General features: G+C 31.5%; 10 protein-coding genes and 1 pseudogene across 20 annotated transcripts; 6 read left to right on the top strand and 5 right to left on the bottom strand.

Moving 5' to 3' along the window:
- Nucleotides 1-2,599: 2,599 nt before the first annotated feature.
- On the bottom strand, nucleotides 2,600-50,735 carry LOC149885316 (uncharacterized). 3 transcript variants are annotated; one of them, XR_016455207.1, is made up of 5 exons: nucleotides 50,030-50,735; nucleotides 25,711-26,170; nucleotides 17,468-17,547; nucleotides 17,007-17,336; nucleotides 15,870-16,640 (listed from the first exon to the last, which is right to left on the bottom strand). XR_016455207.1 is itself a non-coding variant. In XM_090096651.1 (3 exons), the coding sequence occupies exon 3, from the start codon at nucleotides 4,204-4,206 to the stop codon at nucleotides 3,067-3,069; it is 1,140 nt and encodes a 379-aa protein (XP_089952777.1). In that variant the 5' UTR covers nucleotides 4,207-5,309; nucleotides 25,711-26,170; nucleotides 50,030-50,735; the 3' UTR covers nucleotides 2,600-3,066. The 3 variants fall into 3 exon arrangements, 1 of the variants encoding a protein (XP_089952777.1); XR_016455205.1 differs by having other exon boundaries at nucleotides 17,007-17,547; XM_090096651.1 differs by lacking the exons at nucleotides 15,870-16,640; nucleotides 17,007-17,336; nucleotides 17,468-17,547 and adding an exon at nucleotides 2,600-5,309.
- LOC145194732 (uncharacterized) lies at nucleotides 28,459-41,968 on the top strand. Of its 6 annotated transcripts, none has more exons than XM_090095880.1 (4): nucleotides 28,459-28,546; nucleotides 34,330-34,419; nucleotides 34,505-38,422; nucleotides 39,692-41,968. In XM_090095880.1, exons 3-4 carry the CDS (start codon nucleotides 35,369-35,371, stop codon nucleotides 41,888-41,890), a joined length of 5,253 nt encoding a protein of 1,750 aa, XP_089952006.1. In that variant the 5' UTR covers nucleotides 28,459-28,546; nucleotides 34,330-34,419; nucleotides 34,505-35,368; the 3' UTR covers nucleotides 41,891-41,968. The 6 variants fall into 6 exon arrangements, with proteins under 6 accessions (XP_089952006.1, XP_089952005.1, XP_089952003.1 ...); XM_090095879.1 differs by lacking the exon at nucleotides 28,459-28,546 and adding an exon at nucleotides 30,979-31,093; XM_090095877.1 differs by lacking the exon at nucleotides 28,459-28,546 and adding an exon at nucleotides 31,529-31,644.
- Nucleotides 50,736-53,971: 3,236 nt separating the features above from the next.
- On the top strand, nucleotides 53,972-61,717 carry LOC145195188 (uncharacterized). Its single transcript, XM_090096365.1, has 3 exons — nucleotides 53,972-54,128; nucleotides 60,707-60,826; nucleotides 60,985-61,717. The coding sequence occupies exons 1-3, from the start codon at nucleotides 54,014-54,016 to the stop codon at nucleotides 61,380-61,382; spliced, it is 633 nt and encodes a 210-aa protein (XP_089952491.1). The 5' UTR covers nucleotides 53,972-54,013; the 3' UTR covers nucleotides 61,383-61,717.
- A 304-nt stretch (nucleotides 61,718-62,021) lies between these two features.
- On the top strand, nucleotides 62,022-64,106 carry LOC145195189 (YY1-associated factor 2-like). Its single transcript, XM_080072998.2, has 4 exons — nucleotides 62,022-62,142; nucleotides 62,230-62,356; nucleotides 62,641-62,763; nucleotides 62,860-64,106. Exons 2-4 carry the CDS (start codon nucleotides 62,256-62,258, stop codon nucleotides 63,074-63,076), a joined length of 441 nt encoding a protein of 146 aa, XP_079929124.2. The 5' UTR covers nucleotides 62,022-62,142; nucleotides 62,230-62,255; the 3' UTR covers nucleotides 63,077-64,106.
- Nucleotides 64,107-66,349: 2,243 nt separating this feature from the next.
- On the bottom strand, nucleotides 66,350-68,444 carry LOC149885317 (uncharacterized). Its single transcript, XM_090096364.1, has one exon. The coding sequence runs from the start codon at nucleotides 68,347-68,349 to the stop codon at nucleotides 66,568-66,570; it is 1,782 nt and encodes a 593-aa protein (XP_089952490.1). The 5' UTR covers nucleotides 68,350-68,444; the 3' UTR covers nucleotides 66,350-66,567.
- Nucleotides 68,445-77,734: 9,290 nt separating this feature from the next.
- Nucleotides 77,735-80,370, bottom strand: LOC149885318 (uncharacterized). The gene has a single exon (XM_090096140.1). The coding sequence runs from the start codon at nucleotides 80,194-80,196 to the stop codon at nucleotides 77,875-77,877; it is 2,322 nt and encodes a 773-aa protein (XP_089952266.1). The 5' UTR covers nucleotides 80,197-80,370; the 3' UTR covers nucleotides 77,735-77,874.
- Nucleotides 80,371-80,492: 122 nt separating this feature from the next.
- On the top strand, nucleotides 80,493-82,200 carry LOC149885319 (uncharacterized). The gene has a single exon (XM_090096141.1). It carries the CDS (start codon nucleotides 81,479-81,481, stop codon nucleotides 82,172-82,174), a length of 696 nt encoding a protein of 231 aa, XP_089952267.1. The 5' UTR covers nucleotides 80,493-81,478; the 3' UTR covers nucleotides 82,175-82,200.
- A 13,207-nt stretch (nucleotides 82,201-95,407) lies between these two features.
- Nucleotides 95,408-99,402, bottom strand: LOC149885320 (uncharacterized). Its single transcript, XM_090096224.1, has 5 exons — nucleotides 99,154-99,402; nucleotides 97,082-97,555; nucleotides 96,671-96,915; nucleotides 96,337-96,496; nucleotides 95,408-95,643 (listed from the first exon to the last, which is right to left on the bottom strand). The coding sequence occupies exons 1-5, from the start codon at nucleotides 99,377-99,379 to the stop codon at nucleotides 95,459-95,461; spliced, it is 1,290 nt and encodes a 429-aa protein (XP_089952350.1). The 5' UTR covers nucleotides 99,380-99,402; the 3' UTR covers nucleotides 95,408-95,458.
- Nucleotides 99,403-99,535: 133 nt separating this feature from the next.
- LOC149885321 (uncharacterized) lies at nucleotides 99,536-101,936 on the bottom strand. The gene is made up of 2 exons (XM_090096223.1): nucleotides 100,702-101,936; nucleotides 99,536-100,536 (listed from the first exon to the last, which is right to left on the bottom strand). The coding sequence occupies exons 1-2, from the start codon at nucleotides 101,870-101,872 to the stop codon at nucleotides 99,758-99,760; spliced, it is 1,950 nt and encodes a 649-aa protein (XP_089952349.1). The 5' UTR covers nucleotides 101,873-101,936; the 3' UTR covers nucleotides 99,536-99,757.
- Nucleotides 101,937-110,906: 8,970 nt separating this feature from the next.
- On the top strand, nucleotides 110,907-112,137 carry LOC149885322 (V(D)J recombination-activating protein 1-like; annotated as a pseudogene).
- On the top strand, nucleotides 111,034-115,819 carry LOC145189569 (uncharacterized). Of its 4 annotated transcripts, XM_090096106.1 has the most exons (10): nucleotides 111,034-111,996; nucleotides 112,092-112,384; nucleotides 112,738-112,947; nucleotides 113,155-113,397; nucleotides 113,539-113,615; nucleotides 113,811-114,013; nucleotides 114,122-114,448; nucleotides 114,545-114,703; nucleotides 114,875-115,067; nucleotides 115,378-115,819. In XM_090096106.1, exons 2-10 carry the CDS (start codon nucleotides 112,326-112,328, stop codon nucleotides 115,683-115,685), a joined length of 1,779 nt encoding a protein of 592 aa, XP_089952232.1. In that variant the 5' UTR covers nucleotides 111,034-111,996; nucleotides 112,092-112,325; the 3' UTR covers nucleotides 115,686-115,819. The 4 variants fall into 4 exon arrangements, with proteins under 4 accessions (XP_089952232.1, XP_089952234.1, XP_089952233.1 ...); XM_090096108.1 differs by lacking the exon at nucleotides 112,738-112,947 and having other exon boundaries at nucleotides 115,428-115,677; XM_090096107.1 differs by lacking the exon at nucleotides 112,738-112,947 and having other exon boundaries at nucleotides 111,417-111,996; nucleotides 115,378-115,816.
- The last annotated feature ends 8,042 nt before the right edge of the window (nucleotides 115,820-123,861 follow it).

Consider the following 123,861-nt stretch of genomic DNA (forward strand, 5'->3'; position numbering starts at 1 on the left):
CGTAAGATTCTAATTTTGCGAGTGCCAACGGAATTCATTTTAATGCGCCAAGAAAATTTTTTTTCACAAAATTAAATTTAAAAAGGTTTAGAATTAGGCGTAATAATACGCTTGTCCGAGAAGAAGGTAAAAGCTTCCGGATTGACCAACTTGCGCATCACCGGAGTTGAGTGTGACAACGAGCCTTCTTCCAGCTGCGACGCTGGGCATGGAGTCTGCCTCTGCAAAATTTCTGTAAAACGAAATGGTGGTGGTGGACCCGTTGGATGCGGTGGATTGGTACAGCAGTCCTGTTGATTTGCTGTTGAACGAGGTTAAGTTTGCTCCGTTCCACGAAGACAAGTAAAAGTCTTCAAGTCCAGACGAGGAAAAGATGCATTTGCTGTTACCATCATACCCAGGGAAATTGTTGTAATTGTTTTCATTGTAAGGAGTCCATGGACTAAGGACAGTTCCGTTGCCTGGAGGCAAATTTCCGTCATACATTCTGACTCTGGACTCCCACCAGCTTCCAGAAGCGCCGATGACATGCATCCTGATGTATTTCAGAAAAACGCCATTTCCTTTTCCATTGGTGTTTAGCAAAACATATTCGTTTCCGTAAGTGGTGTTGAGATATCTGAACGTCCCTGAGTACAATTTAATAGAGGAGAGAAGAGGAGGGATGGAGGTGAATGTGGAAATGAAGGGTTGAATCCAGTAAGTGATGGCTGCAATATTATTATTGATCAGTTTGATGGTTAAGTTTGTTGTAAACGGCAAGTCGAGCGTAAAATATCCTCCCAATGAATTGATGTTGTAGACGTTGCAACCTTGCAAAGAGTTGGCGTAAACCGGTCCAAATATTTGAATAAAGGTGCGTCCAGGAACTATTGTTCCGGTTCCATTTATGGCCAGCCGTAGCCTTCTCAGAACTCCAGGACCGTCTACGTAGCTGAAGACTGTTGCAATGGTTGATCCTGTCACAGTTTGCGACTTTAAACCCAAACTGGTGAATCCTGATCCTGGAACAAGTCCTAAAAAGTTGGATTTTTGTAACAAAACGTCTGCATAACTTTTTGTTGCAGCGTCTTGCGAGTTTGATGGATTAAGCACATTAATTTATGGGAATTTAAATCAAAGTCCGCAGCTCCAATCACCGTGCCAGTTCCTCCCGACGAATGCATGTCCACATAATTTTTTGTGGCAGCATCGTGTGAGTTGGTTGGTTCTGCCAAATTAATGATTTTTTGAGAATTAAAATCAATGTCTGAAGTGATGGTGCTGGAACCGTTTGTTTTAATAAAAACTTTGCTTGCTGAGTCTGTTGAATTATTGTCGAAATAAACGCTGAATTCGCTTCTGTTGAATTTGTCAATCATTTTTAAATGGGCGAAATTTTTTTAAAATTCGATTTGCAATCACCAAAGGGTGTGACAACGTTTTGAAAGCTGTTTCCCTCTTCACATTTTTTCAAGACGAAAAGGCACAAGTGACCACAATAAGACGTGTTTCCAAATTGAACCCTTTCGCTGTTGTAAAAGACGGGGCTTTTTAAATATTCGACGAGTTCGACGAGCTCGACGAGAGGTGGTTGGGCGTAAGAGTCAAAGCTGAACTTTTCATCCCCGTCTTTGTACCAATACACCCAATGAAATCCTTCTGTGCTCGAATCCCCCGTGTTGACAATTCCGCATTCTTTTTTCATTGCCTTTTTTGGCAATTCGTCTCTAACAAAAACTCCCCGAAAGTTTTTTATTTTCAGTTTTTTTGCTGCCTTTATTAATTGAAAAGTGGACAAAGCCTCGTTCGGCAATAAAATTCCCTCCACATTTTTTTTTTGTTGCTCATTTTTTTTACTTTGTTAAATTTTTTAAAATCCTTTGGACTCCGCGATTATCTTACCCTGGATTGGACTCTTTTTTGTGTGATCTAAAACTTAAATAGTAGAATTAATGTTTTTCTTACAAATAAATACCCTCAATATTCAAACCAATAAAGGCCTGAGTTTTTTTTACAAATTTAAACAAATCTATTCTAATCTCTAAAAGTGTTTGATATTAAATATCTACTTTTAATATTATTTGTCTTTTTATGAAATAATTTGTTTAGTTAATTTTAAAGAGGATTTAAGGGATGTTTAGGACATGAAATGCCATAGTTATCATAGGTTTCCTTTCTTGTAGATGTTCATTGAGTTCCTCTTCTGTTTCTCGGTTCTGTACTCGCAATATGAAGCATTTGCCTCATGCAATAGTAGCATATGATGGCTGTATGGAGATTCATGTTAGAAACGTTAGAGGTAGTGCTTCAAGTTCGTTCTCTGCAAGCGATCAATCTTTTTGACTTCTTTGAAATTTCTTTGTTCTCTGTGATTATCTTTCTGCACTCTGCGATCAACCTTTTTGCCTCTGACTCTTCCTCTTGCTCGGGTTCTTTCGCTTGCTCTGGATCTGCCTCTAGCTTTGGTTTTTTTAATTTGAAATGCCCATAAGCCAACGTGTGAATTCCATCTTCCAAAATGATTCTTTTGTCGTCGGCGGCGCTGAGAGAGACTTTGTTGATTTCTTCCGTGTAAATGTCGTGCAAATGGGATCAAATGACGTTCATTTTGTTTACCTTTTATTTTTTGGTTTCGAGACATTTTTTGTAATCGTCGTGGGTGATGTATTTTTGCACGACATTTCTTTTGACTCCTTTGCACCCTTTGTGTTCTTTTTCATGGATTTTGTAAGAGTACAATTTCGACCGCAAACCGACAAACTCTTCAATCTGTTTTCCTACGGTTTCGTCTTTGAACATCCCAATGACCTTTTTGTTTGCACCAACCTTAAACCCAACGCTTTGAATGGCAGGATGGTTTTTGTCAAATTCACTCGTGTCGAATTTGCTTTCCACATCCTCGTCAACGTCTTTGTGAAAATCGTCCGTTTTGATTTCATAAATCACCGAGTCCGTGTCCGTCATCAACAACTTTGCTTTGTCGGAATATTTTTTTCTGATGTAGTCGTAGTGGAATTCAAACATCAAAGTCTTGCTCAAATCCAAGATGGACATTCCCAAATAAATAGGTTTGTTGAAACCTATTTATTTGGGATATAGATTTGTTCTTTTCATGTGAACGGCGATCAAGTTTTCATTGAAAATCGTGTGCCTGGTGAAATTTGGTTTGGCCGACAACTTCATTGCTTCTTCCTTTTTTGTCACCAGTCTCACGTCCACTCGCTTTTCAATGTTTTCCATGATTTTTCCAAACACCGAATTGTTCATTAGCTTGAAAAAATCCTTCTCAAAGTCGTTGGTGGCTTTTGTTCTTAAATTGGTGTTGAGGTCAATGTATGGTTTCATCCAATCCCGTTCCTCAAGTTTGATGCCTCTGTGCACCTTTGAAATTTTCATTTCCAATCGTTCATACAATTTCAGGTTTTCGCTGTGAAGGACGTAATTCTTTTTGTCGTTCAAATTTGGAACGAGTTTGTCCACTTTTTCAATTTTCATTCTTTCAGGAGCCAGAGGGTAATCAACTTCCAAAATGCACGGAATCGATTTCCAATTGGAAAGTTCGTCTTCAGCCATCCATTCGAAACTTGAGTGGGAAGAGGTTTGCTCATGGGCCATCCGTACAAGTTGTTGGCGTCCAAGTATTGAATGAAGGACGGCTCTTTGCTCGAATCGAATGAATCTCCCATGTATTTGTTGTTCGATATTTCCAAGTCGGTTTGAAATCATGCTGATTCCTCCACGGGTTCCTTTTTGGACGATGCGAAGCATGTCAGGATCGCTCAACAATTCCAATTTTATTTTTGTCATTTTCAAACAAGCGTCCCAAGCCAACTCGGGAGATGTGTAATACCAGGCGGGGTCGAGCTTGTAATGTTTCATGCAAACGTCCCAGAAATTTTCAAAGACATCCGCCAGAATCAAAACGTCAGACACGTTGTACAAATCGTGAGAATCCCTGAATGTTTTGCATTGAAACTCGTTCCAGACTGTTTGCGCATGCGCATAATTTTCGTCGCTAATTTCCTCGTGGTAGAGTTTGGAGAAAAACGCTTCTTTTGGAGGCAATTGCTTTTCATGAAATTTATTGAATGAGTCAATCCAATCGTAAGGGTACACGCCTTTTTTGCGCAACAAATCAAATTTTTTTCTTTCAAAATATTTTGCGAGGTTTTTGAACTGTTCTGGCTTTAAAGTTTTAGACAAACTGTCCAAACTGGAGGCCATGAATTTAAAACTGTCGATGAATCTCAATTCAATTTTTTTTTCTTTTGGTTTTCCATCTTTTCCAATATAATCCCCCACTTTGATTTTTTTCTCGTTGTTTGGAATGCAGGTTAATTTTCCACCAGACAATTTCTTGATGAACAGATGGCTGTCGTAACCTGACAAATTGTGAAAAACGACAGGAACGAATTTTGGAATTTTGTATTTCAAATTGCAATCGTTGTGGGCAGCTCCTCGATATTTTCCAGTAAATTGGCAGTGATCGCGCACTTTATCATTATCGAGAATTTTTTCTTCTCAAATATGGCAAACTGTCGCGGATTTGAAATGATTTTCATCCTCTTCTGTTATGATCATATTTTTTTTCCCGGTCTTTCCATAAAGTTCTTTTATTTCTCTTTCCAAACTTTCAACAAAAAATTGGGCAACGTCGTCGTTCTCGCTTGACGATGTGGAAATTGACGGATCACTATCGTAAACGGTTTCGTCAAAACATTTGATGTAATAGGAAAAGGAACTTGGAACGTGCTTTTGAAACTTTTTGGTGTACGACTGGCTTGGGTCTTGTTCGCACGAATCCATCGGTTTGATGAAACTTTCAAAGTCGGCATAAACCACAAATGGAACTCTCATCGACATTTCTTTGTGTTCAAACTTCATGAACGAATTTTTTTTTTGGAAGATCGACTCTAACTGAGCTGTGCTCTCTGCAATAGGCTGAATGTCTTGAAAGATCTTCATCGCTTTTCATCCCTTGCAAACAATTTCTGCAAAAATATTTTTTGCCGTTGTGTTTGGATGATTGGGAGGAAATGAGTCGACTCAGATTTTTGATCAGACAATAATGATTCGTTTTTTCGTCTGAAATGAGCAGCAAATCAATTTCATGTTTTCTGTTTAAACATTTCGATATTAGTAAAGGTTGAATGGATTTATTTTCGAACATGAAAACATTCACGCTGATTTCTGGATTATTTTTTTCAAATTTTTTGATTCGATCGAGTTTGACTGGAAATTCAATCCCTTCCCAATTCAACTCTTTCGATTTTTCAATCAAGTCTTTGTCAATTCTTTCAACGTGTTTCTCTTTCATGTTCAAAAACCTTGAGACGGTAATTAAAATAAAAATTTATTTTGTTTTTTGCTCTCTTTTACTTTATTTTCTCTCTCTCTCTCTCTCTCTCTCTCTCTCTCTCTCTCTCTCTCTCTCTCTCTCTCTCTCTCTCTCTCTCTCTCTCTCTCTCTCTCTCTCTCTCTAGTAAAGCATAAATGCTAGTAGCTAATTTTAACTTTGGAATATAAGAAATTTGATAATAACTTTGAATTAACTAGTACTCCCCATACCCACCCACCTCCCTTTAACATGCAATAAATTGGAAAAAAGATCTGTGAAAACCGATAGTGTGTGTTAGACAAATAAAATAGTTAAAAAACAAATTAATGAAATAGTAATTGTTTTATCAGCTGCAACGAGGAATATTTACTAATAACTGTTGGAAAAACAATTTAGATAAAGTAATAACAGTGTATTTTTTAGAGAACTGAATGGAAAATTTTTACTGAATGGAAAATGTGACAAATTTATAAAGCTTTGCATGGCTTTTTTTCATTTGAAACATTCGTTGTCTTCGTTTTCCATGTTGATAATTGCTTTTTTTCTTGCCAGAAAATCATCGAGAGGAATGTAGGACCTCAAGCCGAATGGATTGTAATCAAGCAAGTTGATATCCATTTTCAAGATGGTGGACACTATGCGATTCGAACCCATTTTGTTGTACTTGGTCATGTTTTCCAAAATTTCCTCTTTTGCTGTGTCGTAAAATTCTACCAAATCTGTCGACTCCAAAATAATTCCAGCTTTTGATGAAAAAGGGACAATTCGATACACTTCCTCTCCAGTCGTAATGCTCACACTCATCATCTCGCAAGTCAAAACAATGAACACTTTTTTATTTTTATTTTCTTGAAGAATTTTCATCGCACCGTCTTTTGCCAAATCTAAAAGCAGAAGCGTTACGATGATCTCCTTCGACTTGATGTGAAAATTGTTTGGCAACATGCTTCAGCGCGTGATCGGTCAATTGAAAATCAATTTGTGGTTTTCTGAACACAAGCGATTTCAGAGACAAGATTCTTTTTTTCAATTCTCTTTTTGTATTTTTTAATTTTTTTTTCACCACCTCTAGAACGTACGGATCAACATACTCAAGCACTTGGTTGAAACTGTTGGAGACGGTCGTTGCAATTCTTGAAAACAAACCAGGACGAGGAGTAGGAACCGGCCTGGGTGTGATGACGCTCGTTGAATCGGCAACAGGTGTGTTAAGGATAGATGGTTCAGCTCTTGTCACCTGATTTTGCAAGCGAGCTGGTCCGAATGAAATCAAGTCGTTGAAAACAGGACGAAGAGCAGGAACCGGCCTAACGGGACGCGGAGCAGGAACAGGTCTCACAACGACAGGACGCGGAGCAGGAACCGGTCTTGCAGCATTCGTTGTTCTTCGACGTGTTACAGGTTTAACACCAATAACAGGCCTCGTGTTTTTTATTGCTTCAACGAGCTTATCCCTGGTCATTTTTGAAAAACCTTTTATCGCCCGGTCTCTGGCTTCACTTCGCAATTTCGTCAGAGATTTCTCTTTGACTTTTTTTTCTTTGAAAGTTTTGTTTTCCATTTTTATTTTGCCAAGAAAATTTTTAACTCAAAATCAATTTTTTGGTCTTTGGCGATTTTTCGCATTTCGTTTTCCATTTTATTATGCCAAGAAATTTTTTTTTCTCAAAATCAATTTTTATTCATTTTTCATTTTTTCAATTCTTTTTTTTTCCGAGAATTGAAAAATTTTTTTCATTTTTTTTGGACTTTGAACTTTTTTGAGGTTTTCGAGTTTTTCAGAATTTAAAATTTCAATCTTGATTCCATCTTCCACTTTTCCATTTCGACGCTCCAAATATATCCATCCATGCCCCGTCTTTTTCATCGCTTTGTAAAGTAATCCATATTCAACCACCTCCCCGGTTTCGATGTTGGTTGTTTTCACAGACACAGGTTTTTTTCGAATTGAACCAAGTCTTTCGTATTTTGGATCGATCGGTTTTTTAACCTTTTCCGTTTGCACCTTTTCCGTTTTCGTTTCTTTTTTTGGTCGGCCTACAGGCCTGTCTTCTTTTGCACCTTCCAAAAGCAAATCTTTGCTGATCAGATTGTTCTCAACCGCAATCATCATCAAAGTCAACAAATTGTTTGAAGTTTTTGTTACTCCATTTTCCCTCAGCAAATTTTTCAGAATTCGGCCGTTTCGGAAACAACTATTTCTTTTTGCTTGCTGATGTCGACAAAGAACAACGGAAACAAATTTTTTTATTCAATCAGAGTCAAACCGGATTGACAAACAAGTTCGCTTGTTCCGTAATATTTTTCGTCAAAAGAGAATGCGTCAGAATGAGCCATAACAATTTTCTTTTCTCCAAAATTCAAGTCGTAATTGTAATTTGGATACTTTATCCCATTGACGGTCACGAAAAAATTATTGACATCGCAATGATCGAATACGACTGGGTTTGGGGTTTGACTGGAAGGTCTGTTTGTCTGAAGTCCAAATATGATATATCTCGGAACGCTTTTGTCCGTGATTCTTCCGAGAGTCCAGGTGAATTCTGTGAGGTTAGCGGGAATGGCTTGCCTTTCGACTTTGTTTGCCTTATATGCCACTGGAACGGAAATTTTCTTAGCCATTAAATTCATGAATTCGGATTTTTTCAAAATATCCAAGTCAATTCTAGGTATTTCCAACAATCATTCTTTCAGGAGGTTTTTCAACACTCTTGAAACTTTCAAAAGACGACTTGCTTTCTGGATAAGTCAAAGCTAATGGCTCAACATTAACCACCCTATCAGCGATGCTCTTCAGCTCGTTTTTCACCTTTTCACTGCTCTCGATGAGCGGTCTGTAAAACTTGCTCAAATCAGCCTGAAAATTTGTATCTGAAATGTTGGCGTTGAGGCTCTCATTGTAAAGTTTTTCTCTGTTGGCCATATAATTTTTCACAATCTCCTCTCTCTTTTTCGGGTCATGTATTTTAAAGAAGGACATTTTTAAAATACGGAGAAAAAAAACTTAAACAAAAAACGAAAACTCGTTTGTGTTTGCATTTATTCACCTTTTTTGAACAGGTTGTTGAATGCTTTTATTGCGTCTTCTCTTCCTTTTTGAATCAGCGACTCTTTAGTCAATTCGTCAATGCTGCTTTTTGCATTGGTTCGTATTTCTTGAGTCATGGCTTTGAACTTTTGAAGCTCGCTGAGAATTAATTCGTACTCGGAATTGCTCACAAATCCATCCATGAGCGATTTTGAAATGTGATCGCTAATGGTGTTCAATTTTGACTCGGAAAGAACTTTCAATTTTTCGTGCTTTTCGGCCTTCAGTATCAGTTTTTTGTTCTGTTGATTTCCGAAAATGGACAAAGCTCCCATTCCAACAGCAATACCCTCGCACGCAATCGATACTGGAGTGGCAACGACGGTTGACAAAAGTGCAATTCCTGTGATTCCCAAACCAATGCACAACGTTTGCAATCCATCATCTGCGAAACGAATAATCTTCGCAGCTCGATGGTATTTTTTGCTTAGAGCCATTCTCTTCACTTTTTCATCCTCCATTTCTTTTTGGATCTCACTGATCTTTTGAAGACGATAAATGTGACCTCCATCCGATGGTGCTGTCGGAAGAGTCGGATAAATGTTGTCTTTGTTTTTCAAGATTTCCATCTTTTTAAAAGTCATGATTTTTTTAAATTCCAATCGATGTGATTTATTTTACAAAGCTTTTCACCTTTTTTGACGATGACGTCCTGGTGGCTGTTGTTACTCACATCCAAAATGACGTCATCCACATACTCTGAAAAAATAACATCGTTTTTGTGGTACTTCAATTGATCGCTGATTTTGTTCATCAAAGTGACGACAGCAATTCCTTTCTCCAAATTCAGTCCAACGGACAACGATATTTGCGTGTAAGAAAGAGCAAAAAATTTAATGTCTTTCTGAGCAAAAATCTCGCGCTGTCCGTTGGCCTTGAAATAGGTGGGATGATCCATCTTTTTTTTGACAACAAAAATGTTTTTCGGATTTTTTTGTTCCAACTCTTTGATTCTCTCCTCCAAATGTCCCAAATGAAAATTCAAACTGTGGAGTTCTGCTAAGGCGCTGTTTTTAAACAACTTGTGAGGGGCATGCATTTTTTAACATGAAAAGAAAATGTTTTAAATCATTTTATTTTCATTTTTTTTTACGCGATTTCGCAATTCATCATCAGATTCCACTTCTCCCAAATCCAAATCATCACCCATGATGCTTTGAATAGATGGTGCATTTTTTGCAATGACCACTTCGGGAATTTTAACCTGAATGGACTCGATCTGTGCTCCGACAAAAACACCTTCAATTTTCAAAGAAGCGATGGCGTAGCACTTTTGTCGAATGTATTCCAAAGGATTCGCTTTCACGAGCATTTTTTTTTCATTGATGTCTTTCGTTTTCTTTTTGAAAAACAGAGAAGACACTTCAATTTTTTTTTCGTTTTTCTTTGTGAACAACTTTCCGAAAAAAATGGGTGCTGCGTTTGGATTCTCAGATTTGTTTTTAAAAATGGACAAATCTTCCGTCATGCTTTTTTTCATTCTTCCTCCTTTTTTCAAAGTTGGCACCATTTCCTTGACTTGATTGCGAAGAAATTTTAATACTTTTTCAGTCACCTCAATGAACTTTCTTTCTTCTTCGCTCATTCCATTTTTTTCGTTAAAACCGAGAAAGGACATGGAATAACCATTCAGTTCTTTCTTTTCAAAACTGCAACTTTCAAACACACCCAGCGAAAACAAAACGGGAGTCCTCAAAATGACAGGACCTTTTCCAGAGGGGTAATCATAAAAAGAGGAATCTTTTGGTACTGAATTGGTTTGGTTGCTGAATAAATTTCTCCAATCGATAATTTGCTCTCATCAAAATTTTCAATCGTCAGAAAATTCATCTTTTTATAAAGAAAAAATTTTTTTTAAATCATTTTTTTCAACCGGATCAATTCTTTATGATCCACCTACGAGTTGAACGAGTCTTGATATCCCAACCATTTGACTAATGATTTGCTCTTTGTTCGGCGAATTATTTTTTCAATTCTGAATATGTCTTGATGGGTCTTTTGCATTTCTTGCTCGTAAAAAGTTCCTTGAATTTCTTCACCGTTGGCGTCGGTGACTTATAACGTGGGTGGATCCGTGTGCTGAGTTTTTGACACTGTGAAAACCTCCTCAATCCATCTCGGCGTGTACCCTTTTTCAAAATTGGACTTCTTTTTTGTGATCCTCAGTTTGTCACCCATTGAAAATTTCGGTTCTGGTCTTTCTTTTTGCACCTTTCCATTTAGGTTCATCCAGACCTTACTTTTCATCGCTGGCTTCAACTGGAGTCATTTTGATGGAAGAGTGCTTTGTGTTGTTGTAATTTTTCACCATTTCGTCCAAAACGTCAATGTATTTTTTGGTGTTGTTTGCTGAAAAGAATTTGAACATTTTTTCTTTCATCGTTCTGTTCCATCGTTCAACGACGCAACTTTTTTCTTCGTTTTCAGTGGAGTATAATTGCACTCCCAGCGCTTTCACGTGCTTGTTATAAAATTCTTTTCCTTTGTCCACTCACATTTTGGTGCACTTTCTTTTTTCAAAGATTTCTTTCAACGCTTCAGCCACATCAAGACCCATTTTGCTTTTTAAAGGAACGATCCATCCATACTTTGAAAAAACGTCAATAATCATGAGCATATATTTTACTCCGTTGTTGAATTTTGAAAAAGAGCGCATGTCAACCAAATCTGCAGCCCATATTTCATCGACGTCATTCGCAAACACTTTTCTTTTTTCGAAATGATGAATCACCGGTTTGTGAAGCTCCTCTGCAAGCTGATCCGTCCATTTCAGATGACTCTCGGGAATTTTTTTTTTTTTGCGACACCCAGTCCGAATTTGGCTTTGGCTTTGATGATGGGAGTGATGAGTTTTCTTTCGTTGATTTCTTTTTGAGTGGGATTTGGAATGGAGTTCATTTCTTCAAGCATCATTTGATCTGCCAAATTTCTGTCCACTCTGTCCACCGGTTTGCTCCACTCCTGATGCATGTCGGTTGAAGTGAGCCTTTTGTCCAAGTTTGTGCCAGGTCCTACAAAATTCATTCCTGGAATGTGCATTTCTCCTGGGAATTTTGCCCACGGAAGTTTTATTTTTTTTGAAAATTTGTTGATTGATTCCACCAAGTCTCCCCCTTTTTGAAATGATTAATGCAAAGGAACAAACTTGCATTTTGTCGTTCCGCAAACGTCACAAGTTCCTTTGATCATATTTCTGTTGTTTTTTGAGATTTCGCTTCTCAAATGGATCGTTTCTGTTTTCCTTTTGCATTTGACGCAGTACATTTTTATTTAAAAAAAATATTTTTAAATTAAAAAAATGGAAGTTGCTGATTTGACATGGAATATTGGAAAAAGCAAAAGGAACAACAACAAGCTTCTACCGAGAAGCATTCGAGGAATCATCGTCGGAAAATCAGGTTGTGGGAAAACAACTTTGCTTCTAAATTTGCTGTTAAGACCTGGATGGTTGGATTACAACCATTTGCAAGTTTTTGGGAAATCTCTTTTCCAACCCGAGTACAAAATACTCAAAAGTTCGTTCAAAAAAAATTTGCCAAAAGAGGCTATTCTCGATTTGTTCAAGGTACAAAGCTATATCGAAAAATTGAATTTAAATCCTGAATGTGTCATCAACGACTCTTCAAAAGATTATTCCGAAAACGAGGACATGGAGTGTCGGTTTTTCGAAACGTCTGACAACGTGCCTGAACCTGAAGATCTCGATTCAACCAAAAACAATTTGATGATCTTTGACGATTTGCAATTGACCAAACAAAACAAGTGCGAAAAATATTACATCCGAGGAAGGCACTCCAACGTCGACTGCTTTTACCTCGCTCAAAATTATTTCATGCTCCCCAGACAAACCATCAGAGAAAACACCAATTTTGTTTGTCTGTTTCCTCATGATTCAAAAAATTTGGACCACATTTATCGAGACCACGTTTCGAACAACATAGGAAAAGAAGAGTTTAAAAAGTTTTGCAGACATTGCTGGTCTGAACCTCACGGATTTGCGGTGATTGATTTGCCATCAAATACATTGGAAAATATCGAAGAAAAATACAATGGAAAATATCGAAGCGGATTTGACAATTTTTATTGTCCAAAAAGAGGCCATTGAAAAAAATGATTTTAAAAAAAAGTGACGCCTATTAAAAATGTCAGGCATAATCATTGACGTGGATGGAAATTCCAACGTAATAATAACAGAATTTTTGGACAAAATTGTCTTTGAAAAAGGGAAAACTTATGAGATGGCTTTTCTCGGTCTGGAGACGTACAACAGCTTTCCAAACATCACCAGCAAAAACAATTCTTTCAGGTACAGCATGAACAATGGAGGCAATTGGGAAAACATCACCATTCCAGACGGGAGCTACGACATCATCGGCATCAACAATTACTTGCAAAAGTCCATCTCAAACACAATCAAAAGTTACGCGTCACAAAGTGCAAGCTACGTCACAGCAAATAAAATCATCTACTCCCCTGAAAACATCAAAATCGGTCCAACTCAAACACTTTAAAATCAACCATCAAACTTGGTTTAAATTATTTGATGGACGTGAACGTTGAAAACAGCATCGCCTCACTTTTGGGATTCAAAAAAAGACAATTGGACTCCAATTCCGAATACGAGTCCGACGACATTGTCAGAATTTCGAGCGTCAACACGATCAGAATCGTCAACAACGTCATCGGGTCGGCATACATCAACGGCTCACAATTAAATTGCATTTACTCCTTTTATCCCGACGTGGGTCCAGGTTTCAAAATCATCGAAAGACCCACCCATTTGGTTTACCTCCCTGTCAAAGTCCCCGATATTTCCACGATGATCACTCGCATCGTCGATCAAAATGGAAATTTAATCGACTTTCGAGGGGAAGACGTCACAATACGATATCACATTCGAGAAGTGAAACAAATATTTTTTCCGACATTTAAAAAATGAGCAAATATATCAGTGTGAAACTAAATGTGTCTCAGGGGCAGATCGAAAAAATAAAAAAATCCATGATGGAAGGCAAGCCTGTAAGCATCAGGATTTCAAGAGATGATTTTAACGGAAACGACATTTTGCTTGTGACGGAGAGTCAACATCGAAAAATTGTGGACGCTCTCCATCGAGGAGTTAGAGTAACCATTAAAATGAGCAAAACTCAAGTAGAACCCAACTCAAAAGTGAAAGGAGAATTTATTGGAGCTCTTTTGCCTTTATTGGGAATGCTTGCAGCTCGAGCCACTCCAGTGGTTGCCGCTGGTTTATTGGGTGGAGCTGCCTCTTCGCTTGGGTCCACTGTGATCGATAAAATTTCAGGAAGAGGTATCATTTACGTCAAAAAAAATGGAAACGTTTTTAAAATGGGGACTCATAGAGGCAACGGACTGTTTTTAACACCATGGGTCAAAGGAAGCTCAGTCAGAGATGGATTTTGTTTGAAAAGCGTAAAAGGATACGAATCTATCGGCGCCGGATTGCTTCTCGGACCAAACTCCCTATTCTCAAGCGTCCCCTTTTTAAATTTAATTTTGTGAAAAAAAATTTTCTTGACGAATTAAAATGAATTCCGTTGGCACTCGCAAAATTAGAATCTTACGAAATGAGGAAAATACAGGATCCCATTAAAATTAAAAAAAATAATGGAGCCCAATGGCGCGAAATTGAAATTTTCAAATCACTCATCCAAACAAAAAAAGAACAAGACCAAACAAAAAAAGAAAAAGAAAATTTTCGCACTGGAAAATTTAAAGACCTTTTCAAAAATTGAAATTTTTTTTAGCAAAGAAAAAATTTCAATTTTTTTTTGAAATTTTTTTTTGAAATTTTTTTGTTGAAAAATTTTTTTTTGAAATTTTTTTTTTCCCCCAGAAAATTTTTACCCCGCAATTATCAAAATTTTCACAACGAAGATGAAAAAATGATTTTGTCCCAGAACTCTCATTTACTAGTAGTAGTACCGTATACAACTGAGTATTATTGTGTTCAATTTGTGAGCGGAAAATGAGTTTTCCTTTGTTTTAAGCAATTTTTAAAGTGTGCTCGTGCGCTGACCAATAACATAATGTTTTTGTGGTTAATTGCCTGTTTTAAGCGATCTTTTTTATATATAAAATGAAAAAACATACAATGGGACAATTATTCAAAGGAATTAATTGCCCAATGCTTGGAAAAGATCTACAAAACAAAAAAAAATTATAATCTAAAAAAAATTTTACAAATAGAATAACATAGTATTTAGTAAAAAGAGGAAAATGGTCTTTTATGCGTCAGGTAAAACTTTTTATATAACACTTTAAAAGTGAACTTTTAAAGTGTTATAAAAAAAGATGGCGAATATTAGCGATTTTGGTATATTTTTTTGACACTTCAACATCAAATTAGAGAACTTTCCTTTGGTTTTCAGGTCTATGTTTTTATACGATTCTTAATCAGGATAAAATTCTCTATCATAATCAAAAATAAAAATAGGGGGGTAGAAAAGTAAATTAGCGCCAACAAATCAGCATATTCAAGAATGTTAATTTACTTAGAAAAGCGCAACTTTAAACTTTTTGATATAATCTTTATCTTATTTGAATCATTTTCTTATGCAACTGAGATATGCTTATTATGATTTCAGTTTTAGAAAGAGTTTAAAATGATGATTTATATGAAAACATATATAAATAATCAGTGAACTAAATAAAAAATTCGTTGCCACGAACCGTAGCCATTATTAAAATTTGAATTTTTTAAGTTACTACTGCGCTCGCGTATAATAACTTAACGCTTCTGAACGACCGTGAAAGACAATCGCCGCATCTGTCTTTTTTAATGGTTTCCTTTTTTTGATTGTTTTCTTTTGAAAAAGCGCTTTGGAGCGTGTTTCGCCCTCTTCCACTATAGCTTGTTTTGTTGTTACAACGACTCCCAACTAGGGAATGCCATTGGGTCCCGAACCCGTTCGGGTATAAACCCGTAAAATACCCGATATCCCGATAACCCGAAACAATGATCGAACGGGTTATCGAGCACTGACAGCTAAAGAACCAAAACCGATAAACTATCGGGTACCCGTTCGGGTATTGAACTTATTTTGCCCGAAAACCGTTAGGTTTTTGGCTTTAAAATCCGTAAGGTTTTTGGCTTTATCACCGTTTGGGTCCCGAAACTTAGTAAAAGATTATTAAAAATTGCGAAAATCGCTAAAAGTCACTGAATTTTTGTTACGAGTTATTGCTTACGGTAATTTTAGCATCTTTGGAATAGTCAGTGAAACGTATAATGTAAAATTTATAAAATGTACTAAATTTAACTCACTTAAGCTGGGAGTTAACTAATGAAATATTTGATTAACATCTACAGTTAATTAAACAACATGAATAAATAAAAGAGGTTAAATGATATGAAAGTATATGCAGTTTTGGTACCAAAAGTTAACTCTCTAAACATACTAGTTGGTTTAGTCATCATAGAAATAAAACACTGGCAAGTGTAGCAATTTCACCATAGAACTTTAATCTAACACTGATTACAAATAAACATTTAAAGTTTGGAGATGTACTGATTCGGAGACTGTTTTCATGAGTTTCTTAGCAAGAAATAAATTGGAAGAATTCTGAACCAAGTTTTAAAAAATCATTTTAGACAAATTCATTGTCTTCTTCAATTTCATACATGTCCATAATGTAAATTGCGTCAACAAGGGCTTCCTCGATGTCATCGTTCGGGTCCTCATTTGGAATTGATGAAGAGCTTTTGGACATTTTTTTCTCAAACTGTGAGTAGTTGTTCTTGATGAAGAGTAGTTTTTCAGCCTTCAGAGGTTCCATACGGTTCATTCCCTTCGTGACTGTCAGGCTGGCAGCGCTGAACAAGCGTACTGAGGATGGTGAACATGCAGGAATGCTCAGGATAGCAAAGACGGCCTTTGAAAGAATTGGATAGATGTTCCGTTTTCTCACCCAGAACTGTATTGGCTTTTCCATCCATGCAGAAACTGCCTAAACATCATTTTCATAGGCAAAAAGTTCTCCTTTCAATCCAGTCGCGCTCTTCTTATGCTTCTTTGGCTGGATAAAGCTCAAAAAGAAGCTTCCAAATTGTGAGTGCCGAAGGCTGTCGTTGACGAGGAATGGTTCAACCTCGGAGTCTTTGACAGCTACTTCAGAACTCTTTGACAGCTACTTCAGGATCCTTGGCCAAGTTCTAAAGACTGAATTTTGTTTCTTTGAGCTTGGCTTTCAAGAACTTGATGTATTGGTCTAAAAAATATAAAAGAGAATTTAAAAAGTTAGAATTTCATGGGCAAAAAGACTAACTTTAAGGGCAGATAGTCAGACTTTTTCATACTTTAACCAATTTTTACTGAGTTTGTGTCCAAATATTTACATCCATTTGCATTTTTGGAATTATTTTCAACTATTCCCTCTCATTTCTTTTAACTATTTGCAACTTTAGATTGCATTACTTCAGATCATTAGTAGCAATTATTATTATTAGCAACTTTAGATGTTACTTTTGACAATTGGCACCTCTAATGGTGAATTGGGAACTTGCACAAAAGTAGACTACAACCAGTTGCATTGCCACTTTTGACTAAAAAAATTTTAAAATAATTTTTCACTCACATTTGTAACATGGGTTTAAGTAGTTGGCAACCAGGTAGACAACTTGTCTGGATTTTTTTCAAATTGAAGCGATGCTTGAAGGTAATTAGCACCCTGTAAAAAAATTTACAAGCACTAAGCAAAGAAGTTAAACTAATTATATTAAACAATGAATTACCTGTTTTTTTGGCTTCGTTTTCATAGGGAGGCAGGTCATCTGGATCTGAAGATAGTGATGGATTTTCTTTTTCACATTCACTTCCTTCTTCGTTTTCAGTATCAACTTGCCTAGACTTTGTAATGACAGAGCACTTGACTGGGAAGCAAACATGTTCGAAATGTTTTTCTCTTCTACGCACGTCAAATTTTAAATTCAAAATTTTAAAATTACAACCTTTCTAATATCATCTCAAGAAACGGAAAAGAAAACAATTCTGACACACAATGATGCTTTACGATCGCTTTAACTGGTTTTGGCTTACCTTGGAATTTTTGTAACAACCAATCAGAGTCGAGCATTTTAAAAAAAGGTGAGATAAAGTAATTTTGTCAAACGGATGCACTATGGGATAAAATAATAAAAATTGATCACAAAAATCAAAAATCACAATTTTTTTATTTTCAATTTAAATATGATTTTTTATTAACTAGGGATTATAGAAATTTGCAGCTAAACGAACTTTGAAAATATCTCTCACGCTATTCATATTGTAGGTTATCGAAATTGATATTTATTAATTAAAAAAAAAAAAAAAGAAAATTTCTGATATTTTTTGCAAAAAATTTGCACAAACAAGTAGAAGCTTTTCCCACAACACATATTTAATAGTTACAAATGTGATTCTTAGCAATTGATTGCAACTGATCAGATCTATATTTCTCCACATATAAAACATTTTAAGAAATATTTAGAGATACGGAATTTGGGTTTATTACAATATGTTTGGCTTTACAAGACCCGCATTCTTTATAGTATCAAAAAGTATCAATTATTTTGGTACCAAATGAAAGGTGAATACTCTGGGTTTCAAAAAGGTTAAGGCTACATACCCCTCAAAATCCCCGTTTGAGAGTTATAGAATTTCAAACAGAATGATGGAATTTCACAAAAACCTCAATTTGAGGGGGGTGTAAACTTTATAAAGTCATTAAAGCCGATCAAAAAGATATTATTGAATCAAATTTGAAGTTTGTTGATGAATATAAATAAAGTTTAAAATTAAAAAAAAAATAACAAAATTGACTTATTGCTCTCATTTTTGGGACTGGGCGGCTAACATTTTGGGGTTTTTGTTGTTCCCAGTCTCCAATCACCACAATTTTTTGTGTAGCATCATCATTCCTTATATATATGAACATACTTAAATATGGAGTTTTCTTCATGTTTCAAAGTTGCTTAGCTCAAACATCAAAAAAAGTTGTCTACGGCCTTGCTAATACATGCATGTGATCATCTTTATAATTTGATTTTAAATCAAATATTATTTCTGAAAGCCTACATGCACAAAATATTTATTTAAGTATAACTCGTTTTTAAGTAAAAATTCTTGCTGCCCTTAATTGTCACGAACATTTGGACTTTGAAAAATTTGGTTCCTTCTGCCATGAAACATATTCCTTATCAGTAAGTATAAATGGTTCAAAATGCCTGCCTCTCTTCATAAAATTGTTTGTCATTCAAAAAACATTATGACACTACCATTATCACCTGGATTTTTTGGTGAAGAGGGAGCTGAATCTTGTAATAAGTACTATAGGCAGAATCGTAGATATCATTCTCGAAAGTGTTCTTGTAAAAGTAATTTGCTCGATGTTTTTTATCGAGCATTAGATTCATCGGACCCTATAGTGTCTTCAGCAAAACTGGATGTGAGAATGAAAAGGATTAAACATCAGGTATCAGATGCTGTCATAAATTTCCTATTATTTAAAAATTATGAACAAGAAGCTGATTGGGACTCTACAACTGAGGAATCAAATTTCATGGATTTAAATTAAGGTTCTCTTATTGACTATTTTGAAGACGTGGACTTAGATATTTAGCAGTAAATTTTTCATATTTATTAATTATTAAATAACTGCAATATCTACCTACTTATAATATCTTATAATATAATTCTTAATGCCATAATAAAAAACCCAAACTATTTTTCATTTACTTTTTATTGAAAACATTTCAAAAAATTGAAAATTGGATGGTGTTATTCAGAAAGGAACCAACCCACAAAATCCTTTCTCAGGACTAAGTCCAATCTTCAAATCTCTAATTTTGCAAATATTCTGATGAAAACCAATATGGGGTTTTTGTAATGACATTTACAGGCATAAACAAAAAAAATAATTATCACAAATATTTTTGTGAAAATTTTGTATACTTTTGTCCCATAGTGGGATGGCGTGAAGAGCACAAGGAAATATATTAAACTTTTTTTAACTGCCAAAAGGCCATGTGAAAATGTAATTATTGCGATTATTATGGTTATATTCCACTTAGGTAACTTTTTTAGAAATATCAATTATTTTTGAACAAAATGGACCTTTTTCACAGAATACCCGGCAGAACCGTTCGGGTAATCGAGTTCGGGGACCGATTGGATCAATAACTTTCGGGTACCTATTACTTAAATTTCCCGAAAGATTGAATCGGTTCGGGTATGAAAAACTTCGACTACCCGATTTTATCGGCGTTATCGGGTAATACCTGTTCGGGTAACCGGAGTCCGATAAAATTATTTTTAGCTTTTATCGGTGTCCGATACCCGTTCAGGTCGGGACTCTTCGGTTCCTATTGGGACCCGGATATTCCCTACTCCCAACCTGTTTGAAAGCTCTACAAGTTTTTTTTTCAAGGTTTTTGATTTTTTCCTTATTTTTGTTTTCGCTCGCTTTTTATTTAGCAATTTGTTCTAATATATTTTTGCTTTTAACTTTATTTTGCCAACTTAATTCTTTGGCGCATTCCAACGCTGTTTCTTTAATTTGATATTTAAAAAGATTCCCACCATTAGTTATTATTTTGGTAGGATGTTTTGTTTTTTTTAAAGCGCTCAAAATCAGCTTCTATTGCGAGTTTAAAGGTTTCATCCTTAAGAATATCGGTGTTTAAGTGCCAATATCCTGGGGCTCTTCTATTAGTTTTTTTATATCTAATTTCGCAGATTAAAGCTTTATGGTCGCTCAGAGGCGCGTCAAAAAGTTCGCACGCGCTCTCCTCTTTCGCTGATTTTCTTTCTGTTGAGGTACTTTTGGGCCATGTGTTTATTATTCTGATTTTCGTTTTTTTTAAAACAAAAATTGGCTGGAAGAATTCTGCCGCATTTATCTTTGGTTATTTCGCTTATTTTTAAATCTTTGTTTGTCAAGATCGCGGCTCCCCGCTCCTTGTGGTTGCCGTTATTCTACAAGAAATTTCCTCTAGTTAAATTTTGCCATTTTTTTGACCATTTATCTACGATAAAATGGCAGCAGTGCTTTTCTTGTAATAGATAAAAATCGCAGTTTTTACTTATGCAATAGTTCATTAGATTGCGTCTTTTGGCCGCATTAATAAGACCATTGACGTTAAGCGTGAGAATTTTTACATCCCAATTTTTGTTTCCAAATGAAAGAAAAGAATTCAGTGTGAATCAAATTTTTAAGCTTTTTAACACCTGTGGGTGACTTCATTGGTTAGAATAGGCGCATTTTTTATGTGCAGCTCTAAAAACGTGTTCACGTGATAAACTAAACCTATTACTTGTTCAACAAGACAACTAATCCTATTACTACTGAGATTATTTATGACTAAAACTGTTTCGAGGAAAAATCGGTTGCTATTTACCTAATAAAAAGAGATTCTTCATTACTTGCGATTCAAAAAAAAAATACGAATTGCTGTAGATTTAAATTACATACTATAAAAACCTATATGTCATCAAAATTCATCGAACTGCCCAATTTACATATCAAACCAAAGCGTGGAATGGCAAGAAGGAAGTTATCTTAAAGTTCGATTGTTTGCTTATATTTTTATTGCATTAAAAACAATCTGTAATTTGTGACACAAGAAAAACGGATTGAGTAAAAAATTAAAATTTTCCTCTGTAAAAATCACCTTTTCAACACTGATATTATTATCGATTTGGGAATTGAAGTATTAGGAAATCTAAGTTTTTTTTTTCTAAAATCTTTTTAAAAAGTAATAAAGAACTTCTTATGGTTATTTTCAAAAGGATAAAGTTACTCGGGCAGTGAGTACTTTACAAAGCACTGAAAAAAAGAGGCATTTTCAAAAGCATATCTGATCGCAATCATCAAAATAAGCTGTTAACCCCTTGCTTAAGTTCAAGGGTATGCTTAAAAGCTTTCAAATGATTCATAAATTGAAGCCCTACTATCTGTAAGCATTATCGACAAGGTTTTTACTATAATAAAAGATAGGATGACTTCGTTCTTGTCATCCAAGAATTTAATAGACGTATACATTGGGCAATCCAACGCATTTTGATGACTTTTCTTAGTTTTTAATATGCAATATAAATCTCACCATATCAGATTTTCAAAGTTTTATTTAATAACCACAAGTAATGAAGAACTTAGTTTAACATGAATACCATCAAATATATATTGGATTACGTATAAGGCGCCCTTGAGAAAGCGGACTAGTATGTCACGCTGAGGGTGCTCTACGCCAAGGAGGATTAGCAAGTAATGCCCGCATTATTCAGGGAGTAGCGCCCCTGCTCCATAAGCCAGCGATCTTCATATCAATTATACAAATCCTTGACTATAATTCGTCTGACTTCTACTCCCATGAACTGTGGGAAATCAGATGAAAAAATTTGGTTTCTTAAAAAAATGAATATAAAATGGCGAAATATAATTACGTTTCGCAGGTTCAAGGACGGGGGTAATATGCAATTGCTGAGAGCTAGTACCCCGTGTTAAGACAATTTAAAATAATTTACGGCGCTAAACTCAACGTTTTACAAAAAGGAATTCACTAATCTTTTTAGTTCGATTTGCTGCCAATCAAAAGTTTAGAAAACAAAGAAAACTTGTTCGCGCAACAAAGATCTTAAAGCTGCTAAAAATTCGACAAATTTTTAGTGAGCTCGTATCTGCTGTTTAATACTGTTGATAGCAACTTTTTACTACGTTTGCGAACAAATACGTTTCACTTATAACTCGAACTGAAATCAATTTTGTTGAAGCGAGAAGACTTTTAATGGTTTTAAAGACTTTGCTGATATATTGTTTTTATCTTCCAAAACATCTGATGAGGTGGTCTGCTCAAAAGATAAGCATATGATGATTTTTCTGCTCAAAAGATAAACATCTGATGATTGGTCTGCTCAAAAGATAAACCCTAATCAGAAAGATTGTTACAAACTTTTTGAAAGGGCCAACAAAACTAAATTTTAAATGATTAACAAAACGGTCATCTAATAAATTAGATATTTCTGGTCGTATTGTAAAATGTTTTAGACGTAATTGATCAGTGAAGTCAAAGTGAGATTCTAAAGGGTTGGAATTGAAAACAAAAATTACAAATTTGCTCATCTGCTCCATTCGTATTACATATATCCATTCTTATCCATACTTTATCGAAGAGTGAATAGTATTATTGTAATCTCTAAGTGCATCATCTCTAACGTTTACATATACATGAGTTGAGTCGCCACTAAAGCATTTCCCTTTTTTTTTTCTTTGTACAATTCCAACTTTCTTAAACACTTGACTTTTTTATATTTTCTGTAGAGAATAGTCCAACTAGACTTTGTACATCTTTATTAAAAAATTCTTTACCTTTATCAACCCAAGTTTTACTTGGCTATCTTTCATTAAATACAAGGTGACCAGAAAAAGCGGAGACAAAATTTAATATGTCCTGATAATAAAGTTTTTTACGGTATCCAATTAATTTTATTGGTTTTCGGATTCTCCATGTTTTTATGTTTAGTATATATATGTTCTTAGTTTGATATCTCTAAAATATATTATATTTTTAGAGTGTCAACTAAACGTAGTGCAATTTTGGAGTTGTTTCAAAAAGGAATGCGTCAATGTGATATTGTTCGCTTGCTTAATGTGCTAAAGCAAACTGTGTCCAAGGCCGTCAATCGTTTCAAGGAGCTCGGCTACGATGGTCGCTGTCCAGGAAGTGGTAGAAGACGCACCGTCAACACGTCCGCCAACCGCCAGATCATCAGGAAGCGAGTCAAGCGAAATTCGAGGGTCTCCATGCGAAAAATCGCCCGTGAAACCGGAATGAAACGTGAATCGGTGCGACAATTGGCAAAAAGGGAGCTTAACCTCATGCTTTACAAGCTCCAAAAAATTCAATTGCTCACCGATAAAAACAAAAGAGATGTCGCCAACTCAAGCGTCGGGCCTCTGCTCAGCGATGGGAGCGCATCCTGTTCACGGACAAGAAGCTGTTCACCGTCGAGCAGGCGCACAACCACCAAAACAACAGGAGCTGGTCCGCTGAGGCTCCCGGCACGTCGGCCATTGTCGAACACCGCTAAAATCCGCAGTCCGTCATGGTCTGGGGCGGAATATGCGCTAGCAATAAGACCCCCCTCGTTTTCGTGGATGAAGGAGTCAATATTAACTAAGAAGTCTACCGACGCGACATTAACGAGACTGTGGTTCTTCCGTGGGCCTAACAGCACTTCGGTGATGTGAAATGGACGTTCCAACAGGACTCTGCCCCTGCTCACAAATCGAAAACAACTCAATACTGGTGTCGGACTCATTTTCCGGACTTCATCGCGTCTTCGGAATGGCCGCCCTACTCGCCGGATCTCAACACGATGCATTACAGCGTATGGTCAATTTTGGAGGCCAGGAGCTGTGCTTCACGCCACATAAGTTTGGAGTCGCTGAAGCAATTGCTGCGCCGGGAATGGGATTGATTTTCGCCAAAAGACCTGCGGCCCATCGCTGAAAATTTCAAGACGCGTTTGGGCTTATGTATCGCCGCGGGAGGAGGCCACTTCGAAATCGGCTGATTATATTATTACGGAAGGTCCATGTTGTTGTTATTCATCGTTGTTTTACTTAGTTTTTGTTGGTTTAATAAAAAATGATTAAAAATGTTTATCTCCGTTTTTTCTGGTCACCCTGTAAAGTCTTAAATGCTTTTTGCCATAGTCTTGGCAGTTTTATCTTATAGAGGAATCAGCTGTAATTGAAAAAAGTATCAATGACCTTAAAATGACTTAAAGGCCCCTTTAGGGACCCTTAGTGGTTCAGGGTATTCTAATGGGGAATTTTATTAAACAATTTTTTTATCAGACCTTAAAAATAGTAGCTTACATTTCTTTTCAGTACAAAATTAGTAGATTTTTAATGATTTTTTAACATTAGGGTGTATTTAGGGCAGATCCTAATAAGAGGTGGGTTAAGGCTAAATTCGGGCAAGCCCGAAATCGGCTCTAATTTTCTGGAATTTTAAAACTCGGAAAAAACGATTTAACAGAAAAAACTTGCCCCTTCAGAAAGCATGTTTTATGAAAATGGTTTGTAATTGAATTTCGCGGAAGAAGCTCCGTAAAGTGTATATTGACGTTTGTAGAGAAGAATTTTTTTGTTACAAAAGAAAATGTAAAATTGAAACGTGTTCGCTGCGAGAAAGCTACATGGTTAGATAATAGATTTGCTTCAAAGATTTTTGCCCATTCATATAGCTTCTAAGTATTGATAGACATTAATTTTTTATTTGAACTATTTTTTATGATTTACAAAATGTAATAAAGTTATAATCCTATAATAATAACAAAATATTTGTTGTATAAATTAAAAATGGCTTCATGAACTGAGAGAAGAAATGTCGTAATTTTTGCTTTAAGATTAAAAAGTAATTCAACAATATATATAGGTAGCTAATAATCTTGATAATTTGAAAATACCAAGGTAATGTTATAAAGTAATTATACTATATTGTTGCTTTTATCTCATCCAATTTACAGACCGTCAAACAAGTATCTGACTGCTTTTTTTTTATCTAAACTTTTGTAACTTTTTTAAAAAAATTTTTGGTCAAATATATTTATTTTAGGAGAATCTTCCAATTATATGACGCAGGTTGAGCCTGTTATAGAAGAGGAGAATGTTTACATTTGTTGAAGATAACTTTAACAGAAGTGTGCTTATGTAACTTAATAGAGCACGCAAGCAATGAATGTAAATTAGGATTTCCTTTGTTTAATCTAAGTTATTAATTTTTTACTCTAATACTCACCAAACACACACTACAAAAAAGATTACTGTCAGTTTTTTTACTAAATATAGTTAGTCAAACTAATTGAACAAACTCACACATTGTTGTACATTTTAGTGCTAAAAGGCTTATTAAAAAAATTTTTTTTTTTCAGGTGAAATTCCATTAAGAGAAAGTCATGAAAGTAAAGAAGAATCGAGGCTACTCCACTTTCGCACCCCCCTCCCTTTTTTTTTTATGATTGATTATGATAGAGAATTTTATGCTGATTCAGAAAAATATAAAAACATAGACTTGAAAATCAACGAAAAATACTCTAATTCGAAGTCAAAGTTTTAAAAAATCCCACTAAAAATCAAACAAAAGTGATGGATGGTTTTCATCGTATAAGTATTTTAAAATATTGTGTAATTTTCTTTAATTTCTAATGAAAAAAAAGCGTATGCTAGAAGAACGCAACGAAACTTTTTTTAATTTATTTATATGTATATAAATTAAATATTTTTAGAATATACTCACTTTGCATTTTTGCATTCAAATTCACACAAGATAACTTGCTACAATTTGGGTCCAAAAGTGAATGAAGCGATGTTCATTACACCGTTGTACCCACATAAACTCTGATCAGTAATCCAGAATCATTTCACGATTAGTTGGCCCCATCATTGCTTTTAATTTTGATTTTGCTCGATACCACGATGCTTCCACATGGCTCGCAGTAACTTCTGTGTGAGGATCAACCAAATGAAGTCTATGGTTGACGGTGTCATGTTGATATGCTAAGACTAGTAAGCTATTGTAAGCAGCCCACATGTCACTCCACGCAGTTGAACCAGGAAGAATCCATTGTTGTATTATAGGAAGTAATGTAGCGGTATCACAATCCGCAACAGGAACTAAAAATCCTTTCTTTGTTTCTGTATCATACCCTCCAAATATCAATTGTTATGGAACTAATCGACCAACTTTGTATTTCCTCCTAGAAAATAAAGATTCGTAAACTTTCACAACACATCCTAGTCCACCAATTTGTTCTGGATTGTTTATAAAATATGAAACACAAATGTCTCGACAAAACTGATTCCAGTCAACAACCAAATGATAGCTGCCTATTCTCAGTTTGTGTTTGACATCCTCTAAAAATATGCCTCTGCTTGAGCCAGGGCTTCTACACCATACACACTTTATTAATATAACCTGCCACTACTATTAATTATTGTAAAGGAAAAAATTATATGAAATGGTAAACATTCTTTCGGCGTGGGAATTATGAATAAAGAAAAAACAACAACAAAAGGAACTTGCTGCATTGCTGCATTGCTGCATTGCTGCATTGCTGCATTGCTGCATTGCTGCATTGCTGCATTGCTGCATTGCTGCATTGCTGCATTGCTGCATTGCTGCATTGCTGCATTGCTGCATTGCTGCATTGCTGCATTGCTGCATTGCTGCATTGCTGCATTGCTGCATTGCTGCATTGCTGCATTGCTGCATTGCTGCATTGCTGCATTGCTGCATTGCTGCATTGCTGCATTGCTGCATTGCTGCATTGCTGCATTGCTGCATTGCTGCATGCTTTTATTACGGATCTCTAAATTATTTGGAACACAAATTTTGTCTTATATTTGTACGAATAAATAGATAATTTAAACTCATTAAACTAAATTAAACTACTTGATTGATAAAATATATTTAAAAATATATATATTTAACAGTTCCTAGCTTTTTTCCTTGCTAAATTTACTTAAAATATTCATTTATTGGGATAAGTCCTTTCTTGATTACTGGTGTGATCAAGAAAGCTTATCATTTGTACTTTGGTCAACCAATTTGACTTTGTCACAGATATAACAGAACGAATCAGGATTGTTAGCACACTTTCTTGGCATGTTTGATGAAAATTAATGAAATAATATCACTATATTTTATAACAAAATCTGAAACAAACAGATAAAACAGTTAAATTGCATGAAAAATATATGAAACAAAGATCACGATTAAAAAAGAAGTCAACACATTCATTAAAAAACTGTGAAATCAATCGACAAGACCTCTAGCGATAACTTTAAAACTAGAGTCAAACAAAATTTTTCAATATCTAATTTGTGGTCAGCACTCTTGAGTTAGGATATTTCAACTATTTTTGTTTTCGTTACAATTTCTCTGTTGACCAGTGTAATTGAAGTTAAATTGAAAGGATAAAGCGTTTAACTAATTCTCTTATAACAGATGACCTAACACAAAGACAAGAGATAAAATTAATATTTAGAAGTGAGGAACTTATAATGAAGCAATTTTAATAGATTTTGTAATTTTAGCTCCTACTGTTGTTATACTTGGAGTTAGCCCGAAGCGTCCAATCTAAATTTACCATATGTGATCTACAAGAGAAAGAGTTTGTAGATTGAGTTGGTAAAACGAGGTCCTGCTGGAGTTGCCTATGCTATATGTGATATAAGGTAAATGGAATTCCCATAATTTTCGAAACATTTTAAAATCATTTTCCTGGAAAACAGAAATCATCTCGCATACATAAGAATTTTATTACGTCATATATTTAATGACCATACTTCTTTTATTCGCTCCTCTCGTCGTAACAAGTTCGCCTAAAAGATAAAATCTATACTCTTACGCCTGGGCCTTGCCATTTCATTTTTCACATCTTCTTAAACCTCTTGTAAACATAGTTTTCAAGAATGTTAAAAGTAAATGGCAAAATCTGAATTTGAAGTATACAAAAGCGCACCATAGACCAGTATCAAAAAAGCGTTTCCGTAGCATGCTTTGCACTCTCTTTAAGAATTCCTTCACTTTCATGCAAGTGAGTAGTGGTTTCCGCATCTTCCCTTTAAAAAATAAAGAAACTGCATTGTCTAATTCTCTTATGACAGCATCATGCTTAGCACCAGTACTTCGAAATATGTTTCAAATAGAATTTCGACAAACATTTGTCCTTGATTAAATCTTATCAAATTAATTTGATTGCATTTTTGCATCTTTTCCATTTACTATACAAATTTGAATATTTAAAGTTTCTTACAGAAAGAGGTTGGAAAGAAGTTGATGCAGATAGATTTTGCTATTATTTTCATAGTTATGTTTACATCTGATTTTTCTATTGCATAAAAAAGTCTTCGTAAATATTTACCTTTTAAAAAAAGCTGAGCAACCTTAAAACGAGTATTTTCACATGTAGGACTTGTTCTAAGTATACTTTTACTTTTCATTGGTCAGTAAAAAGTAATAATATAGATTTGATTGCTACACCCGGGTGAAGTTCATTGGTCACATAGCTCTTTGGTGCTCAGTTTACTGTTACTTTCTTTGAGATGATTACCGATGCCCTGATTACCCGGTATGTCTAATAAAACTTACAATTACTCTAAGTTATTATAGGTTATACTGGGTACATCAAAAAAGAGAAGTTTTAAAGGGTAATGGTAAAATATTAGTTTAAATAAAGTTTTCACACGTCTAAATATTGTTTATCAACTTCAACTTAACTTGTTAGAGCTCAAGAAGAGCATTATACTACGAATAATAATTAATATTTAATGTAAAAGACACTATGCCGTATTACAATAAACTCATTAGTTGAAGTAGTAGATGTAAAATGCCGATTTGAAACTACCCTGCTGAGGTAGGGCTAGCCCTATCTAAGCTTAAGCCCTTGGTTAGGCTTTTTTTAAGTTAGCTGAGGTGGGGCCAGCGGTTAGGGGCCGAGACCTGTGGCCAGGTAATTCTTCGGCTTTATTCATAGGTCAATGTTCTTGGTCTGACAGCGTCTGGCGCGGCTAGCGACAGGATATATGATGGGTCGGCTGTGGAAGGGTTGAATTAGCCGCTGAGATATTTTCTCTCAATAAACAGCATCTATGAAGCGACCACAATCAAAATTTGCTAGAGCTTCAAACACGATGAATCCATTAATATACGCAGATCCAGATGATGTACGAGTTATATTTACCCAGCAAGCACACAGCGTTGAAACAACGTTGAAATAACGTTGATCAATGTCGATCAACGTTATTTCAACGTTGTGTGCTTGCTGGGTTTAGTTATACCATAACCAATTTTTCTTATTTTTAAGCCCGAGCAATGCAAATGTTGATTGCTAGTGAAGTCTATAGCGAGGAATTGGCATGTACCTGCATACTAATCATTATAGGTTATGGTTTGGACGGATAACTCATTAATGACCACGTTTGTCTCAAGAGAATTATTGCAATTAGTACCAATATCCTTTGAAGAAACAAAAACAGTAAAATAGTCATCTAAAAACTGTTTGCTATAACACAAATACTCATATTGATCTCCATCAACCAATTTTTGAAGAAAAACAACACTACCCTCAGTTAAAAAACAAGAATCTTTATTGGTGGTGATCATTATGCTTGTAACTTTTTTAGGTTGGTTGCAATCACTCAATTCACCCAATCTTTTACATACTTGAGCCAATGAATTATGTTTGCTTCTTACCAATCTTTTCAACTTCTGAAGATAGTTTTCAAACTTAAAGGCAGATAACTTATCAAGCGAGACACCATAAAACTCTACATCATCACAAATATGTAAAAGTCCATGTACATTGTGTGTGTGTATATATATATATATATATATATATATATATATATATATATATATATATATATATATATATAACATGACGAGAGTTCCTATATATACCGAGATTTAAAGTAACTACAATACCGGTTAAAGTTTTAATAACGATTTAACGTCGTCATCATTCCAATGACACTTTTTTTTCCCCGATTTCATATCAGTATGATAACGATATGGAAATGAAACGATGCGCAGACCTTTAATAAAAACCATCGCAAGGTAAAACTGAATCAAATAAAAACTTACCGTATGTTATTGAACTAAGGAATTTTCATTTTCTTCACAGAATTTAGTCGGTTTTTAATAAAACTCACGGTAGTAAAAATGATTTTAAAGCATGAGGTCACAGAGGTCGCCTGAATATTTTTGTATGGCAATAAACTTAATTTGCAGCAGCTATATTTTATTCAAAAGGAATGAGGCGACCTCTGTGACCACATGCTCAAGTCAATCAATGTTTAAGAAGTCAAAAAATCTGCAAAAAATATTATGGAAAAACCTTTTTTTTTCTATTTCTACTTTTACGTTCAATTAAATATATGATTATTTTAATTTCTTATAAGAATAATATAGAAATTAAACACTTATTACATACTTTGAAAGGATCTTAACAAAAAAGCGAGTTTTTTAAAACCTTGAAAAAACCCTTAAAATATCAAGTTTAAAAAAACTAAAAATAATTTACTTTTTATAGAGAATTAAAAACTGAATGTAAAAGAAAAAAAACTTAAAAAGTTTAAATATGAAAAATCAATAAAAAATATGTACAAAATCCTATTTCCGCTAAGCGATGCATAGTGCCCACGGTTCAAGATTTTAAAATCGAACTTTTAGTTAGAACTAAAAATTCGATTTTAAAATCTAAATTATGTTACATTTTAAATAGGTTTAAAAAAAGTGTCAAATAGTACGTGATATTTGCGAAGTGTTTTAAGACGTTCAAAAAACGTTCAAAAAAACTTTGGACGGAAACACGAATAAAATATGTGAATAAAACGGTTATATTTCGTGGCGTACTCACTGGGTGATATCTTGAAATTGTTTCTTTCATTCTTTTTTTAAATAAAGCTGTACATACATTTTGTAAAGTCAAAATGTGTGTACAGCTTTTTTTGCATGTTTTACACAGACTTTGCACAATTTTAGTTTTACATCTCGTTTAGTTTTACACCCATTACTTTATACCATTACGCCATTGTATTTGAAGATCACAGATTAATCTATTAAGACACCACCATATTTTGTTATCAACACTATAGGTTTTTAAACACGTAAAATGGTATGACGTTTTTTTTTTAGAGCTTTCTTTGGTTTAGCATTTTAAGATCATTGAAAAGTAAAACTTGAACTTTTTTTTAAACATTTATTCTACTTTTCTACTATATCTAGTAATTTTTTGCCTATTTTTGTGGACCATATGTTAGTTAACAGTAAAATTAACTAACCAAATTAATATACGAAAACGTTTCAATATGAAGTTTACAAATCGATTTCTAGGCAATCTACCTTAATGGCAAATAGTCTAATTCGCTCAGAATTTTACAATATAGTTTGATCTTATTATTTGATTGAGCACTATTCTTTGATTAAGACTTTAACTCATTGACGAACGATGTTTTAAAAGTAAAAAAAATCTGATACCTATTTAAAAACAAATAACAACTGAGTTTAATCTCAATGCAAGAAAGTTTGTTTTTTTAAAACTTTTGAAAATGAAAGTTCAACAGCTAAAACACAATCACATCGGTCTTAGTTTGGTTCATGGACGATCTTGTTTGGTAATTTTTCATTCTACGAAGAAAAGTCAATTTATTGATTTGATACAGTTTGGTAATTTTTCATTCTACGAAGAAAAGTCAATTTATTGATTTGATACGGTTTTTTGTTTTGTTTCTTGTTTTTTATGGTTTCTATTTAACGCTGAAGTTAAAACTTCAACTTTAAAATCTTTAGCGTGCTGGCTTATATCAGTTCACGAAAAATTGTAGAAACAAACTTTTCCCTCTCATTCCTAACATCTATCTCTTTTTCCGATAAGTTAGGATGTCTATTTAGATGACTTTAGATGATCTACAAAAGGCAGTACCTCTTGAGACATATAGCTAATCTATTCCTCTCCTCGTGTAATTTGTCTTAGAAAATCTACCTGTTCGGTGAAGCATGATGAGTGATTTCATGAGGTTTTATTAAAGTGTTTTAACTAGAATGTAAAAAAAAAAAAAAAGATTCGTTGATTTGGAAACAAATTTAGCTCTAGAAAGCAAACAAGGAATGTTACGTTAAAAGTTGAATGTATTTTAAATTCAAATTATTCTATTTATTTGAATTCAATTATTCAAGTTATTTCTAAAAAATATTATTAATTCAATTTTCAAAACATGATTGGAATTATAGGTAGTATTTGAAAATTTCTACGCTTTTTAGAAATTATTCTCTTTTTTGCAGCGTTTGGCGTTTAGTGGAAACTGTCGAACTAGAACTAATTTTTTGCTCATCTTTTTTTCTTAACATCTGGTAATGAATTTAACTGTTTCTTAATTTTTCTAAATAAAACTGCTCTCTTCATGAAAAGAGTAGTTCAATTTAGTTAAATTGTTAAAAGTAGTTAAATTGAACTACTCTTTTCATCAAGAGAGTAGTTCAATTTAGTTTCAACTTTCTTAATTTCTCTAAATTGAACTACTCTTTTCATGAGGAGAGTAGTTTAATTTAGAGAAATTAAGAAACAGTAAAATTCATTACCAGATGTTAAGAAAAAAAGATGAGCAAAAAATTAGTTCTAGTTCCACAGTTTCCACTAAACACCAAACGCTCCAAAAAAGAAAATAATTTCGAAAAAGCGTAGAAATTTTCAAATACTACCTATAATTCCAATCGTGTTTTAAAAATTGAATCAATAATATTTTTTAGAAATAACCTTTTTATGCACAAATCGATTCATTAGGGGTAGTCTCAACGTAACGATACACAGCGTAAATCAAAATCGGAATTGCCTAAAGTTATTCTTTAGAAAACTCTTTTAGTAAAAATACTTCTTCAGCCGGTAACTTATGAAGTTTCTGCCGAAAAAACTTTTTTTTCTATAGTGAACTTTTACGATTTTACATTGGTGCTGCTTTAAACAAAACCTGAGGAGAAAAGGAGTTCGGATGAAGTGAGTTCTAACATTAATTTATGAGAACAAAATAGAAACAGGAATAGAGGCTTGAGGCATTTAGAAAAGTGTAAAAAAAACTCCACTGAAATTGCTCGTGTTAAAGGAACGGAACACGCAAATCAGAAGAATAGTATTGTTCCAGGAACTCCCTTTGTTTTGAATAAAGATTGAAAGTGAGTACCACACTTGCCTATGGTCATATGTGAAAAACAATGCTTGGAAATATATAATTACTTCTAGTAATTCTAGTAAATAAACATTGATGGGGAAAAACCAATTGATCCACTCTTTCTACTTTTATTCAGTTTCAATTCTTTCAACTTCAAGTAATTTTCACACTTTTCTATGATCATATTGAGTGATTCTTATTTTGTACGTGTTTAATTACTTCAAGTGATTCTAGTAAATAGACCCCCAGTTGCCCACTTCTAACTTTTGAAAAAATTGGAATTTTGCATTTGAAGATTTCAGTAATCTTTCATGTTAAACTTTCATCAATTGATGATCATTTAATCAAGCTTGATAATGGCGGTTTTCCATAAGTTGTGTTTTAATTTCTACTTATATTTACTAAAAATTAGTTTGTCAAGTAGGAAGGAAAAGAAAAGGTAAATCTATTGTGTTTCTGAGGCTTTTTGCTTCCAGGCAGTTTTTACTTAGACTATTGAATCAATTTAGACCATTCAAAGTTTGTTTTACTCTCCATATTTTGAATAAAAGTTATACTTTTTTAATATTTTTCTCATTCGGCCAAGTAATGTCATCGAGAAGTTATATTTTTGAGCTTTTAAAAAAGTAGTCAGTGGTACAATATGAAGTTATAAACTTGACCAAAGTGCTTCGCTAAGATGAATATTATTATTAGAAAATCGTACACTGTTAGCACTTAATTAACATTAAAGCTTTGTTATATGTTAATCAAGAAACTTCTGACCAACCTCATGTCAATGAAAGCTCATTTATTTTGTAAGCAATTTTTATCTAAAATAAATCCATAAAATTAATACTTACACAATCTAGAGGAGATTTGTGTACCAAGTGTCATTTAATACGTTAGGCCACTGTACTGCGGCAATTAACGTTTTTTGATGGTCTGAAGTAAAATTTTTTCTCATGTTTTTATTTTATTACTATCCTAAATAATATAATTTTTTTTTCATTCAAGTAATAAATTTATCTTTTTAACATTAGCCAATAACTGCTGTATCATATAAGTCTCCTCTTAGTTTAGGATTTTAATAGTTCTTCTTTTGTGTGAGGTGGTCTAGTATTGGACCGTTGATTGAATTTGTGCAAGGACCGTGTGGCCGTGTGTTTTACATCTATGGTCATAATCTTTATGATTTTAATTTATTTAGATATAATCATAAAAGGAGAATGACTTCAATTATCAGTACTATTTCGATTTATTCACATGTTTTTCAGTTGGATGCCATTTACATGGGATGGTAAGGGTAAAATTTAGAAATTTAAAATGTAATTTAGTTGAACAAAATATTTTTCTAATTGAAATACTTTATTGACAAAAAAAAGGAAAAGAAAACAAAAGAAAGACTATCAACAACTTTCGTTCGGATCTAATTGTGAGGATATCGCATTTCCAAGACACTGTCGACTCGAAGCTTAGCAAGGTCTTTGCAATCTACTCTTCAAAAACAATCAACCAGTTAACACATTTTGCTCTAAAAGTTGCAATCGTTGTCCACCGTGCTATAAATTTTTGTCATTTCAAACACTTAGCCCAAACTCAAGCCAACAAGATCAATGCGTTGATGTCTCATAATAAAACCTACCAATGCATTGAACACAACTGCCCTCTAAGGAGGATAAGAACTGTCATATCACTGAACTTATTGGCTAGTATGACTTTATTTTTTAAACAAGTTAATCAAATGAAATTATTAGAAAAAAAAAAGCAGTAAAATGATAAATGAGCGGGGAAAACATTTTCCCATTCCTTATAAAATTTTATAACGCCCCAAGCTAATAAAGTTAGTGTAAGTTTTTGTTTGAAATATTTCTGTTTCCCAGTGAATTCGATCCATAGGAAAGGAATTCTACTTTAAATATTTTAAACTTGTTTTCAAATATTAAAGATGTAGAAAGTTAAGAATAAAAGTATAGAAGTAAGGTATAAAAAAGCATTGTCTAAATAAATTTTTTCTTTTTGAATTAGTCCACGTAAAACGAATTTTTTTTCATCTAACGCTTAGTATTTAACTTTAACAACATTTTAATAAAACGGTAGACGGCAAATCAATTAGCTCTATTTTTATATTTCTTTTATTTTTTAAAAAGGTTTTTTTTTTAAAACTTATTTCATTTTTTAAATTTATGGATTTAAATTGAAAATTAAAAACTTTTTGTTGCAGACTGATTATTATTTAATGAAATAAAATGAGCTTTAATCCATTTGACGTGCTAAATGTATCGCAAAATGCGTCCATAAAAGAAATAGAAAAGGCAAGACGTCGACTAGCACGCATACATCATCCAGACAAGAGTAGGAGCCATCTTGACGACCAAATGAAGCGAATAAATCTAGCATATGAGATTCTAACAAACGAAGGGCAGCGAAGAGAGTTTCTTGACAAGAACGACACGGTTAGCTCAGATTTCAGCCATTCGACGCCAAACTATTCGATTGAGAGATTACCTGGCTACGAATTTCTATCCAAAGAGTACTTGAGCTCATTTGAAATGTGGCGAAACGAGCCGGTTCCTAAAACTTGCAAATACAAGTTTCCCGAAGCCTTTAAGCAACTATTCGAGCCTGAAATAAATTTAGCCTATGAAGAATACATGAACAAGAACGAAAACCGTTATCTAAATAACAAGCTTAGCCTTCAGGAGGTCTACTTAGAGGTCGAACGCTTCTTTTTTTTCAAAGACAATCTAGACGATGCCTTGGGCGAGTGGAATGTTTTTGACGAGACCATAGGTCGAGTCTTGTTCTCAAACCGTAAGAAGATCAACAACGACACGATTAAACCAAGTGATAATAATTATGCAATAATTAACTTAAAATCGTTCAGTCTAGTTGAACTAAAAGAGCTTTTATTCGCACTTGAGCCTAAAGCATCAATTTCAAATAACGATAAAGCTAAAATTATCGAGATTTTGATACCGATGTTACCAAATTTAACATTGCAGCAAACGGAATATGTTTCGATGGCTAAGATTTGTTTCAAATGCGGCAATCAAAAGAGCTTCTTTAGCTCGTTTTATAACTGTATCATGTGTCGTGAGAGGTTTTGTGAGGAGTGTATACTCAAGGATAACAATCGTAAACTTGCACGACTTGGCTTCGCGAGCGGTCGAGCCTGTTCTAAATGTTTAGATGAGAACGAAAGATGGGAAGTAAAACGTTGGCTAAATAAGGCTCATGAGCATTTGAAGAGTGGCAGCTTAAATAAAGCTCTATTTTGCTTTTATGCTGCTCTTCAATTGGATAAGAGCTCGCTAAAAAACAATCAACTCGGCACTAAGTGGATGGAATCGATAGAAAACCATACCCTAAAAGCTGTTTTCTTGTTTGACATTATTCAAAAGGATTTTGACTCTGCCTCAAATGCTTTGTATCTGAACGAGTTAGCTAGCTGCTTGCAAGTAATGGCCAACAGTCAAAGCAACCATGATGACAAGTACATTTTAAACGTGAGCGCTCTCAAGGTCTTCTATTTGAATAAAAATGCCAAGCCGAATGCACTTAGTAAGCTCCTTCAAGAAAACATCGAAGTTTTATTTCATGAAGAAGCCATACAAAATTACGAAGCTTTGAACGTGGTTGTTCTCCAAATCATAAATCTAATTAATTACTTTAAATTAGAAGATTTGGTTGAATTGCTTTTGGAAAAAAGAAACTCAATGAGTACGTACGCAGGTTTAAAGGTCTATTTTGGACAAACTAAGCTTGAAAGCTTAGAAAACGACCAGAGGAAAGCGTCGTTTTTGTTCGCTAAGGGCGTCTTTGGAATTTTCTTGGGATTTGACGACGAGGAGATTCTCATTGGCTTTACTAATCTAGAACGAGCCTATTGGATGAGTTTAAATTTCTCAATTTGTACGCCCGAACTTTACGTTAACGTGCTAATGAATGCTATCTCATTGGGGATTGCATTTCCTTTCGAGCAGTTATTTCGAATTGACGATAAAGAACTGCGCATTAAATACTTCTTAAGACTTTTGCCCAAACGAGACAATATTAAGCCGAGAGATCACAAACTCTGGGGAAATATTAAGCTGCGTAGTAAAAACCTAAGACCATTTAAATGCTACGAAAAGGCGATCTACAATAATTACACACTGAAGCTAATGAATTGGGACAAACTAAAGTCGATTTTGTGCTACATCGATCTGATTAATGGATGTGAGAATATTTTTGAGGTCGTGTTTTGTTTCATTCACGCTGCTGCATGGTCACTTGATGCCATGGATGACGAGCTGACCAGTGCAAACGACAGGTACGCATACAGCCGTCTACTTTTCAAATGTGTTGAGAATGCCACTTTTTATTCCTACATGTATTTGGACACGATCACAAAGGCATGCGTTTTTCAGTTCCTTTTCGGACTTGCATTCTATGGAAATCGATTTAAAATCGAAAGCGATGATAAGCTTGTTGAAAAGCTTTTTAAGTTCTTCTTATTTGGTTCAACACTGCTTCCTGTATCCAACCTTCAGCTCATTTTGGTTAGCGAATCGACAATATTGGCATGCAATGCTCGTGAGCTCGTCGATTGCTTTGCAGAGAAAGTACTCGAGACGAGCCAAGTGTTTCATCCCATGGAGAAGTTCATGTATAAATACTTGATATTTGAAAGGAGTCAACATTCGACGAGGACATCCGAAACTTTACTGAGCCAAGAGGAGATTCGAGTTGACGCAATGAATTGTTTTTTGGAAAGGCATAACATCGACTGGACGAACGTAACTGACTACATCGACTATCCGCTCGTGGAGCGCACTAGGGAAGGATGGATGCTTATCAAGAACAAACTAAGCATTGTTTCAAGTCAAGGAAACTTCTCCAAATTTAACGGCTTCACGATCGGGAAGAGCACAAATGAGATTACTTTGCTTTTGGAAACGGCCACCAATCCGTTTTTAGCCTTGTTTGTTAATGAAGAAATAGCCAAATTTGACTGGAGCGACATCGCCACGGTTCTATGCAATGTAGAAGAAGCGTCGCATTCATATTTTAGCCTGGATCCTATCGATGAGAAACTCGAACTTCATCCCTTTCAAAAGTTCGAGTACTCTCCCAGTTATCTCAAGGGAACAAATATCCTACACACTCTTTTTCACACTGATTATCTTCTAAAACAATTCTCGATGGGAATTGAGGTCAGCTGTTTGCCGCCTTTTAATCAACGAGCGTTCACAGATATACCATCAAACTTGAAAGAAAAACTCAAGCCAGTCGATCAAAGAGGTCAAAGACGCACAAAAGTGAGAACTTACTTATTTTTAAAAGCTTTTTTACATCATTTTTATCAAAATTTATTAAAGTGTTTTGAAATTTTCATTAAAGAAAGAAAAAAAAAAAAAATTACCAAAAAAAAAAAAGAAAGTGTGGAGAATAAAATGCTTTGTCTATCAAAAAATGATCTTAACCTTAAAATAAGCAAAATAAAGAAATTTAAAGAAGATGAGAATTATTTGAATTAAGTTTTCTTACTTTAAAATTTGAATTAGCCTTAAAATTTCTAAATCCATAATAAATGAATAAAAAACATTTCAACCACAAATTACGCAGTAAAGTTGCGTTTTTGTAATCCTTTCAAATTTTCTTTTATTCACTATCAAAACAAGTAAAACTTAAAAATCATTAACTTTTCGATGCTTGCAAAAAAATATTATACATATTGCCTGTAAAATTGAACTAAATTCTTCTTTTTATTATTTTATCCGAAAAATTAAAATCTATTTTGTCAAAATAACGAAAAGAAAAATTCTTTAATTCAAATTCAATTACTATCTTACTTTCTCGCATTTGAATAAACTAAATACCACATTTATCCCAATATAAGCACAGGCGGTGCATCGTACATATGCTTCTAATAGAATAAAAATATATATCATTTTCTGATATATTTTTTATTGAAAATTCTTATTCCTTAATATTAATACATGTGCCTTCATTTGTATAAATACGTTTATTTTTAATTTTTTATTATTTAAATAAAAGGGTTTATTAAATTTTTTTTTATCGAGGACAATTTATACTTGATTAATGACTTTTTTTTTATGAACAGTGTTACAAAACTTTTTTTTTTTAATTTATTTTATTTATAATTGAATTTTATGCTGCTGTTCAAGAGACGAAATGCTTAAATCGCTTAATCTATTAGTTCTAACGCTCTAACAAAAATTTTAACTTCAATAAATTTGAATTATTTTTTAATTTACAGATTTTAGTAGCGTTTTGAGTAACATATTCTTCCTCAGTTTTTTAAAAAACCTAACTATGTTTTTAAATTAAATTTCAAAACATTTATCTGTTAAAAATGCTTAAGCGTTTTAACTAATTTTTTACAAATTTTAACAAATTCTAATATTAATTTTAACCTTTTAAATTTAATTATATTTCCGTTTTTTTTTTAATTAGTAATAAAACGTCTGCTAAATAACCATATAACTGCTTTTTTTTTTTTTAAATTAAAAAAAACAAACTGTAACATGTAATATAATTTAAATTAGATTACTTTCTAATCTTAGGTATCTCGAATGTGGATTCAAGCAGAAAATCTCGATTACGAGATAGTTGAGAGAGAGAATGAGTTAAAGTTCTTGTTAGGCGACGTTAAAATGAGCATTAAAACACATCCGATGGTACCTAATAACGAGGGCAAGCTTGTCGACACTGACACAAATCCGGATAAGACGAGTCCCGAGTATTTGTTCGCCAAAGATCTAACTGACCACTACGATGAAATCGCCAAATACTATCCTGAGTTTGCACGTCTCAAAGAGCTCTGCAAACTTCAATATTTAGGCCTTTTTGTGAAGAACTACCTCTACAGTTTAGAGAAAAATACGCAACTGAATATAGACCCAAATCTGTTGAATCAAATTCAAACTGAGATGCAAGAAAATTGCATCAAAAACACAAACGACAGTTTGAGCATTGTAATTGCGAAAATTCGAGAAGATTATTCATCTTTACCTCCCGCACACAAGGAAGATTATTTAGAAAAAGTCTCAGAAACGATTCTTTCGGCAATCGAGTGCGGAAACTCTGTATCTCAAAACTCAATAAAGAAGTGGCTAAAAGCCGAGCTAAATGGATATTCATTTAATAATCGTGAAAAAGAAAGAGCCAACCTAGTGAGGGCAATTTGTTCGTCCAAAGAAAAATCAGTCGATCAAATAAAAGCCGAAATTGTGAAAATATTTAGAGAGAGAAAGTCAGCTTTTCAGCAGGCCTTACAAGCTCAATGTGATGCTTTGAGGCCACTTTATTCACAAAAAAAAAATCAATGGCCCAAAGAGAAAACCGAATGGGTACCAGCACTTTTCAAGCATATCAATGACGAAAATCTATTCATTTACGGGGGCGTTCTATTGTGTCCGACGCTAAACGAAAGAGTCAACATGGAGTCGACACGTGCGATTAAAAATAGCAACAAGATCGTGCTCACAAATCAAACTCTAAAGAAGGTCACTGAATCTTTTTCAAATTCCTCAAACTCCTACAATAACAACAACAATAAGAGATTTTCAAATAGAATAGCTGAACAAGATTGTCAACCGGCTTCGTCGTCTCTTAGAATACCAATGGTTCCTGTTGTGATCTCTTCAAGTAGCCCTAAAGAGTTCAATCGAACCAATATTGGCAACCTCATGAACTATGCTAAACGTCAAACGGATCTCTTTCCAAGGGGAGATACAAATTTTAAAATGCAACTGAAATGTCTAGTTGATTATATGGCAAGCGAACAGCAGAAGTCAAGCACGCCGTTTAGGTTCGCACCAACAAGTGAAAGAAATAAACGAGCACGAGACAAATGCGACATTGAGAAGTTAAAAAAAGCTTGGTCTACAACATTCAAGAAGCCGTGGCCTAAAGAGACCATAAACGGAAAAAAGCGAGACTTGCAGTGTCGACATATATTTCCAATTGAGTACGGTGGACCGAATCGGGTTTGGAATATCGTGCCGGTGAGTAATGCGGATATGCGCACTAATTCAATAAACAGAGTCGATCAGAAACAGCCAAAAACTACACTATCTCTAGTAAATCAGAATACATTCTTCTTCGAGAAACACTTGGAAAACGAAGGCTATAACTTGAAAGTAGTGAAGAGATTTTTGGGTTATGAAATTGGACCTCTTTTTAAAGGTAATCAAGAAGACATTAAAAAATTTTCGGAGAAAATGAACTCACGAAGCACAAGTGAAGCAGCGAAGAAAGAATTCTTCAAGCTATTTGGTGATCAAAATTCATTTACTGCAGGAAATTACGCTCTAATAGCCCCAAGTGACCAAGGTATTGTGCTTCATAGGCTTTACGGAGGAAAAGCTCAAGCCATTGGTTCTTATTTCACTCTACGGCCGAGAGATGGAGGCACTAGCGCAGCAATTGATCTTGCTTTGAATCCGAACTGGGGAAATACAATGAGCGAGTCGTTAACAATTCAAGTTCCCAAAGACTTTCTCATATTTGTCGGTCGTGCAGCTCCACAGGAGGCTGACCGAGGTTATACACTGTTCGGTGGTGAGCTACAAGTTTTTATTCCAAACGAATACTTGAAATATATTTATGAGCATGCGAATGCAAGCAATGAGCAGGCAAGAAAAAATGCCATTAAGAATGGATTGAAAGAACAAGAAAAGTATTTCAATAGTTATAATCAGAAATTTCCAGAAAACCCAGTCAATCCTGATTCATTTAAATACAACTCTTCGAATGATTAGATGATTTAGATTGAAAAATTTCCTTTTTTTTTGTATTCTATGCTAAACTTTTTATTGATTTTACATTTATTCAACTTTTTTTCTTGTTTGTTTTTTGTTTTTTTTTACTATATATGTTTTTAAAATATCTTTTTCAAATTTTATATATACACTTTACCGCAAAATCAACGCACCACTTATAAATTCTGACTTCTTTTGAAAAAGATTATGCATTTCCCGGATTTATCTACTACAAAGATGATAATAATGTTTATTGTTACGCTTTTCGTAGGTTTTGTTCCCTTTCCCTTATTTAATTTTGAAATTATAGCAGCTTTTCATAAGTAACATGTTTTGCTGTAATTAAACCTCACTCCTAAAAGAGATGTGTGTATTGATTTTGAATTGTTTTAATGTAGAAAAGATAACAGCCATTTGAGAAACACGTCCTTTCGCAATGCAGCGTTCTAGATGAAATTTAAAATGTGCTGAATGTGTTGTAATTGTTACTTTGTCCAATGAAAGATTAACAAATCGCGAACTTGGTTGAAGATTTGGAGACTTATAAAACAATCGGCTGGATTTTAAAAAGGTTTTTAGAGACCAACGATCACGCTAGGCGACTTGGTTATGGCAGACTGAAAACTACAAAAAACCATGCAGGACCAATTTTTAATGCTTTGAACACTAAGAGAATGGTTCACTACTTCACCAAGTCTTCAAATACAACTTGCTGATGTTTATGGAACTGCTTTTTGTAAAGATACTATAAGAAGAAGATTTCGTGTTTTAAATTTACGACCTCGGGCAGCAGTTACTGGTTCTAGATTGCCTGTAGACTGCTGAAGAAGCAGGCTGGTTCAAGGAGGCATATGAATTGGGAGTTACATGATTAGGGACAGGTCTTATTTATAGATGAGTCAAGGTTTTGCCTTGTATGTTCTGATCGCCTCCCAAGAGTGTACTGAAGACCAAATAAAAGATATTTTGCTCGAGAAACCACTTTTCATGGAGACGACTCATTGATGGCATGGGGCGCAATATCTTTAACAGCTCGCAGAGAGCTTTTTATTGTTGGTTGTGGGCGTCTGACTTCTCCACGATACATAGCAGACATTTGAGAACCTTTTGTGGTACCTTTTGCACCTTATATCTCATTGGAGATGGATTCCTTCTTGAGCAGGATAATGCTAGACCACATACGGCACATATTGTTTCTGAATACTTAAATAATGTTAATATTGAAGCATTGGAGTGGCCAGCTTGCAGTCCAGATATGAACCCAATAGAGCAACTTTAGGAAATTATCGGACGCTATGTTGGAAGCCAACATCCACCACCTAACATCCTAGACGAGCTGCAACAAAGTCTTATCTGCGTTTGGGAAGATATCCCTCAAGAGATGATAAGATCTCTTATTGAAAGTATGCCACGGCGCTGTCAGGCTGTAATAACATCAAGAGGTGGTAACACTCCTTATTGATAAGTCAAAAATGTTTCAACTTAAGCTGTATTAGTGTGCATCACAATAATAATCATTTTACTTTATTATGTTAAACAAACCTTGTTTTTGGTTTTAGTTTTTTTTTCACCATCCTCAAAGTCAATTTTAACATTATCATCGAAATAATTGTGTTCATGTGTTCTATTCTTATATATTTGTCAAAATGTATGATAATTTTGACAACAGTTAAAATAAATGAAAATGTATTAGTGGTTCGTTAGTTTTGTGTGTGTATGTATATATATATATATATATATATATATATATATATATATATATATATATATATATATATATATATATATATATATATATATATATATATATATATATATAAATTTTTATATATATATGTAAAAATTTTTTTAGAGGAAAAACTTTGTGATTTTCTTTGAAAAAAAAACTTTGATTTGAAGTAAATAAAAAAGAAAAGAAGCTATTCAAAAAAACCTGATTTACCTGTTTCTACATTCGTGTTTCTATATTTGTAAAGTTGTAAACTGCTGAACAATTTTAAAAAGCTTCTTTTGACTAAGATCTCACAAAACATAGACATGCGCTAAAACATCTTTTTTATATTCACTAACTTAAGTTGAACAAAATAAATATCTTTGAAAAAAAATTTGATCATTTTTCTTTAAGGAAATTTTCTTTAGGAAATAAAATTTTTTTAGATTCGCTCTTTAATGTAGTAAAGAGTTTCATCAAAAATTGTAGTTATATTATCTCCTCCGGCTGGTTCAAAAAAGAAGTCAGTATTGAGGGAGAATATACAGTTCATCCAGTTCCAGCTCATTTTTTAACTAAAGAAAAGCTTAAAAGTAAAATTAAAGCCGGGGGAAGGAGTTAAAATATATGTTATAAGATTATTAATATATGTTATATATTATTAAGAAAGCCATATCTGGTGCTCCTATTGGAACAAATCAATTTCCTTCGCCTCCTATAAGAACAGCCATAGCCAGAAAAAAATATAATTTCAAAAGCGTAAGCTCTTACTGTATTATTATAAAGATGATTATCTCCAATAACTGTTCCTGGTCCTGAAAGCTCTATTTTTATTAACATACGTAAAGTAGTTCCTACAATTCAAAGTCAAAAATCATATGTAAATAAAATTATAAAAATCATATGTAAATAAAATTATAAAAATCATATGTAAATAAAATTATAAAAATCATATGTAAATAAAATTATAAAAATCATATGTAAATAAAATTATAAAAATCATATGTAAATAAAATTATAAAAATCATATGTAAATAAAATTATAAAAATCATATGTAAATAAAATTATAAAAATCATATGTAAATAAAGTTATAAAAATCATATGTAAATAAAATTATAAAAATCATATGTAAATAAAATTATAAAAATCATATGTAAATAAAATTATAAAAATCATATGTAAATAAAGTTATATAAACATTTATATGTAACTCTTCTTCTTCTGTTTACTGAGAGAATTTTTGGTAAAAATTTGCGACAATTTCAAAACTTTGGCCGAATTTTTAATTTTTGTTGGGAAAATAGTTCCCTTCATGTAAACTAAAAAAAAACACACACACACACAAATATTTCTCATTATATTGAGAATAACTGTATTGAAAAGTATTATTCATATGCCACTATTTAATGGATTGTTACATAAAGAATTTGATTTCTTTTATTGATTGAAATCATAGAAAACATTTTAATACAATTTATGCCTAAAATCTGAAGTATATTTTAATTTAATACATTTCAGTTAAAAATTGAAAACCTTTAAAAGATGTACACTTCATCAAGTTTTATACCAAGGTGTGTATCAAAACATCTAAAACACTTTTTTTCTATATAGTTTTTGTGTCATTTTTGGGTTAAACTTTTTAAAAGAAAACAGCTTCTTTCATCAAATATATTCATTAAAAAACGGCGCTTCACATTTACATATTTTTTAAGAATAGTTTTTTTGTCCAATTTTTTTATGGATATTTAAAACTGTGAAGTATTTATGAATTTTTAAGTTGTTTTTTTTTGAATGCAGATTTCTATTTTACAATCCTCCGGCATAGAACAAAATGTACCATTCGGTGGTGAATTTTGAAAATTCAAACCAGGAAAAACCAGGAAACAAAAAATCTATTATACTAACAATATACAAATTAAAAATTATTTTTATGCGCTAGTTCACTTAATGAAGCTGAAAATATAATCGAGAAAAAACTTTTCAATCAAGATTGCATAATTATAAAGTATTATTGCTTTGATAAACTGCAAATGCAGTTTTGAATATTTTAATCTGCTTGTATTAATCAAATACAATAAATTACACTCAAAGTGTATGGCGCCTGTTGATTTTGAAATGAATCCATCAGCGGTGTCTTGAAAAGAGTTTTTTTTTTTGTTTATTTCTTCTTTAAAATTAATTTAACTTTTAAAGTAGTTTTTTAAAATCAAAAAGAGAAAAAGAAAATGAAGAAATAAAAACTTAAGCTTAATAATGTTATTAAATAGTTTTTTTTATGTATTAAAAATATCTGTTTAATGGTATTGATTTTCTTTTAAGAATGATAAACTTTTAAAAAATCACACCTACAAGCGCCCAATAACAAAATTAGGAACTTATTGTTCTAAACTCATACATAAACTCATGGTTTTCGATGGTGCTGAACACGATGGTAAAAATTTTTTTTTTGATTTGCTTTCGGTGGTCATGTTTCGAATTTTGTTATTAATTAAAATTTTATCATTCTTAAAATAAAATCAATACCAACAAGGACGATGCGCAATTCAACTATCTTCTAACACGACTAGGAACTTATTGCCCATATTCGTGAGAATAAGTTTATTTTTTAAGCATCTTAATCAAATAGAATTTTTTTTAAAAAAAAACAGTAAAAAGATAAATAGTAGGAAAATATTTTTCTGTTCCCTAATAACTTTAACATCATCTCTAATAAAAAAGATATTGTAAGTTTTTGCTTAAAATATTCCTATTTTCAAGTGAATTCGATCCAAAGGAATAAAATTCTTCTTAAAAAAAAAATCATTTAAAATTGCTTTCAAATATTAAAGATAAGAAAAGTTAGGAGTAACAATTGTGAAATAGGGTATAAAAAAGCAGGGTCTAAATAAACTAAAGTTTTTCTTTTTCTTTAATCTATCCGTGTTTGTCGAATTCATGCTCAAACGGGAGGCAAACGTAATGCTGTGCATGACTCGCCGACTGGATCAATTAAAAGCCCAACTCCAATTGGAAATTGTGGAGATCAAAATACCAAAAGTCAGATAGTGTTATCCAGAGATTTGGTTAAATTGAGGCGTTTGTAGGCTAATTTACGCTGGTGTACCATATTATGTTTGTCCAACTGGATATTACGGAACTTACTGCCTATACTGTAAAAATTCTTTTTTGTGTTATTTTCAATCAACTTTATCTCTGCGTTGGCAACTCTTGAAAAAGAAGAGATGCTGTTATCTGAAGTTTAAAAACATTAAGTGACTTGACCGAAAAGATAATACAAACATACTATATTTCTAAAGAATGTTTTAATTTTTTTTTAAATTATATAGTTTTATATATCAAGACTAAGTCCTATGGGCGTAATTACAAACAATAATTACAAATAGTAATACTTAGCCTGAGGCTATTGCGCCTAAAATATTTGAAAATATTTTTACGAATATTGTTAACTTGATGAATATTTTAAAATAAATTTCAACCCCACTCCTTTTGGAAGATTACGTAGATAAACCATGGGACATGGTTTGAAGAGAATAAGTTACTCTTAGGTTCACACGGTGCTTTTTTTGCCATGGTGACAAGGCCAGGGATTTAAATAAAGTTTATGTAAAAAATATTTTTATATATAGAAAAAAGATATATTTTATAAAAAGAGAAAACATATCTTTAAACATATTGTTTTGGTGCCCATTGAACTGGTTGGTACAAATAAGCAGACATATTTGTTTATGCATGTAGAGTATCAAGTGACCAGATCATGGTGATTGCCAGCGACTTAAATTGATTAGCAGTGTGGGCTGCAATTGAAGTGCTCAGAGATGGTTTAGGGAAGCCAATTGTCATACTCTGGTCCCATTTTGTGGTCCAGACAAGAGATCTCGTAATTAAAAGGTCCAATTTTTTTGTGCAAATGTGTTTTGCTGAGTAAAAGTTAAATCTGATTTATTGCCTCAATCGACCAATTACTTGTTTTTACAGAATATATAGTCGCAGAAATGTCATCTGTCATTTGTTGAAAACCAACGACTGCAACTGATATGCAAATTACTGCATGCAAGTCAAAATTTTCTTTTACATTATCGATGTGAAGCTTTTAGTTCTTTTTAAATTTGTAACATTTATAATGCATGTTTTAAATCAAGATAAATGTTCACGCAGTTTGAAAATGTTGCATAGTGCTTTTACAACAATAACATCAACATTTTCGGTGAGTTTGAAATCGAATATAGAAAATCGAATCGTTATAAATTACAGAAATCGAGTTTCTATGAAAAGTTTTAGTAAGGCTCAAGTTATTTACTTGTTTTTCTTTATTCACCTTGATTCCTTCATTATTTTTAACACAAGATAATAAAGGAATGGAATATGCTTTTCCAGACTTGCACTACATGGTGAGGGGGTTTTCTTAAAAGAGTAGAATAGGTTGACATGTCTTATTTGGGAAAAGCGGTCTCTCAATGGCTGCATTTTCTATTAGTCTTGACCTTATGAAAGGTTTCATTTTACTTATTGGAAATGATAATAATGTTTTCTAATATTTGTTACAGCCAAAATCTTTTTTACAGATAAATAAGGTAAAATGGCTAACGAGTAATTTTGATTTTAATAGCTGAATAAAACTGTAGTAATTAAAGTAAAAGAATTCTATTTCACTTTTTCCACAATAGAATGAGCTGAAATTTGCAAAGAAATAGTCACATAGCTGTAAGCATCTTAAAGTAATTTAATATTCAATTTATCAGCTTTTTTAATCTAATTATTCAACAAAATTCAGTTCAATTAAAATGTTAGCTAAATTATTTTGGCACTATTAAGTTCACCAGGTTTCTGCCGATGAAAAATCTAGAACCAGATCAACCTTCCGTGCTAGTGCTGGAAGGTTGATCTGGTTCTAGATTTGTCATCGACTGAAACTCCCTCTTTTCCAATTGCAGTTTATGAAAGATCATGGTCTAAAAAATGAAGAATATTAGCAATTTTTTTGTTTTTTGACCCACACAAGGTTCTTTAACATAAACTTGAAAAAGAAGAAAACATTGATACGAGCCATTTTCTCAGAACCATTAGTTTCATTAATAAAATATCTTCGAGTGGTGGACTTTATATGAAGTACTAAATAGGGATATAGGTGAGTGGGGAGGGGGTTGAGCTTGTTTTTTTAAGCCAAAAAAAAAAATGAATGTACATCACTTACAAGAAAGTTTTTTTTTTTTAACTTTAATCTTTTAGGGAATTCAAATTTCTTTATCAAATTTATGAAAAGAAAAAGAAATAAATATTGATGAAATGAAACAATCAATAATATTGGACATTTTTTTATCTTTGTGCTTCGAACTATTAAAATAATGTCGGGAAAATCAATTCAGCTTTAAGCAATAAAAATCAGACCAATTACTGTTTTACATAAAGAGGTTTCTAATTATGGAAGTTAAACTGATTGTGTTGAAAAAATGGTGATTATTGGCGTTTTGGTTAGCCTTTATTTTTCTTTATGTAGAGTACATTGCGTTAGTCAAAAAATGAAATGGATACCAAATTTCTTTATTTTAAACAATTTTTCATAATCTGCAATATAATTTTAAAAAAATTTAAAAAAATGCGGAAAAGAACACTATGGCCAAAAAATGGTATCCATTTTGTTTCTTAATAATTGTTAAAGACTTTTAAGAAAGAATGGTTTAGAAATATATATTCTTTAAAAATTCAACGATCTCGAAATTTCATTTTTTGTGTTTTAATTTACGAACTTTCAACTTTAATCTTAAAATAAGTGATGCAAAAAAAACTTTCATGTTTTGAATATCCATTTCTGATTTTTCAAAAATTTTATATGAAATTTACTTCGCAATTAATGTATTGTGAGGGCGGCGGATTTTATTAATTCTTTTCTTTTTATTAGTTTTTATATTATGTTCAGAGTATATTTGAGTGATGTAAAAGTGTGGGACAGCGATAATGAAAGCAGCGATGTGAGTGTGAGGGTGGCGGACTTTATTTAAAAATTTTATTTTTATATTATATTAATTTATGTTAAAGGATGATGATTATTAAATGTGACTGTGGTGGTTCTATGTAAGTGTAATGGTAGCACAAATATAGAGAGTGATAGAATGTGAGGTAGGACTGTCAGTGTGTAACGCAGATGTGGTAAAAGCGCGATAGGAGCATCAGACTTTTTAAATAAAAATTGTTTACTCAAACAAAGCAACAATAAAAATATTTATAATGATAATATTGCCTTACTTAAAATGAAAGCAAAAGTAAAAATACTTACGACTGATTTTTCTTCTCTTACTTATTTTTCTTAATCAATATTCTCAATTGTTTCTCATCAATATATATATTCTCTTAATATTAACTCATACAAATAACAATACATTAATACTTATAACAACGCAAATTGAAAGTTACTCAAATACATTTCCTTACCAAATCCTTCTCATAAGTTCCTCTTTAAATTGTTCATAAATTCTTTTCATTAAATTCTCTTTAAATCTTCAAAAATCCTTTTCTCATAAATTCTCTTTTAAAATCTCTTAAAACTCTTTTCTTTCTCTTAAAATTCTTTTTATAATCTTTCATAACTCTTTCTTAATTCATCTTCAAAACTCTCTTTAAAACATTTCATCAAAATTTTCCCGAAAACATCTCTCTAAAGAGAGGTCTCAAGAAAATCTACTAAAAAAATCTTCCCCAAAAGAAAACGTAAAAATCTAAAAGATTTTCTCAACCGTTCCTTTTTCTATCTGTCCGCAGGTGTTATTTTGAATTCTCGTCCAGACAATAGATTTCTTTTTCTTCAAGTTCGTTCAGTACTTTAGTTTCAACTTCTGAGTCATGGTATTCTTTAAAACAAGTTTTACTAGTTTTCTTTTTATTAGTCTTTACATCAGAGTGGCTACAGAACTTTCTAGAACTTTACTAATTAAAATCATATCATTGTGTTTCAAGTCGTGTTTGCGAAACAGTTTTAATCATTTATGGTGTGACTTATTCATTTTTCATGTTATTAGACATGTGTGTCCACCTGGTGTTTTTTGGTTGACTTACTCTTTTCCTCGTTCGAATGTAGCGTGTTTGAGTCGGGTAAAACTTAAAGATAATGTTTACAATTTTCTTCATCTTCCCTCCTCACAGTATGCATTAAAGCCTCTGACCATCTTCATATTTTGAACTTAAAAATATATTTTACCACTCGGAAATAAAGTTTCAACGTCTTTTTATATACCCATAGTGTGGCGTGAACCTACTAATGATTAATCGGATTGTTTCTTCAATATAACCAGCATAGGAGGATTCGCCGAGAAGAACAAATCAGTTACAATTTATTCAGACTGTATGTTAGCTCTAAGGCTAGTCTTGCATAACGCTAAGAATACTGTGCCCATTCAACCAACGTATCCAAACAACACAATTGATGACAGTACGGATGATGTTAAAGACTAGACAATGCAGTGTGATATTGAAGGCCAGACAGTGTGATGTTGAAGATCAAGAAGTTGCTTCTTATGAAGAAGAACAAAAATTGGCCTCACTTAAACAAAGCCCATTTTTAACAATCTTGTAAGAGAACTTAAACTGTTGTTTAATTTGTATTGGAATCATCTGCTATCATGAGCAAATGTAAATCCTTTCATAACAAAACATGCACTACCCTCCTCATGCCAAAGACATTATATGTTTTTGTATAGATATTAATGGTTTGTTTCACAAGCTTGAGTTATTGAATTAAAAAAAATATTTAACGGATGTTTGTGGACTTTACTTTGAATCAATAGTAATACAACTAATAAATGTAAAATAAACTTAAGATGCATTTACTTATTTACTTATTTTTACTGTACTCACATCTGGATTTCTTCCCTCCAGGAGCCAGGAACACGAAGCTAGGAACGCGAACATGGTATAGCAGTGACGAACAACGAGAAAGGTTCCATCAAGATTTTTTCGTCTTAGAAATGATGGGAGATTTCTGTTGATTTTGCGTCTAGAAATTAATTGTAGCTACAAAATCTCTTAAGCAACTTTTATTTTTAAACCTCAATAAGGACTGCTGAATGTCTAGTTGAATTTTTTCTGTATTTATGCTTTCTTATGTTTTAAATGTAAATGTTGTCGGACTAATGAAAAAGCAGTACTCGATGGCGTTCTTTTTCATTTTTTCGGAATCTTTAAAACATTTTTCTCTGACGTGATAGAAGCATTCTGATTTCAATTATGTAATCAGCAGGTCGGAATTAATAAAGAACACATAATAGTATCTCGGGGGATTTATACTTGTTGATATGTTTTTTCGAAAGGGGTTTAAGTTGATTAAACTTTATTAAACACTTCTCTCTCCCTCTGCCCCATCATACACGCACACAAAGTTTTATTTCTTTTAACTAGTATTTGTTATCAACGAATTGTTGAGAATAGTCTTTTGAAAACTGTGGTTTTCAGTTAACATTTTTCGAATAATATCTTGTGATTTTACCGATTGATGCTCGTTAAAGTTTATGATATAGTTTAGGTTACTTTTATATGCTCGTATGTGTTTAATTGGGATATATAGGAATTACCCATTACATTAGTAGTTACCCGTATAGGGTAAGGTTGCTCCTTGATTTTCATTTGTGCGAAAAAGCTCTTCAGTAATTAAATTTTTCATAGGAGTGTACAAACTTTGAAATCATCCAGAAATTCATGTCTGTTGCATGGCCAAACACCGGTAGATTTAAAGCCATTTAAAGCAATATCCATACAAACAAATATTGAATATGCAATTCCGAATAGTTCTGACACAGTACTTTATTTAACTGCGCTGCCGGGATTTGTAGTTAACCAAGTAGATAACCCTTTATTTCAATTGGCTTTGAGAGATTTAAAAAAAGATTTGTCCAAAGGTTGCGTTGCCGGTGCGTTGTGTGTTTAGGAAAAAGATAGCATAATAATGCCATACTCACACGCTAGATCGACAGCTTCGATATTTTTTGTATGTGAGGATATTTCGATATTTTTTGTATTGCCCATCCAAAAGAAGTAGTAACTTCTTTTCGTTACTTTTTTTCCAACTGTTTCCAAATGTTTTTGTTATTATGTTTCCAAATGTTTTATGAAATGCTTTAACCATTCAACAAAAAGCTCTGACGTTATCCATTTGTTTTTAAAACATCAGAACACCGCTCCCGGTGGTGTTCCTTTTTTTTTTAAGCCATCGCTCATCCTTGAACGTTTAAATATTACCATAGACGGTTCGAACTCGCCTGCTGCATTCATAGAACATATGCATGTAGTGGTCAAACCTCTTTTACCACTTGTAATTGCTTCAACTTGATGTTTACCTTAATGAACAATTGTTTTAGATGGATTGTATACTGTGGATGATCCTGTTTCATTAAATACACATATGCATTTATAAATTACCCGTTTATGCCCGTTCAGAAAGGTAAATTATACACAATAATATTTACAATAATATAAACACACTTATAAACAACTATATAAATTATCCTTAAGGTGGTTCCTCATTGTTGTGGTATTTGGCTTTAGCAAGTCACAACTTTTTTTGACACAAGTCGCTTTTTTTTTTTCTAAATGCTTAAAAAAGTTATCCAGATAACAGCTTGAAAGGGCATGTTGAAGTTAAGATTAAGAACGCGAAGTAGTTGACCACTAGAGAGCAAAAGCTTTAATAAAGCGCGATTGAAATTCTCATCCTAATTTAGTCTGATAAGGTGCCACATAACAATAGTGGGTTGGGAGTCTTGTGGAGAAATTTTGTTAAAAAAGAAATCTACGAAACTTGGGGGTTGGTACCTTCCTATTTCGCAAGTTTACGAGTATCATAAAATTTATCTTAAAAATGTTTCAATGAAAAAAATATCGATCATATACGGGGTAAGAATAGCTTTTGACGGTTGATAATAGCTAGTATCCGGTTAATAAAGATTGATGCACGGGTTTTGATAATTAAATTGTACCCGTACCTGAAGTTTTTGATTATATAGTTATTAGTTGTGAATAGCGCGGATGATTTTAAATGACAAACTCAAGAAGTGAACTTGTTGTACTGATGGAATATAGTAACATTCACGTGGTAAATGAAAAAGAAATTTTAGTTAACTAGCAAGGCTTTGTTATTTAACTAAAAGTTCTTTTTCATTATTTTTTGGTATATTTATTGTTTCATTTTTGTAATTGCAATAAAAACTGTAGATTCTGTAACAATTGAGCTATACAGTAAAACTATGCTGTGTTGACATGATTTTCGCCAACGACTTATAGATATATATGTCGTTTTTTACTGCTTATTTGAAATTTTTCTACAATTTAAAATACTTGATAAACTAATAGCAAATTGTTAGTGGCACTAGTAATAATTTTATAACATTTTCAATTCTTTCAACTATATTTTGAAATAATACAATAAAGATGGATGATATTGTCACATTATCAGATAATGAACTTAGAAAGGAACTTCTAGCTCATGGAATAAATGTGGGGCCTATCACTCCTACAACAAGAAGAGTTTACCAAAAGAAGCTGAGTAAGATTGTTTTGTTTATGAACTATAAATTTATTGTTTGTTTACATAAACTTAATTATATAAAATACATTAGAAGTTGTTAGATGCTTATGTTATGAAGTTAGTTTCTTTTGTCAACTATTTCACTAGCTTACACAACTTTTTATAAACATATTTGGAACTTTTTTTTTTGCAAATGTATTATACATCGACATAAAATATCTTTAATTGTTTTCTTTCATAAATCTAGTAATTTCTAGTTATTTAAAATGTTGATTGCCATTCTAAGTTTAAAATATTCTGAATTAATAAACTTTTTTCAATTATGCTTTAAGCGACATTTTAAAATGCTAGGTAAAATGTCTCTGGACAACTGTAAATTACATCTAAAGGCTCAGAAACTTAACAGTTCTTTTTTAAAGAGCACTCTAATGTTCAGATATCTAACTAAGTCAAAGTATAGATTTAGTAAGATGATTTTAGTTTACAGAAATTAAAACTACTTTATTATAACTTATCACTCTAAATCTTGTCATCAATGTAATAAGTAAAATTCTGAACTTAATTTACATTCATCAAAAAGGGGCTTTTGATTACATGTACACAATATATAAAAATTGGTCCAGTATTGTTATACAACTCATATCTAAACTTAAACTTAGCTCATTTGAATTTTATTTTGGCATACTTTTAAAGTATAAATCATATTTTTGTTGGCAAATGTCTTAGGGTCATTCCATGCCAAATGGACCAAAATTTTAGGATTTCAACATAGACCCCCTCAGATTTTGATGAAACTTAGTGGGTTTGTTAATATCAATGAGAAAAGCAATTCCTGAAAATTTCAGCATAAAATCTTTTGTGGTTCATAAGGTACAGTCGTTTGAAATTTCTGATTTTTCCAAAAATAAAAACTTCAGTAGCAAAAACATGTCTTGTTCATACTTTGAAGCTCTATATTTTAAAAACAAAATTTCAGAAAACCTTCTAGTTTTTTTAATTGTATACAACTCTTGACTTACTTTAATAAAACTTTGACATTGAATTCTCAAATGTCACATTTTTTCCATAATGGCTACCTAAAAAAGCTAAAAAATTGTTTGCAAATGTAAAAAGTTGATTTTTGATGAGTCAATATACATAAACTGCAATTTAAGAAGTGAAAAGACATATTTTTTTAGTTTCTATATATAGTAGGCTTCCAAGTTTTGTAAAATTTACTGATAAGATACAAATCAGTAAAAAATTATAGACTTCTAAAAATGGCTGCGGCTAAACCTTAGGAAAATGTGCCTTCACTTCAAACCACCGGTAACCAAGGACCAACACTGGTTTTAATATTTTTTTTTTTTTCTTCTAATTTAATAGACTTTATTTCAGTGATTTCAGAAAAAAAAATAGTGGGTACTCATGGGGAAGTTACAAAATCAGAACAATGAAAATTGCCCAAAATGCATTAAAAACAATAAAAATAAAGTTATTGTTGTACTTTAGTTTGTGTTATATATTCTAATACAAAGTATGTATGAGTTTAAAAGTATTTCACAATAAGTACTAGAAATAAGTTTTTAGTTAAGCTTGAATTAAACTCAGTTTTTAAATAGCTCCAGCTCATACCTGCCCCTTCCCCCCCCCCCTCCCCCCTTTCCCCCTCCCCCAACCATTTACTTTTTCACATTTTTGCCCAGAACTTAGAAAAAATTTGTAATTGGACACTTTTCATTACACCGTGTGTCTGGTTTTATCTCTGATGTATGAAGTACCTTAATACCCAAACACACCACTAAACATACATATGAAGACCACACTGAAAAAATGATCAAGCTACATTTTTATTGTTTTGAGTAAATTAGATTTTAAACTTCAAAACACCATAGTTCATTTATTTGTTAAGCTAAATATCTGTGTAATTTGATCGGTTTTCTAGTTATATAGTAAATTATATATATAAAAATATATATAGTTATATATATATATAAAATATATATAATTGTTTTTGGGTTTTTGCCCCTGTTATTTGGCTGCAGTTTAACTATATATATTTTTATATATATAATTTACTATATAACTAGAAAACCGATCAAATTACACAGATATTTAGCTTAACAAATAAATGAACTATGGTGTTTTGAAGTTTAAAATCTAATTTACTCAAAACAATAAAAATGTAGCTTGATCATTTTTTCAGTGTGGTCTTCATATGTATGTTTAGTGGTGTGTTTGGGTATTAAGGTACTTCATACATCAGAGATAAAACCAGACACACGGTGTAATGAAAAGTGTCCAATTACAAATTTTTTCTAAGTTCTGGGCAAAAATGTGAAAAAGTAAATGGTTGGGGGAGGGGGAAAGGGGGGAGGGGGGGGGGAAGGGGCAGGTATGAGCTGGGGCTATTTAAAAACTGAGTTTAATTCAAGCTTAACTAAAAACTTATTTCTAGTACTTATTGTGAAATACTTTTAAACTCATACATACTTTGTATTAGAATATATAACACAAACTAAAGTACAACAATAACTTTATTTTTATTGTTTTTAATGCATTTTGGGCAATTTTCATTGTTCTGATTTTGTAACTTCCCCATGAGTACCCACTATTTTTTTTTCTGAAATCACTGAAATAAAGTCTATTAAATTAGAAGAAAAAAAAAAAAATATTAAAACCAGTGTTGGTCCTTGGTTACCGGTGGTTTGAAGTGAAGGCACATTTTCCTAAGGTTTAGCCGCAGCCATTTTTAGAAGTCTATAATTTTTTACTGATTTGTATCTTATCAGTAAATTTTACAAAACTTGGAAGCCTACTATATATAGAAACTAAAAAAATATGTCTTTTCACTTCTTAAATTGCAGTTTATGTATATTGACTCATCAAAAATCAACTTTTTACATTTGCAAACAATTTTTTAGCTTTTTTAGGTAGCCATTATGGAAAAAATGTGACATTTGAGAATTCAATGTCAAAGTTTTATTAAAGTAAGTCAAGAGTTGTATACAATTAAAAAAACTAGAAGGTTTTCTGAAATTTTGTTTTTAAAATATAGAGCTTCAAAGTATGAACAAGACATGTTTTTGCTACTGAAGTTTTTATTTTTGGAAAAATCAGAAATTTCAAACGACTGTACCTTATGAACCACAAAAGATTTTATGCTGAAATTTTCAGGAATTGCTTTTCTCATTGATATTAACAAACCCACTAAGTTTCATCAAAATCTGAGGGGGTCCATGTTGGACCTTGGTCCAGTTGGCATGGAATGACTCCTTAGTTGATTTAGAATTTTTCTAACTTTGATTATAAGAGGTAGTAACTATTTGTGTATCAGAATTTTTATGAAACTGATCAAGACCGCCATCAAAATCTAGTTGATGAAATTCTTGGCAAAATTGTTCTTTTTGTTATAATCACTAAGTTCAAATTCTAAAAAGTTTATTTGAAAAGGTAACCCTAAAAATAGTCAACCTATCCCTTTTGTATTCCTAAATTACATTTTCATAAAAGTAAAGAGCACATTCTTTAAATATACATATAGAAGCAAAATAAAGTTAGATTTGATATACTATGTAAAATGTTATAGAAAATATAGGGTAAAGCAGGGTAGTTATGGGACAAAATCAACCAACCTTCAATTATTTGGAAGCCAGTAAATATTTGGCTATAATTTTTCCCTACATATTTCCTTTAGCTTTCCTAAATCTGACTGTTCTCAAGATGATTTGGAGTTACAGCTTCTAGTTTAGAGGATATTATTGACTTTATATGTCCTTTAATTACCCCAGAATATCGAGTAAAAATGGAATACCTATGAGGTAATTACAGGATGTGCTCCATTCTTGCTCTAGAAGATCAAGTTGTTTTGGTATTAGACCTAAAAGAATAGTTAGCAATAGTCATTACAAGGATGGGATTAATTTAGGAACACTAGCTTTTTTTAAATAATGACAAATTGATGATTGCTCTTAACAAAAAAGACATTTGTCAAGATGAAGATGTGAAATTAAATTATTAAAATATCATTAACCATAAAGCTGCAATATTTAGTTACTGGCATTTTGTTACAGTTTGACACAAGTTACGTTATGTAGCTATCACACTGGTATTGAAATGCCTTAAGTTCAGTTAATCTTTTTTACAATTTAAGCATGTAGGCTAAAAATGAATTTTCTATCAGGAAAAATGATAAATAAAACAAAATTTTGAATAAGAATAGTCATGTAATATTCACAATTAAGCTAGATAGTTTTGATTACAATCAAATAGCCAAAAATATTTAACATTAAAAAATAATTCAGACACCAGTCAGGTAATTTATATAATACAAATTAATTATATACAAAATAGTTCTAATGCGTATTTATCAAAGTTACTAATGTCCTGCAATTATCCCTAATAAATTTTGTTTATATAGTAGTTACAGGACACATTTTTCCACACCATGAATAACAGTCATCTCTAATTACTTACTTAAAACTGAAGTCTGATCATTAAATTTCATATTTATTTTAAGTGAAGAAATGCCATTTTATTTTAAGAAATCTACTATTTTAAGTATATTCATTTGAACTTTGACGTGATTTGTTACTCAAATTACTTTATTTATTCAAATTATTGATTTTCCTAAAGATAATTGGCGATCAGCAATATATATTTCAGGTTTTTTTTAAGAGTTTTAGGGGGATTGTGTTATTATTCCACAATTTTCACATGTGGGTGATTACATGTGAAAATTGTGGAGTAATGACATTTGACCTTGAATTGGAAAAAATCTAGTAAAGCTATTTTAAAGGATTGTCCGGAAGATTGTATTTTTTTGTATCTTATTTAATGCATTAAAGATATCTTTTCAAATTACCTTGCACAACACTGCAATAAAAATCACAATTCTAAAAAAGCATGAAATTCTAAATTCCTCTAAACCAGTTTCAGAAAATTTAAAACCCAATTTTCCAGTGTGAAGAATCATGTAAAAGCCTGTTCTTTGGAAACTGGTTTAGGATACTGTACTGATTATATCAATTGAACACAATGAAATTCAGCGCCCTTTAATCATTAATTACTCAAAAAGTACTGAACACATTTTTAGATATTTTTGCAGAAGGAAGCTAATGTGTTTTTGTTTGATTGTATTGGTGCTAAGTATTGCATATCGTTGTTATTCGGTTAAAATGAGTAAACAATAAATCAAGAAAAAATTTTGGAAATTTTTCTTTTCAAAGTCTTTCATTGTCACAAGTTGAAATTTCAAAATTGTCTGGCGTTGCTCAATCTTCAGTTTGATTTATTTTGCGGCCATATAAAGAGACTCGATCAATTGAAAGAAAAATAGGAACTGGAAAAAAGAAAGGATTTATAGATTAATATAAAGCAAAATCAATCATTTGCATTGTAAAGGCAAATCCATGTCAGTCACAGAGAGATCTTCCAAGAAAATTTAAATGCAGCCATGCTTTGATAGTAAAAGTACTTAAATTTGAAGAATGTAAAACATATCATAGTAGTAAAATTCCAAAGCAATCCATTTATGGAGAAATTAAAACAATTTATCATTAAGTTCTTGAAAGTTATTGGTCAATTATAAATTGAAACCAAGAAATTTGCAGCAGATGAAAAAGATTTTAAGAAAAAGTGGATAGCAATTTCAAAACTCAGATCCAGGAGATTATGTCAAGTAAAATGCAAGATCCTGGAGATTATGTCAAGTACTTGCAAAAAATATTTGGCTTCTAAATGTTTAATGCAGCATGTCATCAAGAAATTTTTGCATGTTTCATTATCTGAGAAGCACAATAAATCATAAACTTTTTAATGCATCCTAAAGGAACAGTAACTTTGTGAGGAAATAATCAGACATCAAATAAATCCATAACTCCATGTTCATGCTTAAGTCGTTGTTGCTTATTATTTTTTATGAAGAATTACCATTAAAGTTGATGACAAGAATTTATCATAAACAAAAAAATAATTGTTTCAAAAATTTACATAAACAATAACACATTTTTAAAGTAACAAAGCTATCTAATTTTTTTTTTAAAAATAAAAACCAAATACAGTTTTTATATAATGAACCATAACAAATAATGTAATAGGTGCTGATTCATTCACTAATGAATTGCATTTATTAGGGAATCAACACCTATTAAAGCCATCTATTACATTTAATAGTTAGCAATTTTCATTAAGCCACTTGTAAAAAGGAATTGCTGAATAAATTGGGAAAATCCTGAGCTAATTCATTTGAGAAACCTACTTGAAACAGACCTGCAGTAGCTAACACCTTTTGTCTGTAATGCTAAAGATATATATTAATTATCTTTCTTGGTTTCACTTTCTGTTTTTTTTCCAGGAAAAAGTTAAATTTTAATGAGAAAATATTGTTGCTATCTTTTTTTTAAATTTTATTACTAAATTAACTTAAATTGAAACTAACTATTCTGCTTTCAATTATTTCCTGCTTTATTTTTAATTCAGTATTATTAGATAATATTTAAAATAATTTTATTAGATAATACTAATAAAATTATTTTATTAAGTTTTATTGTTTAGAGCAATCTTTTTATTTTTTAACAAAATGTTTCTGACTGTTTAGAAATTTTACCTTTTTATAGTGCAAGTGTTATCTGGTGAAACATCTCAGGAGTCTATTGAACATGAAGATGGTGATGATGAAGATATTGTTCAGGACTCTACCAAATATACAAGTATACAGCAGAGTACTCCTGACAAAGGTATTTGGCATTTTTTTAAAATAAATAGCATTGATCATATTTAAAATATCTTTTTAGTCTATATATTTCTTTGTAGAGCTTTAACTTGTGATAACATAATTCTTTACATATATTTGTTAAGGTATGGCACAATAAAAATAAAAAGTATGCTTTTTTAGATTTTGAGATTAAAAGTAGCTTTGAAGAAACTTTTCAGCAGATTTCAACGCCAAAACCTAATTTACATCATAAATGTCCTCCTGATTTGTATATTCAAGAGTCTCCATACAGTCGTCATTATGAACCTGTTGATGATGTCCTTCGCAGAAAACCTTTCTATACTCCTTCAGGAGGCAGTGTAAAACAATCTGCATTTACAACACAGACAAATTCAGTTACAGCTAAAACACAACGTACAGTACAAATTCCTAGTCCACCAAAAAAGTCATCAAAATCTTGGTGTAGAATTATCCTTATTATATTTGCTGTGTTTGCAATTTTGGTCGCATTAGTTTATTATCATATGGAGCCAAATATTTGGAGAGGACCACCGATTTTAACAAACGAAGAAGTGTGATGTAGTTAATGTTTTACAAAAAATTATTCTTACAAAGATTGACTGTTTTATGTTTTTACTTATATATAAATAAAAATATATTTAGTAATAAATGTATTTATGTTTATTTAGGGGGTAATAGTGATGCATTCAAATTTCTACAACAATGCAAAGTAATGAAAACTCATTCAAACAACTTTTTATACATTTCTTTTGAAGTTGTTAGTAATTTTATTTTTGGCTTGAACAAGAGTATATTTTTAGCTTGTACAAGAGGATATTTTAGCATGAAATCTTTTAGCTTGTACTAGAGCATATTTTAAAATGTACTAGAGCATATTTTAAAATTACCAAAATATTTTTTTTTTTTCAATTTTAATTGTTGATTCTTGTTATTTTTTGGTAGTAATTATCTTTTAACTAATTAATACTAAACTGCTATTCTTTGTTATCTTATAAGTATTCTTTGTAATCTTGTAAGGATGCAAGTTTCAATCTATTGCCATAGATATATGTTAACAGTTGATGAAATCTATTGCCTCTGATCCATGCTAACAGTTGATCTCTTTTTAATTCAGATAATAACCAGACCAAAGAGAGGTTTTTTGTTATTTGACTTCCTACTATTGGCAGTGAAAAAAATATTTATAATTCATTTAGCAAAAATATATTTGAAGAATCTTTTTAGAGCTACTTAAACAGAAAACTAAAAATAGTATGAGGCAAGGAATCTTCAGCTGTTTTAAGTACTTCATGTGTTATTGAAACCCTGTTTTAGAAGGTTTATTACAATTACGTTTATTACAATTACATTAAAAACTAACATTTATAACAACTATAAAGTTTGTTGTGTTCTTAATACCTTTAGATTAAAAATATTGTTTATTTTATCTAATGGATGAACGATCATGGAGCTGCTCTGTTTGCACTTACTCAAATGCTAGTGAGGCTTTCAAGTGCAAAATATGTGATACGAGAAAAGGTACTTCTACAAGGTTAGAGGGTTGTATTTCACAATGCTTTTTATTTTTCGCTATTTCCCTTTAAAAAAAAAATTTCTCTTCAACCACTTCAAACTTTTATTGAAACAATTACATTTACTATTACACATTGGCTATTATTTTACATTAATTAATACTTAAAAACCCTTACTAAAATCAAATTAAAATTATTGTAATATGTTTGAATAAAGATTTTTCTCTCTTTTTAGTGGTAGTGTGACTTACTCGAGTGTTAGTTAACGCTCATATTTGTATTTAAAGTTGTTTGTTTGTTATAGAAAACCTCGCGTGACTGCAAATATTGTTGCTCAACAGATCGCATCTTCATTTCCTCTGCTTCCTGATTTTTCTTCGTCAAAATACCAAAAAGCGAGCTCAAGTTCACGTAAAAATAGAAATAGGTTAGTATACTTGCAGAAAGTAAGATATTTACTTTATCATTAAGTAAACTTGTTTTCAGCTTTTTTGCGTATTTTTTTTTTTTGTTTGTTCCTTAGTTCATCAGCAAGTCCTTACCTCAAATACGTAGATCATCGTAGCCGAGTCGATGTTAAAGTGACCGTTGGTGAAGTGACCGTTGTTATCTCGGACTACAAACTTCTTCCCAAAAACGAAGAAGTTAAAACAGCTGGAGCTGATGAGTCTCCTGAAAAGGTCTCCACTGATGTAGGAACTACTTCAATAGATTCACTACCTAATAATGAATCTACTTAAATTGAAGGAATAAATTGAAGGAATAAAAGGTTTGCAAGTAAATATTATGTGAGCATACTAAATATTATAATGTGAGGATCAAAGGAGGATCAAAGAGCAAAAGAAGTATCCTCAAATCTTTTAGATATCTTTTCGGTGACACTTTAAATATTTAAAATGATATTTCAAATCTCTTTATAAGTTTTTTAAACCTCAGCAATTTTGTATTCTAAATAACTAGTCAGAAGAACATTAAAGAGTAGTGGAGAGGGGGGGGTACATTAGGACACTTTTTTAAAAAGATATTTCAGATTTCGTTGTTTGACAAAAAATGCCCCCTCTCCCTTACTTTTGTTTTCAAAAACATGCTGAATTGTTATCTAGATGAGGTATTGTTTACACTACACCCTTTTTAGGTAATAAACTAATACGGTAGTACTATTCCATTGTTTTCTACCCTTAATCTGAATTGATTATAGAGATTAAATATCCATTGAAAATTTAAACTGGATGATCTTAATTGATTAAAATCTAAATCAAAAATTGAAAAAAACTTGCATTTATATTTATTCAGATGTCAAGAGAGTTTTTCGTAATCTTAAGATTCGTCGTGAAAAAAATCTTTCGTCTAAACCTTGACAGCGTTACAAAAGTTTTTTTCCGTTAAAGCGTTTTTTATTTTTGGATCGTAACTTTTTTTTTTTTCAGAATAATTTAATGTTAGAATTGAATTAAAATATTATTTTAAAAAAGCAAGTTGAGCTACTTCAATATGAGTAGCCTTCAAGTTATATTTGTTTTGGCGACATGCTGTTTCATTGGCTTACATTAGTAACGTAAGAAGTATGTGTTAGATATAAGAGTTAAAGATATTTTTGCAAAAAACTGTAATTTTTCTGATGGTTTGTATTGCGTTTATTTACTTAACCCCTGTTTTTATCCTTGGATTTCGTGTTCACATAAAATTTTTCATTTTGGAACGAAAATGGAAGTTTGTTTTTCTGTTTTCGACGAACAACAACGAATAAATTACAATCTTTTAAAATAAAAATTATAATAATAAATTGAATAATAATAAATTAAAAATAATAAAAATTGAATTTACAATAAATTTATTTATTTAAACATAAAAAGTCCAACATTTTCATTTCCAAAATGTAAATGCTGATCAAAAAATGTTTACCAGTAAATTCAAGTTTTACTTCTGTGTTCGAATCTTATATCCATTTCGAAGCGCGGGAAATGATGAAAACTGAAAATTAATTCAAAAATTGGCTGTAAAAATCTGGAAAAAAATTTTTTTAATAGAATAAAATGGGGTCAAATAAAAAAGTTAAGAATTTTAATTGATTTTTTTTTAAGGGAAAAAGGTTTTAATTTTTTTTTTTTAAAAGTTGTAGAGAAGTTTGAGCTGTATTTAAATATATACAAATCAAGTAAAAAAAAATTTAGTTTTTTAAGAAACTTTATTTAATTGAAACAAAAAGTTATTTGATTCTACCTTCACATTCGAGGAGAATGAAATACGCAAATCTATGTGTGATTAAAACAACACTTAACTAAAAAAAAACAAAAAGCAACCAATAATAACAATTAAAAAACAACCAATAATAGCAATTAAGAAACAACCTTATAAAAAAAACTTTATTTTTGTGATGTTTAGTCGCAGAGAGCTACTAGAGGTTGAGCTGAATAGTCACTTGTGCGGCACTTTTTGGTGCAATAAAACTCAGCGCTTTTTACATATCGCTTTGGTATGCATGTTTGACAAAGCCAAACCTTGCATTTTGAATTTTCACACTGATACCATTCCATGCATTGACTTGTTGAAGCTTCGCCTAAAACATTAAGGCACTTTTTACACTTGACTTGGTTTGCAGGTGTTATTGTTGTTGGAGTTGCTGTTGTTGCTTGATCTGCTTGATTTGCTACTCGTCATTAAAGCTTAGCTTACGCTGTTTTTTAGCTTGCTTTGCTGGTTTTTTGCTCTCAGCATCTTTCAATCTTTTGAGTATTTAAGGTTTACTGAGACACTCCCCATCGAACCTTGGTACATCTACATTTTTTCGTTTTTTTGTGTCAACGTATTGGATGCGAAACTTTTGTTGCAAAGCTGCTGCAAGCGATTGGGCCGATTGCAATTGTTTTTCAACCTCTTTTTAAATTTCCTTTTGAATAGCCGGAGTTACTACACTATTGAAGGTTGTTTGCAGGCGAGTTGGATTTGGAGGTGACTTTGAAGCTAATGCTATGCAATACATGCTGATGCTAGATGTTGTTGATATAGATTCAGTTAGTAGAGGCTGAGATGGTGTAGTTCCTGGTGCTAGTAGTGGTGGTGGCACTGGTTGAGATGATGAAGGCTCAGGTTGAGATGACGGTGTTTCAAACGTATTAGCAATTTTCAATTTTAACTGATCGATTCTACTGGTGTCGAGTGGAAACAAGCCAGTATTCTGAAATCCACTAACTATTTGGGTGTGTGTAAAAACTTCACCAGAGCTAAAAAGTTTTGCTTGCAGTTGGCTAAAACATTCTTTTGATAAGTTGCTGAACTTTGTCTCTGCATAAAACTGTTGAAGTAATTTGCGCCAAACTCTTTTGGCATGACAATAAACACCGACATCTAGTGGCTGCAGAATGTGTGACGAATGAGCTGGTAAGCAAGTTAACAAGATATTGTTTTTGATACAAATAAGTACGACCCGATAGGTGACATGTGTCACATGTCCATCTAAGTTTAAAATATGAATGCCTATAATTAGATAACCATAATTAGATTTATTTAATTAAGTAATTAATTGATTAAAGTAAAGATTAAACTAATTACCTGGGATTTTTTTAATGGCAGAAACATATACGCCAGTGAGCCAATTCACAAATTGCTTATCTTTCATCCATCCGGATGGAGATATGGCGTAAAACCCATCGTCTGGACCACTTAAGGTATAAGACCCCTCAAAAATTTTTAAATTAAAATAACTCTTTTAACAAAAAACCAACTATATTCTGAGAAAGAACTAGGTAACAACATTTAAAAAAATAAAAAATAATTTTATTAGTTGTCATGGTTACCAATTAAAATAGTCAACATTCAAAAATGTTTGTGCCACCCCGGCCATAATATCTCAGTAACTGAAAGCATTTAGGGTATGAAATTTTGGCAAAAGGTTAACAACATGTTGATCTACAAACTGAACTAAAACTATTTTAAAAAAATAAATATTTGAGTTACACTGAAATTTTTAAAATGGTGCATTAAAAAAAACAAAATTTTTTAAGATCAAGCTAGTATAAATAAAGAAATTTTTAAAATATTGCAAAACTTTTAGTTCCAATTGTAAAACTAGATGCAATAAACATTTGCTGAAAGTTTCATGCAAATTGAACATACCGTTAATGAAATAGGATGGCCGGGAGGTCAAAAATTTACATATTGAGAAAAACGCATTTAAATATAACATTCATAATTGTACCAAAAATTTTCAATGAAAATGCCAGTTTAAAAACAGTTACTTATAAGAACATGAACCAGGATCATATAGTCTACTTTCTTGGTCATTATCTGCATCTTCTTTTTTTTTTTTGCATCCACGAATTACTTTTCGTTGCTTTTTTGATGCTGTCCGATTTTGATACTCTGCAAAAATTAGACGCTTTTTGTTCATGATTGAACAACCTTGAAGAGTATATATTCCTGGAATCATATTCAACTTTTCAAATAAAAGAACACTTGCTTTTCTTCCAATATTAAAATTTGAAACAGCGTCGTAAACTCCAAACTCCAACTGTGTTAAAGAAACATACTTTGTTTTGGGTATGCGCTGCCATATCATCCCATTAAAACTTTCATTTTGGTTTTGGGTCTTACCATGAAGGCATTTTTTTAAAAGTTCTTCTTGAGATAGATCGATATAAATAGGTTTTAAATGACTGACAATTGAGATTGGAAGGCCTGTGCCTGGTTTGTAGGTAGAGGTTTTATTAGCTTTGTCCTGTTTATAACGACACCAGCTATTAATACCATCAGGGCAATGATCATGCCAATTATTTTCAGCTGATGAAGATACATGAAACAATGTTGCAAGTATGGCCTTTTTCATACCTTCTAAATCATTTACATTTTGCCTAACAGCAATTCCATAGTAATTTTGCAGACGGTTAATTGTAGCATTTGTTAATTTTCCTTCCCCTCCAAGTCCTTTAATAGTTTTTTTCAACTTTCTCAATCTACTACCAACACGTTTTTGTACGTGTCCAACACACTCCAACTTACACACTGTAATACCAGGATAAGTATCCTTAACATAAGAAAAGCTTTTACAATCACCATCCCCATAATACTCTACATATCTTAGTCTATTTTGTGAGATCGAACGACTAAATATTCTTTGTGCACCAATCACTTCCATACCAGGAGCAGAGCCACGATAATTTAATTTACATACATGTGATGATTTCCATGTTTCAAATGCAGTAGGATTACTTTCTTTTAGTTTAAATTTTAGGCTACATGCTTTGCATGATCGACTCATTGGTTCGCAATCAAGAATTTTACCTGTTTTCATTGATATTGCTGTAACAACTCCATTTAATGAAGAGAATCCACGTCGTTGCAAGCTGCCATCAACTGATACTGCAGTATCAACAATATTTAAAGAAGACTGAGAGATATCTTTGGCAGCATCAATCATTGTTTCTTTTGCAACAACTTTAGCACATTCAGAGACAGTTTTAATTGTTTTGTTGTAATTGTTTTTAGTCATTGGTTTAGGGATGTTCATTAAAGATGTAAATTTTACTAATCCTGAAAAACCTTGACCACATGCACGCATTGAATAAATTATTCTATTATTTACATCAAAAGTTTTTCTTCCAGAGCATTTCTTTGAAGTATAGAATTCAATTTTTTCATCGCAGTTAGAGCACCAAATATATATCATTGAGCTCAATCCCTTTTTCTTAGAAAAACATTCTGAAAGATTTAAACCAGATTGTAGACATTTTTTACAACATAATTGATAAATCACACTAGATAAAATTTCCATGTCAACAATACGATAACCAACAGAACTGTTTTCATTTAGCTGTGGTGTCTCAATTTTTTCAATTTTTTTTGAAGACACAGATAAATTCAACAAAGTGCTAGAAGAAAGATTGTCTTTTTCAGTACTAATAAAGGAAGCTACTGGCAAATTTGAATCATTTAGCAAATTTCTGGTATATCTATTTCCATGAAATCTTCTTGATTTTTTACTTTTAGTACTTTGTTTTACTCTACATGACTTTCCCATTGTTTAGAAAGTTTATTAGATAAAAAGAAATATAATGAAAAAGCTCGCAATTCTCTTTAAAAACTCGTTGCTATGCGTGTTGCTATGCAGACCAAATTTACCCAGGCAAAGGAAACATTGGATATCTCAAGAACTAAATAAAATCTTTAAAAATGGTTTTCAAATTTGTGTTCAGCGATAAATTACATTAAAAAAAAAAAACTTTTTTTTTAAGATTTTTGAGGGGTCTTATACCTTAAGCACCAATTTCTATACAGGAGTTTTTTTGATTTAAAAATAATATATAGAGCAAGACAATTACCAGTAGCATTGATGTAATTTCCCAACAGTATAATGGATTTTTTCATTGTTGCCAACCAATTTCAATGGTCATTTTGCACCACACCGGCAAACTATATGTTGCTTGCCTTGATCACCAGAAAAACCAATTTCATGAAAATTTCACAAATGAGATGAAGTATTTTCATTGATTCCTGCTTCGTTGAATTATCTTTGCAGTGTGTTGAAATACTTTGCTACTAGTGTGTTGAAATACTTTGTACTTTGGCCACTGCAAGCACAATTTGCTCTTCGGTGTTTGGTTTTTCTTTTTTATTTGAGAGCAAGTTGTTTCGAGGGATATTTTATATTAGAATAGATTTAACACGAATTGATTTAAAATTTATACAAAAAATTCATAGAGATTGATTTGTCACTTGAGATTTAATTAACAAAAGCCGTATTTAACAAGTGAGTAATAAGCGTATTTCATTCAACCCCACATGTCTACGTTTTCGTTTTTATGTCATAACTTTTTTCTCTAAGTAGCAAATTTAATTTTGAAAAAAGATTCTTGACCAGCGTAAAAAGTTCTACCAGTACACATCCTGTAAAAATGATAATTAATACCAACTTCCTGTCCCCTGGAAACCCTTTTAGGAGTAAATAGTATATGGGTACAAGGTTCACCACAAGAAATTTCAAAATCAAAAATGGCCGTCCGAGCGAGATATTCACATTCAAAGTTTTTGATCCATAGTTCTCATTTTCGCAATATAGATATTGTCAAAACTTAACATATGTTTTTGTTTTTTTTCTATATTGAGAAGTTTTTTGTCACTAGTAGAAACAGCAACTGTTTGCAACATTGGCACCACAATCATGTACTTGGCAGAGTGGATATACTAGGGTGTAAGTTTTAACCATATCATGAATTTTAAGCCAAAACATGAAACAGACAAATAAAGGTAACAAACGGAATTTTATTCTGGTCAATTCGTTTCAGCATGTATGAAGAACAAATTCTGGTGCTACGATTTCTGTCATTCCACATACACTACCGACAATTAATTTGAGACCAGTGATAATAAAACAGTAATTCTATTAAAAATCAATGAAATCTATCAGTTATATTTTCGTTTATGTTTTTTTCGATCTTAGTGAATGAAGAAACTGTCGTGAATAAAGTCTTTAAGATGTAATTAGCGTGTGCGAAGGTGTTAATGTTTTGTAGGTGCTAATGAGCGAAGGTGTTAATGTTTATTGTTGCTAATGTATGTAGGTGTTAATGTATGTAGTTGCTATTGCATTAAATGTGTGAAAATGACGCAATTGCAAAAATGTATAAAAAGAGAGTGTATTTTGTAAAATGCATTCAGATGTAAAAAATATTATCAAGTTCAAAAAGTGACTCTTTAGTGTCTCAGGGAAAGTCTAAATAATTCCCCACACTATTTGGTGGCGACTACTGCCAGGACGAACGAAACCTACGAGCTAGCGTAGAATGGACAAAGAACGAACTTACCAGAGAGAAATCAACATGATAAGAATAAACATTAAAAGCATAGAACGCAACACGACAAAATGGCGACAAATCAAGCATAATTTTGGCGCTAGACCAATTAACAAATTTATTGGGAAGATTTGAAATGGCAAAGGATGAGCTGACCAGAAAAATGCTTGACGACGGCGAAAACATCGATTCGGTAGAAGAATGGCTTTCGAAACCAGTAACGGAAGTAGAAGCAGCGATTGAAATTAAAAACAAAATGGTAGATAAATTGGATTCGATAAACAAAAAAGAATGCATTAGAAAATTCGATTATGAAAAACAAATCATGGAACAGAAGTTAATGATTCAAGAGGAAGCAGAACAAGCCTCATTGAGAAAACTGCAAAGCGGAGAAGAATGGTATCTAAAGAAACTAAAAATGAAAGAAACATTGCGTAAATCACTTGGAAACGAAAACGAAGCTACTCAACAATCCGTCAAGCTTCAAAAGTACACAATCACAAAATTTAATGGCGATTATAAAGACTGGCTGCGATTTTGGAATCAATTCACGGTAGAAGTCGTCAACTCAAACATATCAAACATCAGCAAATTCAACTACTTACTGGAACTCGTCGAAGGAAAGTCCAGAGAGTACATACTTGGTTTACCACATTCGTTGGAGGGATACGATGAAGCTAAACGCATACTACAAGTCACTTCCGAAAGTTTTCGACATTTAAATGAAGAAGGCACTGTTATTATTTCCTCATCGAGGCTTCGACCGTTATGCAGGTATTGCACAAGTCCACTCATATCGGTTCGGCGTTCATGCATGCGAGTCATTAAAGCTCTACGCATTTTTTTGCTTGTATTATTGTCAGCATCTTTTAATTTTGAGCATGAAATTAATAGCAATGTCGGCTGTAAATAGGTTAGAATCTCGATGACATATTGTTTCAACCGTTGCTTTAATGGGAACTAAAGTTGTAATAATCTCTGATAATATTGTCAGTTCATCATGTGACAGAGCTATAGAATTATCTTGCACTGGGTAAATGTTAATTAATGCTTTTTGTATACAATTTTTTACTTTGTAAAATCGTTTAAGCATTAACAGAAGGCTGCTCCACTGTGTCTTGCAGTCCATTATTAAAGACAGTTGTTTTCCAAATTCAGCCTTAATATATTTTTGTAAGATGTCGTTCTTGGTAGGTGATCGTCTAAATTTTAGCATTAGTTTGCGTACTTTTTTAATGACTGGCCCATAATGAACTTCATTTAGTTCAATTTTAGGTCTTAGATTTTCATGATTGTGGTCAAACAAATCTTCCTCAATGTCCTCATTTTCGGATCAACTACTATCAGAAAATTCATTGTTAAATTCTGGCTGATTTGCATCGAATTCTCTCTTTTTACAAAGAGCATCAATTACATCAAGTTGTATGCCGTGAGCAAAACATAATTGTTGGTTAGCAGGCAGCAACCTGCCAACTTTTTTCACAATACTAGCTCTGTCGGTCATTATAGCCACAAGGTCACTGTATAGATCAAGAAAATGGTCTTTAAGTCTTTTTTCTAATAGTTTTCAAAAGACAAAGAAAATCTCTCTCCCAGACCGAATTCCGTTTTCTTGCGCACTTCAATTTGATGAACTAAACCAACTAAACCTAATCTTATTTTTTTCCTGTACTCTACTACATGATTACGAATTGTGTTTACTGACGCTGGTAGATTTCTGAATTCCATAGCAGTTAGAGCGGCACGTGAGTCTGTTGAAGAACAAATCACATTAAATGAAAGCCCGTCAGACGCCGTTAAACGAGCAAGTGTAGCACAAAGTGTTTTATTTTCCCTTTCATAAATCAAAAAGTATTCTGTTAGTGGTTTAGATTTCTGTTTTGGTGGTTTATTTGGTGTGCATTCTCCGGTAATATTAAGTTGGGTTGCAATTTCGACCTTCACATTTTGCACCGACAACATGTGTGTATGAAGTCCTTTTGTTGAATTTTTTTGCAAATCTTCTTGCAGTTTATCAATTTACACATCGCTATTTGGCCTTTTTCATCCCGTAGAAAATATTTCCAAACAGCTGTGTTACTTTGAATTGTATAATGATACAAAGTCTGTGTATTACACATTGCTTACAAATCTTTTATTTAAATCAGATTGTATTCAATTTTTAAATAGTGCATATGCTAACCAACATGACATAGTGCGAAGATTTTCTCTTTTGTTTTTCTCTAAATCAATCCTTTTCGATATCGTATTTTATTGTACAACGGAAAATTCAATACTTTTTACAATTATATACTAAATAAAAATTATTTTATTAATACGCAAAATCGTTGTTATTTTTATATATTCTTTCATTAAGCTTTGTTTTGTTCGATCTTATAGGAAATCCCGGGATTGATGTTAGACAATCTCGGGATTTCGGGATCATAAAAAAGGCCGGGATCCCGGGATTGCAATCGCTAGTGCGAAGGTGTTAATGTTTTGTAGGTGCTAATGATTGAAGGTGTTAATGTTTATAGGTGCTAATGTATGTAGGTGTTAATGTATGTAGTTGTTATTGCATTAAATGTGTGAAATGACGCAATTGTAAAAATGTATAAAAAGAGAGTGTATTTTGTAAAATGTATTGATTCGCAGTCAAATGTAAAAAATATTATTAAGTTTAAAAAGTGACTCTTTAGTGTCTCAGGGAAAGTTTAAATAATTCCCCACAAAACTACAAATTAGTTCATGAAATATACTTTAGTTAGTTTTCTTCACAAATATTTCTAAACAAATAGAAAACTTAACAAACATTAAAAAGTTAACTTATAAGGTCTTTATTATTTTGCACAAGTTTCAAACTTTGCGTTCATCAAAATAACCACCACGTTTCTTCATTACTGCTTCACATATTCTTGGCATACGAAAGATTAATTTGTTTAAAGTTTCCATGGTTATAGCTTTCCAAGCCTTTTTTGTAGTAACTCCCATAAATGTTCCCAGATTTTACTTGGAATTTCTTCATATACCGGTCTATTTCATCCCAAAGAAGCTCAATGAGATTTAGGTCTGGTGACTGCGCAGGCCAGTCCCTTAAAGTAAAGGTTTTTTCTTGTACTAGTTGATTCAGATAATTTGTACAAAGTTTAGATTTGTGCTTTGGGTCATTACCTTGTATAAAAACAGGCTGGCGTCGAATCACCATTCGATGAGCAGATGGAACGGCATGATTCTTCAAAATTTCTCTGTATTGCTCCTTTTTCATAACTCCACTAACTCTGATCAAATCTTCTACTTTGTGACCTGCAAAACAACCCCATACCATTATTGAACCTCCTCCATGCTTAACAGTAGGCACAATGCACTGCGGAATGTAACGTTCATTCTGGTGCCGGCGTACAAATAACTTCTCCTGTTGCCAAATAATTCAAACTTGAACTCATCGCTCCATACTACTGTTTTCCATTGACTTATTGTCCAGTTGGCATGTTTGCGAGCCCATTTTAGTCGTTTCACCTTGTTTGCTTTCCTTAGAAACGGTTTTTTGGCAGCTACACGCCCTCTAAGTTCAGCTTTCATCAAACGGTTTCTTATTGTTCGGACACAAACAAGTTTTTCAGCAGCTTGATTGCATTCTTTCACTATTTGTGGAGCTGTTAATTTTCTGTTTGACATAGATAATCTCGTAATACGACGCTCACCATGTTCATATATCTTTCTAGGCTGTCCAGGTCGTGGTAAGTCACAATATTGACCAGTTTCCTTGAAACGTTTGATTGTATTGTAAACTCCAGTCTTTGTATTTTCATTCTTTCGGCAATTTTTCTTTCTGAAACACCTTTTTCATTAAGTAAAACAATGCGAGCTCTCTGTTCAAAACTTAATTCTCGAACTTAAAGTTAAATAAAGTAAAGTTAAATCTCGAACTGGAGCCATTTTAGTACGACAAAATAGAAACTAAAAAAAAACAAACAGTTCAAATAATGTAATATTTGTATATTCGTTTGCAAGTCATTATATACTATATTGGATCTACATCAAGTATCTACAAGAAGCTACCAATGAGAAAAATTCTATTTTCAATATCAATTACAAGTCATTAATCAAAATTAAGTAACAGTTAAAAATAATACTTGTATTGTCTTTTATGCTGGAAGAACTCACCACATACACTTTTGTATACTTTTGTACATAAGCAAATTTTTGGGTGCAAAAATGCCCATACCCTATTCTATCCACTTATTTATTGTGCTCTATTTATTTTTTATCCAAAAATAAAGAAGTGCAAATATGATAATCAGATACATTTATTTTTGAAATGTAAATACCGTTTTTAACCACTGGTCTAAAATTAATTGCCGGTAGAGTAAATTCGCATATGTTTACTGTTTAAGTCCACATAAGTCTATAATTGAAAAAGGTCTACCAACCAAGACAGTGGTTCCCTCTTATCGGGTTAATTTAGCTAAATTTATTGCTATAAATCAACGTGAAGAAGGCCAAGACTTTTGATATTTTCATAAGTTTCTGGAACGTAAAGCCTCTATAAAAACTCAAAAGAAATTCACAGGAAGAAAAAATAATGGCAACAGCTGTAATAAATCTTTAGAACCGTTTTTTGAACATTGTGAAGGCTGAGTTTCAGTGCCATGACGATCTCATGGCAGCATACAATCAATCCCATGTGCAATGACAGTCAGCCGTAACCATGATCCTAGGATAGATCAGCACAGCCCTGGTATCAGTAGGGCAGTCTGGAAATTATGCAGACCTTGCTATCGTGATCCAGGCCTACCAAAACGCTCTTGTCAAACGAGATCATCCTAATTCGCGTCTATGTGGTAGTTTCATCATCTCTAGGAATTGGATGACGAGGAGCTTCCATGATCCGATGATTGACTGACTTGAAAGGGTAAAAAAAAACAACTACAAAATAGGGTTTTAGCGGATCAACCGCAAGGGCTCTTAACCTATTTAGAAAATCTTTGTCTCGACTGTTCCATTTTTCTTTTTCTTTTGTTCCTCAGTCTCTGTTCCTCCATTTTCCTCATTTCATTTCAAGAAATCACTGTTCTTTGGGATTCTTTAGTGAAGAAAAAACCGAGGCAATGCATTCCAACTATGCTAATTATCGGCAGCGATTCAAGAGGGACCAAACTCATCCTGATTACAATCTTCAACTTTTGCAATGTGTTGTGGACTTAAACAGTAAACATATGGATTGCCTGGGTGTTGAAAGTAGTCATGTTCAGATACATCTGGCTTATAATGGTAGGCCTAACTTGTTTTTGTGATTCACAGATTATTCAGACAAGTCGGAATTCACTGATCTACCAGAATGGCAGCGTGCTGCGTACAGCGATGCTACAGCTAAGCTGATGCAATATTATTGCCCGGCTATTGCAGTACGCTTCATGTAGCCTGGATAAAGATTTCTACAATCAGTTCGAATGTTCGATCCTCAGCTAGCTAAAACTTTGACCTACAATGCATTCCTTGATGGCAAGAATGAAATTGCTGCCTATAAGCTGGCTGTTAAAGAGGTTGATGACGATGTGAAGCCACTGACATTCTGGTTCTCATCATGTGATCGTTTTCCACATCTCTTTGAGCTTGCTGTTTGTTATTTGTCTGTACCCTAAAATTCGGTAGATGCGGAGCGGAGCGTTAGGCGATATACGCTTGCTAATACACCATAACGTCAAAACTTAAACGACGACAATTTAGCGCTTCACGTGATGATGGCTTTTAATTCAGTAAGCTAAGAGCTAAGTGAATAATTTCTATTTAGAGACTTCAGCAACAAAGTTGAAAAAAAGGTCATAAAATCTTAGTTAAAACACTGTTTTTGTTTATTGAAGTTGTTGCATTATGAATAAAAATGTGGCATTTTGGTGCCGTATTTTTTCCGTGTTTTTTGCGATCTTTATTAAAGTTCGCCTTGTTTTTCGCACTTTTTTCTTTACCGTGTTTTTCCCTATCTAAAACCCACAAAACAAAGCCATAAAGAGCATGAGGTAATTGTAAGCCTGTTAGCATTAAATAGCGCAATTGGTAAAAAAGATCAATACAATGTGCCTTATCAGAGCATGGTTCCCAACTTTGCTCATTGCGCCAACTTCCTATTGGATCTTTATCAGAGGGGCTGAGAGTTCGATGAAAACAATAACCCCGGCATGTGTTAATCATGTAATGGACTTCACCCATAAGAAATGCAACTTTTACATTCATAAGAAATACAACATTTTCCAAAGTGTTCTTCTATATATATATATATATATATATATATATATATATATATATATATATATATATATATATATATATATATATATATATTTATACACGGCCGCCAAGAGGGGGGGAGGGGGTGGACGGGGTAGATTCCCGAGGCCCCGTGTGTGTACAAAAAAATATTTTTAAATAATTTTCAAAAGATTTAATCAGTTTTGACTTTTAAAAGATTGAACTAACTTTTATTTTTAGTTTTCAAAGCCCAGAGCACACTTCTTTTGGTCCTGGGTATGTAATTGCTCATTATAAGGGCCCCTTAAGAAAACTTCCCCGGGGCCCGAAATTTCTCTCGGGTGCTATGTATATATATATACATAAATTTATATATATATATATATATATATATATATATATATATATATATATATATATATATATATATATATATATATATATATATATAGCCAAAACGCTGACAAAATATACATATATAAAGCCAAAATGCTGACAAAAAATTACCATTAGGTAACCAATTCAATAAACTAAATAAAATTTATTCGGCTTGCAAAGCAAAATTTTGCTACACGGATTTTCTTTCCGCCTGAAAATAATTGTTCTTGATCTTTGTAATAATATCTTTGTAATATTTGATATTCTGATCTCAATTGATATTTCTTGACATTTTTTTTTTAATAATCTTTATTACATTGGGCCACCGTCATTTTGATAGCCGATATAAAATACAGCGGGAAGATGTCAGGCCAAAGTGTACTTGCTACTTGGATGTAACTGGTGTTGGTAATGTTCTCTGAAATCTTAAGTTTTTCACATAAACTGCGTTTTCTTTAAACTTCCCTAAATTCTTATCCATATTGTGCTAAAAAACCATATTAAGTAAAGGTCATTCCCGGTTATACAGTTATGTAAACTGTTTTAAATATTTTTCCATACCAGTTGTACGAACCCATGGATTAGAAATATTATCAAAGTTCCACCCCGACTAAACGCAACGCCAGACACGTTTAAATCAGTTGCATAAATGTATTTATCTCTGAAAAGAACAGAAAAGCCCGTTTGGAATCAAAAAGTACAAACTCGGGCTGCGGGATATCAGTTTGACTTGCTGTAATCAATTCGGTTAGTTTTGTAAAAATTAACTGAGTCAGTGCTAAGACCTGCCTAGAAGTAATCAAAAACAAGATTTAGCCATTGACTGCTTCTTTATTTAATATAAATTTGATTTTTCGGTCTAACATTCTTGTTTTTCAAACTTAAGGTTTAATTTATGACAATTAAATTGAAGCGAAGATTTGGTGCTTCAACATTTATCGAAAAAATCTTTTATTTGCTCTCCTCATTCAAACAACTTTATAAGATTATGTGAGAAGATTTGGTGACATCTAAGATTTCTAAAGATTTCTTTCAGCATAAAATTTGCATTTCAAAATAAAGTTTACAAAATCTTCTTAACAAAAATAAACCAGGCAATTAAATTGACAATCTTTTAAATTAAACTGGCATTTTTGAGTTCGGGCTGCACTTTACTCTAATTGAGGCTTTAAGTCATCAAGTTCTTTATCTAAGTTAAAATCATTTATAGATTTGACAAGTTTATCTTTATTAAACTTTCTACCATTTCCGGAACATGGAATGCCACGCTCCCGGCAGTAAGACACTAAAGCCTCCCTTTTGGTTTTCAATTTTTGAGATGATGTCAATTTAGTCCATGCTTGATTGGAAATTGTTAAAATATTTTGTTTTTTAATGTCTTTAATTTGACATTCTAAGGCATTGTACATTGATCGAAATTCTTCTTTCAAATCATCAAGGTTATATAAAATAATTCTAGTATCTGAATACTTTATATTATACTCAGAAACTAAAAAATAAACATCATCAGTGAAGCCAGCAGCAGAAAAGACACAGCGAAAGTATTTCTTTAGACAAAGTTTATTTTTCAGCAACTCTATCCATTCTAAATTTTGTTTACTGGCAGTATTATTTTCTCTGGACAACATAAACATTTTTACTGGGTTTAATGAGTCTAGAGCATGTTTGAAATGTTGAAGATTTTGGGGTTTTTGTTCACACTTTGATTGAATTGCGACTACTGCATTTTCTCTATTCAATGTTGTACAATACCATATATCTGGTCCAGCAGAAAATGATGGAATTAGTATTAAAGCTTCCTTTCCTAACGCTATATCCACTAAAAGCTCTAGTTCTGTCTTTGTTTTCCCATAAAGCAACTCTTTGATTGTTCCGGAACATTTGGCAGTTGTAGGAAATGACAAGTTCGATTCTAATATGACACAACAAAGGGCTCTTTCAACCATAAATCCTTTGCCTGAATAATCATGAGAATTAAGCAAATTTGATAAATTGAGTAACTCACTATATAGAGTTAATAAAGCACCATTTGTATTGCTACAAACATCATTTAGTGCATCAACAAATACCGGATCAGCTAGTCTGAACTTTGTAGAATTTTCCTGGATGACAGCCACTCCTTGGGCAATTATATTTGTTATAATTGCACCCTCTGCTAATTGATACATACCACCACATAAACGCTGGACAGCAAACAGAATATTAATCACATTCTGAGATAATTGATCTTTATTCTTTAGTTTTATAATTTGCGATCTTGCTCTATCATAACAATCCCTTTTTACATTTTCAAATGCTGTCCGAAGCCACAGTTTATCTTTAGAGGGCTCAAAATGCTTAATAGTTTTAAATAACTCTTCCATAAACTCAGCAACATACAGAGGCCTAACAAAATAGGAGCAAATATTTACAATATCTGGATCATCAATAGAAATATTTATATTAAAAAACTCTAAAATCAAATTAAAGACTTCTTCTGCATTAAAGCTATGAAGATTAAAATATTTTTTAATAAGGCCCCGGGAGAATGGTGACTCATCAACTTCAAAATGTTCCCAGGTACGAAACACAGTGGAGCACATAATAAAACCGTAAGGAGCACAAGTTAACTGTAAACTTGTTAGCATGAAACAGCGCAATTGGTAAAAAAGATCAGTACAATGTGCCTTATCAGGGCATGGCTCGCCACTTTGCTCCTTGTACCAACTTCCTACTCGATCTTTATCAGAAGGGCTGATTGTTCGATGAAGACAATAACCCCGGCATAGGTTAATCATGTTATGAACTTCATCCATAAGAAATACAACTTTTCTTGCTCCAGCAAGCTCTTCAATGCCTTTGAAAAGTGTTAAATCTATGTTCTCTTCATCTTTTATTGATTGGAGAAAATTAGAAGCCCAAGCAATTATCCAATCTGTTAAACATTGATCCGGATTTAAAAACATCAGTGCAAAATAAAAACGATCAAGAAAGATGTTTTCATCAAGAACACCTTCCTTAACACAAGCTCTGAACAATGCAATGTGCCCATGAAGAATTGCTGCAACATGTGCCAAGCACTTAAATGTAAAAAGTTCTATATCTAGGAGTGTGGGTTGGTTTATATTATCTAACATCTGTTTTTGTTCTCTTTGTAGCCAAACATTTAACTTAGAGGTTGAAAGCGAACGCCACGGTAGAACAATATACTCCTTGGTCAACATCAAACCCAATTTAGTTTTTCCACAGCCATAGGCTTGAACTATTGCAAAAATGCGTCTTAACTGAATCTCTGTATTCCAACAAACTTCATTAACCTCTGAAATAAAACTGTCTAATTTTTTTGATCCAACTACATTATGGTAAGCCATAAATGAAATTGATTTAAACTGATGGGGAATCGGCCGTTTTACAAAATTATAATTTTTCTCGTTAGTTTCTTCATTAGAACGTTTCAATTCTAAATATATTTTACGTACTTTTTCAATATCCATTGATGAATAAGCATATTATTCCGAAATGTTGCTGATAAGACAGCTTTATAAATACATTCGAAACCATGTGTTGTCTGTATATTTACATTCCGTGGTTTCGTTTCCCTCATTAAAAAATCAAATTAATATTGTAAATAAATGATATACTGTGTGTCCAGAAACGTTCTTTAGGAAAGTTTAAGCTCTCCCTTCCCAATGATATAAAATATAAGTCCGGGGGTCACTACTATAAAACTCATTCCGATCGGAATTAATAAAACCGTAAACCCGAACTATTTTTTCGGATTCGACAAAATTGGCGTGAACCCGATAAACCCAAATTCCCTCTACTATTAGCCTTTTTCAAACCGCGTCAGACCTGGTAACTCATATTTACTTGAGGGGACATTTTTTTCAAGCGCAATATTTGTTTATGTATTGAACTCGTTTTTTTTAGTCTTATTATTTTCTAAATTATGAAGTGGTATTGCAGCTCGTATTTGTGTTTCAACAACTTTAGATCTAATGAGGGAAATCATTTAAAAGTTTATCGATTGCCGAGATGTGAAAATATTCAGAAACTCTACATGAAGCTTTTTAAAACTTCTGGAATGAAATGGCAAAAAGGACATATATGTTCTGCCCATTGGAGTAGGAACACTAGAGATAACACCGACCATTTACCAGATATTATTGTTCCTCCAGATCAGTTGGAAAAGCTTAAAAATAGAGTTATAAATTCAAAAAAAAGCTATATTAACGCAACTTCGACAACAAATAAAGCAAAGAAATTGTTAGTATTTAAAAATGCTGCAAGAAGATATAAAACTGCTTTATCAATAGTCCAAAATATAAACAGTTTTAAAAATAGACGAACCATGGTAGTTCGTACTAAAGAAACTGTTAAAAAAACTAGAGAATGTTCAAAAAATGAGTTGAAAAAATCCTTAAAAACAATCGAATTATTGCAAACTGTTATCAAAGAAAAAAACAATTTCATAACCAAATTTGAAAATAAAATACTTGAGAAAAGTGTAAAAATTCAAGAGTTAGAAGTTGAAGTTATGCATCTCTCTAGTAGCATAGTTAACTGCAGAACAAAACAATTCATCTATGAAAATATTAAATCTAAGAAACAAACATTTCAATATTTATGTGGGGTATCAAAGGAAAGTTTTGATATGCTTTTTGACATCTTATACCATACCCAGATTGTCCAAATACAGGGGAAAAAACTGTTGATAATGAAACACAGTTTTTTAGTGTTCTGACTGTGTGTTGTCATGGACTAGATTTGAAATTTATGTCATTTTTGCTTGAAAAGTCTTATACAACTGTACATAGAATTTTCACTGGTTGGGCAATATTTTGTGCTACCATTTTTAACGAAGTAGATTTAAAAGTTGATGGTAGTTTTCTTCTAAAGAAAATGCCAGATTTATTTGTAAAAACTGGCAATGGATTAACTGATATTGTTATAGATGCCACTGAATTCAAATTTCAGCATGCTTCTAATCTTGATTTGAGTAGTTTAATGTTTTCTCACTACAAAAACACTCATACAGGGAAAGCCCTTATTGGAATAGCCCCTCATGGAATGGGCCTTTTTTTCAGTGACATTTATCCAGGCTCTATTTCAGACTCTGAAATTACAGAGAAGTCAGATATATTATCACTTATACGAGAAGATCACGAAGTGATGTCTGATAAAGGATTTGCAATAACAGAACTATGCTCTTCCAAAGGTTTATACTTAAATCGACCAAAACAAAAAGTAGGGCACCAATTTTCAGAATGTGAAATACAAAAAAACTTTAATATTGCTTCCACTCGTATTCATGTTGAACGTTATATTGAGAGAGTACGTAATTGGAAAATCTTAAACAATGTCTGGCCTTTAAATCAAATGGATTTACTAGGATCAACTTGGCAAATGTTGTGCCATATTACAAATATAACTTTAACTCCTATAGGACTAAAGAATAAGTTATATAATTGATAAAAAATATTTCAAAAAAAAAGAAATACAGTTATATGTAAAAATATATTATGTTTGAATTGTAAAGTCAATATCCTCTTTAAAGTTTAATAAAACAATTGATTTTGTGTATTTCTTGACAATATTTCGAACCGATTTCAGGTTTTCAAAGTTTAGTTCTTTGGCGAGCAATTTTTCTCCGAGCAAGCAAAATTCTTTGTTTTCAAAATAGTTCCATTCTAAACATTTTGAATCTGATAAAATGTCTAATAATATATTAATTAGTAGATTATCTGCCCTTGTTTTAACTTCTAAAAGGAAGCTGCCAGCAGCAAGAGCATCTGGGCTTGCTCCGTAGCGTATTTTTGTAGGGTGTGTAAAGAAACCACATTTAATTGTTTTTGATTGAGAAACTTTTTCAAAATAAGAAATCGCAGTTTTTTCAAACTTAACTTCTCTTTTAATATTTTTAATGGCTAAAAGTTTGTCATCTTCCCTTTTACCAGTTTTTACACAAAATCAATTGTTTTATTAAACTTTAAAGAGGATATTGACTTTACAATTCAAACATAATATATTTTTACATATAACTGTATTTCTTTTTTTTTGAAATATTTTTTATCAATTATATAACTTATTCTTTAGTCCTATAGGAGTTAAAGTTATATTAATAATATACAAAATACAAAATTCAGCATCAGCGCAAAGCATTTGCAATTGGCATTGTATATAATAATGTGGAAATTGATCTAGTGATTGAAGGGGTCCATCACAGTTCTCTGCCCTTGTTTTAACTTCTAAAAGGAAGCCACCAGCAGCAAGAGCATCTTGGCTTGCTCCGTAGCGTATTTTTGTAGGGTGTGTAAAGAAACCACATTTAATTGTTTTTGATTGAGAAACTTTTTCAAAATAAGAAATCGCAGTTTTTTCAAACTTAACTTCTCTTTTAATAGTTTTAATGGCTAAAAGTTTGTCATCTTCCCTTTTACCAGTTTTTACAGTACTCCAGCATTCCATAAATTTATTTTTTCCCTGAAGTCCAAGTAAAAGAGGCAATCGAGTTCCAGTAATTTTAAATCTACGTAACTGATACCACTCTTCAGTATTTTGTGTTACATCTATATAATTGGCTACCTGTGGTTTTGATGAGTGTAAAAGTCTTATGTCTATATAAACTTTTGCTTTTGGGTTAATTAGTAATTGTTTCTTTATACTGTTCTTAATATTTAGTGCATTATTATCTTTTTTAGTATAAGTACACATTATTACTTCAATAGGTAAAATATCTTGTGTCAAAATTTCTTCAGAGATTGCAATACTAATTTGTATATTTGAAGCAGAATTGTTGAAATTTGTTATTATCGTGTTAATTCTCTGTAACTTTATTGTATCGTCAGATAATATTGTTTTATCAAATAAAATTGCTTTAGTATAATCATGATCAGCAAGATAAAAGTTAAATGCTCTCCTAAAGAAGATTTTCTACCACTATCATATTTAGAAAGAACTGAATAAAAATGTTCAGTTACAGGTTTCTCATTTTTGAGCTTTTCTTTTAGTACACGAGATATGTTAGAAACATCACGTTTAAAATATGAAGCGTGAGGGTCAGCAGCCGAACATACAATAGTGCTATTTTTTATTTTTATTTTTGCTGATTTTACTTTAATGTCTTTAAGAGGCACCATAGGAATAGAACCTTTTGCAATTCTTATGTGCCATTTTTGAAGTGTTTGTGTACAAGTAAGCTCGAGTATTTTTTCTTTTGTAGATGTGTAATGTTGTAAAAACAAAAGTAAACATAAAACGTGGCAACATAAACCACTTGAACCAACTGGACAAGGACAATGTGATTTAAATGGCACTCCATTAACGAATAAAATAACAGCAGGTCTGGCATTTTTTTATAAAGTAAAAAAATGCCAGACCTGCTGTTATATGATTTTTTAACCATTGCTTTTACAAAAGTGTTACTCAAATCAGTTTGAAAAACTTTAACATTTACTATTTTTCTGCTTTGAAGCATACGTTCAGCTTTTTCTTCTTGGCCAAATCTTCCCTCGTTTTTATTCAACAAATATTTTTTAAATATCTTTTGGTCTACAAACGGCATTTTAGAGTCTTCTATTTCCCATTTTGCAGAATTTGGTGGTATTATAAAAGGATCTAAACTGCATTCAAATTTGAAATTTCGATCAGCCCTGCTCTTAATTTTGTTAAGCAAATTCGGATATCGATTAAACTTTTTAATTCGATTTAGAAGTACATTCTTTGTGCCTGAAGTTGGCAGTTGCAGTTTTTTTAACCACGTGGTAGCTTCTTCTAATGTGAACTGATCAATTTTACAAGCTTTTTCCATTATAAAAGAAAGTTATTATCAGTTGTTCGATATATGTTGTTTATATAGTTGTTTGAACATAAACTGCGCTTGAAAAAAATGTCCCCTCAAGTAAATATTAGTTACCAGGTCTGACGCGGTTTGAAAAAGACTAATAAACATTTCTTTTCGAATCGTAAAAACTTTCCGACGAAAATATTAGCGGATTCATGAAAAACGAAAAGATATCTTGTTAATCCATTGTTTTTTTTTTACATTTTGTTTTGTTTATATTATGGACAGTTGTGCAAGCTTTCAACTAAATGCCACAATAAAAACAAATTTCAAAAAAGAAATGTAATTAAACCCAATATCCTTATCTTAAATATACATTATGATTATTTCCATTTATGAATCTTTTTGTGCAACTTGCCAGCACAGTCCTATGTTCGTATGCTTAAGGAGTTTTAAGACGTTCTTTATCAATTTGCAAGGCCAGCCAACGAATGCTTCATTAAACGAATTGTTTCACCATTAATTAGTTATAAGTAATTTTTTCACTGCATTTGCCTTTGTGATATGTCTATATTATAAACATAATACAATGGCAATAATTATTTATAAAATTTCCATTAAAAAAAAATGTTTTTTTAAGGTATAACAATGACATGCACACAGAAGCAATTAAACAGTAATTTTAAAGAAGTTACTGTGTCATGTTAAATAATTTTCATAGCACTAAATATAAGTTATCCTTTATTGCAATTATTGCCTGTCTGTTTTGACTATACAAAATACCATTTCCACATTTAGCATATTACATTAAATGTGCTTTTAACATTTTTTATCCAAAGGAACAGAGAAAAGATGCCCAAGCAGTTCAAGTGTCATTGAGTTTGTCACAAAAAATTCTTTTGGCAGACTGGATTAAACAATGCAAAGATGTTTTAATTTGAAGATTTAGTGACAAGTCACAGATGGCTCAAAACAGTGAAGGTTACGAATCTTGAAAAAAACCAGGCATGGGAGGCTATCTATTCTGAAGCAGTTGCAAAAGGACTCCCCATTCCAAACATCTTCTACCTAAGACATGAAATAATTTTTTACATTTCCAAAAGTATTCTAAACCTAGTTTAAAAATTAGATTACCAAATTTTTTTTCACATTAAATGTTAGTTTGGTTTGTCAAAAGCAGGATCCATTTTGACCAGACAAAATGTATTGGTCCTGAATGCAACTTATTATAAGCCCTTAACAGGAAGCCTTCGCCACTTCTACTACACTATAAATAACAATAAATACCTCTAAAAAGCATCAAAAAACATCCTAAAAGTTGTTCTAGCAAACTAAAATTGAACACTTCGATTCCTTTTTATTAAATTATTTTTAGCAGAAAGTAAAGAAATAATGAAGCTTGCTCTGACCAATCGAACAACTTTATTTGTTGTCTCCTGAAAAGTTTAATTCTCTTTTTAATCATGAGAAAGTCAGTGGTTATCATATCCTTGATAATTTTACTTTATAAAAAGTATTGCTTTATTATCCCTGTCTATTTTGACCCTTGGATGCCATTTACACTTTTTGTGAGTTGGCAAATTTGTGTCATTTTACTAAAATAAAAGTTGCCAGGCATCAGTTTTAGTTACCTGACAATATTTTAATATAGCAAAAGTGACCTATTGTCCAACGTGTAAATGGTTCCTAATATAGACTGTGCAAAATACCGCAATTATGCAATATAACATATGATGTAATCAATGTTGTAAAATATTACAATCTTAAAATGTGTTATTTAACTATGTAGGACTTCTGGGACAACATCAAACAAGCGACCACAAGATGACAGATTCTAACAAAAGTAGTATGGGGGAGTAAAAAGCTAATACCCATGGATGAGATTGTTTTTGACATTAGACTCAAATAGTTTAATAGAATGTAGTACAACTATTCTAGAACTAAATTTAGAGTTTTTATAATCAAATTCAGTATGCTCTACTGCAATACAAAAGAAATCTAAATATATGTATTTGTAATTGGCAAAACAGTTTCTTTCATTATTAGTGACACCAACCTTAATAGCCTCTTTTTTTGAAAATAACATTTAATGACTAACTTGGTGTTTAATATTTGTGGAGAAATTTATGTGAAAATAGAGTTTGGTCTGAAAAAAGTAAGATATTATTCGTGCCCAAATTCATATTTTAAATTTCTTACCGACTGTTGATTATCTGTTGTCGAGGTAGACGGTAAAAAATAAAATGTGGAACTTATTATTCGAATTTTGTCGATGAGAAATGTTTGAAATTGAGTTTGATTTCTGTTTTTGTTTTCAAAACAAGAAACTGTTGAAAAAAAAAGTTCGCTCAAATTATCGGATTTACGATTTCCGCAACACAAAGATCGCGTAAATCTTTATCGGGTTTTTGCGCGTAAATTAGCGTAAATTACGAAAAAATATGTTTATAGTAGCAATCCACTCATTTCAGCGAGTTTCAGATGAAATGGTCGTGAATTCCGGTCAGAATGAGTTTTATAGTAGTGACCTCGGGTAAATAAAGATAAGCTATTGCTAATACCCCATTCACATCAAAAATAAAACTTGTTTTAATCGTGGTTATTTAAACTAGCGACGCATTTTTTCCGTTCACACTGCTTTTTAAAACCTTGTTTCAAATAAATGAGTTTAAAAAAGCGGTAGCTAATTAAACACCTTTTTAAAAGCGAGTGTTATTAAAACTCGGTTTTGTTGGTATGAATGAGGTATTAGATTTGTTTTATAAAAGGAGTTTTGGAAGAAATAGTTTTAATGTAATTTTAAGTGGAGAAACTTTTATTAAAGATTACTGTACAATAAAGTAAAAGAATTATTATTATTAGAGTTTAAAGGAGAAATATTGCGCGTAAAGAAAAGTACGTGTGTTTACAAAGAAGAAGTCAGAGTACTACCATTACACAGAACCAAGAGGCTTCCCCGTACACCTTTAACCCAAGCCTCCTAACCTATAAAAAACGCCAAAACCCCACATCTCCATTCCCTGAAATATATGTAAAATTATTGTAATTATATTGGAAAGGCTAAATTTTCTCTGGGTAAAAGTAAAAGCCTATTAGAAAATGCTCATAGCTAATGTATATGCTCAAAATACGTGAATAAAGTTTTACTTTCGCTCACAAATAATTTCTTTTGATTTTGAGTGAAAGCTCCGTGTTTCTACCAATAGAAATCTTTTTCTTTTTTTTCGTGAAAATGTAAAAATTGCTGCAACTGATTTGTCTGATGTTAAGAAAAGTGAAGAAGAATCGTTTATTAACGTTTTATATGATTGCCGATACTTCTTCAAAAAAGCCAAGTTCCTGAAGTTAAAATTAGGAAAAAGCAGGCGCTACTCGACTTTCACCCTTCACCCCCTACCCCACCCCCTAATTTTATAATTGATTCTGATAAAGAATTTTATGCTGATTAAGAATCGTATAAAAACATGGGTCTCAAAATCAATCAAAAGTGCTATAATCTGAAGTTGAATCTCTAATATTCAAATATTAGAGATTTAAATGTGATAAAACAATTAATACGTACAATACGATAATAATCATTCACCAATTTGTCGACATTCTCACATTCTACGTTCAACCTTTATTTGAAATCTTACATTAACTTCATTTCGTTATAACACTTTCCTTATATTACTTTAAAATAATAATACAAAGGCTGATGGAAACCAGGTCTGCTTATTGCGCAATGTAACGGAAATTAATTTTCGCTAAAAATGAAAGCGTTTTGAAAAAGATTTTTAAAAAATGGTGAGTATTAGGGTTTTTAGTGGGATTTTTTAAAACTTTGACTTCAAATTAGAGCACTTTCCGTTGCTTTTCAGGTCTGTTTTTTTGAATACTTTTCTGAATCAGCATAAAATTCTTTATAATAATCATTCATAAAATTCATAATCATTCTACAACATTCTTGACCTACTTCTTTGACACTTTTTTAATTCCTTGTTCCAATAAATTTAGTCACCTAACATCAACTATCAGTTCATTAAAGACGTTTTGGCAGGATATGAGGACTTAAAAAAAAGGTATTTTGGTAAAGAATAGATACCAACACATGAATACCCAGGAAGGAGGGACAATATCCAGTTTCTTTTTGAAGTTTGTGAAGCATAAAATTTTTACAAGAAGGAGGGAAAATAGCCTCAAAGTACTTGTACTCAAAAGTACTTCATTGCAGCTACATGGTTAAGGGCATGTTATTCAAGTAAGCACTATACTTGGCTATATTCTTATGATTATTCCGTATATAATTTATAGTAGATAGTTAATTAAATAAATATGATAGCCTTGGTCATCTATTAACAATAATTTTTTAAAAAATGGCTCGAACATACATTTATAAAACGCAAACAACTTACTCTAAAGAGTAATTACAACCCTTCTCAGAGATTTTTTACATCGCCATTATGCTGACACACAAAAAAAAGACCAACATTAAGTCAGAGTTGAAGAGTAAACATTTCAAGAGTTGAAACTACACGATTAGGGCAAAAAGTCAAAGCAATTAAAGAAAGGTTCACTGAAGTCAATTAAGAGGTAAAACGTGTCGTAGAGTTTGAGAAGAAGCAATGGCAACTCAAAATAGTATGTGTTATTAATTTAAAGCTTCTAGTTTCAAGTCTTGGGTTTGCCAATCGTGTTTACCCAAAAAATACGAAATTGGTAGTTTTTTTTTGCATGAAAAAATGCCGAAGACCTGCTTTTGACTCATTTTTCTAATAAGATGCCTCGTTTTATTTTTAATAAATTTAACTTAATTTTTTCAACATCTTGATTAATTTTTATTAAATTTAACTCGTTTATTTTTCCTCGCTTATTAGTGAAAAAGTTTACGCTTTTCTTTCTTTATAAAAATCGATATTTTTTTTAAATTTTCAAGATATTTTTCTCAACTTCCATATGTACCGTAAAAAATTTTCTAGAAAGCGATTTAAAAAAAAAACCCAAAATGCTTTTTAGTTAAAAGAACGATTTTGAACGAGTTTGAAGCTAAACTGCTTACTCTTGGGCCAGTTTACTCTATAACAATTATGAAACATTTGCTTTTCTAAAATAATAGCAGGAAAAAGAAGTTGTAAGAAAATGACAAATTCTGAGGGGCCGAATCATGTCGTAAAGTTTTGGGTTACAGAAAAAACACCGATAATTCTTAGGAGTTATGATCTTTCAAAATACTCTTATTACAAAATTTGTTTTCTAAAGTTAAGCAATTTACTCAGTAATGTGAATAAAAACTTCAGCAGTTTTCCTCATATTTTTATTTACGTAAAGTTAAGCAATTTACTCAGTAATTGCTCAACTTTATGTGAATAAAAATATGAGGAAAACTCCTGAAGTTTTTATTCACGTAAAGCTGACCAATTACTGAGTAAAAGCAATTGCTCATTTTTATTCACCCGGCCTAATGATTTTGAACTTTAGGTTAAAGTTTGAACAACCGTCACGAGAATTGAAAATATGCTTAAAACCAAAAAGACTCGGTTTTGCTTAATGCAAATTTATTGACCCATATAATTTTCAATACTGCGTAAATCAAACAATTAAATTTCAATTAAATAGACACTTTCACGAGACAATTATGTAATACAAAAACAAATCCTTTCAATTAAAAATTAAATATTAGCATTAACTCTTTAGTAAACCGCTTGAGCTTTAGATACTTAAATTGAGCTGGGCAATAAGTTGGTTAAATTTGTTTCGGTTAAATAGGAGAAATCAAGCAGTAGTTGAAAAAGATGGGACCAAGTTCACCTATTATTGACCGTGTAACCAAGCATTTTATAAAAATGACACAATAATCGGCCATATGTTTAACCATCAACACATGGTCAAATTTGTGGTTTAAAAAGTCGCAATATGAATTATTCCATTTCAACCAGAGATGATAAACGACAAAAATCTTCTCGCCTCCACGTTTCTTCCGCAGCTATTGGCGGTCGCTTCCCAAAACTTTTTTTGCCTGCAGAATGTTGTGGCTTCCACCTCCAGATGCTTCCGCCTCCCAGTTGGAGGCCGCCGTTAGAACTTTGTTTTGGAGGCAGAATTTTTTGGATGCCACCGCCAATCGGGAGCCGGAAGCCATTGACGGTCATTGTCAAAAGATATTTTGGAGACAAGTTGATTTGGAAAATGCCCCCTGTGGTTTCTGCCTCCCAGTTGGCTGCAGGCGCTGAAGTTGAAGACGAAGGAGCAAAACTTTCATTAAAAAAAAATTCAATCTTTAAATTGCTTGTTAATTTAAATAAGCTTGTTTTTAAATTAAGAAGCAATTTAAAAACTAATTGGGTTCACTTTTTTAAAAATTGACATCGAAATTGCGTTTTATATGAAATTTATTGCCAAACTGACTATTTTAAAAAAGTTATGAATTTGTCAGAGTGGTTTTTTTTTATAGCTATCAACAAAGTTTGAAGTTTTATATTCAAAACAAGAGTTAAAAGTTGGAATTTTATGTCCATGCCATGGGGCTAAAAAATCTTTTCTACGAATATTAATAGAAAATAAATTGTCAGTTTTTGAATGGGATCAAAGTTTGAACTTTTGAACAAGTCGCTTATCAGTTGAATTAAAACTGTCACTTTTCAACCATAACATTAAATTATTAATTTTACTCATTAGATATTGTTAAAAATTCTTGATAAACCCAATATTCTTAAATGCTCATTAAAAATTTTGCAAATTAATATTGATTTAAATTGAATTTTTTCCAATAATCAAAATTTTTATGAAAATTATTTTTTTGTTTTGAAAATGGAAAATGCGCATTCGTCGAATGAAATATTATACTAAGGAGATTTTTTTTACTTGTTGAAATTTCCAGTTTGCTATAAATATTTTACTACTAAATATTTTTTAACTCCCCCAGTAAAAATCTCATAAAACTTTTACGGTTATCATTAGGTATTTATCCTGTAGTTAGAATATTTTGCGGCAAACATGTATTTTGCGGCTAACGTGCATTTAGCGGCAGCGTGTATTTTGCACTGATCTCTATAATAACTGGATAGCGCATCTCTAATATCAAAATTGACGCCAAAATCGCCATATTGGAAAGCCCCAGAACGCTGAAAACTTATACTGTGTATTAAACTCGATAAATCGAAAAACAGAACTTAAAGCTTACGGGATTTATATTTTTGGGGCTTTCTAATATGGCGATTTTGGCGTCAAAAAATTAGAAGTTTTGCTCGGAGTTGCCCTATCCAGTTATTATAGAGATTAGTGGTATTTTGCGACCGCGTTGTATTTTGTCATTACTTTTAATCGCCTAAAAGATTGTGGTTTCTTGAAAAGCAATAAAGAAGCGATTCCATTTCGTACGAATTAAGCATCGGCGTTACCGCACCGTCGGTAAAAATGCGTAAAAATGCGTAAATTTGCGTAAAATGCGTAAATTTGCGTAAATTTGCGTAAAAATGCGTAAAAATGCGTAATTACCGCGGTAATTTTGCGTAAAAATGCGTAATACGCAATTTTACCGCATTTATCACTTTTTACCGCATTTATCACTTTTTACCGTTTTTATCACTTTTTACCGCTTTTTATCACGATTTACCGCATTTTATCACAAATTACCTCTTTTTTTGCTGATTACCGAAAAACTAAAAAAAGATACTTTAAATTGCTTTTTGTATTTCTATTAGTAAATATAACATTTTCAGTTTTAAACAAACAAGTTATTGATAAAAAATTAATCATCAGATATATCATCATCTGTCTCTAATAAAATGTTTGCAAGCTCAGATGCTCTGTACTTTTTTTTCTCATTCCCCTTCCAATTCGACTTCATTATATTACCTAATTTTGCTTTTTTGATTCTACTTTGATTGTGCTGGAGTGTCATTGGAATAAACAAAGAGACACTTTGAGTTTGGTCTTTACCTTGAGTCACTCCATACCCTTCTTGTTGAGCTAGAGTCCTTTGACTCTCTTGAGTGTCTAACTGTAGCTGTTGTTGCTTATTAGGTTCAGGACCAGTTTGAGTATCTGATAAAGTTGGAGAAGCCTTTTCAAGTGCACCTCTTTTTTTAGTTTCAGTTTGACTATGTGATTTTCCCTGTTGGTGAGTCTTCTTAGTTGGTGGTGTGACATGTGGTAATTCATACGGCTCTTCTTCGCAAGTTTTTTCCCAATCGTTGAGGTTAGAAGGAACCCTTGCGTAATTTTGACTCACAAAAACTAACATGCTAGTGTTTTCTGGTTTTACATTATGTCTAAAATCAGTAACTGTCCTACCTCCTACTGAAAACATTCTTTCTGATGAAGCAGAAGTCACAGGTATAGCCAAGTAACTTCTAGCCAGACCAGCTAGCAAAGGTAACTCATTTTTATTTTGCTTCCACCATTCTAAAGCATCCACATCCCTTTCAGGTAAGGCCATAGTCTGATACTTTTCAAATTCAAGCATCAAGGGTGGCTTGAGCTTTGATTGGCTAGACTGTGAAGTCCCAGGGCGATGCGCTGAAACCTGCCTCCTGTCTTTCAAAAACTCAAGGTCCACTGGATCCATAGTTTCGTCAAGATCTGATGTTTCTAGCGAAGTATGATCATCAACCAATGACTCGCAGAACTGGATTGTGGTTGGGTGATTGTCAACCAATTCCTTGATGGCGGCTTCCCTCCCTTCCTCACTGTTTGCAATATTTTTGAGTGTATATCCTCTATAATATGGGTGCAGAAGTGAACCCACATTATAGTATTTGACTCCAACGCCATAATTAGGTAAACCCTTCTAAAATTCTTTCATGAAGTTGTGTAGGCACTCTGCAACTTGAGGGTCACGCTCTTCAATGTCATTTATGGTTCTTTTGCAAAGCAAGTGGAGATTTAATATGTCTTTTTGAACTTTATGCATAGTCACTAGATTTTCAGAAGACCAGGAATCAGAGCATCGCTTACATTCTGCCAGAAATGGTAAAATGTTGTAAATACTAATAAACTCTAACTCATCCGGAATCAAACTTTGAAGATCTGGTTTGTTTAGAGTTTCTAGAGCAACCAGTAAACCAGCCTTCAATCTGAGGATTGACTTAAGCATCATAAAGTTAGAATTCCATCTTGTTACAATTGGCTGAATGATCTTGACTGGTTCTATATTTGCTTCCACGCACGCTTTCTTGATGTCCTGCCAGTCTAATGAACTTTGGTGGGTCCTTTGAGCAAGTCCTTTACATTTCTTAATTATACCATTGATTCCTTCTGATTTTTCTACAGCCTTTGTTAAACAAGTGTTGAGCAGATGATCGGCACAGGTTAGATGATCACTGATCTCTTTGCTTTCCGTGATTGCTTTCTTCATGTTGGCTGCAGCATCAGTAACACCCACTTTGTAAAGGTCTTCCCTCTGAAGACCAGGAAATTGAGAAATCATGTGGTCTATTCCTTGTGCAAGCAAAACCCTTGTATGTCTCCCAATAAAGTTTTGGCAATCCAAAGAAAGGTTTTTGAGTTCAAAGTCTTTGGTAACATAATGCAATGTAAGCGAGACGAAGGGATCACCATTTCTTGCAGTCCATCCATCTGTAGTGAAAGCTGCCATTTCGCAATGCGGGATGTCTCTCTCAATTTGCATTTTTACATCACGTCTTAGATTGCGATAAATCATTGGTAGCTTGAATTTGGATAAGGTGGTTGGACTTTTTAGGTTGGCTTGTGGACAAAGATAATTCAGCAGCATTTTGAAGCCAGCAGTTTCAATAACGTGAAACGGGAGGTTAGAGAGAACTAGTGAAAGGGTTAGGATGGTATCAAATTCCAACTGTTGAGCACTTTGTGAAGGCCACTTTATTGTTTCAGTAAAGTCGTCCATTTTTGTTTGGTGACTTGATGATGCATCATGTGGGAGGTTATCAAGCCTTTTGTTTTTATTAATAGGACCAAAATATCTTCTTATGGTACTGGACTTATCAGCCTCTGCCTGAGCATTCCTCTTTTCTTGAAATTTCTTCTCTTTATTTTCGTTATCGACTTTTTGCATCTGGTAAAAAGATAGCGGATTGCAGGATCTGAAATAAAATAGTGGAATTATATATGTTTAAAAGGATGCGAATTACAATGTTTCAGTAGTAGATAGTTCATAAAAAATAAATACATGAACCACAAGACACATTAGTGTTTTTTTAAAAATTCTAAATAATTTTTTTTTTATCATGTTGCATTTTACCATGGGCATATAAGAAATGGACGTGTAACCTATTGTTTTTTTTGCGAACCATGCTCGTTGCGCATAGTTAGAAATCTTTTGTTTTTAACAATAGAAATTAAATTATATTAAAGTCTGTCGGATTTAACGAAAATTTTTGGACTCGTCTAACCAGTCATTTCAACTTCCTCTCATTTATTAAAGATAACAGCAAAAGAACCAAGTTTTAAGCTTAATTTTATATAGATAGACATTCTTAATACCTTAAGAAATAACGCGGACAATGAAAAGAAATTGAGATCATTTGCTTGACTACCTTACCCTAGTAGCAAGCAATATTGGAGCTATATTGGCCCATTATTGGCATCAACATTGGCGCATTATTGAGTACAATATTGGCACAATATTGAAAAGGGCTACATTGTGCGATATTGCGCCAATATTGATTTATAATATTGTACCAATATTGGCTAAATATTGGTACAATATTGCCTAAATAGCTTAATTTATTAGTGTTCTCAAACATGCGCCAATATTGATCTAAGTATATTTAGATCAATATTGGCACATTAGACCCATATATGGGTCTAATGTTGTTGCTTGTAGTAAAAACATTCGCGCAAACATTCATGAATAATAATGCATCAATTGGTGCATTATTACGTTGACACTTTATTAACACTTTTTTTTATTATTACAATTTCACAATGTTCTTTTAATTATTGACAAGCGAGAAAAATAAACATTTAAATATATATCAATTATTAGACAAAACAAGAATCACAAGCACAATTAATCAATTATTAAAATCAATGTCTATATGTTCATTGTCGATACATTGTCTATCTGGATTAATCGTTGGCACCTTTGAGAAACGATTTTTTCGACCTCCATTCCTATCTCCAGCTTGTGCAAGAAAACAGCTCATCCGATCTCTGATTTCTTTATCTGTACATTTATTAAATTTCTGTTGTACAGCAGCTGTAAGGCAAAAATATTTTATTGGTTATTATTTAACATACTATATATAGTATTTTTCTTTAGCTATTCAATATCTCAATTAACTAAAATATAAACAATAACTTTAGTTACTCTTTACAGCTAAAGAAACATAATGTCTCAAATCTTCAGCTTTAATATTCTCTGAGATTAATGACTATATCTATAATCTATTTATTAAATATTACAAAATTCGATAAAAATTCTACAGTACATTAAATTATAAATTAGATCAAACTATTGTTTTTACAAATCTTTTTCAAAATTTAGATTTTAGCTAATTAGATTATTTTTCTATTCTTCACTTGCCCAAGGCTGAGGGGGCCGCTTCAGTCGAAGAGGCTACTCTTTTTTTTTTCTCTCTTCAACTAAAAAAGAGGTTTAAAAGTTGCAATTTATATTTCTAGAAACAAGTTTTAGATCAGTAAAGATAAATTTTCAAAATAAATCAGAGATTTGTGATTAATCTCAAAAATCTGAAGTTTTGGAAAAGTGTAAAAATTGCCTCCCTTCCCATACAAATAATATAAAATAAACAATATGCAATAATACAATAATTATTATACAATAAATAGTAGATATTAAAACTTTAAATGCAATCATAACTTTTTAAATTTAAGTACCATAAAAATAATAAAAAAATAGGTGGTTAATTTAATAAACACAACATTTTACCTATCACACACTTATATAGCACTAAGCTTATAAAAGACTTTTTGTTCTTTCGGCCTTGCATAGAGTATTGCAGGCTAACCTCTTTTGACAATAAAGAAGCCATCACATTCGAAGTCATCTTTTTATAATCTTCCCCACCGACTAATACCAATCTGAGAATCTAATAGCCAATATGCACAAATAGATTTATTATATAAAACATTTTACTAAATTTTACTAAATTATATTCCACAATAAATTTAGCTGACCTCAAAGCAAATACTAGTTGTATGATTACAAACTGTGTTCACGTTAATGTATATTATATGTGAATATATGAGAATATATAACTTACAAGAGAATTCATTTTGTCTTTATCAGACAATAGCTGCTCTGTGGCCAGCAAATCATCATTTGTTTCAATAGGAATTTCCCATCTTATAATTGGCATTGTTTGACCAGCTGCTGATGATCTAGTAGTACTTGAAGATGATAACGCAATAGTTATCATTCGTTGCTCCATAGAGTTCAATCTTTGGTTAACCTGCTTGATTTCATATTGCATGCTGGAAATCAAGCGCAGACACTTTCCTTGAAAAGCTGCAAATGTAAAATTGATATCATGAATATAATATGGTAACTATAATTCTAATTTCATATTGATTGATTTCTTAATTGCTTTTTTAACATTATGCCATAAAAATATATATAAACAATATACAATAAAACTATAATAAAATAGTAAAAAAAATACACAAATTATTACCAAAAACTGACTTGCAAAGGTCATCTATTGTATTTATGGGTAATGGGAGAGGGATGTAGTCTTCACTACTTTCAGGCTCTTCGAAATTGTTCAATTGAGGAGATGTATTTTTAATTATTGAATCTGACTTCTTAATGCATGCATTAGTAGAGCTGCTTGCAATAAATGTTGGTTCGTAGTTTTCACTTGCCGCAATCGAAGAAATGCTGCGTTCTTCCTGGCTTGTCTGAAAACTTTTCGAACTACCTGATTTTAGATTCTTTGGTTTTCGAAAGATTTTACTCATGGGAATCGCTTCTTTAAATGAAGGCGACATATTGATGTTTTCACAGTCATGAAACTCATTAAAATTTTTTGAAGATTTTCTTTGTCGCTTTTTTAGAGGAGCAATATCAAATTCATTGCTTTCGTCACTTTCTATATTTGAAGTATAAAGAAGCTGTTCTGCTTTTTCATTTGCTCCTAATAATGTATCTACAAAAAAAGTTATATAAAAATATGTAAATAATACCTGCTTAAATAGATAATAATTGCTTAAATAAATTACTAATCTAATACAGTACTACCACTTATATTTTATATTTTTCATTGTCATGCTAATGTCATGCTAAAAGCATTGTCATGCTTTTATTTATTTTTAATATATTCACCTCATGAGTATAGTCAGTAGGGTTCTTATGAGCCCTTATTGTTTTTATACACCTCTATAAATTCTATAGCTACAAGCACAAACCTTGACAAACAAAATGGAAACAAACAAATGGAGCAAATTTGTTTCTCTGCATTTCACAGTAATCTCCTAGATGATATTCATCCTAGTGGTAGTATTGCAATGAAAGTACGCAGACCTGATCTGCATACCAAATTAACATCAGGACTTAACTTCTCCATAATGTCATTTAAATGACATTATGGAAAACCATCCAAACCACAAAAGGATGTAAAACTTAAAATAAACTAAAACATATAATAGGTTTTTTATATACAATATAATAGGTTTTTTAAAAGTAATAAAAATATTTGGAAAACACTTTATATTTTCTTTCTAATGATATGATAATTATCTTTACCTTTTTTGTTTATTTTTCCTTTTTTTTATTATAAATTTTATTTTCATGTTTACTGGTTTATGTGTGTTTTGTATGTTATATGTCTATATGCTTATTATTAGTCATATTATTCCCTTCAATATAATATTATATTCAATACAATATAATATTGTATTCAATACTATATTAAATATAGTCATACAAGCCCTTCTGAAAATAAGTTTGCAGAGCTTTATCAGAAACATTGTTCCACGTCTCTAAAAACAATACTGAAAAGATGCATGCGCAGAATAAATCTATATTTCTCGAAATTGCCTTTTAAACTACCTAGCATTTTAAGGTGCTTTACCTAGCCTTTAGAAGGTACTAATTCAAAAAACTATGTTGTTATATATATTTGAGCCAGTTTTACCTCGGCATGATGCTGCACTGCATAAACCATAATATTTTGGCCCCTTGCTCTAATCATGAGAGGGAAATAAGTTTACAAAATACTTTTTAACTATTATTAACTAAATTAAAATTCATGTACAAATTTAAAATTTCATGCACTAATCTTTAAGTGTTTGAAAATTATGACTATATAAAGTTTGAACGCCCTTTAATTTTAGAGGTCATTAAACTATGGTGGGTCATATTATTTAGTAATATGAAAAATAAAAATAATTTATAGTAATAAAAAAACAAAAACAAAAGAAAAACGTATGTATAAAAATAGTTAATATTATATCATAATAATTATGATATGATATTAACTATTTTTATATATACATTTTTTTTGTTTTTTTTTATATATAAAAAATATTTTATATATATAAAAATAGTTAATATTATATCATAATAATTATGATATAATATTAACTATTTTTATATATAAATTTTTTTTTTTGTTGTTATTATTACTATAAATTATTATGATTTTGTAATAATAATAATTATTTATATTATTGTAAAAAATGATTATAGAAAAATAAATATCTTGTTATTGTTGTTATGTTATTGATTACCATTACATATGCTTACTAGAATTTCCCAGCAATCTAACAGGCAGTTTCTCCCATAGACTTTCATTAGGCATCACACAGTCAGATATGAGTTTTCCAACATGTGACATAGACTTGAGGTGACTTGGCCACCAAACTTCGTATGAACTAAGTAACCAACAAGTTGGCACAACTTCCATGCAACCTTTTTCATTTTCTTCAAAGGACACAATAGAATATTTCTTTTGAGAGTTGAGTTTCAGCATGTTCAACTATTACATAAAAACATACAAATTTTAAAAGTGGTAAAGGAAACAATTGACTAAGTTATAAATTAGTAAATAATAAATAAGAATAGCCTCTTTATGTGTAGTGGCTCCATCAGTTTTGGGGAGGTGAATTCAATAAAAACAAATTAAAAATAAAAATAGAATGCCTATATTTACTTTATGAACCCTCTTTAGTACATATTTTTTTACAATATATACACATAAACAAGAATCCCCTAGTGGGTAATTATTTACAAAAATAACTGATGACAATTTTATAACTATAACTTAAGACAATTTTCATACTATTTATAATCATCAATAAGTAATAACAGTACAGTGTGCTGTTTTATGCAATGATAATTAACAGTAATCTTAGTGATCAATGGCTGATCCATGAAGTAGAGGATAAACTACAAAATAATCTTGTTTCTGAAGAACCATACATTTTGTTTTTATTGCATTTAACTGTATGAAAACTAATTTTGAGGATAGCTGTGAAACCTTAAATACATTAAAAGTATTGGACGGACAAGGATATAAATAAAAGTTCATGTGTGTATTAAAATAATGACCAATTAAAATAATTCTGTTGTTCCTACATTTAACAACATTTTTAACCACAAATAATTTTCCAGAATCTAAGAGCACACAGTTGTTACAGGCATCTAGAGTTAGTGTAAAACCACAGTACACAAGTTTTTCATATTGAACGCAATCCATTCCTAAAGTAGGACCTTTAAAGTGCACTTTAGACACTATAGGCTCATAACTACATGGTTTATTAAAGGTATAAGATGTTGTACCTACTTCAGATAATCTTCTGCAAACTTGTTGCAGTGGCAAATTTCCATTCCTGAGTAATTTTTTTAGTCCTCCTAAGGCATTTTCAAAAGGAAACGCACTAAAGTTATGTAATGGTCCATATTTTCTTACATCATCACATATGTGTGTAAGACTATGCAATGTATAATTTACGGAACTTTCACCATACAGTTCAGGTAACTTTTGGACAAATTTATTTAAAAGTTTCTCAGCATAATCTATATAAGTGCTACAATACTCAGAACTTATCAAAATAGACACTGCCACATGTAGTAACATGAAGTGGTGATATAGTCGTGATTGTAGACGTCCTCTCAACACTAATGGCCCTAAATAGCAAAGAAAAAGTCTAAACTCTACTGCCTTCCATCGATCAATATGTTTCAGACTTCTTGGCTTACGTGCAAATTCAAGGCAAACATGTTTTGCTAAAGTTTGTAAATCAATGGAAATATTTTCTGCAATTTGAGCACTTATTTTAATATTTCTATTACCTCGTAGCCAGTGCATAAGCAACCTTCGCATAGCACCAAGACATATCAAGTGCATGTATTCTAGGGGCACATTAGAAACTAATCCAACATTAAGTGGCAATAAGGGTGACTCTGTGTCTTGTTTATGATGCTGCTTTTGTAACTGAGAAGCAAATGATTGATCTGTGCGCTTCTTGGCATTTAACTCTGGAAAGACAATTTTATGTTCCACATACTTTCCTTTTTGCACACATCTTTCACAACCGTAATATGCTGTATGTCCTTTAGTACATTTTATAAAAGCACGAGCTGGTGCATCGCAAATAAAACTATGAATATTTATAGAAAATTGACATCCATTTACATTAATGCCATTCTCTTTAACTGTTAACAATTCAACAACAAATCTTTTAAAGAATTCAGCAGCAGAAGCTGGCTTGCTAGTACCAGCAAAGATAGAAACTACTAACGGCTTGGAAAACATTTGTCCTACTTTAGCAATGAACAAAATTGGCCAGAACTGCTTTGCAGAACTTTTATATAAAGGCAACCCATCAATGTTTATAAGCATTTCAACTATTTTAGAAGTATAAGATGCTGGATGATAACTTGCCAATAATATTTCAAGCTGGTTTTTAATACCTATATGTAAGTAATTGCCATTGTTACCAAAAATATCGTTCATATCTCCAATGCCAGAACATGGTTTTGTTTGTAATAATGTTCTAGCATCTTTAGGTAACGCATGATATGGAGACAAAATTTTTAATAGATCGGTTAAGCTGTTTTGACAAATATTGTGCTTTAATGCCCATTGAACAAGTGATTCTTTAATGCATGGTGTTCTTTTTGTTTCTTCATTTTCATTACTAGATTCTGATGAAAAATATATTATATTTTTATCAATGTGTAGCTGATCATCAGAAAATGATGAAAAATAATCAAATTCTTTATTAGTAATGTCATTTACACTTATCTCATCATATTTACTATCCCATGTATTATATTTCTCATTGTTAATCACATTAAAAGTACCATCTATCACTTTATTGGTTGTAGTTTCACTTGTTACATTAACCCGTGTAGCCAGGTTATCTAGACTAATAGCATTTTCAATATCCTGAAAATGTCGTTTAACAGCTCTTGTAACAGATTTATATTTTGACCAGCGATTTGAGTTACTTGCATTCATAGCTAGTTACAAACCGGAAAAATAAAAAATAAACTAATAACAAAAATAATAGAAACATATATATATATATATATATATATATATATATATATATATATATATATATATACTTTTTCAAATAACCTGAAATTTTTACCGAATGTGCTCTATATTATAATTATTCAAAATTCATTTCACAAAATTTTTAAAACTCACCAGTCAATTAATTTTTATTGTTTTTTTGAAAAGACTTCCGTGCAAAAGTTTAGAAACAGTTGAATTTGGATTATTACTTATTTCTATAAAGCTGAAATATTTACTAAAACTTTCAAAACTTACAATTTTTTAATAAAATAGTTTCAATAAAAAAGTAAGTATTTGGTGGCATATCCATTTGCCTTTAAAACAGCATAACAGCGACGAGGCATCGAATCAACTAAATTAATAAGAACATCCTGAGGAATATTATACCAACATTCTTTAATCAAACCAAATAAACTGTCTTTGTTGGTTGGTTTTCTACTAACTAACTGCCTGTCAATGTACTCCCAAAGATGCTCAATGGGATTGAGATCTGGGGCTCTGTGAAGGCCATTCAAGAACACTGACATTTTTTGATTGAAAATATTCCTTAACAGATCTGGCACAATGCTTTGGGTCATTATCTTGTTAAAAGATCCAATTGCGATTCATTTTGTCCTTTGCATGGGGCAGCATAATGTTCTTCATTATGTCTAAATAAGCTCTCTGGTCCATAATACCTTCTATGCGATGAATGGGACCCAGGTTGTCACGACTAAAACACCCCCAAACCTTAACATTTCCTCCTCCATGTTTAACAGTAGGTAACTGATATTTTGGATTGAATCTGTCTCCTATTGAACGTCTGACATATCTAATTCCGTCACTACTGAATAGCATAAACTTTGATTCATCGGAGAAAAGGACTTTTGACCAATCATTAACTGTCCAGCTGAGATGATCTCTCGCAAATTTTATTCTGGTTCTTAAATTTCTCGCAGATATAAGAGGTTTCTTAACTGGACGGAGATCATACAGATTATTTTGTCGTAATCGATGTTTAGTTGTATCAACGCCTCAGTTTGTGACATGAAACTGATGCATAATTGAATTAAGTTCGATAGCAGTCATGTGAGGATTATTCTTGCAAAACCTTACTAATAATCCATAAGCCTTTTCAGTTGTAACTTTAGATCTTCCAGGGCGAGGCTTGCTTTCAATAGTTTTGCGCTGACGAAACCTTTTCATAATGTGACATATTCCTGGTTTAGAAACATTGTAAAGTTCAGAAATCCTTTTGTAAGTCATTTTTTTCCCCACAGCTTTTATAATTAGTTTCTTTATTTCATCTGAAACTTCCTTAGCCTTTCCCATGCTTTTAAAATATCACTACTTAATTGAATTATAAAACTTCACAAATAATTTCTCAGTTAGTTATACTTAATTGCTTTTGAAATATCTGAAGTTAATTCAAACAATAAATTTCAGAAAAATTTGACCTTTTGTAATGCTTTTGGTTACAAAAAACTGATATAATTGCGGGTTATTATACTGTTTCTAAACTTTTGCACAGAAGCCTTTTAAAAAAAAACAATAAAAATTATTTGACCGGTGAGTTTTAAAAATTTTGTGAAATGGGTTTTGAATTGTTATAATATAGAGCACATTCGGTAAAAATTTCAGGTTATTTGAGAAAGTTTGTGAAAAGTTATGCGTTATAAACTGAAAAAAAGTAGGTGTTTCTAAACTTTTGCACGCTACTGTATATATATATATATATATATATATATATATATATATATATATATATATATATATATATATGAACATATATAAATAATTTGTATATTATGTGTAAATTATGTTAGTGTGTTCTAAAATTAGAGTGCTCAAAGAACAGAGCAGTAATAAATTAGTAAAATGAATACAAATTATATTATAATATTTATCTAATTATTAATTAATTCTATATATATTAGTTAAAACTTTAAAAGAAAAGCTAAAAAGGTGTTTTTAAAAAACATCTGTATAGCTTTTCTCTTAAAATACAATTTATTAAAAAAATAAATACGAATTTTTTTTACTAATAACAAGTGTTAATTAGAGACAAGGCCTTGTCGCTAAACGTTGGTCTAACGTTAGCAGGAATTATTTTAATTTTACAATGTCATAGGTTTATTTATACATGTCGCTAATAAACCCATGCCATTAAGAAAATTGTAACACTAAATTAAAATAATAAACTCTTTTAAATAAATCTAATTGAGAAAAATGTGAAATATTGTGATGTCTTCAAAAGGCGAAGTGAATAAAAAAAATTATTGCTTTTACTCAGTAATTGGTCAGCTTTACGTAAATAATAATTTTAGCAATTTTGGTTAAGTTTTTATTCACGTTAAGCTGAGCAATTTCTGAGTCAATTGCTTAACTTTACGTGAATGAAAATTTGTGCTTAACTGCTAAAGTTTTTGTTCACGTAAAACTGACCAATTACTGAGTAAAAGCATTGAGCAATTACTGAGTTAAATTGCTTTTTTTTATTTACCCGACCTAATTAGGTCGGGTAATGCGAATTCGCACATTTCAATACTTTAAAGTATTGAAATGTGCGAATTCGCATTTTGCAATATCGGTTTTTTAATAACGAGCCAATATTGGCTTTATATTGCCTAAGTTGGCCAATGTAACTAATATATTACCAATATTGGCACAATATTGCAAATCTTGGCCATTATTAGCCAATCTAAACTATATCGGAGCAATATAGCGCCAATATTGCTTGCTACTAGGGTAGTACATGTATAACTTGAGATAAAATAAATAATACAAAAATAAAATTGTTTTGTAGCTACCTAGAGCACAATGGTTTCATGTCTAGGGAATTACTCCATCTATTATATTGCTGTAGACATCCAGTTTATGAATATTATAGAATTTTCTATTTTTATGTTTAACAACAGAAATATATACAGTAAAGGATAAATAACTTATACATAAAATGAATGTAAATACAATAAAGAAAAAAATAATTTGTCACAGTTTTAAAGAATTTAGCAAAGTCAATTTATGGCAAACCGCAAGAATAACTAAGTATTTAATATTAACATAAAATGATTTACCAGCTATATATAAACTAATTTTTATTTGACAAAAACAAATGGGTTATTATGAGCTTATTATGACAATTGAAATAATATATGAAATATGAAAAGCGAAAACATGAAATATCTGACCGCATTTTGCAAGATAATTATAAATTTGAATAACTTTTTAAAAGTTTATGCTTTATCAAATGAATTATAAAAAAGTCTATAAGAAAATACACCTACTAAAAAAATAATGCATTAAGGAATATAAATTATGGAGCTTATAAAGTAGCCGAGGCAAAAAATGGCGACATGTCGGAAAAAATACTAAAAAAATACACAAAATTAAGGCTGGTGAATGAAGGACCAAGGAGTTGAATGAAACCAGATCTTAATAAAAAATTTAATTTAAGCTTTTTTATACTTCGCTATACTTTTTTTAGTCATTTTAAAATTATCCATACAGATCTATTTTATCATTGACAGATTTTGTTTACACGAAAAAAGTTCCCAAATTTACAAATATTTATCTTGAAAAAATGATGAAAATCTGTTCGTGCCGACAACTAATTTCCTTTACCTTGGTGTAATTTGTTTAGTAATTTGTCAACGCGTGAAGTAGTTACTTTATCCTGAAGTACAGTCTTATTAAACAAATGCTATAAAAGTTTAAACTAATACCACGTGATCAGAGGTTCTGTTTTTAAACTGTGGGCAGCCATTTTAATAGATTTTTTTGTTGACTGGTGAAAATTTAGAGTTAGGGCCTCTTTATATGGAAAGCGGGCTGGCTCGGCAAACGAGCCAGCCCGTTTACCGAGATCTCGACGTTGTCCTTATTTCAACTTAATTTTATTTTGCGTTTATATGAATAAACAAACTAGCCCGGATCGCTATCCGGGCCAGCTCGTTTATTCATATAAACGCAAAATTTTTCGAAGCCAGTTTTGGCCTCTCAAGAAGGCGGCGGATACAACGAAAGGCTATATGAAAATTAAGAAACTAATGATAATCAAATTTTATATCTTAAGCTCAAATATTGATAAGTTTCAAATAAAAATCTATTTTTTTGTTTAGCATAAGATTTTTTTCATAAAAATAACGGAATATTACATAATTACATAAACTTCAAGTATAAATATTTTTTTATTTAACAAAACATATTCTTACAATAGCTTGTTGTATGTTAACTTTCTGCTTTTCGTTTTTTAGAATAAATATGAGCCCATAATTATGAAAGTGGTCTAAGTCATATTTCTTATTTCGAGATATTTAATGATTCGCATTTGAATAAATTAAAAATTCCGTATAACGTTGTAATTACAACTACTTTTTAAAGGTTCATTTTTGACGATATCGTAAAAATTACATTGAATATATTTAGTTTAAAATCATGTTGTGTGAAATAAATGATAAATTCATTTTTTTTAATTTTGACATAGACCAATTTCATAACTATGGGCACATATGATAAAATACAGATTCTCAGTAAAACTAAGTAGGAGTTTTAATTTTAGTTTGTTTCAATTTAGTTTGTTTAATAGTAGTGAAGAAAAAGTATTTGTTTACTTGTGCAGAAATCTCAAATTTAAAATAATTAGCATTTGCAATATAACTTACGCACCTTTTAGTTCTTAACTACCCAATGCTTGTGCTAGAAGCAGGGGCCTGTACAGGAATTTTTTTGGATAAGTCGCAATTTTAACCCCTTCCCAAAAATGTTAAATTTTAGCATCCCCCCCCCCCCCCCTTCCTCATTGAGAAACGCATATATGAGGTAAGACGGCTTAGTGTATGTACAAACGTAAGTCCGAATTTAATTTTTAGTGTTTAAAACCCTTACTTTCTTTTTATATTGTTCAAAATGCAAGTAATTAAAAAGATACACAGCTTTGTATAAAACAATTGGGGATGTCCATTGATATATTTTAATATATGCTTGTTGTTAACTGTAGTCTTCTCCTCCTGATGATAAATATCAAAAGAATTTGACTAAAACTTTACTAAGGGTGTAATTGAAATGGAAGTCCGGAATTTGTTCTCTAAGAAATAATAACTTTTATTTTTTTTAAATTAACAAAAGAAAATATTTAAAAAATGAAGTACTTTATAACTTAATAAAAAAGGTATGTCCATTCAAGTTTTTTATTAATTTGTTTAAGTCAAAAATTAAAACAACCTCCGTTTAATATATAAATCGTTTTTTAATAAACTTTAGACCGTTCTCGATTTGAAAAGCGCTATAATAAAATACCAAATCGTAAATCTAACTGTTATCCCGGATTAATAACTTCTTACCATCCGTTCGAACAATTAACCTTGTATAGTTTGCTTAATTATTGCTTTAGTTTGCTATAATTATTCGCTCTGTTTGCTTTTATCTACCGACGCATCATATTTATTCAAAATATTGAAGTTGTGAAAAAATATATAAAGATACATATTTTGGGTATGTCCAGCGACGTAGCAGACATCCCCTAGACACGCCCTGAGAAGGTTAGTAGCACAACTGCATGTTGCGTTATTGAAAATATAAAATTTGTCAAAATTGTAGGTAGACACCACTGCCGCTTACCATTCAGTTGTGTTATCAACCTTCTAGCACACTGTATTGGGTAACTAAGAACTAAAAGGTACATAAGTTATACATAAATATTAACTTAATCGTAAATTGCACATAAAAAAATTATATCGAATATTTTGAACTTTAACATTTAAATTAACAATTTCTTTAATTGTCTAATTTTTTAAAAATCATTTCATTTCTATAAACTTTTTAAAAATTTGTTTTATTGTCTTGTTTTTCTTTCAAAACTGTTTAATTATTTTCTTTCATATTGCAATAGTCTTATTAGATGTACATCGGTTCACCGCTAAGAGCTCTGATCGCCGCCATCTTGGAAGGCCAATTTTTGCTTCAATATTTTTTCGAAAACAACAATAGAATACGCTATCTAGTTATATTTTGAGATCAGTGGTTTAAAATATACTAAATTATAGTAAGAGTAAAACACTTACTTTAAATGAGCTTTAACTCCACTGGTGCTACCTTGAGACAGCTTAATCACTTTTTTGCACTTATTGCACTCAGCAAATCCTGATTTTCTGCCAGAGCCAGAGATGTTATCCTCTTCTCTGTGTAGCTTGGTAAAATAATTCCAAAGAGACATTGTTTCTTGAAGATGGTTTGATTCGGTAGTGATTTTGGTATACTAATCAAATCACTGAAGAACTTTGAGGTTGTTAGTCTTTCTTGACTTTTGTCAAGCTTATATAGGAGACTAATTTAATTTTAGAGGGTAATTAATTATTTAACAACTATCTGACTTGATAAAAACAAAGTAATTTTTTACCATATAATTACCGCTTATACAAACTTTTATCACAATTTACCGAAATTACCGATTTTTACCGCTTTTACGCAGTTTTACCGTATTTACGCAATTTTACCGTTTTTACGCATTTTTACGCATTTTACGCATTTTTACGCATTTTTACCGATTTTACGCATTTTTACGCAATTTTACCGTCTTCTGTTACAAGAAAGCGTAAAAATGCGTAATACGCATTTTTACCGCATACGGTAAAAGTGCGTAATACGCATTTTTACCGCATTGCGGTAAAAATGCGTATTACGCGTTTTACCGCATTTTACCGCATTTTACCGCATTTTACCGAAATTTTTTTACCGCCGGTGCGGTAACGCCGATGCTTAGTACGAATAACATTAAAATCTTCTCTTTTAGATTCTTAAATGCTTTGTGTTATTAAAAATTAAACGCCGCATACTGAATTAGTTACCGTTTGAATTTTTTTAAAAGACAAAATAATCCTAAGACAGCTATTAGTAAATGGTGTTGATAAATCGAATTTTCGAAGAAAAACAAAGCTGTTCATAATTAATAATAATGAGATGTATCATCTAGGTAAATCTGGCGATAAGGTAAACAGTTTATATATTTATAGTTGTTTATACTACTTATATTCATTTTATGTTACCAATTGTGTGATACAAGCTTAATTTGGCCTGCACTTTTGTTGTGTAGTGCAGTTTTTAACTTAAAAAAATTCGAAATTTTTGAAAATAACATACCACTTATGGCAATCGAGTCAAATCAATCATAACTTGCTTTATGTTTACTTTCTGAACTAAAATGATTTGTAACAATGTTTTCACTGAAAGGTTCTTTTTTTTTTAGCTTTTTGAAAGTTATTACATTCTGAAACAAAAGTGGCAATGTAATTTGCCATTCTTTACGAAAAAAGTTTTTGAATATTTTCTGTGGTTGAATTGATGCCTATGCGGCCAGATGATGCATTTGCCTCATTGGAAATATCATAAGCATCATTCAAAAACCTAATTATGTGGTGTTGCTCTTCTTTACACCAAATAACTTTTCTCTGAACAAAAATTTAAAAAAAGCTTCTTTAAAAATTTTGAATTTTTTTAAGTTGAAAACTGCACCATACAAAATAGTACATCCAAATTAAGCTAGTATCGCTCCTCTATAAAAGTATCGCACAATTGGAAACTCAATGCAATTATTTTAAACAACTATAAATATATAAACTGTTTACCTTATCGCTTTCTTACTAATTACTTATCCTATAGATTTCCCCACACGATGCAACGTTTAAAAGTATTGACAAATTAAGTGGTCGCAAAATAAATTTGTACATAAAAATACAGTAAAAATTTAGTATGAGATTTTTACTAAGTAAAAAAAAACGTGGGAGTAAAAAGCTCGTACTTTAACGGTAGGATAAAGTTTTTTTTAAAAAGCGTCTCTAGACGAAATTTTCATTGTTCGAATTTCTTATTCATTAAGATTCGAGTAATAAGCAATAGTTTTTTTTATTTTTTAGTTAACCTTTTTTTCTGAGAGATTGATTAAGATGATTTAAGCTTTATGTAGAGAAAAATGCAAAATATACGAGTAAAAGAATATTTTTTGACTGAAAATAACAGATGGAAATGCCAAGTGTGCGCAAAACAAAAGCCAGCAATTCTTGTCGGAACACGGTCGTTTATATATTAGGAAAAAGCGCTATGTTTAGGCACGCATGCGCCAGTTAATAGAAAAAAAATTTTGAGCTTTTAAAATGGTTGCGGTTCTTAGCTACGAACTATATTTTAGATAGCAACCATTGCTTTCTATGTTATTTGTAGAACTGATTGATTTTACCATACTTTTGACCTAATTCAATAAATTTATATCTTAATTGTATCATAAAACCAATAAAAAATGGAAAAGAAAGTCTTATTTTTACTTAAATTTATATTTTCATTCAGGCTTAATTGTTGCTAATTAGTGATTTTGTTTATTTATTTGAAATCCAATTTCTCAACTTCTGACTGTAGGATTTCCGTAATTTTTCTTTTTAATTTTAGATATATCTTTTCTGTAATTATGATATTTTTCTGGTTGTTGCTTCAACTTTTTTTAGGTGTAAATTCTAGATACTCATCTAATAACATTTTAACAGAGTTAACTACTCAGAACTCTCTCAAAACGTCATGCACTCGAGTGCATGACGTTTTGAGAGAGTTGGGTGCTTTTTAGACTGAGAAGCACCAAACTCTCTCAAAATGTCATTATGTCAGAATCAAGAATTTATACTAAGAATCTTAGTTTAGTTTTTCTATATTTAGATGTTATTAAAATATAACTAAACAAAAAAATATCACAAACGAACTAGGCACTTATATATGTACGTAAATGATGTGCATGTATAATATACGAATGATGTATCATTTATTTGTAATGTATATGCATAAAGCATTATATGCATATTGTATGTATTAATATATGTGTGTGTTGGTGTTTGTGTGTGTGTGTGTGTGTTATGCATGTGATGTACCATATTTTATTTATTATATAAACTATAATTTAATTCAAGATTTAGTTCAAATATAGTTTAATTTTATAAAATAAATACAATACATAATATTGTTTACAATAGTTCTCTTAAAAATTTTAAACATATTCTTAAAGTTTAGCTCACATTAAATTTGTTTATATAATAATTATTAATTAGTTTTCTCTCATTGATTCATTACTGTTTTATCTTTAGATGGAACTGCAATACGAAAATTTAAATTACTTGTGCAAGACTTGTGCAAAATGGATTGGAAAAAGACAATATAGTTTGACTAATAATCTTAAAACTATAATAGAGCAAGTGTTTCTTGTTAAATTCGAAGAAATAGAGAACATTCATCCAAAAAATATTTGCCACAAGTGTTATTGCACTATTAATAATGCAAACAAAAGAAGAACAACAACTTCTTTATCTCTGTATACTACTGGCAACCACATAGCATAAACTGTGCCACATGTCAGATGGCTGAAAATGTGCGGCATGGTACAGTTTTCACACGTTCACTTTTAAAAAAATCTAAACTCATTAAAAAAATATATATATCTTGTAAATACAAAAAATGTTGGACAATTGCAATGTTTAACTCAATAAAAGAAAATATATTACCTATACATAATTTAAACATAGGTATTGATATATCAGAACTACAAAACGAATTTAATCCTTTTTTAGAGCTCTGTTTATGTTGTAAATGTAATAAAATACCACAAATGCCTGTTACATTGAAAAGCTGTGAACATTTATTTTGTTTTTTATGTCTTGTGGAAGAAATGAAAAATAAATATATTGATGAGACTTTCTGCCCAAAGTGCAATAAAAAAATTTATATTGATGATATGGTGACCAGTAAAAAAAACTAATTCTCTTCTTCAGATGTTAACTCTTGTATGTAATTTATGCAAGCAAAAATTTAATGCATTAAAAGAGTATGAAATATTCAAAACTCATAAAAGCTTATGTCATAACGAATTACTGTTATCAACATCATTACTGACTTCATCAAGTAATTAAAAAAAAAGTATAAATGATATCTTTGAAATAAATAAAGACAGTGATATTCCCCAAGAGCTAGAAGAAGCAGCCCTTCATATCATTAAGCAAAAAATGGCAAAAAGTGGACAAAAAACAATTGAATTTAAAAGTGGAGGACCTCGAGTAAGTCTTTATAAAGATATGTCTTTATAAAGATAAACATTTGAAAATTTATTTTTTATAAATAAATATTTTCGTGTTTTATTTCTACTTTTCAGCCAATGATTTTTACTCATGCACCAAAAGCTTATGTCAATAGTGCTCAGGCAGCACAATGAACATTAAGATTGCGTAATACAAATATTGCAAAGCATTTTGAGACTTTAGCAGGCAATTTAAACGATGCAGTTGCAAATCAAACAAGTAAATTGCTAAATTCATTATCACAAGACACAAGGCACTCCATACTAGATAATGCAGGACTAAACCACTCTGAAATAAGTGCAAGTGTGATGGTTGCAATGAAAACTGATATGGGAGTACCATGGGAAAAACTTAAAATTATGTCTAGGTAAATATATATATTTTTTCCTTGAACAACTTGTTTCACCATCAGAAGGTTCATCAGGAAAGTAGCTTTCTGATGAACTTACTGATGGTGCAACAAGTTGTTGAATAGATGAAACACAGTGTAATAAGACTTATCTATTAAGACACATCAGAATTAATTTCTGATGTGTCTTAATAGATAAGTCTAATTGATGATACACAGTGTGAAAAATGTTTGATAAGTGATTTTCTACTAATTTATATATATATATATATATATATATATATATATATATATATATATATATATATATATATATATATATATATTTATATATATATATATATTTATATATATATATATTGTTTTTACAGGTGGCTTAAGACTTATAATATATGCACTGCATCAAATGCCTCACAAAGAGTAGTTGCTGAAAATTGGTCAGGCAATGAAGTTATTGTTGAAAATGCTCCTTTCTTTTTTGAAAAAGATGAGAAAGATAAGTTAGAAATTAAGGAAGTTCCTTGGGGTTATATTTCTGATTTACCCAAACATATATTTAGACATCTAGAAGAGTTAGAGAAGTAAGATATTTTAGAATTACAGAAAGATAATAAATAATCATATTATATATATTATATATATATTATGTATATTATATATATATATATATATATATATATATATATATATATATATATATATATATATATATATATATATATATATATATAACTTATAGTTTTTCAGTATTACTTAACTTTTCAGTCCATTATAATTTTTTTTTCTAGTTGCAATGATCTTGTGAATCATAATTTTATTCAAAATAAAGAAATTCACATCAAAATTGGAGGAGATTATGGTGGTGGAAGTTTCAAGATGAGCTACCAGATAGTTAATACCATAAATCCAAATAGTTCTGAAAATACTATTGTTTTTAACATATTTGAATCAAAAGACCTCAGAGCTAATATTAAAGTAGCCATGGCAAGATTTGAAAAACAAATAGAAGCGCTACAAATAATGAAATATAAGTATGTTGATAAATTATGATGTATATATATATATATATATATATATATATATATATATATATATATATATATATATATATATATATATATATATATATATATATATATATATATATTTAATGTTTGTGTACATACTTATAGGGATAATAGTATCAGAGTATTTATTTTTGGAGATTATGAATTCCTTTGTTCACTGTATGGAATTTCCGGAGCCTCAGGTGAGCAGTTTCATTACTTTTATCTTAATTTTTTTAATTATGTATTTCAGGACAGGATTTCAAGACAAAATAAACTTAAGTTGGGTAGGTCTTTAGAACTGCCCAGGAGGCTGATAATGTCTGACCACTAAATCCTGCTTTGTTCATTCACCTCACCAAAATAGGATTAGTATTTAATAGTTGGTAGTTTTTTAGGTAAACATTGTTGTTTATTCTGTTACGCAACCACAAATGAAATGAAGGTTTGCAAAAAAGAAAGAACAGGCATAGAATCTCGTACCTTGGAAAATCTGCAAGCTGATTTTGAAAGATTTATGAAAGATGGTGGCATTAAGAAAAAGGCCAAGTTTTATAATAATGTTATAGCAGAGCCTATCCTGAGAATACCTTTAAACCAGGTTAGTTTTTGTTTTACATTTTGTTAATGTTTAATCCATAGTTATTTCCCATAGAATCACATTGACTATATTTAAATAATAAATTTATTTTGTTCTCTGCATAATTAGGTGTCTTTACCAAGTCTGCATATTGCTCTTGGTGTTTATCTCAAGTTTTTTAACATGTTTGAGGAAGAAGCCCATGAAGTGGACATTATGATGGCAGCATCATTAAAAAATAAAAATTGTCTTTTATCTCAACCGTATCAAGACTATATTTTAAAACAACAAAAAATTTTGAATCTAAAAAGGTGCATTGATAAACTAGATGACCAAATCCAGCTGGTTAATGATACTGTAGCTATAGCCATATTGAATAATGAAGATTGTGTAGAAAATATTCAGTCACTTTACATCCCTCAACTCAATTTGCTAAACGAAACAAAAATGGAAAAAGTAAAAATTGTTATAAAATTTAATAAATAGAACTTTGAGAAAATAAGATTGTTTTATGTTATTTTTGACATGCGGATAAAAAACATGTTTTTTTAGGTTAGAGAGTGTAATGGTTTGGAAAACGAACTGATTTTTAAGAAAAGTGAGGGACCATGCATTCAACAGATTGAGTTGATTTTGCAAAAACTCAAGGTACAGCGACAAGCATATCATGGGAAAAGTTTTATAGGAAACCATGTACATAAAATGCTAAAAGTAAATATGTGCTATATGTTTTACATATAATATTTTATATTTTTATATATAATATATATTTAATAATTATTATAATAATAATGATGATGACAGTGATAGTGCTGATGATAAAATAATAGTGATAATTATAAGCTGAAAGTACCAAGTAATGTATCATTTGTGTATTTTCAGAAAAAATCTATATTAGAGCTTTGTAATTCTGTTCCGCTTCTTGTTTATAACAATGGATTGTCTGGAACAACTGTTCATGAAAAATCAGTTGAAATCAGTAGCAAGTATAAACAACTTTTCAATAAGCTTTCCAATTGTTATAGCATATTTTCTTCAAAAAGTACTATGACAATAATTGAATTAACACAACTAGGTATGTTTTATGTAATAGTTTTGTAAATAAAATAGTTACTATTTTAAATAATTATTTTGTATTTGTTTAACATTGTAGTGCCTCTTTATTGCTTGTTTTATTGTATTGCATTAAATTTTTCTCACATAAAGGTAAAAATCTAATTATGTAATAATTAATAGCTATATTTTAAATTTTATGGTATAGTTGACAACTATAAACTAAATTGCAAAAACCTAAACAATAAATTATATAATAAGAATAAAGACATAATATAATGTAATTTTTTTTCTTCTGCTTAAGCATTTGATAACTGTGTTTTTGTATACAGAAACATATGTTGATGATTTAATGCAATTTTATCATGCCAAATGGCCTCAGGGTTTAGTGCCACCTAAGTTGCACATGATGGAAGATCATGCGATACCATTCTTACAAAAATGGGGTGCTGGCTTTGGATTCTATGGTGAACAAGGAGGTGAATCAATTCATCATGAGTTCAACAAATTAAAGATAATATATCAATCTATTCCTTCACCAACAATGCAATTAAAAAGCATCCTTAAATCGCACCATCTAAAAACTAATCCTAAAAATAGAGCGCTGAGACCTAAAATTAAAAAAAGAAAAAGGAAATGATATCTGTGTTACATTTTAAAAATTATATGTCAATAAAAAAAAGTCAAAAAAGAAAATGTAAATAATTTAAAATTGATATTTATTTTTGACTTTATATAAAAAATAAAGTTTTATTTATTTCAGAAAACTTTTTTATTTGAATTATTTTTATGTATATATAGCAAATATAAAAAGTTGAAAAAAGAAAATATAAATAATTTAAAAGAGGTATTTATTTATAACTTTATATAAAGAAAGAATTTTTTACATTGCAGAAAGCTATATTTTTAAGAAATGACACCTGTCATTTCTTATGGGTATTATTCTTGTTTTTATCAACATAAAAAAAATTATATTTTGTTAAAATAGTTACTAATAAGAGGATATAAAGTAATAGGATTAAATGTAAATATGCTACAAATAATTTAAGCAAGGTAGTTATGTTAGTTTTTAAATAAATGTAACAAATTTATAATCATTCAAAATTTCTTAAACTAAAAAGTTGAGTAATATGAGAATATTATGTATCCAAAATAGTAAAAATTTTCAAATAATTATATCCATTGTATATTGCTAATAAACACCATAAAAGTATAAGGTAATTCAAAGAACTTACCGATAACAAAAAATTAACTGTATTTTTATCCTCAATTGTCAAATCCAATTGATTGTAATCCAAGAAAGTTAAATACCATATTCTTTATTTTTCATATTTCAAAGAATTTTTTCAAATTTGTGTCAATGAATCAAAAATCAATCAACATCTCAATTGATTTTGTATCTATCAACACAACAAAATGTACATACAATAAACCATGTTACTTCCATCTAAAAGAGAAGAAAAACACACACATATATATAAATATATAAATTAGTAAAAACTCTTATTAAATTTTTTTCTTCACAGAAGAAAAAAATTATATAAGCATTTTTGCTAATTTATTATTGCTCTGTTCTTTAATAACATTGAGCACTCTATTTGTAGAATACACTAACATAATTTATATATAAAAATATATATATATTTATGTATATATACATGTATATATATATATATATATATATATATATATATATATATATATATATATATATATATATATATATATTTATATGTGTGTGTATATTTATATGTGTGTGCGTGTGTATATATATATATATTATTATTATTATTATTATTATTATTATTATTATTATTATTATTATTATTATTATTATTATTATTATTATCATTATTATTATTATTATTATTATTGTTATTATTATTATTTAGATGGAGATAATTATGGAATAACTCATTAGTCAGATAACAAAGTATACAATATTAATTTTAAGATAAGTAAGAAAAATTAAAAGTAATAATAAAAAATGAAACTTTATTATATTAGGACATAGTCCTATCAGTAAAAGCATACTTTTAAGCCAAAAAAAAGCTGAAGCAATAACCAAAAAAATATCATTAATATGGAACATATTTATCTGAAGTTTAAAAAAAAAAATTTTGAATTCCTACAGTCAGATTTTTAAAAAATCGAATTTAAATAAATAAACAAATCTGTGTTTTACTCTAAAAAGTAACTAACTAGAGATGAAGTTTAAGCGCGCTAAGACCATTTTAATACTATTTTATTGATGTAATTATGAAATTATATGTATTAATATACTGATATAAGTTAAAAACAAGAGTACAGCATTATATTTCAAAGAAAATGTTAACAAATTAACGGTTGTCATATAAAATATTTTATGTCGTTAAGAGCCGCAGCCATTTTAAAAGTTCAAGACTTTTTTAAAAATTTTAACGCATGCGTGCCTAAACATAGCGCTTGTAAACGACCGTGGGAAATGTTTCTCATCTCAAAAACCATTTGCATTCAAAACACAAGGATATTGCTATAGAACTAGCAATTTCGGAAAGGAGGAGAGTTCGAAATAACAATCATTATGAGGGTAACGGTGAAAATGCTATTTTCGTTTCGTGTAAAAAAATTAAATTTGACTTCGATATAAACGATACAGCAAGAGACATAAAATCGATTCTGATGAGAAATTTGCCTTTGACAGTCGCTGATGACATGGGGAAGAATGAGATGATTAGAAAGGCTCTTCAAGCTTTTGGTGTGAGATGGAATCGTCAAAAAGCAAAAGAATTTATTCTTAAAGCTGCTGACCAAATTTATGAAGTTGTTGCAAAGGATATAGAAAATGTATATCCATCATTAATGTTTGATTCAGCGTCTCGTTTCAATACAAATGTTTTTTCTGCAAGCATTCGGTATATAAAAGATGGAAAATTGCACGATCGAACTTTGGGAATGCTCACTCAGCACTGACGGCAACTTGAAGCGGTGTTAGCTGATCAGCTAATTACTCTGATTGCGAAAGTTGGGAAAGGGGCAGATGATATTTACTCAACTCGTTCAGATTAAGGTAAAAACATGATAAAAGCTTCTGATGCTATCAGAGAAATGCAAAATCAAATGATCGTTTGTAATGAATTTGTTAAGGAAGCACAACAGGTTGCTTTTGAAGATTTCGATCTGCTTGACCGACTCAATTTTGAAGAAAAACTTGCAGAAAATTCTGAAGATACAGACAATGGGATCGAAAGGCTATCACATACTCAAGAACAAGAGAGAAAAAAAAATGTATTAGAAAGCAATATTGGTGCAATCTGTACCAAAATGTTTTGTGGAGCGCATGTTTGCCAATTAGCTGCAAAAGACGTAACAGAGCCGTTTGAAGCCACTCTTCCTGAAATAAGAAAATTTATAATAAATACACAAGCGCCTAAATATGATGCAATTTTTGCTGATCTCAAGAGGCCACGCAAAGATATTGCTCCGAGATGGACTAGTACTTACATCATGGTATCAGACATGTTTGAAAAACTCGCGATATATGAACAAATCGGGACTAATCGAAAAACCGCGACCTAAGATTGAATGATGAAACCTGGAAATTTATTGAGGAATATGCAAGAACATTCGAGCCGATATTTTATGCAATGAGGGATTTTCAAAGATCAGACTTTACCATGTCGGACTTCTTTTTACGATGGATGAGAATGGTGATGAATTTAGAAAAGATTGCCGATGGACAAAATAATTTAACAACTAAACTTCTAGAAGCTTTAAATTTAAGTTCACAAAGGTTTTTTTGAATGTGATGCTTTCATCGCTGCTCTCTTACTGGATCCTCGTTTTGCATGGAATAGTGCTAGTCATGAAGTTTTCAACGATTTATTGAGAAGCCGTGGAGTAGATTTTACTACCATTCAGAGGTAGAGATTTTACTACCATTCAGTAATTGATATTTAACCAGTATTTGATATCAAGCAGTTCATTAAATAAATTTTATTCAATTACATTAAAAAAATCAAGAGTTTCCACACTGTGCACCAATAAAAGTTCAATACTACTCAATAACATGATATTAATGATTTTCATCATCATAGAGTATTATTCGTTTCTTCCAATTTTTTTTTTTTTTCCTTCACAAATCAAACGAAAATAGTTTAACCTTTTATTGATTTAAGGTCAAAAAGTCAAATTTTAAAGGAAAGTTTTTATCTTTTAAGTGTTTGAAAAACTTTTAAACTTTTAATGATTTGAAAATCAGTTCGATTAGACAATACTATACTGGTTGTTTGATAAACAAATAATTGATATCTCTTCTTTCAGGAGGAGGTCAACGTCAAAGCATAGATATTATACAAAACACAAGAATTCATCAGCAAATAACAAATATTGTATATAGTGAGCCCCGTATTGGTGTGAATGAAAATTTTAATATTCTTGAATATTGGCATTTAAAACGTGATGATCCTAACTGGAAGGAACTTTACAATAATTCTCAAGTTGTTTTTGGTGCTGCATTTTCTCAGGCCAAAGTTGAACGAGATTTTAGTAGCTTTGCAATGGTCTACACCCATATGAGAACTCGGCTTTCGGATGAAACATTAAACGCGATTTTAGTAGTTAGATAAAATTTGGATTTGCTTGACTAAGTCAAATTCTCATTATTACGTTAGTAATATATAAAAAAAGAATTTAATGTTACTTGTTTTAAAATGGAATATAAAACACAACCCAAACTTTAATTCTCATCTTTGAAGACTCAGTAAAATTGACTTGTTTTGATGACTAAATCAATTTTTAAGTTTATGTAATAAAAAAAAAAAAAAAATTACGAATGAAAAATGGTTGTGAAATATTTTAAAGTTTAAAAAAATTTTCGTGCCAAAATACTTTATTCGATAGCTTTTGAAAAAAACCAATCTCTGACAGTCATAATTTTGTTAAAATACTCAAAATTTGGCAATTAATATTACAAAAACGATTTTCATATTTTGGGGCAAACGTCAAAAGGCGGACCCCAAAGGCTGCGAAAGATAAGTGTAGTCAAGAATTTTTCCGTCTTTAATAAACTCTGCTGATAGTTAAATAACTATGTTCAACTTGCATTAACATTGTTAACTGAAACATTCGGAAATAATGACAAGGCATGTCCTTGATTAATAAAAAAACATTTAATCCTTAACAAGTTATGAAAAAAACCGCAATGAAAACAATCACAGTGTTGTGGTGTTTGAGGTCATTCAAAAAAACTTTTATACTTTTTTTTTTCTTGAAGAACGTCATTTTTTATCGTTTCTAAATTGTATAATATCGTCAAGATGGTGGAAACACTTATCAAGTCTCTATTAGGTATTGTGATTTTTATTTCGGGTCCTCCAGCTAATTGCCTTGCGGACCCTAGTCATGATTTACACGAGTTGCCGTTAACAAAGCGCAAAAAATAAAGTAGAAAAAATACTCGTGGCCACCATGACAGCGAACAGAAAGAGGCCCAAAACACTATTAGAGACCGCCGATCCGTTACAGTTTATCGGTATGCGGATTGTACACCGAATTATTTATGCTAAACAGTTCAAATTACTTACGGATTGATTTGATCCGAAAATAATGTATCGGAAAAAAATTTTGCGCAAATGTAAAGTGGTATATGACGCTTCTAATGAAATACTTTTTATAAGAATTTTTTGTAATACAAAATTAAAATTAAATAAATAAAAATCAAAAGCTTCAAAATTGGCATTTTTTAAATTTCCACTTTAACATAATACTTTACATATGTATGAAAATCCTTAGAAGTATTAGAAACGACGAAAAATACATAAAATGCTCACCTACAGAAATATTTAAAACAGGTTCTTAATTACAAGTTTTAAATAGTTGATTTTATGAAATAATGTATAGGTATATTTAAGGTACTATATCATAACTACATAAGGACTTCCAGTTACTGAAATCAGTTCGTTGACTTTCAAAAGCTGCAGAGTATCTTCATCAAGTTCTTGCACATTTTTGTTATACGGTTTTCTAATGCTGGTGATGTACGGATCGGAAGTGTACAGAAGAGTATGAAATACATCCTCATTTGTAACTGATCGAGAATATTTTCTGGCATGATAAAGCCGAAATTTTTTATAATTCTTATTACGGGATTCTTGCGCATCTTCTGAAAGTTGATCGATAGGAAGTACTGCAAAATGCTTTATGATATTTTCTCCGTGAAGTAAGATTTTGTGAACTGAAGATGGCATATAGTACCATCCATAATTGGTCACATAGATTTCAGCAGAGCAGCTTGCATTGTAAAAAAAATCTTCTAGCAGTATTACCATCATTAGTATTACAACTTACTTGTCTTGGTTTGTCAATGATCAACCCTAGCTCCTCACGAAAACGTTTCTGCACCAAGATCTTCTTCTCTTACTTTAGCCGTTTCTTTTCTTCACTTGTGGCTGCCCATGTTTGGAAAGAAAGGTTGTAAGAAATATGTAATATCTTTTCCATACAACGAATCCAGGCATGTAATGTAGAAAATTTGTATTGATATGAGTTTTCATTTTCAGGCCTAGAAGCCACTTCAGTCAAACTGTTCATTTGCCGTGGAGTAGCTCCACATATTGTACATGTAGACCCAGAAGGCTTATCTGTTAATGCCTGAGCCACTTTTCCATCTACCATTGTTAGAAAAAGTTCATGCTTTACTTGTACACTTTTACCGTTTTTATTAATTATAGACGGCCACAAAGAGTTAATTTGGCTCTTTATTTCATCTAAAATGGCTTCAGTTTTCTTGGGAGTCTCTTTGCAAAAATCAATGCATATAGGTCGACAAAAACGAACAGATGAAGGTACCGGATTTTGCCAAACAACTGCGCCAGTTACTTTATCAATTAGTTTGATAGGAACCAAAGAACTAGTAAACAAATTTAAGTTCAGATTCCTCTGGAAGATCCTGCTTGTATTGGCTTTGGCCAGAGGAACCATCACAGCCCCATTTACTATATAAAGTAAATGTTTGAATTCATCACTGTACACGGAATCTGTTGTCAAAATTCTAGCTACATTGTGATCCAATAAATCTTGCAGTTCCAGAATTTTTGCATGTGTGTTCGTAATTTCTATTGCAGAAGATAGTGGATAGCAGGTCTGTTTAATTCCTTGAATTTTACAATATCGTGAGAATATGGAACAGTTTCGTTCATTTTTCACCTTCCTCATTTACAAATATTGTGCTTTTGTTAAATCTAAATCAATAATTCATCCGTTAGCATATTTTTCCGTTTACCATAAAACTCGGTATTATGTTTTTTTTGTCTTTATCAGCAATTATTATTGATTCCACAAGTTTTGCTTCTGCTTCTTCTATTGAACGCAACGCCTTAAGATATATATTAAAGATGTGCTCGAATCCATATTCCTTAAATAACATGGTATTTTTTCTTTTTTTGCTGGATTCTGACGAGTCTCCATAAAACACGCACGGTCTTCAGCGTTTTTCAAAAAAAATTGATGGCGTGGATTCGGTAATTGCCTCTTCTGAGTTAGGTAAAGGTACACAATATTCAGAATCCAACCAATCACTGTTCTTAGATAAAAAAGCATCCTTTTTCCGTGACGCCTGTATCCGTCGTTTATTAAACGACGGAATAATATGCCTTTGAATATCACTAATGATGAAACACAAGTTGTCCTCAGAAAGTTTATAATTTTCTTTTAAAATTGTTGACAGTGTCTCAACTGTCCTACCTCCATCAATAAAGGAAAGCAATAATTTACGTTTTGAACACTTAAAAGTTGTCAGTTTAACAAGTCACAAAAGTAATGTACATAATATTCAATAGCGAACAGGTTTGAATTGAACATCCGCAAAAGTATTAAACATTAGGGCTTCAAAATTTTTTTTTTACATAACATTATGTGAAATTCCTGCATAATAGTAATGATTGACTATTAAACTATTAAATAAAATTGAAATATAATGACAGTAGCGACAATAGTAAAAAACATTTATGATATGCTGTTGCTCTACAATTTTCCACTGTGCGCCGGGAGGCGTTATCAACTCTGATTTCAACCATAGAATCAATTATAAGCATACAGAAAAACTTTATCAATTTTCTTGCAATTGTACCAGAACTTTCAAATATCTTTATCGTAACCATTAAGCAACCATCAACATGTGGTAAAGTTTTAACCATAGCAGTTCCAAAGTGGATTTGAAAAAAAATATTAAAATAATTTGTTGTTATAAAAGTGGAGAGAAAATGTTATAGATGCAAGAAGAATAAGAAAATGGAACAATTTATGACAGATGAGAATGAAATTTGAACTTGTATTGCTTGTAGGAGTTATTCATCATCGACAAAACTCTTGTATAGATGCGAGCATGGTAAAACAGCACAGTGTAGCCGAGTGTTTGAGTAAGGGTAAGACTACCAGAGATAAAACAATCGAGATCGATGTGTTTCGAAGTCAAAGTCGAAGCTTCGACGTCGCTAAAAGTCGTGTGTGAACGTGTTTCGAAATCGTTAAAAGTTGCATAAAATTTAATTAAACGGTTTTTAAAATCGTATTATTTCGAATAAAATATTTTTTCGCGGTTTACAAAATCGTAAAAAGTTGTATGAAATTTAATTTGACGGTTTTCAATATCTTATTAGTTCAAATTAAGGGTGTGCGTATCGTTATTATTTTGAACCGATAACGATATGAAACGATAACGATATCGAAAGATATGAGTTTGTCATTGAAACGATAACTTATCGTTTGAAACGATATCTAAACGATAACTTATCGGTTCAAACGATAGTATCGGCTTTTCTTATCGGTTTATCGGAATA

This window comes from Hydra viridissima, unplaced genomic scaffold (genome assembly GCF_058129835.1).
Source record: "Hydra viridissima isolate aposymbiotic clone 2 unplaced genomic scaffold, HvirCarnegie_v1 scaffold_8, whole genome shotgun sequence".
NCBI lineage: Eukaryota > Metazoa > Cnidaria > Hydrozoa > Anthoathecata > Hydridae > Hydra > Hydra viridissima.

Coding starts and splice junctions, on each gene's coding strand:
- LOC145189569 (XM_090096106.1), top strand. CDS start 112,326: ATGGTTGCAATGAAAACTGATATGGGAGTACCATGGGAAAAACTTAAA. Junction 113,398..113,538: donor CTACAAATAATGAAATATAA/GTATGTTGATAA, acceptor ACATACTTATAG/GGATAATAGTATCAGAGTAT. Junction 115,068..115,377: donor AATTGAATTAACACAACTAG/GTATGTTTTATG, acceptor TTTTGTATACAG/AAACATATGTTGATGATTTA.
- LOC149885320 (XM_090096224.1), bottom strand. CDS start 99,379: ATGCTGAAACTCAACTCTCAAAAGAAATATTCTATTGTGTCCTTTGAA. Junction 97,556..99,153: donor TAGATTGCTGGGAAATTCTA/GTAAGCATATGT, acceptor CTTTTTTTGTAG/ATACATTATTAGGAGCAAAT. Junction 96,916..97,081: donor CCTTTGCAAGTCAGTTTTTG/GTAATAATTTGT, acceptor TTACATTTGCAG/CTTTTCAAGGAAAGTGTCTG.
- LOC149885319 (XM_090096141.1), top strand. CDS start 81,479: ATGTCATTTTTGCTTGAAAAGTCTTATACAACTGTACATAGAATTTTC.
- LOC145194732 (XM_090095880.1), top strand. CDS start 35,369: ATGAGCTTTAATCCATTTGACGTGCTAAATGTATCGCAAAATGCGTCC. Junction 38,423..39,691: donor GAGGTCAAAGACGCACAAAA/GTGAGAACTTAC, acceptor TTCTAATCTTAG/GTATCTCGAATGTGGATTCA.
- LOC149885318 (XM_090096140.1), bottom strand. CDS start 80,196: ATGGATATTGAAAAAGTACGTAAAATATATTTAGAATTGAAACGTTCT.
- LOC149885317 (XM_090096364.1), bottom strand. CDS start 68,349: ATGGGAAAGTCATGTAGAGTAAAACAAAGTACTAAAAGTAAAAAATCA.
- LOC145195188 (XM_090096365.1), top strand. CDS start 54,014: ATGGATGATATTGTCACATTATCAGATAATGAACTTAGAAAGGAACTT. Junction 54,129..60,706: donor AGTTTACCAAAAGAAGCTGA/GTAAGATTGTTT, acceptor ACCTTTTTATAG/TGCAAGTGTTATCTGGTGAA. Junction 60,827..60,984: donor GCAGAGTACTCCTGACAAAG/GTATTTGGCATT, acceptor ATGCTTTTTTAG/ATTTTGAGATTAAAAGTAGC.
- LOC149885321 (XM_090096223.1), bottom strand. CDS start 101,872: ATGAATGCAAGTAACTCAAATCGCTGGTCAAAATATAAATCTGTTACA. Junction 100,537..100,701: donor GCTTATGCACTGGCTACGAG/GTAATAGAAATA, acceptor TTTGCTATTTAG/GGCCATTAGTGTTGAGAGGA.
- LOC145195189 (XM_080072998.2), top strand. CDS start 62,256: ATGGATGAACGATCATGGAGCTGCTCTGTTTGCACTTACTCAAATGCT. Junction 62,357..62,640: donor AGAAAAGGTACTTCTACAAG/GTTAGAGGGTTG, acceptor TGTTTGTTATAG/AAAACCTCGCGTGACTGCAA. Junction 62,764..62,859: donor TCACGTAAAAATAGAAATAG/GTTAGTATACTT, acceptor TTTGTTCCTTAG/TTCATCAGCAAGTCCTTACC.
- LOC149885316 (XM_090096651.1), bottom strand. CDS start 4,206: ATGGCCTCCAGTTTGGACAGTTTGTCTAAAACTTTAAAGCCAGAACAG.